The following is a 144,179-nucleotide window of genomic DNA, read 5'->3' as shown; positions in this document are numbered from 1 at the left end:
ACCAATGGTCTTCTGGGATAGTTCCGATTTCAGCTTCATTCTAAAGAAAATATCCAAACTGATTTTCAGAGAACCAGCATTGCTATTGAGAAGAAGCACCTCCTGGCCTCAGCTCCTTCTACCTCCTGAAATTCAGGTATCATGAACAGTTTCTCCCTATGACCTAATAGGTTGGTTTGACTCTGGTCAAAGCAAGTGGCCAAGCCATAATAATTTTATAGGTCAGGTCCAGCACTTTAAATTGTACTTTGAAACTAAATGTAGTCTATTCTGATGGAATGAGTTACTCTAGCAAGGTAAGGTTGCAATGAGTGCACCAGCCAATTTGGAACAAAAACTCCTTTAACCATATTTCTCATCTGTTGAACTAGCAAGAAATCAGAGTCTAGATTAATGTTTTTCAAACCAGGTAACTTTAAAGTGTGGATTTCAATTTCAAGCATCTTAAAATTGCCTATTTGAAAAACACTGGTTTAGAAAGACATACAAATCACAAACCTGCTCCTTAAGGGGAATTGTGTCTGCCTGACCTAAGTTTATGCTAGTGTTGCTGGAAAACCTTAATGGATAACCAGCATTTCTGTTTTGTTTGGGTTCAGCTTTTGTACTATCCTTAGACCTTCCAACCATTGAGAAAGGACATCAATCGCATCTTCCCTACAGCTCAAAATGGCAGTTGAGTATTAGCATACTAGCAATACCATATCTTGAATTGTTGGATGACTTCCCTCAGAAAGTGATATCCTGACATGTAATATGAGGAATAGCAACTGAAGCAACTGTACATTGGAATAGTGTTAGAAGTAATAGTCTAGACCATGGATATCAAACTCAATTTCATTGACGGCCGTATCAGGGTTGTGTTTGATCTGGGGGGGGGCAGGGGGAGTCATGGCCAGCTCAACGTCACTCATGTTGGGGCAACTACAGATGCCCCAACATGAGTGATGTTGAGCTGGCCATGCAACCCTCTGTCAGCAAAAACGGAGCTCAGGACGGACACATGTGAACCTCCCAAGCTCCGTTTTCACTGGCACAGGCACTGCAGGCCAGTCCTTTGCTGTTGGCAGGGCAGCCCCACAGGCCAGATCTAAGCACCTGGTGGGCCAGAACTGGCCTGCGGACCTTGAGTTTGACACCCTTGGTCTAGACTGAATTATGGCTCAAATTTCCTATTCTTTTGCCTAGTAAATAACAGCAGTGCTCTTTTAGGGTTCTCATATGGACATCTCTCACTCTACAACAGAATTTTTTCAAACTTTGCAAGGACAAAATGTGTGGACTTCAACTTGCAGAATTTCACAACAGAATGATAGACTGTGGAATTCTGGTAGTTGAACCCTACACATTGTAAAGTTGCCAAGTTTGAAAAACACTGCTCTATAGAGACTCTGGATAATAATTTGTCCATTCCTCCATAGACCCAGTATTCATAGCTGCACTTGGATTGTCTTGCCTGACTAAGCATTTGGATTGTTGCAAAAGTACAAAGGAGGCAAAAGTTGTAGGTAGGTCATTTTTTCATAGTGAAAAAATGTTTTCGTAGTTTTATTTTTGGTTGCCATTACCAGCATATATCTTATGATGCCAGAGGCTTTATCAGAACATAGATATGAGATCCATGGAAGATGTGTTAAACCGTCCCAATATTTGGGAGGATTAGCCTTATCAGTGAAACCAATCAACATGTAAGGTATAACCAGTGGTGGAATTCAGCCAGTTCGCACCACTTCGGGAGAACTAGTTGGTAACCTTCTGAGCAGTTTGGCAAACTGGTTGTTGGAAGAAATCATTAGGGCAGAGAACCGGTTGTTACATTACTTGAATCCCACCACTGGGTATAACTGCATCTTTAGAATAGCCCCAGGTATTCTAATTTTTGGTGCTTACCTGATTTCATATAGAAAAAAGAAAGTTGCAGTCCACACACCAAATAAATTCTGCAATGGTAATTTATGCAACGTCATATTAGTGTAACGGTTTGTGGTTTTCTGCCTAAACCCTATATCCCCCACCCAATGTGTATCAAACCTTTAAATGAGTTTCTGCATAAGTTTGAACTGGAAGAGTGATGTTGAAAAGCATCTATCAGTCTGGATTGAGATGGGATTGGATTAATTGATTTAATTCAGATGAAAACAGGCTAGTGATTCTCAGTGGGACATATAATTGATTAAAATAGAAAATTATATTATAGATAATTTCTACTATTCAGTGTTTTAAAGAAGTTTTTCTTTCAGCCTTTAAAACCAGCATTCCTCATTCTGGTTTAACTGGGAGTGATGAACTGCACTCAAGCTCACTTTGGGAAAAGCTGTTTTATGATATGAATATTATTTTAAAATAATTGATATATCATCTTCAAAGTTTCTTTTGATTGAATATTTAACATGGTACTAAACTTTTGAATCATACAAATGGCAGCTGAGTCCGCAGAAGGAATGAGGGCATGGGAAATTCTGTCCCAGTTGTAAGGTTAATTGAATCATGGCATTCTGCAAATTGACCACTTGTACTTTTTCCTGCTACTGTTGTTGCAGCAATGGTGCCACTAGGTGTTTGATAGCAAGTTCATATGCTTCTTACTGGGCAGTTGCCTAATCTGTGGCTCTTCTTCCTGTCTTCCACAGTCATTCTCAAATGCCATTATAAATACTGACCTAAAACCCTTTAAATCTGGCCCTGGCTTGCATTGGAAACATAGAACTCTTATGCAGCTCTTATGCATTGTGAGAAAAAACAATATCATTGTCATGTAAGAAGTCTAATTTTAGCTTTCCCTTTTTCTGGAGACAGGGACTAGTCTCTGGAATAGTGTTGGTGACTTTAACATGTGTGAATTTCTCTATGCTGACAGGGAAATTCTGGGAGTTGATGCCTACACATGCTAAAGCTGTCAAGGTTAAGAAACACTGCTCTGTGAATGAAGTGTGTGTGTGTGTGTGTGTGTGTGTGTGTGTGTATGTGTATGTGTGTGTGTGTGTGTGTATGCATGTGTGTGTGTGTTTGTGCACGCGCGCAGGGTGAGAATCTGATCTTGGAATCACTCTGAAGGTATGAACATTCACACATCAGATGTTCTAGCATTAATACAGAGATTCAGGAAGTGGCTGATCCCACATTGCTCATAATGAGAAGGCACCTAATTTTTTAGAAAAGGGAGTGAGTGTAGAAAGAACCATAAATGTAGTTTTTTCCTTCCATGGAGCAGCCCAAGAATTATATAGGCTTATCATTTTAGCCTATAAAGTATGGAGTGGCTCTTTGATATTAGAACCATTCTATTCCCACATGTGTGAACTCTCAAACTCCTACGTTTTTAAAGTCAAAGTTTCCATATAGTCCACTGACCAACAAGTAGGTTTGGCTTCAAAATTGCTGAGGTTATGGTCTCACCCTGAGAATGCTGCAGTTGCAAGAGGACAAGTCTTAATGAAGATAGATGAAGGCTATTATCCTATTAGTGTTAATGGAAGGGAGAGACACCGATTAGGATAAGAATGAGCACCAGCGAAAAATGCACAGCTAACATTCTGGGATTCAAAGGTGTTTCTTCCGCTGAGTTTAAAACCCCACTCCCACCTTCATCAGTCATATAAAAGTCCCAGTCTAATACTTTTCCTTGCTTTTCACTGAACAAATACAGTGTTTCACCTGTGTTCATTATTTACATTTTTTATAAATACCATGTTTTCCCGAAAATAAACCTATCCCCAAAATAAGCCTCCGCCTGTTTTTTATGTATGTGCCTAATATAAGCTCTACCCATTAGATAAGCCTTAGTGAGGGAGATGGGCATGACTAGCATAGGAGGTGGTGAGCATGTGCAGGCCAGCGGTGTCTGGTAGCAGCCGCAGTCTGCGCACCACAGGTGAGTTGATTACATGTGCAAGCAGAGACAAAGGCAGAGGCACGGGGGAGGGGGAGGGCGAGGGGAGGCAAGTGATCTGGACATGCCATGTGGGCCACGGAAAAGCCAAGTGACGATGGGCCAAAGCAGCAGATAGCCGCAGGAGGCTCATCTACATGCAGTGACACTAGCAGCAAAGGCAGAGGGACAGGGGGGAGGCAGGCGATCCAGACGCGCCACATGGGTTCATTGGAAAACTGAGCAGAGGTGGGCTGTTCAGCAGATGGCTGTGGGAGGATTGTCTTCATGCGATGACATTGGCAGCAGACAGAGGCAGGGGTCGGGGAGACAGGAGATCTGGATGCGCCATGTGGGCCACAGGAAAGCTGATCAGTGATGGACTGGAGTGGTGGGAGACTACAGGAGGCTCATCTTCGCATGTCTCTGATTGCCTGCAGCCCGTGTGGCACATTGAAATCGCCTGCCTTCCACTTTGCATGTTGAGATTGCCTGCCTTCTGCTCTGTGCAGCCCCAGAGTGTGCCAACCAAGGGATTGGTGGGCTGCAGCTGCTGCCAGATACTGTTGGTCCCTGCACACATGCCAGGTCTTGTGTGTGCATGAAGAGGTGGGACTCCCAGTTGGGCTGATCACCCTGTTTCCCCAAAAATAAGCACTAGTACTTATTTTGGGACCCAAAATGAAATAAGCCGGGTATTATTTCCGGGTAAACACAGTATATATGTTATTATATTAATTATATCTTACCTGAATTTCTAATAATAAGCATAAAGCAAATGCTTTTGGATTCCCTCTATGAAGGAGTAACAACGCTGTTTAGGAATAATAATATAACAACAACAACAACAACAACAACAACCTGTGGCTGGGCCTGGACGACTATTGGGTACGGTCCCTTTGGTTATGGGAATGCCAATCTTCGGATCACTAGTGGCTTTGCCACTGTAAACTAGCCCAGGCATCTACCATCACCAATGATGAGAAGAAATCAACAAAAATCTATACCAGATTGGTCATCGCCTGGGTCAACAAGGACCAAGTCAGATGCTATGGCTCCTGGACATCTGTTGAAAACTGAGCTACAGTACTCAGTTGCTACTCCTGGAGAACCAGGGTGTGCAACTGTAAAGCGACTGGGACAAAAGCGCAAAACCTGGACAACCGATGAAAATAGAGAAATCATCAAATGTTATTTTGCAGAACCAACAGCCAGGGGATTTCAAAAAAGAATGATGCAACTGTGGAAGGAAAACTACCCAGAAAGCAACATAACTGAACAAAGATTAATGGATCAAAGACGTTTCTGTCGTGTCCCACTCCTCTGCTGACGGCCGGGTCAGGGAAATCCGAATCAGGCGTGCCTCTGCAGCTCTGCCAAAGTACTAGCAAAGTCCTCAGGGCAGTCAGGAGACCAGAAAGTGACTTCAGCAAGATATGTTTAGACTTTGCCTGACTCAGAGAATGCCAGAAAGCAGATCCTTTATATAGGCCATGGGGTGTGGCTCCATGACTCAGCACTTATCCAGGCCTGCCCCTCCCTTCCTTCTGTTGCCTCCGCCTATCAAGTCTTCTGACGCGAGGGTCACTCCAGTCTTCAGCTGTTGGTAATTGACCTCCCTCAGGCTCACATGCTGTGGAGGAGGGGGAGGGGTCTAGTTGCTCCGTTTGCCTGAGCATGGAGCCAGAGCTGGGGGCTGGAGGTATTTCCTCCTCTTCAGCCTGTCTGGGCATGGAGCCAGGGCTGGGGCCGGGAGGCCTACTAGGACATTCCTCTGTGTTCGGAAGCAGATAAGAAGACCCCGGCTGTGGTGAGATCGGACGAGACACAACAGTTTCATCATTTTATTTATTTATTTATTTATTTATTTATTTTGTCGAATACATATTAAATAATATATATATAAGCATGAACTAAATACATAAAATGAATACAATTAAAGGGAACATTAGGACAGGGACGGTAGGCACGCTGGTGCTCTTATGCACGCCCCTTACAGACCTCTTAGGAATGGGGTGAGATCAACAGTAGACAGTCATAGGTTAAAGTTTTGGGAATTTTGTGAAGAGACCACAGAGTCAGGTAGTGCATTCCAGGCATTAACAACTCTGTTACTGAAGTCATATTTTCTGCAATCGAGATTGGAGTGGTTCCCTTTAAGTTTGAATCTATTGTGTATTTGTGTATTGTTGTGGTTGAAGCTGAAGTAGTCATTAACAGGAAGGACATTGTAGCAGATGATTTTATGAGCTATGCTCAGGTCATACCGAACACGGCATAGTTCCAAATTTTCTAAACCCAGAATTTCAAGTCTGGTGGCATAAGGTATTTTGTCACGAGCAGAGGAGTGGAGGACTCTTCTTGTGAAATATTTCTGGATGCGCTCAATTGTATTAATGTCCGATATGCAGTGTGGGTTCAAGACAGATGAGCTGTATTTGAGAATTGGTCTAGCAAATGTTTTGTATGCTCTGGTTAGCAGTGTAATCTTACCGGAGAAGAAGCTACGCAAGATTAGGTTTACAACTCTTAATGCCTTTTTGGCGATGTTGTTACAGTAGGCTTTGGCACTTAGATCATTTGATATGAGTACTATAAGGCCCTTGACAGAGTGAGGGTCATCTACAAGGTCATGTCCACTTAGCTTGTATAATATCATCCTTAATATTTTTCACAGATGTGGAAATGCAACATCTAGAAACTTTGGCTAAAAAGAAAACAAGTAATGATGATAAGCAGGCTGAAGAAACTGTTCCAACACCTGAACAACTGACCAACCAATGGAAGAAACCAACATACAGGATGAAGATCTTCCTGTGCAACAACTCAAAAGTGTAGAGCTAAGTCATCTAGTGAAAATGCTGAAAGAAAAAATTGAAAACCACATCAAAGAAAATACAGAAAGAAAAAGACTGCCTGCCATTTGGGAAGTACATAGCAAATGAGTGAAAGATCTATTAAATACTGTGAGCAACATTTTAACCTCTATTCCATCCAGCACACTACGTGAAACAAACCAACTAATGTACAACACAGCTGCCATTATAACTGCACAATTAGATTATAAAATGCCAAAAAAGAAACCCCCTGGAACAGCAAAGTAGAAAATTCAACTGAAAATAAAATAATGCTAAGAGGAGAAGTTAGCAATTTGAAATAATTGAAAGAAATAAAACTAAAGAATAAAAAGCTGAAAAATAGCTTACACAAAAAATACAACCCAGAGGGAAAAAAAATAACAGAAATTATGGAAGAACTAAAATAGCAACAGCAAAGAAAATGGAAAGATACAAAGGAAGAATAAAACAACATCGTGAAAATGTCCAGTTCAAAAGAAATCAACACCTCTTCTACCAGTCACTTGATGAAAATCAAGACCATACTAATGTCATCCATGTAAAGAAAAAACACTGAACTTTTGGAAACAACTGTGGGAAAACCCAGTGGAACACAATAAAACTGCTCCTGGATCAAAGATACTCAAAAACAAGCAACATGAAACAAAATGGAGAATACAGTAATAACAACTGATATGGTTGCACAACAAGTAAAGAAGGTCAAGAACTGGAGCGCACCTTGCCTGGACGAACTGCATGGTTAAAACACCTAACCAGCCTCCATCACCATTTGGCCACACAATTTGATGAAATGTTTCAAAATGCAAAAAGCGAAGAATGGTTAACAACTGGCCAAACATACTTGATAATGAAAGATCCAGAAAAGGGCACAGAACCAATCAGCTGTTGCCCAATTACTTGTCTGCCAACAACATTCAAACTTGTTACAAGAGTACTGGCAAATTCAGTATTCAATTATCTGATGGAAAACAGTTTGTACCCAGTAGAACAAAAAGGAAATTACAAAAAATCAAGAGGAACAAAAGATCAGCTGCTAATTGACAAAATAGTACTAAAAAATGCAAAACGAAGAACAAATTTAAATATGGTGTGGATAGATTACAAGAAGTCATTTGACACATTACCCCACAGCTGGATTAACACCTATCTGAAAAATTTTGGAACCATCAAAACTATTTGTACATTTTTGAAAGCAAATATGCAAAAATGGAAAACAGTTCTAACAGCAAATGGGGAGAACATTGGCAAAGTCAACATCAGATGAGGAATTTTCCAAGGGGACTCACTTTCGCCACTACTGTTAAACATCAATAATTTAGGATTGATAAACTTGTTTTGAGGAATTCAAAAAAAAGTTGAATGAATTTGTTCATGACCTGGGTTGATTATAAGAAAGCATTTGATTCTGCCACATACAACTGGATTGAGAAATTCTTAGATATTTTTGGAATTAACAGCAACATCCATAAATTCCTAAAGGCTTCAATGAAGCTATGGCAAACTAAGCCTTCGAAAAACAACTTGTTGAAGTTGAAATTAAACGAGGAATTCCAAAGGCAACTCAATGTCAACTCTGTTATCTATACTTTTGATGGTGCCAGTAAGAAGCATTTTGAAGAAAATAAACTGTGGCTATGAATTGGCTAAAAATGGGTTGAAAATTTCCCATTTGCTTCACATGGATGATTTAAAACTGTTTGGAAAAACAAAACCTGAATTGCTCACTGCTGAAAAACACAGAGGAGTTTAGCAGAGACAATGAAATACAATTTGGCATTGACAAACGGGCAACAATTGCTGTTAAGGCAGGAAAAATGGTTGAAGATGATGGATTCAAACTTAATAATGAAGAGCTGATAAAAGCAGTAACACCAGAAGAGGAGTACAAGTACTTAGGAGTTTTGGAAGCTTCTGACCTGTTGCACAACCAGCTCAAGGAAAGTACTTCAACAAAATACATAAAGCTAGTCTGGAAAATTTTGAGTTCAAAGCTGAGTGGAGAAAATATCATAAAGGCAATTAACACCTGGGCAGTGCTTGCAATACAATACTCAGCTGGAATAATTGATTGGACTCAGCTAGAACTTGATAACTTGGATCGAAAGACAAGAAAACTAATGACAATGCACCATACTCTGCATCCTGAAATCACTATTGTAGAAAAGGAAAAAGTCATTGATATTGCAATACTAGGTGATGCACGAATTGAAGAGAAACAACTAGAAAAAATAATGAAATATTGCAATCTGCAAATTGAGGTTGAGCGATGGTGGAGAAAGAAATCAATGGTTGTATCAATGGTAATAGGAGCCCTTGGAGCAATACCCAGAAGGTTGCCTAGATACATGGAAAGGTTAAACTTAGCAGGCTTGAATATTCTGACTTTGCAAAAAAACCACCCTACTTGGAACTGCCTATGTACTCAGATGCTACCTTAACAGCTCTTAGGTCTTTGATTAGGACTTGAACTGTTAAATTTTTACCAATTCCAGACTGTGAGTCAAATTGAAGACTAAATCAATAATAATCACAATCATAGTCATAATCACAATCACAATCACAACAACAAACAACAACGTCTGCCTATCCCAGATTGTAAGGACAAGATAGGTAGGCAAAAATGCCATACCCAGTCTGGACATCTGGCTGACTGTGTGATAAATCAATAATAATAATTAGTAAATCATCATCATTACCATCATCATCTGAAATAATTCATTGGAATAAGCTAAAACTTGATAACTAAGACTGAAAGACAAGAAAACTAATGACAATGCACCATGCTCTGCACCCAAAAAATGATGCTGATTGATTGTACTAACCAAGATCTCAGAGTGACAGAGGTCTCTTACAAGTGAAACAAAATGTGGAAGAGGAAAAACACAGCTTAAATGACTACCTAAAAAAGCAAAAGTGCCTCTGCTGAAGTAGGTGAACAAGGGAAACCTCTTGAAAATAACAAGATTGAAAGCAGACAATTGAAAAGAAACAACAGAGCATCAGGTTTTTAACTGGAAAAAGAAACCTATGCACAGTCAGTTCCTGAAGAACATTGAAGGAAAGATAGATACAAAGCTAACATGGAGCTGGTTACGATCAGGAATGCTGAAGAAAGAAACTGAAGGCTTAATTTTGGCTGCTCAGAAACAAGTCCTACAGACCAATTCCATGAAAGAAAAATTCAACATGTCAGCAACAGCAAATGTCACTTGTACATGAAAGATAAAACAGTGGATCACCTTATCAGTGGCTGCAGCAAAATTTCACAGACTATTTATGACATTGATATTTATTTATTTATTTGCCAAGTACATATTAGATAATATATATAAGTATAAGCATGAATTGAATATATAAAATGAATGCAATGAAAGGGAACATTAGGAAAGAGATGGTAGGCACATTGGTGTTCTTATGCATGCCTCTTACAGACCTCTTAGGAATGGGGTGAGGTCAACTGTAGACAGTCTAAGGTTTAAATTTTGGGGGTTTGGGGATGAAACCACAGAGTCAGGTAGTGAATTCCAGGCATTGACCACTCTGCTGCTGAAGTCATATTTTCTGCAATTAAGTTTGGTGTGGTTTACCTTAAGTTTGTATCTATTGTGTGCTCTTATATTGTTGTGGTTGAATCTGAAGTAGTCATTGACATATAGGACATTGTAGTAGATGATTTTATGAGCTATGCTTAGGTCATACCAAAGGGGGCGTAGTTTTAAATTTTCTAAACCCAAAATTTCAAGTCTGGTGGTATAAGATATTTTGTTATGAGCAGAGGAGTGGGGGACCCTTCTTGTGAAATAGTTCTGGTCACGTTCAGTTTTATTAATGTCCAATATGTAGTGTGGGTTCCAGACAGATGAGCTGTATTTGAGAATTGGTCTAGCAAATATTTTGTATGTTCTAGTTAGTAGTGTAATATTACCAGAAAAGAAGCTACGCAAGTTTAGATTTAAAACTCTTAATGCCTTTTTGGCGATGTTATTACAGTGGGCTTTGGCACTTAGATCATTTGATATGAGTGCTCCAAGGTCCTTGACACTGTGAGGATCATCTACAAGGTCATGATATCACGATCAAATTGCCAAAATTAAAATCATTGGAAGCTTTGCCAGAAATACTGGCAATACCAAATTGACAAATTTCTTGAAAATAAGCAAATCAAGATCCTGTGGGACTTTTGGATCCAAATAGACAGACATCTGGCCCACAACACACCTGACATCATTATTATGGAAAAGAAAAAGTCTGGTTCATTTATATTACAATACCAGATGATACATGAATTGAGGAGAAAAAGCTAGAAAAAGTAACAAAATATTGTGATTGCAAATTGAAATTGAGTGACTATGGAGGAAAAAATATCAATGGTTGTACCAATAGTAATAGGAGCCCTTAGATCAATATCCAAAGGGCTGCCTAAATACATGGAAATTTTGAACTTATTAGACCTGAAATTCCTGATTCCGCAAAAAAAACACCATATTCAGTCCTGCTTGTTAATTCAGATGCTACTTTAATAGATCTTAGGTCCTTGGTTAGGACTTGAACGGTTAAGTTTTTACCAGTCTCAGACTGTGAATCAAACTGAAGATTAAATCTATAATAACAACAAAAAGAAGAGGAAAATTCTGGTAAGTATAAAATACAGTGGTTAGCAAAGCACAATACTCCCTAGATGGCATCTACAGAACCCCAACAAAAATATGGGGGGAGGGGAGTTAAAATGACGACAAATATAAGACTTCCTAATCTTGTGAGATGTTCATGCTTTGCTGAGATATCATGAGAGTTTAAGGAACAGTCATAAAGCCTCATGTGAACACAGAATTTTCATAGGTAATTGTTCAAGTTGTCAGGGTTTGAGCTCTCAATTTGAAAGATTTAACAACCTAGTGAGATATGAAGTATCCTTATTTTTTTTTAAAAAATGATGTATTCTACCACTGGATCAAATCAAAGAAAGCCACTTGCAACTTTAATTCTGGATCAGGGCAAAATCATTTTATATGGGATTGCCTTCAGGGATGTATTGGAAACTTTAATTGGTAGGGAATTTGAATTCTGACTTATTGACCTCTATTACATTGATTCTCAAGAAAATTCTGTTGCCACCCTAATCGCCAAATGGAAATGGAAGTCAGGCATCTTTTAATGCCTAACTGGTATTGGGTCAAATATATGAAGGTCTTCCTTTCATAAGACCCAATTCATGAACTTTTCAGCTGTAAGTATTACGTACTTACAAAACAAAAGCCTTCAGAAGGATTATACTTTCAACCTAAAATTCCATCCCAGAGGAAATTCAGCCACTACCAAGGTGCCAGAATTCAAGGTGCAGAACTCAACATTTTTAAATATATAAAAATATATACATTTTTAAGTATCTGAAAAATACTTGTAACTTGCTGAGATAAGTATATCTTCTCTTATTAAAAATGGATTCAGTTGCTGTGGGGGAGGGGAATTGTGTATGTTACACATATTTTGTATGCAAGTATACACATATTTTGTACGCAATCACTGATTGTCAAGGATGTGATGAAAGGTGTTTGTATTATTGAAATTACAAAACCTCCAATTAGTCTCATATGGGATTCCACCCAATTTTTTTGTTCTCCTCTTCCTGACAAATATAGGGCAGCATTTCTCTGTGGGAACAATAGCATTTAGCCACAATACATAAAAGCTAGTTGCAGAATTATAATGTGAAATGTGGCTATCTAAATGATAGCCGCTTTGTCACCCTGAGATGCTGTTAGCTACAATATTCTCATGTGGAACCCACATCCCAGAGCAAAATACAGAGTTGTTTTGAACTGATGTATAATCCTAGAAATCAACAGACAATCACATTAGAAGGGATTTTTATCTGTCCTCTTTTCCAGTCTCATGCCAATAAGATTCAGGTCAGCTGCATCTTGCTATGATTCTTTTTGTTATTGTTATCATTGTTATGCTTTACTATGTAATATTCTGTTTCCTAGTGAGCCTAAAGGACATCCTCACACCTTATTGTGAATATGGTGGATAGAAATGTCAAATCATGCTCCCGTTTGTGGTTTTAAAAAAAGGGTAAAATTAAACGCTCTAATTGATTACTTGCTTGTTTTAAAATAATGCTACAAACTCTTACTGCCTGTTACCTTAATTAACCTTAATGTAGAACTGCCCTTTCATAAAATGACGTGTGTGTGTGTGTGTGTGTGTGTGTGTGTGTGTGTGTGTTGGGGGTTGGGTTTGTATATTTATATAATGGAGATCAGAGAAATTAGCTTTGTACAAGTGGAAGGCAAGAGTTTTAAAAACAGGGTGTGGAATATTTTTTTTTTAATTTACATTTATATCCCGCCCTTCTCCGAAGACTCAGGGCAGCTTACAGCCCTGAGAATTGGTGAGTATGCTGATGGAATTGGTGAGTATGCTGATGGACACAGATCTATAGGGGATTCACTCTGGGTCCTCCCCCACAATACTCGCAGGTAGCACCTGACCTCTGGGATCATTGTGGCTTTGTGTAGTTTGATTTTATAGTTCACAGTCCACAGTCCACTTAGCCATTTTGGGGTATCTTATACCCAGGGAGGACAACATGCTATCCTGAATAACACACAGCCTTCAGATGTTTTCTTCATTGTTTTTAGAGTTGACTCTAGCAGATATTCAGTTCACTCTTGCTGAAAAAAAGTGATGGTTCAAATTCCCAGCATCTTTATATAGGAAAAAAAAAAGAGAGAAACCTATTGTAAGATAAAAACAAGTCTGACAGTGTTTAAAATAAAAGGAGAAACTCTAAATTCTGTTGGACTAAGCACATCAAAAGATTAATCGTAGCAGCTAATTGTTTGTTCATGTGTGTAAGGTCTCTGGTGGTTGTGAGGTTCTGGAAGATTCTCTTGACCTGACACTTTTGTTGTTCCTTTTTAGTGCTCCTTTCTTTTCCTCTTCCTGGTATGATTACATAGAATAATGTCTTTTGTGTCCCATTTGTTTGTGAACTTTGACAGTAAGTAAACGGAACTGTAAGTAGAGTCTATGTCTGTTTATATGAATATGGTGTAATTCTTTACTGGAGCAAATGTTTCAAGGAGGAAGGGAGAAAGAGCAGAAGAGAAATAAAGACAAAAAGAAAAACTGAGACCACTTGTACTTACAAGTGGTTCAGTTTTTGTTCTTTATCATGTTTTTGCTGCAGCGAGTAACTGATACCACACAAAAAATTCTTGCATCCATTCAGGAATATATCGAAACATTCTGCACCTGACTCATTAGTTCAACTCTGATGCAGAGAAAGTAAGCCCCATCTTCAAAACTAATATCAGTCCTTGGACAAGGTTTCTCCTTCTGGTTGACCTATTACCCTGAAGAAAGCCAGCAAGGTGTCAACCTAGGATCTATTCCTTTCTCAACATAGAAGTTCCTGAATGACTTGGACCATATCTATCCGTCTGATAAACTCGCAAGAATCATTTTTATTGCCATGTACTGTACATGTATATATTCAAACTGGACTGTGTTGTTTCTCTCTGTCTTATAACATATGTATAAACATATTTATTTATTTATTTATTTCATCATTGTTATGTCATGTATATTGGAGGTGGTGATCCTTTGAGAGCTGTATGCAATGAAATTTCATTTTAATATATTCCGATTAGTGTACATTCAAAGTGACAATAAAATTATTGTTCTATTCTATTCTATTCTATTCTATTCTATTCTATTCTATTCTATTCTATTCTATTCTCCCCAAAGAACCTACTCAAGAGAGTTTTGTTATGAGGAAAAATGGGAGAAAGAAATGCTATGTAGATCATTTTTTGCTCCTGAATGAAAAGGTGGATACAAATTTAACCAATCAGATTCAAAATTTTGGAGAGTCGGGTTTGTCAGAGATATTAGACTGGGAGCAGATCAACTCAAACTCTAGTCCCCTTTCAGGTGCATAAGCTCCAGTCTGTAACAGTATGTGGGAAAACCTTGGGCGAGAGGAAAGAGTCACAGCTAGGGCAATGGTCAGATAAGAGACAGCTTAGCCCTCTAAGGAAGGGAAAGCGGCTCAGAAGGGACCCACCCTACTTACTTGGATTGCAATGGCAATGGAGAGAAGATTACTTTCAGATTTGCAAGATTCTGTTAATGAAACTTTACAATGAAGTAGAGCTAGTACTTTGGGAAGTGGTCCTTTGGACCACCTTTGGACTCCTTGCAAGAATGACACATCATAGCTACTCTCCATTGCTGTGGAGAAAAATGGGACATGGGAGCACTTTTGCTGCTGCCTTGAGCTTCTGTACAAAAGGTGGGATGCAAATCAAACAAATAAAAAAAGCCAGCTGGCTTCATTAAAAATATTTCTAGTGTTTCTCTTTAAAAGCAACATAGCTATTTCTCTGTTACAGGCATGCATAAACTGCATGGCTTACCTTGCTCTGCCTGCAGACTGTTTCCTGCTTAGAAAAGATTCAGCCAATAGCTCTTGGTAATATGTCTGTTCTGCTTGACAATTAACCTTTAGGGAGACTTTCCTCTGCAGCCTGCCCCCTGATTTAAGGCCACTGCCTTGTCAGTAGTTCTCCCTGCTGTCATGGCCAACTGATCCCTAAGCCTGTTAAAATTTATCTACCCATGAAATGTGGAGGGAATGATTGGGAAAGCTAAGTAAAGGGATGTTTCTTAAGATGGGAGTGGAAGCCTTAGGTGGTATGAGATCATCAGAAACACAAAACTCTTGGACATTTGGATTGGGGCTGAGTTTAAAACAAACTCAAAAATTTGGGACCAATCCAGAGCAAGGCCATACTAATTTAATTTAGGCATATCATTTTACATCTTTGCTATCAACTGCAGTTATTGGGTAATGCAAATGATGTAATTACATCAGTTATGTGATTATGGATATATATATATATATACCCTGTTTTCCCCAAAATAAGACATCCTCTGATAAGCCCAATTGGGATTTTGAGCGCATGGCAATAACTCCAAGCGCTTATTTCAGGGTTCAAAAAAATATAAGACAGGTCTTATGTTCGGGAAAATATGGTATATATTGACAGAAGCATAATGTATGATGAAAATTCAGGCCACATGGTGTAAATTGGCTTGTATGGATCCCCTTTTTCTCAAACGATCCATTAATTACTTTACTTTAATTACTTTACTTTAATTAATTAAGTAATTACATTAATTACTTTAATTAATTACTGTAATTAATTTATTACAGGATTTCCAGAAGCATGTAAGGGGCGTGGCATAAGAGCACAAGCGTCCCTACTGTTCCTGTCCTATTGTTTCCTTTCATTATATCCAATTAATATAGTTATTACATACTCATACTCATATATATGCTTATATATAGTATAGTTATTTCGTGCTTATGCTTATATATACTGTTGTGACAAAATAAATAAATAAAAATTAATTATTTTATGGATTTCTTTTTTTTTGCTTAATGTGACCTATGAATATTGGGGCCTAGTAATGTGTTTAAATCAACCGTTATGGCTTGTTCAACAAATAATGTTTTTGGAACTTCCTGGACAAAAGCCAATATTGATGTAAGACAAGGACTGGTATGGGAATCTTGATCTTGATGGTGATCACTACGGTCATCCCGTCTGACTGTGGCTGTATTGTGTGCAAATGATTATTGGAATCAGATTCAAGCAAACTCTGAGGCATAAGTTCCAAATGTTTGCTCTAAAACAAAATTAGCTTTTTCCAGGTATTTTGGTAGTAATGTCCTTTGTATGTAGGATTATTCTCATGTCAGTGCATTTTCTACCAGATTGGGATGACCCACACGGTATGGAGTTTGAGGCGCTTTTGCTTGGAATAAAGGAGGGGTGGTGCTATCATGCCAAAAATATATAAATGCATCCGTGGCATTCAAAATGTAGAATATTTTTTGCTTCCTCTTTCCAGTGATAGGACTTGAGGTCATCTATTGAAATTAAATACAAAGAGATTTGGGATCAATAGAGAGAAATATTTTTTTCCAACAACTCATAGTGCTTTCTTCTTTCTATTTTTTAAAACAGTAGAAATTGCAAGTTCTTAGCCACTCTTATATTTGAGTGACATTTAAGCCCAAGCGATGAAATCAGTAATAAATCAATAAATGAATTAAAGAGTTAACATTTTGAATTGGCTGTCAGGAGCAGTGGTAATATTAGCCAATTGGGATACATTAAAAGGGGAATGACAGTTTCATGAAGGATCAGACTGTTGGTGAGTAATAATATTGATTGTTGTTTAGCATCTGCTAGATTATAGGCAATATGCTTTAAATATATTGGGAAATGCTTTTGAACTTTCCAAGTATATCCAATTGACTATTATGCAATATTGAATGCCAGACTAGATATGCCAAGTACTTTCAAAAAGATGGTGAGAGTAGCTTAGGATACCTTTCCTCCACATTAATTTATCTTAGGATGCAAGTCTGTAGACCAAAGCTAATATAGAAAGGAAATTACAACTAACTGGCAATTATTTTTATGGTTTATTTCAGAATATTAAATTCAGATTGATATAAAATATCACCTGAAATTAACTTCATTGCTTCTGGAATACTGTATTCAATTTTCTCATCACTTGATAATCCTTAGCATTTTGACCATGCTAAACGTATAGGGAATCATATTTGATTAGAGTGTATTTAAAATATATTAAAATGCTACAAAGAAATATAAAAACTATCCATTTCTTAATTATAGCATTAGAGTATAAAGTTTTTACTTAAATTTTTAAATAATTTATTAACATTGCATTTTGTCTAAGTCTAAAAGACACTATTTCTTTTTTTATCTTTCTAAATCCTAGGCTTCATTTGGTAATTTGGTGCAGTGGCCCCAAAACACATCCCCGGACCCACCCACCAAATAAATTATTAAATCTGTTATGCAAAATTCCACAAATCCCATGATTTTTTGGAGGGGCACGAGAAAAAGATGTTTAAGACATTCTGATATAAACCTCATGATAAAAGAGCTATGATGGCGCAGTGGCTGGAATGCCGTATTGCAGGCTAATTCTGCCCATTGTCAGGAGTTTGTTCCTGAGTGACTGAAAATTGATTCAGCCTTGCATCCTTCCAAGGTTGGTAAAATGAGAATCCAGATTGTTAGGGGCTGACTCAGTAAACTACTTAGCAAGGGCTGTAAAAAACACCACCAAGAGGTATGTAAGTCTAATATAGCTATTGCTATATTAATTCCATGAGAATTTCAATATTGCTGTACAAAGGCACAAAAACCTTAAATCTTGCAAAAAAAAAATTTCAACCTGTCAATTGATTTTGGTGTTTGTTTTATTTTGAGATGAGGCTCATTATTGCTTCTGAAGTGGGTGAGCGAAGTCTGTTGTTTAGCTTTAGTATAGTTTATAATTTAGCTATAATATACATGTTAACCCAATAAATACATACAGCTCTCCAAGATTCCATTAGTTGCTATCTTCTTCAGCAGAGGGTCTCTGCTTTAATTTTCCTCGATTGTAACTGATTTACCTACCTTGCTTGCTCAGCCTTGACTACCTAGTCTTAAGAGACTTAAATGTCTATAGAAATGCATGTCTCAGTAATTGATTGCGTCAAAGTTGGCTTTTCTGGGTTTTTTTTTTCCCTGAATACTAAAGAAGAGGGTAGAAAACATGAATGTGAATGATCCTTGCCTTGTACGATCATATCTAGGAGAATTCTAACATTTGCATTCACATTCAAGCTGCTGATACTCACCATTTAGTTATGGAATATAATGGATTTAAACTTGCTTGCTAGAAAAGTTGATATTAAATGTACATTATGGTTTCCGAGAATATTTTTAATTGAAATAATCATCTTAATATGACTGAAGCATTTAACATTGAAACACCCATTGTTTTAAAGGACCAAACTCATAGAAGTTTGATACCACCTAATGGTTAATACTAGGTTCAATCAAGATTTTTTTAAAGAGTTGCCAATAAAAAGTATCTGTCAATACAATTATGTAGGCAAATGATGTAGTTGGATGTTGTTCAGCATTAGACCTTCATATTTTGACAGCATTTCAAAATGACTCTTCCGTGGTGAGCCTGTCCTCCTTGAAAGGCTTGGCTGATTAATTGTCACCCAAGGAAGTTAGTGATGCACAACACTGTCATCTGCATGAGCTTAATTTGAGCAGCAACTCAGTTCCTGAAACTTTTAAACATTAGGACTCTTGAAAATATGAAAGTATAAAACTCATCAAATATCGCTCAGCACATGCTTAAAGTTTTCCTCTTGATATAGTGAAGCATTCTACTCATTTCTACTAAAGATGGTTCAAAGTTAAAAGAAAGGACATCCAGACAGGTACATTAAGATAAGTTATCAATAAAAAAAACACATTAGAGAAATAATTCTTATTTGGTTCAAGAAGGAGCTATATTTATCACAAGATAGCCATTTTTCAGTGGTAGGATACATGCTTATATAAAGTTCGTTTCTTTTTTTTCTTTTTTCTTTTTTTTACATTTATATCCCGCCCTTCTCCGAAGACTCAGGGCGGCTTACAGTGTGTAAGGAAATAGTCTCATTCTATTTGTATATTTACAAAGTCAACTTATTGCCCCCCCCAACAATCTGGGTCCTCATTTTGCCTACCTTATAAAGGATGGAAGGCTGAGTCAACCTTGGGCCAGGCTTGAACCTGCAGTAATTGCAGGCTGCTGCTTCTTAGCGGTGAAATCAAAAGCTTAGGTAACAGCTGATGAGAAATACCTTATCCAGGCAAACTTGGAAGTGTGATGTCAGCCAGGAAATTGGAAGAAACCAGACTGACTCAATATAAAGCAGATTCAAGTGATATTTAAGTTCAAGAACTGTTCTTGTTTTCCAAGAAATAAATTTAGGGAAGAAAAATAAAGTGAATTCATGAAAGCCAAACTGAGGTCCAGATAATGTTGCCAAAGTTGGGAAACACTGCTATTTTGCTAGAAAATAGATAGTTTGGTGGTAAATTTTGAGAATGTTTTTGAAAAGGTGAAGAATTATATATTTATATCTATAGCTATATCTATGTAGGTCTTTGGTTATTTGGGTTTTCTCCCGCGTAAATTTGGAAGTGTCTTGGCAACGTTTCAACAGTCTCATTCGTCATCTTCAGGCTGGTGTTTTCAGCTTCGTGCTTCTAGGAGCAATGTGTGATCACAGCTGTTTATTTATCTATATCTATATCTATATTTATCTATATATAGATATAGATATAAAAGAGAGGGAGGACCTCTTGTGCCTCTCTACTTTAAATATAGATGACCAGACAGGTATTAAGAAGCAAGATAAATCCACACATGGATATGCAGCACTTAAGTCAAAATAGATGCCCTTAGGAAACAATGGGAATGAGTGGACATGGCAGAAACAAATGTTGATGAAGAATCTTATTACTGTGTTTCCCTGAAAATAAGTCCCTGTCTTATATTTTTCTGAACCCTGAAATAAGCGCTTGGCCTTATTGCCATGCGCTCAAAAGCCCAATTGGGCTTATTATCAGGGAATGTCTTATTTTGGGGAAAACAGGGTAACATAATATTTTAAAATGTCAAATGAGATGCCATTAGATTTTTTTTTAGCTTGGTGTGTTGTGTTGACCCATCTGTTATATCATTTACAGTAGAGTTTCGTAAGAAGAGTTTTATTAAAGGGTTTTATAATATTTTATAAATATTTGAAGAATATTTTCTTCAAAGATATTTGTTATGTAGCTGCTTATGATATTACGTTGAATGGACAGACACCAGTGTAAGGAAAAAATAAATAAATTCTTGCTGATTTCCCCAGGACCTACCTTTGTGCTTCAGGTCAATTCTTGGCTGTTATTGGTATGTTGTGCAATGGAATTTAAAGAACAAAATCAGACAAGGTTTCATATTGACTATTTTAGTTTCTGTTCCAACTACCAGAAACATACCCAGGGCAAATGAAGGATAAATATTACATTTTGGATGTCTCCCCAGCTTTCCCTTCTAATAATGCATAAAATATAGACCTCCTGACAATTAAGTTGTTGTAAAGGCTCCAGTGTTAAGTCAAATATTTGATTTTTGTGTCCACATTTAAAATAGATTATTATTGAGTTCCAGATTCATGAGCTACATATTAAATAGCTTCAGTCCTCTTAATGAAGAGTAAATAAAATTCTTTTAAAAAGCTAATAATGTCCTAGAAGTAAAAGGGAAAAAAGGCAGGCAATGTTTCGTGATTGCAAATTGCATTTTTTTAAAAATGTTGGCCAGCAGAGGGCACAAGACAGGCTAGAGAAACAATGACACCATCAGATGGTTAAGCGAAAAGTATCTGTGCTTTCTGTATTTTCAGTGTGGGTGAGCAACACTTCTTTTTCTGTTTAAGACACATAATATTTAAATATTTATTTAAAATATTTTAAAATTCTGCTAATTTTAAAATCACCCCATCATGGAGCCTTAAATGACAATTGCAGAATTTAATCCCTTTTCAGTTTTTTTCTGCTGAAGTTTGCTGTTGCAGTCTTTGAGTGAACTATAGAAATGTAAGTGCTGATGGCAGTAAAAAGAGTTTAGAAGGCACCACACACAGCCTGTGGGACTGTTGGTTGTTTCTGCTTGCAGTACCTGCATGTAGGATGATAAAGAAGTTCTGTTTTCCAAACCTTATCCATAAACTTTGGCATATGGAACCTAACTTCAAAAGTTCACAGTAACATATGCATACATACATGCAGAAAAAAGCTCAAGGCAGCTAACATTACATTAAAATTTAAAGTCAAAAGGGTTCACAATAGGATTAAAAAGACACAGACTGCAGATGATCCAGGGCAGTTAAAGCTGAGGTGCTCACTTTTCCAAGCTTGGTCTCAGCCAAATTTCTTTCTTCCTTCTCTCTTCCTGCAGCAATGCCCTCCCTAGAGGACCTAGAAGTGCAGCATATCTCTGTCAGTTAGCAATAATCAGTATAGCATAGGATAGGTGATGGTGAACCTATGGCACGGGTGCCAGAGGTGGTACACAGTGCCCTCTCTGATGGCATGTGAGCTGTTGCCCCAGTTCAGCTCTGCCGCGCATGCCTCCTACCAGCCAGCTGGTCTTCCAGTCTCTGCCATGCCTGCGTGGGGGCAGTGTGTGTGTGGGGCATGCATGGGGTGGGCATGTGCAGGGGGCACATGCATGTGTGGGGAGGCGGGACACATGCACAGGTGCCGAACGCGCTTTGCATTTTGGGGGTTTGCGCACATGCTTTGGGCACTTAGTCCAGAAAAGGTTAGCCATCATTGGCGTAGGATCAAGAGCTCATCTGCCAATCCTTGGGGACTCCCACTGCCTTTAAGTGGACTTTCATCATTCCATATCTTAGGCAGCACATCCTGTCTAAAGGGAACAACAGGGAGCTCTTGTCTGGAGAACATCTGCTTATCTTCTGGTCATAACTTCTGGCTTTCTTTCAGCTATGAGATGAGTCTATGGATTTGTGCGCCACTTTCCAAGAAGATGCAGGGATTTATGTTTCTTAAGGTAGATCAAGGTGAGGCATGGAGAGAGATTCAACGTAAAGTATTGAAACATACAATCTTAAATAACTCCGTCTCAGATGATCTAAACAATTGTCTTTGGGTATCTATGATGAAGGGTTCTACATGTTGTGTCATGGTTTGCAGGATGCCAGGAAGCCACTAGAGATATTTTATCTACCTTTTAAAAAATATCTCTACATGGAGTTTTTTCTGCAGTGGCCCTTCCTGTATATGTCAGGTCTCAATCCTGATACCGTTTAGGAACATTTTCATAACTTCCACCAGCCTTTCATATCTAAAATTTATTTTTGGGGGGGAGGGGGGTGTTTTAACTATTTGTTTCTGGCTTACTTTAAATTCAATTTTAAGTTTCTGTAATGATAGTATATCATTTTGAGATTTTTCTAAATAAGCAGCAGTATATTAAGTAAATACTATAATAAAGGCAAATTGTTCAATTCTGCTCTAATGTGCCCAGAAGGGACTATACATGCTTTTTCATTCTAGCCTGTTGAATTGTGAAGTGCAGTTCTTGGAAAATTATCCTCTTTTCTCTCTTGCCCATTAGCAATTTGTAAAGGGAATCATACACTTCACATCTGATAGAAGAAATACGTAAAGACTACTTTTCCTTAATTACCAGTTCCCATTTCTTCTTGTAAATCATTAGTCTTTTCTCTTTTAACCTTTTAAGTATGCTCTGTTAATATTTTGTAAGAGTACTTAGGGCTTCCAAGTAGGTGCTGGTTTAGTCGATTTTTAAGCAATTGATCATGTACATTTTCACTGTAATTAACTTGGCTATCCTCAAGGTGCTTCAAGTCTGTTTTCTACTTCTCCCCCATCTAAACCATGATGACCATTCATCATTTTTTCCAGAGTAAAGAATTAAATTATTTGTGTTCCGTTTTTCTACTAACTATGCACATCTACATGCAGTCTTCTCACCGGTTGTTGCGTTTGTTACTAGTACCACCACAGTATATGAACAAACGTTTAGCTGGAAGAAGGCACAAGGAAGCATGAGGGGGGGGGGAATCACATTAATATTTGCTTTATGAATACATTCAGCCCCCACTTGTTTTATCTGTTGTACTGCTATGAATGGAAACTCTGTTTGCACTTTCATGTGCTTTCATATTTTCTTTATCATTAAAAATAGGTATAGAAAAACAGGTGGAAAATAGGTAAAGAAAGATATTATTTCTACGGTTTCTAAGTTTGACTACAGTATAGGCTTTAAGTAACTACAGATGCTTTCTTTGGCAACAAAGTTAGCAGAAATCTTCAAATTCTCTCCCCCACAGCCTCCCAAAGGAAAGGAAGTACTATCAGGATCCTCTTTTTTTGCTGCATTAAAAGAACATCAGATATTGAAAGGAATGTTTCAAGTCAGAAAATTTCTTCCAGAAATTGTGTTGGAAGCCTACTTCTAAAATAACTCCAAACTCGATTGCAGAAAATATGACTTAAGCAACAGAGTGGTCAATGTCTGGAATACACTACATGAGTCTGCGGTTTCATCCCCACACCCCCAAAACTTTAACCTTAGACTGGCTACTATTGACCTCATCCCATTTCTAAGAGGTCTGAAATAATTTCCAATACCAAAAACTATGTCGAGGGTGCCAAACTTGGTAACTTTAAGACCTATGGGCTTCAATTACTAGAATTCCCCAGTTAGGATTGTCCACAGGTCTTAAAATCACCAAGGTTGGACATCCTGCTGTATATTTCAACTGATTTACAAAATATGCTTGTTATAACTAAAAATGAAATCAATGCTTTTTCCCAACCGACATGTTTGAACAGAAAATATTGAAAGGGAGCTCCCTTAATTTTACACTTCAACAATCTTAAAAAATTGGGCCTGGATTCATTATCTTTGCCAATGTGTACAAAGGACTGCCCGAGATTCCAGTGTTCATAAGTGTCTTTTCCTATGGCAAGAGTGGAGAAAAAGAACTTGGCTTTCATAGGACATTGACATCTGGGTTTTCAACTCAAGAGTAGAGCCAAAAGATCTGAAAGTAAACTAGTGAAACTTAATGGCAGTAAACAGATATTAGATCACTCTGTTCTATAGGCAAGGAGGCTTGGGAAGGCAAAACATGAATGGAGAAGTTACAGATTGCCCATTGTGGTTGGATTCCAACTCTTAGATTTCATTAGCTGTGCTCACAAATATTCACAAGAGCTGGAATCCAGCAAACAGCACCTCATCCTAGACTAAGATAAGGCAATCAACTTAATTTTATAAAGTCCAAAATAGTAATTGTGGACAACTCATCTATCCGAGATCTACCTAGGGAGAACTACTGGTACTTCCAGGGTTTTAAAATGCTTTAGATTGGCTAATAAACAGTAAAAAACACAGATTCTTCCAAATATGTTTTTTAAAGCTATATTTATTAATAACAGATAACATAATGTGAATCATACATGGTGTGAAGCAGCAATAAAATGTAGCAAACTGTGGGAATTAGTTATTTTTTTTAAAAAGAAGCATTTTATACATATGTATTTATAATAGATTAAGTTGTTTTTGGTGAATATAATGTCTGTATAACTTAAGCAATAGGTGGTTAATAATTCTAACAATGGATTAACTATCTTAGGCAATTTGCACTTTTCTGGTTCCCATAGATATAAAGAGGTATTTATTTCTTTTCCTTTATAAAACAACAGTTTCCTATGATAAAAACATAAAAGTTTAGGCACATGCAAAAGAAAGAATGTAAGAAGGATGGCATATGCTGAAGCATTATTTATTCTTGGCTGCTAGAGGTTTACGGCTGATCTTTTTGGACTTGTCGTTGTTCTTCTTTGGAGGTTCAGGGTTTGCCTGCATATGTCTTCCATAAAGGCTGTAAAGAGATTACATAAAGAACACTGTTAGCCCTATTACCAACTCAGGGCTTTCAACCCAGCATGGAAAACATTTTGTCTAATTATGTCATTTTATGAAAAACAGTTCACCCAGTTTTAAAATTCCCTATGACATCCAAATCTTGATTATTATTATTTTTTTGCATTAGAGCTGGGAGGAAAATGAAACAGAAAAACAAGACGGAAGGCAAAATAAGAAAAACTTCTTAAATTCTTAAAGGTTTGGAGACAGTGACAAAAATTGGATTAAACTAATAAGACAGAATGGTGATATCAAGGAAAGTGAGCTTGAAGTCTAACTAGAATACTCAAGGGTTTGATAAAGTGACACCAAGCAATAGTGCCAGCTTCTTACACATGATGGATTGCTGGAAAAGAGCTACCAACACATCAATGCCACATTAATACAGACCCCCTGATTAAATGTTGACGAAGTATCCTGCAATTAAGATTGCTGGCACTCACAAGAAAGCTAAATAGACTCTAAGGCTGAAAGGATTTACACTGAACACCAGAGAGCAATTAATGGATAATTTATGAGTAATTCCTACTTAAACTAAAATTAAAAGCCTTCAAAACAAACAGGATGCAAATGTAAGACTTGCTCTGTTGACAAAGTGTCTTTTAGAGGTTGTTTGAGGTGTCAAGAGAGAAAGGGTTCTCTAAACTTTTTTACTTGGAGAACAGCCATACCAATCATAAAATACGGTAACAAAAGCAAGCAAAATCTGGTATCTGTTATATCATACATATGCCACCAAGCTCAGCACATTCAACCTTCAAAACAAATGTTTCTATTGATACTGTGGGCACCAATCAGAGAGGCCAATACTCGGAAACCTTAATAAGGTAGATTCATACATACCATAAGTGTGTTTCATCCAATTAGTTTAGTAGATTTTGATTAAATTTGCTTAAGGAAACAGGAAGGGCCTATTCTGATAATTCCTTCCCTAAAAGGTGGTCTCTGTCTTGTTGAACATCACTCTCTTATGCATATCAGTTAGGAAAAAGTTAAAAGAATAGAATAGAATAGAATAGAATTTTTATTGGCCAAGATTTCTTTTAACTTTTAAAAAGTTAAAAGAAATTGTTCATTATGTAAGTTAGAAAATGGAGTGCAGCATGGGTTCTTGAGATGTAGTGTTTAAAAACTACTGAACTCGCTAAATCAGAAAGGTGCAAAAGGATGATATCCAAATGCCTTTTCCAATCTATCATTCTCTAGTTATGTTGCAGCTTCTAGAATTCTGAAATGCCACTTAATTCTCACTAACAGAGATGAAATGATAGAAGGTGTTGAAGCTATAGGAATCTTGGGGGCAAGTGATCACGCAATATTGGAATTCAACATTATGCAAACACAAGTAGTAGAACAAAGTCAAACTAGAGTCTTGGACTTCAAGAGAGCTAATTTCAATAAACTCAGAGAGAGCTTGAGAAGGATTCCATGGATGAGAATCTTCAAGGGGAAAACAACTCAAGAAGCTTGGGAAATTTTGAAAAGTGAGATTATAAAAGCCCAGTCTAGCACAATACCAATGAGGAAGAAAAATAATAGATCTCAAAAGAAACCAGCATGGATGCATAAAGAACTATCTGACAAATTGAAAGACAAAAAGGACACATATAAAAAGTGGAAAGAGGGGCAAATAACTAAGGCAGAATATCAGCAAATAGCCCGAGCCTGTAAAGATGAAGTGAGGAAAGCTAAGGCTCACAATGAACAAAGGCTAGCGACAAAAGTAAAAAATAACAAAAGAAGATTCTTCCAACATGTTAAAAACAAGAAAAAAGTCAAGGAAACAATTGGCCCATTGCTGGGAGAAAGTGACAAGAAGGTGACAAGCAACAGGGAGAAAGCAGATCTACTTAACTCATATTTTGCATCTGTCTTTACACAAAAGGAAAAAAACAATCCAACCTATCAAAAACAGCACTACAAAAAACAGATTAGGAACACAAGTTAAAATAGGGAAAAAAATGGTAAGTGAACATCTGTCTATCCTAGACGAGTTCAAATCACCAGGACCGGATGGATTATATCCCAGGGTTCTGAAGCAACTGGCAGATGAAATCTCAGAACCACTGAACTATATCTTTCAAAGATCCTGGACACAGGGGATCTGCCAGAGGACTGGAAAAGAGCTGATGTAGTTCCCATCTTCAAAAAAGGAAAAAAAGCAGATCCAGGAAACTACAGACCTATCAGCCTAACCTCAATACCAGGGAAGATTCTGGAAAAGATAATTAAGCAATGAATCACCGAACACCTAAAGCAAACAAAATAATAACCAAAAGCCAACATGGGTTTGTCAAAAACAGATCATGCCAGACTAATCTTATTGCATTCTTTGACAATGACAAAATTAGTGGACCAGAGGAATGCTGTCGATATAATTTACTTGGACTTCAGTAAAGCATTTGATAAAGTAGACCATAACCTACTACTAGATAAAGTAGAAAAATGTGGGTTAGACAGCACCACCCCCAGATGGATTCATAACTGGCTGACCAACCGCACTCAACGTGTAGTCCTCAACGGAACTACATCCACATGGAAGGAAGTATGCAGTGGAGTACCCCACGGCTCTGTTTTAGGCCCAGTACTCTTCAACATCTTCATCAATGACTTGGACAAGGGGATAGATGCGGAACTGATCAAATTTGCAGATGACACCAAGCTGGCAGGAATAGCCAACACTCCAGAAGGTAGGCTCAAGATACAGAAAGATCTTGACAGACTTGAACATTGGGCACTATCTAACAAAATAAAATTCAACAGTGAAAAAAGTAAGGTTCTGCATTTAGGCCAAAAAAACCTAGCACAGGTACCGGATATGTGGTACCTTGATCAATAGTAGTAACTGTGAGAGGGATCTTGGAGTCCTAGTGGACAACCATTTAGATATGAGCCAGCCATGTGCAGCAGCTGCCAAAAAAGCCAACACAGTTCTGAGCTGCATAAACAGAGGGATAGAATCAAGATCACGTGAAGTGTTAATACGACTTTATAATGCCTTGGTAAGGCCACACTTGGAATATTGCATTCAGTTTTGGTCGCCACGATGTAAAAAGGATGTTGAGACTCTAGAAAGAATGCAGAGAAGAGCAACAAAGATGATTAGGGGACTGGAGGCTAAAACATGTGACGAACGGTTGCAGGAACTCGGTATGTCTATAATGAAAAGAAGAACTGGGGAGTCATGATAGCAGTGTTCCAATATTTCAGGGGTTGCCACAAAGAAGAGGGAGTCAAACTATTCTCCAAAGCACCTGAGGGTAGAACAAGAAGCAATGGGTGGAAACTAATCAAGGAGAGAAGCAACCTAGAACTAAGGAGAAATTTCCTGACAGTTAGAACAATTAATCAGTGGAACAACTTGCCTGCAGAAGTTGTAAATGCTCCAACACTGGAAATTTTTAAGAAAATGTTGGATAGCCATTTGTCTGAAATGGTGTAGGGTTTCCTGCCTGGGCAGGGGGTTGGACTAGAAGACCTCCAAGGTCCCTTCCAACTCTGATATTATTATTATTATTATTATTATTATTATTATTATTATTATTATTATTATTATTATTATTATTATTATTTGCAAAGGGGGTTTGGGGAAGGCAATATCATTAAACCTGTTATATATTAAGGAGATACATATATACCAATGGTATTTAGACTTATATACTGCCCCATAGAGTTTTAAAGCATTCTCTGGTTAGTTTACAAAATCAGCATATTGCTCTTAACAGTATAAAATATTGTTTTATATTTTATCAAACTTGGAAGGATGGAAGGCTGAGTCAACCTTGAGTCCCACTAGGATCAAATTCCAGACTGTGGGCAGCATTCTAACCACCATGCCACCAAATGTATGTTTGTGTATATCTATCTATCTATCTATCTATCTATCTATCTATCTATCTATCTATCTATCTATCTATCTATCTATCTATCTATCTATCTATCTATCTATCTATCTTCCTTCCTTCCTTCCTTCCTTCCTTCCTTCCTTCCTTCCTTCCTTCCTTCCTTCCTTCCTTCCCAGGTAGCCCTCAACTTAAGGCAAGTTGTGATCCAAATTCCATTGACAATTCTTAAATGAGTCACCCCAGATTTTATGACCTTTTTCTATGATTGTTTTTCTATGATTGTTAAGTGAATCAATTCAGTTATTAAGAGCCATTGTAACTTTAAGTAGTTGCTAAATGAACGGTTGTTAAATTGAGGACTACCGATATACGATCCTCAATGGTTGTAAGGCACAACTGTGACAACTCTTAGTCAATTTCTGACTAAGATCTAGTTCTGTTTTCAGACTCTGAAGCAAAACTAATTGAGGTATAAAAGTTCAATTCTCATCGTGCTACAGTTTCTGTCCCAAGCTTCTCTTCTATGACTATGTGTGTCAAAAAACTGAAAAAGGATGTTAATAATTTAACAAAGGGACTCCATAGAGCAGACCTATTTGCAAATTTCAGAATACAAAATATAGCTTCTTTTCGCTGATTTTGTTGGAAAAAGAAGATTCTTGAATGACGACGATAACATGGCTGCAATAATAAAAACGTCCTTTACAATGACATGATAGAATAATACCAAAAGTAATTGTTTATTGTGCATGGGTGCATTAACTAGATTGCACTAATTATGTATTAGCTTTTTACACTACAGAAGCGCAGAATTGGAAGAAATCAGCTTTTCCTGAACAAAGGTAGGAGTCGGAGCCACTTCCAACTGAATTTCTACTGATAAGTTTTCAAAAACTTAAACAGAATCAGCTTTCCTGTAACCTTTTTGCTCATATTATGCATGGCAATATTTTTATGTAGTATCTCTTCAGGTCCTTGAAAGAGGCTAGCATATCTCTGCTTTATCCTTTCCTCTGAAAGCTACAAAACAGGCAGGTCCCTCAGCATTTCTTTGTAAGACTTAGAATCTGTTCATCTTGACTCATTCTTTATGGAGTCATTCCTCAGAGGGCAAGACCGAAAGTTCAAGATTGAAACTAGAAGGAAACTGGTTCGGAAAGGATATCTAAATTATTAGACAACCGAATGAGGCTGACAAATGAAGTCACAAGCTCCGGATGGTCATCTTTTAGGGTGTTCTAGTGAATCTTGCATTGAGCAGGCAGTTGAATGAGATGATGAGGTCTGATGCCTTTTCAACTTTGCAAATCTAATATTTGTGACCCTTTTCTACATCTGTTCTTTTTTTTAATCTTACAGTTTGGTGCCCAGAACCATACATAGTAATGTCTAGTAAAACTGTATGCAGAATATAGTGGAACTTTTACTCCCTATGAATCAGAAATTATTAGAGCTGTTCGAATCCTTCAAAACAGGTGCTTTGGAATGAGAGTGGTGAATACAAAGCACCTCTTTTTGAATTATTATTTTTGAATTATTAAAGCAGCCATGTCACTTTACAGACTCAAGTGGAAACTATTCCTGGCTGATTGCACGTGTCTGTCTCCACTTGGAAAGTAGCTGTGAAGACAGAGCAACTGCTACCGGTGGTTTATGTATGCACAAGGAAAGTGAGCATACAAGGAAACTGCTATGAAATCTTTGAAGCAGTTTTTTTTGGTGGAATATGTGCACAGCTTTAGAGATCATACATCTATTGATGAAGCCTAAAACTGCATTTGCCTTTTCAGCAGTCTTATCATTGTACTGACTCATATTCATCTTGTGATCCAATACACATTTAAAATGCTTTTCAAATGCACCATTTCCAAATCTTTTGAAGCAGGAATTCTCTGTGGAGCTAAGATTCACCTATAAGTTTTCCAGATAAGAAACCCAGAAGATATTGGTGCTATAATTGCAACTGAAAATTGGCAGAATCTTTCTAAACCACTAGAAAGTGATATGCAGCTTTCTTATTAAGGAAATGGGTACATTGTTTTCCAGATTTTAATATGAATCTGAAAATATTTTTTTTTTACAAATAAGCATCTTGGTTACATAAGATTTTTCAAGCTTTTTTTTCTTGGTTACAGAGGTGGTTATAAATGCATACTAGCTGAGACATCTGCTACCAGATGATATATGCAAATATTTATTATTATTTTTTTAAAAAGGTACCCCGTTTGCTAAAGAAGCTTGTTGTATTCCCTATCCTGCTCCACTGAGAGTAACAAATGAGAGTACTCTGGCTGCAACAGCAAAACTAACAATAAGGGAGAAAGATGCTCATTAAACTTCATCATTCTGTCCACTTTAATGATGCCTTTACTTAATAAAAATTCCCTGAACAGTTGCAGGGGTATTAGGCAAGGCCTTTGGTTATGTATCAGAGGTTTGAGCTGTCAGTGGCAAAGATGCAGTTCGGGAGCTGCATTCCCAAGAGGACAGGGCAAATACAGCCCCCTTGTAATAAATGCAGAGAGAATCAATAACTGCAGCTTGGAACATTACTTAAGCATTTAAGGAAATAGGTGATCTGTCTAAATTAAAAGTATGAAGTGCTAAATGCTACAATTTAAAACATAAATCACCATACTTGAAACTCTCACACGTTTTAGCTATAAATCTTGTTATTGGGGCTTATAACTTTAACATGGTATAAAAAGAGTGGGAAATATGAAAAATATCTTGAATGAATTTTCCCTTCCTTTCCACTTAAATCTTTTGCTAAACGCAGCAACAGACACCAGCTATATTCTCTAACCTAATAGGATAACAAGAAACAGTGACCCACCCCAACATCTGTACAAATTCATTTGATATGCCAGAGACAATGTGTGATATGTTTATGTCTGGATTTGTTTCCTGTATCTGAGTGCACAAGTGTGTTATTAACTAGCTGGTAATGTATTTATTTTAGATTGTGAAGATCCGGCAGTCTATTAGAAGCAGGAACCTTAAATTCTCAAAATTCACTTCTCAGGGTGTTTAGAATAAGGCTCCTGGGATTATACAACTATGTGGTACAAAAATATTTGTAGTAAATAATAATCAAACCCATGCATTTCTGTAGGATCTCATGATTCTCCCTGAACATTTTATAAACCCAACAATTCTGCTAGCTAGATTAAGTGGAAGGGCTGGTGAGCCTCATGGCTGAATAGGGATTTAAATCGGCTTTTCCCTGATCCAAGTCCAACATTCAAACCATAAAAGCTCATTATCTTTCACTTATACTAGAAAAATGATGGGCAATAAAAAAATAAGTGCTAAAGGATATGGATGCATAATCCTTTTCTCTCGTTATCTTTCTGCTCTGAGTAAATTCTTTGGAAGTCTCTTTTACATTTTCCTTCCTTTCCAATTGATAATCCCTTTAAATCATTCATGAGTGATTAGTTATTATCCCTTTATTTACTTTTTAATCACTTACGAACTGGATATCATGGGCACTCTAGACCTCTGTGAAGGTAATAAACCTATTAAAGGGAACCACTCCAGGTAGATGACAGAGGCTTTGTGAGAATGCTGGGGAATCTCCTAATGATTTGGCAGGCAGTTCTGATTTGAACCTGTTGCTTTTTTGGCATAAGGATGTAACCTAAGCTCTAACTGAGATTGCCTCAATAAGGATCTGCTCCTTGTTTTCAGAAGTATTATGAAAAACAAAACATACGAGAGGATGCCTAGAAATGATCCTGGCATAACATCAACAATGAATATGACTCAGGACCGGAAATATGTCCTACACAGAGCAAACTATGTGAACATCTTTATTCTTAGTACATTTGCAGATTCCTGCTCAAGGTGTTTCACAATGATCCTTCTGAGGAAGAATAGGCCTATAAGACCACTATTTCCTCTCCCCCCCCCCCAAATTACTCAGGGTTATAGAACACATTACTTTGTAATTTGAGCATTGCAAATCAACAGGCTCAAATCAGAACCGCCTGTCAAAATCATCCCCAGTGGATGCAAGGTTTTTAATTACTTTTGAGTTTAATATTTTCTACTGTCTCTTTTAAGATTAAAAAAAAACTTTTACAACTCCTAGCCTAGAAGTCACTGGCTGAGCTTTCCTTCAATCTGTTTAAAAGAAATTGCCTGCAGAAGTTGTGAATGCTCCAACACTGGAAATTTTTAAGAAAATGTTGGATAACCATCTGTCTGAGATGGTGTAGGGTTTCCTGCCTGGGCAGGGGGTTGGACTAGAAGGCCTCCAAGGACCCTTCCAACTCTGTTATTATTATTATAATAATAATAAATGAAACTACCTTTTTTCAGCTTTGTAAGGTACTTATTTATTTTGTAACTTTTTGCAACAGACAGCAAAGGAATGACTTTAGATTTTAAAGTTGTTTCAAACAGTTTAAATGCTAAGGCTTTGTGAAAATGATTTACAGAAAGATCTTGAAACGAATTAGAAAGGGAAAACTCTGAGAAAAAGTTCCTGATATTTCAATGCAAAACAAGCTTTTGAAGGTTGAAGATGGCTACTTTAAAGGAAATTTTTGATCGGTGAGTGTATGAAGTGATTGAGCTTTTTAACTCTTTACTGGAACAAAAAGTGGTTATTAAAGATGAATATAGCCCTTTGAAGACACTGAAATGGACTTTAAAGGGGACTTAAAATTACAACTTACAAGAAGAGATGGAAATAGTGGATCTACAGTGGAACTGGATGATCATTTAAAAATCAAAAGAGATATACAAATAATATACCCAAAGAATAATGTGGACTATCTTTTGAATTGAAAAAATATTTATTGGAGTTACTTCATGGAAAGTATAAAGATAAAGATAACAAGTTCAAAAAAAGAGACCAGACAAAAGAGGAATTGGATTTTTATCTATGGGATTTAAGAATGGCTGGGAAGAAGAAGGGGAAAAAACCCCACAAAATTAGTTGCTATTGTTGATGATATTTAATGCTTATCTGAATTGGATAGCTTCTCTTTTGGAAATGTTCAACGGTGTAGTGAATTAGTTTGTATTATTTATGTTCTCAGCTTTGGATATCTAAGTAAGAACTTATTATTTCTGGTAATATTCAATAACTTTCATTTTAAAAATTATTATTATAGTTCATTTCAGTCAGATGTTTAGACTGGATTTGGCATTTTTATTCACCTATCAAGTCCTTCCTAAGGACCTGGAATAGGTATTATTATTATTATGGTTAATATGGGATGCTCTTTCCCAGATTTTTTTTTTTTGAGCAATCAAACTCTCCCTTTTAAAGCAGCGAGATAATTTTATCATATACCTGTTCCAAAAATCTGAAGGGCATTAACTTTAGCATGCTGCAATGCACTTCCCACAGCAATTTTGGAGGGTCAATACAAAAAAAAAACCACACCAAAAACAGATGAGCCAAGATTGTGAGTCTGTGGACGAGGGCTAATTAGAACTACAGCTCATGATTGGTTACACTGCATCTTCTATAAGGATTCATGGATTCACTTTATAATACCTCATCTAATAAAATACTGGGAAATCTGTTTTATGTACAATTGCTGTTATCAGAGCAGTACAAAGTAGTTTCTTTGAATGTGGCCAAATTTTGCTATATTGTATATAAAAAATTATGCAGATTCTAGCTGCTCACTGATAATCTATTACTAATCATAATATATTATTGTCTGTTGCTATTATTGTTGTTGCTTTATTTGCAATGCTGGCCTGTGATTATAATCAAAACTGAATTGAATTGGAATAGGTATTATTATGGTTCATTGCATAATCAGCCAGATCTTTAGAGTAGCATTTTTATCCCACCCATCAATTGTTAAGAGGGGATTTAAACTAAATGGAAAAGGAGATTATATATCTCTGTTATTAGGTATTTTTGTTAATTTTTATTGGACCTTTGTTGAGCAATAAGACAGCTGAAGGTTTAGAGATGAGTTTGTAGAAAATAGGATGGGATATGGAATAATGATGTATCTGGTTATAATTTAAGAGACAGCAATAAATTGTTAATGTGGAATAAGCTTGCTGGGGCTGAAGGGGAAAATTTCTTATTATCATCTTTTTTGAGGGGGAGAATTTTTCTTTTCCACACTTTATTTTATTCAAAAAAAATCTATATTCTTCTCTTAGGTTTCTTTGTTACTTTTATCTATTAATGTTAATTCTTAATAAATTAATTCTACAGTACAGAAATTTTCTTTTTTAATGACAAAAGAAGGATCACAGATCCAACAACATACTGTATTTTAGAAGGAATTTATACCTTTGATTGCACTCTCATGAACGCCACTAAATGGCACAAAGCTGAAACTGACAAATGTAGGTTACCTTTATCAACCTAAAAAGGAGATAGTCAAGTGTAATTAGAGTCAGGCTCCAATCCCTTAGAGCCTGCCTCTATCTTTCCAATCTTAAATCCACATTTTAATTTGCTTGCCCCACTACTGTTTTTCAATTCATACATCTAACTTTTTGTAAAAGCCGAATATTATAATGTGAGTTATTGACAGATTTTCCTAATTAGCACACATCTTCATTATTAGCTAATGTGAGAATTGGAGGTTTCCCCTCAGGTACACAATATAAGATTGTGTCAAAGTAACATAGATGGAATGGGGTGGCTTTCAAAACAAAGCAATATGATATTAATTACAGTGCAATGTAAGTACCAGAGAAGGTATCAGGAATTTTTCATAGCTATTACCATGGAAGCAAGATGGATTGAGAGTCAATGTTGGTGAGACCATCACTCTGTGCCAAGCAATAATCTTTACAGTAAAAGTAATGTCACTTCCTGTAATTAATACACATCAGTTAAGTCTCTCTCTCTCTCTCTCCACCTCCCTCCCTCACTCTCTCACACACATACCCCTTGCCATTATTTTTATTTTTCCTCCTTTCATTTCTTATATTTTCAAATGGCATTGTAGACCAATCCTCAAGCTAATCAGTTCCTTGTTTTAACTGCTTCCACGTACTAAAGAAGTACAGAGTGCGAGGTAGGACACTGTCATTCACTCCCTGGTATTTAGTTTTTTTTAATTGAGTTTGGTCCCTATGGGCCACCCAATCAAATGAGAAGATAATGAACTGTAATAATATTAAAACAAGAGGACCCTGAAATCCTGCAGCAGGACTAAAGCTCTTTGGGCTGGGTCCCAGCAGAAGAAATTCTTCCCAAGTTCCAGTGATTTCAGATTGTGTCCTCAAATCACTGGATTAGGATAGGATCACAGGAGGAGAAAGGAGTGTATTCGGTTTCTTCATTGTAGAATTCTGTGTTTACAAAATAAATGCTATCTTTGCTTGTTTTAATGTTTAACAGCATACCATGAAGTCCCTTATAATAGCCCTCCATGCCTTCCAGCAATGAACTCTAGTCACTTGCTGGCTATTCACTAATTATGTACAAAAGATAGATTAAAAGCAAATACCGTAGTCTATATCAGGATGCATTTTTTATTAACTTTATTAACTGAGGTGCTCATCTGTTACATTCAAGAGAAATGAAATATCACTTTTCCCCCCAATTCTCTATATAGCTCTATATAAATCGTCCTCAACATGTGACCGGTTGGTTGCTCAGCGATCATTCAAAAATTATGATAGTCCTCCCTGGGATACTTACAATTCTATTCTGAAGTTCTGACCTACCCCTGCAGCCATTTGGCTGCATTCCAGGTGTTGAGCAACTGACCTGTATTTATGACTGTTTGCAACATCTTACAGTCACGTAACTATGTTTTATGTGGGTTTTTTTTTGCTGAAAACTGGCATTTATTTCCAATTTTCCATGACCATGGTGGTTGCTTTACAACCACAACATTCAGTAATGACCCCTCCAAGGTTGTAAAATTGGGTCACTTACACCAGTGATCCATTTTATGACCATCACAACTTACAATCGTAATGGGCAGGGTCCATTATAGTAGTAAATCAAGAGCTATCTGTAGTAAGGTTAATTATACATATAGGTTGCAGTTGCTTTTTAAATTTTATATATTTATTTAGCAAATTTCTACGCATTCATCTAACTGATTATGGGTGATTTAGTATCTGCAGGGCTACTTTCTCCAATTAATTTTTAGCCTATACTACTGTATTTCCCTGAAAATAAGACCCTGTCTTATATTTTTTTTGAACTCTGAAATAAGTGCTTGGCCTTACTGGTATGCACTCAAAAGCCCGATTGGGCTTATTATCAGGGGATCTCTTATTTTGGGGGAAACAGGGTAGTCAGTTGATTGGGAGAATATGCTTGAGATTCCTCACTTCCTTAACTTGCTTTTTCTTCTCTACTGATATCTCTGTACTCTGAAACAGCTTTCCTATCAAAATTTGTTCAGTTCTTCTCTACTGTTGTACTTTAGCAATACTTTAGCAAGTTATTAAAAAACAGGTTATTTTAGACAGTTCCAAACATTTATGTTTAAGATGGGGCTATATTTAATTTTTATAGCACGTGCTTCATTGTATTTTTATTGTATTGTACATGGTAAATGGCACATAGAAGTCTAATAAATAAATATATGAAATGAAATGGCCATTAAACTAAGTAACAATGACCCTTCCATGATGAAAGGAAGTCCTTGACTGCTGTTCAGAGAATAATTACTTTGGTGTTTGTACCGAAATCAAAACATGATGAGATTGAATAAACAAAAGGAAGCAAACCATTCTGGAAGCATTCAGAATTGATCTAATCCAATGTGGGCAATACGCAGCAGATGTATACACTTACATGGTACTTGTCCCATTTTTGGAGCCTCTGAAGGATGTCTAAAATATAGTGAGATTTTTTTTTCAATAAAGCAAGGAGAAATACATATAAGGGTGTTGATTTCTTTCCTTACATTTCTTTATAAGTTAAAATTTAGGTAAGAAATGCACTTCTGCAACACAAATATATACAGATATAAATGTAAGAATCCAAATCACAGTTCCTGACTAATGGGCTAGAATGTGAAGATTGGAGGGGATAACTGGATTAACTGGCTTTTGTTGTTCAGACAAAATATAGAATAAGAGAAAACCCAAAACCTCTTCTTGTTTTGATGTGCCTCTAGGACAGCCTTTTAGCTTCTGTGATTTCCAGTTTCTTTGAATTATAAATACCAGCCAAAAGCCTATTTATCTACTAATTAGAAATAACAGAATGTATATTGTTGCCCAATTCATTCATATTAAAAAGCTTGCCTTAGGATCTCTCTGCAAGTAATCCTTGACTTACAACATAATGGAATCTGCCATTATAGAAAAGAGTTCTAACAGTCATAAAATGGGTCACCCGATTTTATGACCTCCTTTTGAGGTAATTGTTATGCAAATGCCATGGTCATAAAGCAATCACTGTGGTAATTAAGCAAATCAATGGTCAGATTTGTTGAAAATCAAAGCTAAATGCCATTTATTTTTTAGCAAAAAATATTACAAAATACAATTTATATGATTGCAGGATTGCAAATAGCCATTAATGCAAGCTGGTTGCTGAGCACATAAAATACAGTCATGTAACGGCATAGGGGAGAGGACAGTAATCGTAACTTTGGACCTGGGTCATAAGAATCCCTGGAGAGGCCTTTGCAACTTCAAATGGTCCCTAAGCAAGTGGTCCTAAATCAAGGACTACCTGTTTACTTCCCAAGATAGTTACCAAAAATATTTTGACCTCATAGAACAATTTAATTAAGTGCATAACAGAAATTATAAGTAACAGTTCTACAAATTGTAAATATGTAATTGATGGAATGTTTTAAAAACTGTAATTAGCCACAACAAGTTGTCATTTCTTACAAGGATATACTGTTCATTTATGCAGTTACTAAAAAGTATTACATCTAATTCCCTCGGTCAAATGCTTTAAGAATCATTTGCTATAGTTTAGTACTGACATCCTTGGAAGTTTTTGTGATGCTATTGATTAGTTGTATAAATTGAAGCTGCAGTATATTAGGGTTAAAGAAATGTTCGCTTATGCATTCAAAGAAAATCTATGCACATAAGTGTATAGGAATAGGAAATGCTTCTCGTATTTCTGCCAACATATCTAACTAATCATAAAAGAAAGAAAGAAAATGATCTTTGATGCATCTATTTGCTGATGGATGTTCAGAGGGAATGGAAACTCAAGCATGAAATCTTAATCCTGAAGACATTTTCATCTGCAGCCAAATCACCAGGGAAGGAATCAAACAACTTTATTCTGCAAAGTTTGTGACAACACTGTTGACTTGGCACTGCTTTTTTTCTTAGTTTATCTTTCTGTCAATGCTCAAATATTTATTGCTGAACTGTAGTTCACACTGACATCGCTGTTATATCAGGTTATGTTTTATTTCAGCATGAATTAAAGCAATAGTATTTTCCAGCTATAATTTTGAAGCGTGCCATTCTATCTATCTATTCAACCTCACCAAAGGAAGTTTAGCATCAACCATGTTTCCTACAATGAGATTTTACATTGAATGTCTGTAATGCTTATAAAATGTCCCCGTGGAAGTTGACAGAATCTTCCACTGCTAAAAACAATTTTCAAGCTTGGATGAAGTAAGACACACAACTTATTCAGAAGCAATAGGTATAGGAAGCTGCTTTCCATGGTCACTTAAATTTACTGTGAGACGTTTTGCTGCATATTAGAGATATATGGGAAAAGAGAGTGTTGTGTGTTAGATCTCTAGAACAGAGGTCTTCAATCCCCAGTCCATGGATCAGTACTGGTCTATAGCCTGATAGGAAGTGGGCTGCACAGCTGGAGGTGAACGGCGAGTGAGCAAGCAAAACCAAAACCATCCCCTTCCTCGGTCCATGGAAAAATTGTCTTCCACAAAACCTTTTGAGTAACGGGTGAACAAATGAAATCTAAAACATCCCCCTAATCTATAGAAAAATTGTCCACCACAAAACCAGTTGAGTGTCGAGTAAGTGAGCAAAACTACCATTCCCCCCCCAAAAAATTTGTCTAAAAATTGCCTTCCACAAAACTGATCTCTGGTGGCCAAAAGGTTGGCGACTGTTGCTCTGGTGGGTGAGGGAACAAGAGGTTTATACATATAGTGTGCACATGCATCCCTATGGGATAACAGGGTATGGAAAGTGTGTAGGTCTGTGTATCAAACAGGGAGAGGAATATTTTGGGAAAGACTGAAGATATGGAGAAACAGTTTTATAGAGAGAGTTATAGTATTTTGGGCATTGGAAAACGGTTGTGATTCCAAGATATTTGGAGTATGTATTCTGCCTAGGGAAATTGGATGTATATATGTGTTGGTGTAGGACAAGGGTGTCAAATCAATTTCAATGAGGGCCGCATTAGCATTGTGTTTGACCTTCGATAACTGGGGTGGGGGCGTGCGTGCATGGTCAGGGGTGTGGCCAGGATGGGCATGACAGCACTCAGCCTCCTGCAGCACTCTGCCAGTCAAAACGGGGTGCGGGGGTTAATTACAAAATGTGGGGTTTGCTTTGTGACATCCAGATCCAGCAAGGAGAGGTGTGAACTGCACAGAAAATACATTTTTGTTTGGTTATGAAAAAATATCCCCAAAGTCAGGTCAGATGTACTGTAAATGTAGACTGACTTTTAGCTACACATCTTCCCAGCAAACAGCAAATTTTAAAGCTCCAGGTTAAAAGGATTCATTTTAGGATGAGTAACCACAGTTCGCATGTTGGAGATTCCTAAAGGAATGCTGGGAAGCTCTGTATTTTAAAGAACATTTGAAGGAGGGGTGCAGAATAGCCCTTCTCTGCCTGAGGCTGTAGGGACCCGGCACCAACCGAACACTTTTTGTGAAGCAGCTGATCAACACTGACAAGGTAAGCCACTAGTATATGAAAATAAGTGCAAACTCCACTCCCTTCTAGTACTGATGATGTTACTAGTTTGGTAACAAAACATCTGCAAGAAAACCATCAAGCTCAGAGAGCACCAAGGACCCCACAGTTCAACCCTGAGCTACAAATATTCTCTTCTATCGATAAACACTTTTTGGTTAGAGGGAGTCAGAGCCTGCCTTATATGAGATGGCTCCCAGTGGATTTCATTCTAAATTTTGATATGATTTTAAATAAGGAATGTAGAATTATAATAGCTGAGTCTTTGATCCTTCATACATTCAAAATTTTTTTTACAAAGCTAAGAGATAAACAAATAAAAAACAAATTTGAAAAAAGAAAAGGCTCAGGAAGAGTGAAAGGGTAAGAAACAGGAAAAGAGCCGTGGTGGCACAGTGGTTAGAGTGCAGTATTGCAGGCTGCTACTGCTAATTACCGGCTGCCAGCAGTTTGGCAGATCGAATCTCCCCAGGCTCAGGGGTTGATTCACTCCCACCCCATCCCAGAGCAACCACAATTCCCTCACTAACCTGCTTTCCAGCTCCATTCTCTTGCATGCAGGGCAACAAAAGGCCATGTGACTACCAATTAAAAAATAAGTACAATCAAACCTTCCAACTTCTTGGGGAAAAAATATCTCGTGAAGTTAGAAGGTCTGATTGAACTTTTTTTTTTTTAACTGGTAGTCACATGTGGTCTTTTGTTGCCCTGCATGCTGGAGAACATAGATGGAAAGCATATTAGTGATGGAATTGTGATTGCTTCAGGATTTTTCAAGAGGCCATCCAGGCAAAAAACGGGGCACTAGGGGCCGTGCATGCCCCCCCGTGCCCCATTTTTGCTAGCACAGGCACCGTGGGCTGGTGTTTTGCTATTTCCAGGCTGGCCCCACGGGTTGGATCTAAGCATCCTGCAGGCTGGATCTGGCCCATGGGCCTTGAGTCTGACACCCCTGGTGTAGGAGATATACATACAAGAGATGTGAGTGCATGGTTTGAACAAAATCCTTTTTATTCCAATTCAATATCATGAAAATGATTCCTGCTGATGGGACAGGTGATATGATTGGAGTGAGACAGTCTGTGAAATATCCCAGCCCCTGCCATGGTCTCAATCCTTTTAAAGCAATTCCGCAAAACAGCTTCCTGATAATGAATTGAATAGACTAGACTAGACTAGAATTTTTTATTGGCCAAGTGTGATTGGACACACAAGGAATTTATCTTGGTGCATATGCTCTCAGTGTACATAAAAGAAAAGATACCTTCATCAAGATACAACATTTACAACACTTAATGATAGTCATAGGATACAAATAAGCAATCAGGAAACAATCAATATAAATCATAAGGCTACAAGCAACAAAGTTACAGTCATAAGTGGAAGGAGATGGTTGAAGGGAACGATGAGAATAATACTGCAGACTTAGTAAATAGTTTGACAGTGTTGAGGGAATTATTTGTTTAGCAGAGTGATGGCGTTTGGGAAAAAACTGTTCCTGTATATATTGAAATGATATATAAACTTTCCTAGTTTTTTTAACCAAAGTAAGAAAAAAAATACACATATTACATTTCCAATGAGATTCATACACCCAGGTTTTTTTTAAACAGTTTGCCTAAACATCTACAATTTCAGCCTCTACCTGCCTACTTGGGGTTTGAAAAGTTTCTTGTGGCCTGAAAAAGATTTTTTGATCTTTTTTAAATGTTAAGTTTGAACCAAGTTTCATCACTCTCATGAAGCCAGAAGAGCTTTCAAATAAACATTTGATGCAGTTTACAAAAAAAGCATAACAACAGTATCAGCGGTACCTAACATCACATATGCTTAGTTATTTATTAAATGCAACTTTGTTAGCATTGCCTGCAGGTCTTCCTATATTTTTATCATATTCACCAAGCTAAAGTTTTGGGAAAATTATATTATTTTTGACAAATGAAATAATTAACTATTTAATATTTAGAAATCCAAAAATAGTATTATGTTCCTCAAAGTAAAGATCTATAAACAAAACTGGAACTTAATGGTTTTCTTATAGTGGCCAAGTTATGCTCAGCATGATAATATCCAGTGGGTCAAGATAGTTTCCTATTCCTCGTAGATAGATAGATAGATAGATAGATAGATAGATAGATAGATAGATAGACAGACAGACAGAATGAATGAATAACTTTATTGTTACTTTGAATGCACAATAATCAGCATACATTAAAACGAAATTTCATTGCATACAGCTTTCAATGGGTCACCACCTCCAATATACATTGCATAAAATAAATAAATAAATACAAAATTATGCATATATGTACATATATTATATGACACAGAGAAACAACACAGTGAAGTTCGGATGTATACATGTACATAGCGGGGGGGGGGGAAATGAATCTTGTGAGTGTACTAGATGATGTCATAGGGAAACAAAGCTGTTACAGAAATGCTAGAAATACTGTGAAACCTCCTCCCATAGGGGAGAAACAGAAAAAGAGTGTAAAGTGGGTGTGTTGGGTCTCTAACAATGCTCTGAGCTCTAATCACATAGCGTTTATAAGCAGTATCCTGAATGACAGGAAGCGATCTTTCTATAATCTTCTCAGCTGTCCTTACCACTCTCTGAATGGACTTTCTATCTGAGGCACTGCTGCCACAACCAAACAGTGATGCAGTTTGTTAAAACACTCTCAAATGTGCTTGTGGCACTTTGTAAAAAGTGGCCAGGACAGAAGGAGAAAGATGGTTTAATTTTTTGCAATAAAAATTAAGAATCACACAGAGCAGATACACACAAAAAAATTCCACTGCCAGGCAATATTTATGCTATACACTCCCCCATTGTGGGGTGGGAGAATTATTTGCAAGTGAATGAACCTTCTGTGGAAAAGCAAGCTGCCTAGCAGAATTCTGCTGTGTGCCTCCATTTGCCTCTCATTTGAGCCCATTAGTGTCAGTCTGGCAGAGTTGCCAATAAGACTGCAACTTGACACAGCTTGGGAGGAGTTCTGTATTTTGGAGCTTGGCAGCCATTAGCAAACAACCAAATGAAAGAATGTGTTTTTTTCCTTCAGAAGGAGCAGATGATCGAAATGAAGTGTAGCAGTCAACAAGTCAAAGCACAATGCAAAAAAGGAGGAAGAGCTCTTACATGCTGACTATTAACAGAAAGCAAAATAAGAAATTTCAGAGAGCAGTCTTAGGGCAGGCTTGAGAAGGAAAGCTTGATTATGTACTAATTTTACCATAGAGTCTAGTATATAGGAAACTGTAATAGCAATAGCTAATAATAGTGATAAAGTAATAGTAATTGACTTGTAACTGTATATAATGTAAACTTTGTGATAGTAAATGAAGAGTAATGATGTATTATAATAGTAACTATTATACTAATAGCATTAGACATATTAATGGAATATAAGAAGCAGTGATATATCACTTTTATGCTTGTTTTTACAAAATTAAACATCTCCCCAAGAGATATAAAGAAACCATTTATCTAGTTATTTTTTGCATTTCTTGAGTCTTAGTCAATATAATTAGGTACTGTTTAAAAACAAGTACCCCGACACCTTTGCATGATTGCATGCAACACATCATGACAAACTTGACTGAATGGTCACACATTTAGGCAGCATGAAGCTATATATTACTTATTCTCCTTGCCACTAAACTAAAGCAGTAAAATGGTATATTGGAAAGAACAACTGTAAATTGCTCATTTGTCAAATTTGTATCTGATACTTTCTAGACAACGTAAATATTTCCCATAGTGACCAGATAAATTTCTAGTGTCAATATTACTGAATGTTGCTGCTATTTATATTTTCAACTGACAGAATATTCAAAGCTGATGAATGTGGCAGAACAGAAAATTATTAAATGCTTCTATTTACAGCAAATATTGACAGTTGATTTTTGCTACTCATAAACCAAAAGACTGGAGTTGTAAATATGCAGGCAAAGTAGAAGCAGTAGGAATTCCAGAGAACAGTTTTCACACACATATATATATTCCAGCACAAAAATCAAAGCAATGTGGTCTTCAAAGAATAATCCATCACAGACTCAAAGCAAAATGGACACTCTTTTTACCACTCTGTTCCCCAAGAACAGAGAAGGTAGGGTGACCATTTTGATATTTTTAGCGAAAGAATGTTGTTATCACAGGGAAGTCACTTAATGGCAACACTGGATATTAAGAATGCTATTGCCCCTTCCCCCCATATTCTGTGATAGCATTAGGCTGTCTTCAGCATTAGGCAATTATAACAACCTGGGAAGAAATGCCGAAGATGATTAAATAGAATTGATACAGCGACCTACTCCAAAAATAATATGATGACCAAATGACTTTGCTATCCCTAAAATGAACTTTGTTTTGGTGAATGTTCTTAAACTAATCAAAAGTAAGCAAACTAGGTTAATAGTAGCATCATTAGCCTATTTCATGGGTTGACAAATAGATGTTGCTGCTCTGAGGAATACTCTGAAAATGACTCAAATTGATTGTGTTGTTTTCCTCCCCTTCTGAAAACCTCTTTTGCAGATTTCATGAAAACGAAGATGGTTAAATTATATTGATTTCAGAAGAATTTACATTGCATTATCTTATATTATACCCATACAATACTCTGCAATCAGTGTTGCATCCAAAATAAAGCTTATGTATTGAAGAGGCAAATGCAATGTCTTAGACCTGAGTTAGTTGTGCTATTATTTCTAACACTCACAATTCAGACACACTAGGACTGTCTGTCAGTCTATCATCTAATATGCCACTTCTCTTGCTTTCAAAGTAACTCTGAATAGCTTGTTGTTGTTAGTTGCGAAGTCGTGTCCAACCCATTGCGACCCCATGGACAACTTTCCTCCAGGCCTTCTTGTCCTCTACCATCCTCTTGAGTCCACGCTTACTACTTCAGTGACTCCATCCAGCCATCTCGTTCTGTTGTCCCATTCTTCTTTTGCCCTCAATTGTTCACAGCATTAGGCTCTTCTCCAGTGAGTCCTTCCTTCTCATTAGGTAGCCAAAGTATTTGAGTTTCATCTTCAGGATCTGGCCTTCTAAAGAGCAGTCAGGGTTGATCACCTCTAGGACTGACCAGTTTGATCGCTTTACAGTCCAAGGAACTCGCAGGAGTCTTCTCCAGTACCATAGTTTAAAGGCCTCAATTCTTTGGTGCTCAGCCTTTCTTACGGTCCAACTTTCACAGCCATACATTGCAACTGGGAAAACCATAGCCTTGACTATATGCAGGGTGTTGGCAGGGTGATGTCTCTGCTTTTTAGTATGCTGTCTGTATTTGCTGTAGCTTTCCTCTCCAGGAGCAAGTGTCTTTTAATTTCTTGGTTGGAGTCCCCATCTGCAGTGATCTTGGAGCCCAGGAAAATAAAATCTATCACTACCTCCATTTCTTCCCCATTTATTTGCCAGGAATTGAACAGGCCGTAAGCCATGATCTTAGTTTTCTTAATGTCAAGTTTCAAGTCAACTTTTACACACTCCATCTTCACCCGCATCAAGAGGTGCTTTAGTTCCTCTTCACTTTCTGCCATTAGAGTGGTATCATCTGCATATCTGAGGTTGTTGCTGTTTCTCCTGGCAATCTTAACTCCAACTTTTGATTAATTAGCCCTGCCTTTCTCATTTTGTGCTCTGCATTTAAGTTAAATAGGCAGGGTGACAGTTTACAGCCTTGTGAGACTCCTTTCCCAATTTTTAACCAATCAGTGGTTCCATGTCCAGTTCTCACTGTTGCTTCTTGACCCGCATACAGGTTTCTCAAGAGACAAATAAGACGATCTGGTACTCCCATCTCTAGCTGAGATGGTAATAAAAATAGCAATATAAAACAACTATAAATATAAAAAGAATTAAAATTGGAGGATTAAATACATTAAAAAAACATAGGTTAAAATGGAGCAGAAGTGCTGCCTTCCCCTGATATTGCACCAACCACCTCCAGTCTAAAGTGCTGGCCTCAGGGAAATATAGCAACTAGGAGAGCAAGTTCTTAAGGCCTCTTCAGAATGCCAGAAGGGTTGGGACAGACTTCATGTTCAGCAGCAAGATCTTCAAAAGGACACTGATCATGACGGAAAAGACCCTTCTCTTAAGACTCATCACCCAAAATTCTAGATTGATGAGGCCTATTATAGGCACATTCTGCTGGAAAAAGTTCGGCTAATTCCAGTGGGGCATGGCAGTTCCTCAGAGATGCTGGACCCAACCCTTTAATTTTCTTTTATTTATTTATTTATTTATTTTATTGATCACATTTGTATACCGCCCTATCTCCCGAAGGACTCAGGGCGGTTCACAGGCAAATAAAAACATATAAATACAGATTAAAAATAAATAAAATAAATAAAAGATTTATAAATACAGATTTTGACCACACTCTTGATTCATCTGGCAGAAGACATGTGTTTCACGAATAAATTTCCAGTCTGGATTTGCACAATTCCATGACTTCCTATACTGTACTAAGGTTAAAATATAGCTACCTTGTTTTGAATGTAGAATATGCTCTATGTCCCTAGGCAATTATAATTTGTGAAACGTATTTATTGCTTAGCTCAACCCACTATGTCATTAATTCAAATGACATTGTTAATCAAAATTTGGCTTATGTAATATGTGAACTGATCTGTATAGATTCTAGATCTAAGGTCTCTTAATTTGGTGATGGTCAGTGGGACAAGATGGACCACTCTTCATCAAAAAAATTATTTGGCTACATCATATCACATTTTTCCAACAGAGATTTAAAGTGGTGAGAAATAAAGATAGAGACCTCAAAGAACTTCACATAAGGATTTGGGCATTTTAGGAGTAATTGACTATGCAGTATTAAATCTGTCAATGAAATTCAGAAAGAACACAGACTCATAAAATTCATGGCTTTTGTTTTCTATATACTAATGCAAAGGGTATGGAAAATAAACAAAATAAACTTGAGCTCACACTACAGGAAGGTAAATATGATTTAAAAGCATAACTGAGACCTATTGGGATGATTCTCATTATGTGACTACAGCAAAAAATATGTTACAATGAAATTGAAGAAATAGAAAAAAAAGTTTATTAAAAATGCCTACTTGCATAGAAATCGAGGGAATGAATTTGGTGGCAGTGTTGAAAGTATAAAAGTTTAATAAAATGAACATAAGAATAATAGCAGTATTCTTGTTGGTTACAACTAGCAATCACTTAAGTAAGGACAAAATGTGGATAATCATGTCTAAAAATAAATTATAATTTTTTTAAAAAGCATAAAGAAATACTAATCAACAACTTTTGTTATCCCAATAAGGGGAATTTTACTTATCCCATCCTTTGAATAAATTTCCAAAAAGTTGTCTTGCTCGTTGAAGGATCAGGATTCTAGCCAGAATTTAATAGAAATATAATCAATCAATAGCTCCTAACCTAGGATGAGGTTTTTTCCAAGGGTCAGATAAAGTGGGTGTTAGTTTGTTGATTGGACCAAATATCCATTCATGATTTTTAAGTAAATTTGGAGAACAGGTGAAGTACAAGTCAAGAGGAACAGGATAAATTTGTCCCTACCAAAATTCAGGAAAAGAGACAATTAGAAAAAGAAGGAAAGCCTGAACTACAACTAGATTAGTCAATCCGACTCTAGAATTCTCTAAAGCTCAAGGTAATTGATCTGTAAACATTTAGGAAGCAAAATAGTAAGTTACCACAAGTCTGTTATTTTCAGACCTAGTTTGTATGAATGTGGAAGATCAGGTATTTGGGAGTCTGCATGAAGTCTATATAGTTAGACTGGAAATTTATAAAAACAACATGGGGAAAAACAATGGCAAATCAGAACTGTGTAGTTGCCAAGACAGAGAATAAAAAATGATATTTCTAGGTAATCACTAAGTTTATGTACTAACATTATAATTTCATTTAGCAATAACGATATAGACTTATCTTGCTTTCAGTAAAAATCTGTCACTCTGACTGGATAGCATGTCTATTATCTGAATCCACAGCTTGCTTGAAAACTACACCAAATATTATCAAGAATGTTACAGGATGAAAACCAGCTGATCACTCGATCAGCCCAACTCACCTCACAGTGTTGTTATGGGGAAAACAGGAGGAGGAAGTGTGTTGGATATGTTATCCACCTTGAGTTATTTGTAAAAATAATAAGACACACAGAAAGCAAAATCAGTCCTAGTTCTGATATCACTGAATATTCTAATGAAAGGTTAGCATGAAATAGAGGGACACTTATCAAATTTGCAGGTGACAGAAACTGCAAAAGTTTAGGATGAGAACAGCTGATTTGGTAATATTAAATATAAACAGGATTTTGGAACTGCAGCCCGAAATTGCCTATGAACAGCAAGTTATGGCTGCTAAAAAGCAAATGATTTTTAGCCTCATCAATGTAACTGTAGTTTCCAATTCATTGTATTCTGCAATGCTCATACAACTTTATGAGTACTGTATCAAATTCTGGGTACCATATTTAAGAAAGATTCTAAACACCCAGCCACCTCCTGCTCGTACAGATTTAGAGAAACTGAAACAACTTTTGGAAGCAAAATTTATTCTGGTGAGTTCTGCTTTGAAGTTCCTTTGTTCTCCTGATGACATCGAGAAAACACCAGCATTGACAAAGTTTTTCAGCCCTGAGAAAATTTTCTTTATGTAGACAGAACTGTTTTTCTTCCATATTGACTGCATAGGTGGCCCACCTCTCTCGTTTTTAATTTTTTTTTACAAAGGTCATAGTTAAACTCTAGAACAGTGATGGTAACCTTTTCTGGACAGAATGCCCAAAGTGCGCATGTGCACGCTCCCAAACCCCCCAAATGCAATGTGTGCTCCCCCACATATGTGTGCAACCCCATGTTCCCGCCCCACACATGCATGTGAACCTCCCCACACATGCCCTGCTTCCCATGCATATGTGCGTGACCCCCCCCACATGCATGTACGGCAGAGACCTGATGACCAGCTGGCTGGCGGGAGGCATGTGCACATGCATGATGGAGCTGAACTGGGGTGACAGTTCATGTGCCCACAGAGAGGGTGCTGTATGCCACCTGTGGCATACGTGCCATAGGTTTGCCATCACGGCTCTAGAAAGCTTTCCAGTGCTAGTGATGCCAATCCATTCGGATGGCTGTTTGTTACAAACAGGTTATGCCAAAACAATCTTAGTTCATTCTTTGACACAGTGACTAAATTAATAGACCAGGGAAATGCTGTGGACATAGTATATTTAGACTTCACCAAGGCATTTGACAAAGTAAACCACAACTTACTTCTTAGTAAGAAAAATGTGGAATAGACAGCATTACAACCAGATGCATTTGTAACTGGCTGATAAACAGTACTACATCTACATCTACTTCTAAAACTAAAATCCTATGGCATCTCTTGACCCCTTCATAATTGGATAACTGCGTTTATTTATTTATTTATTTATTTATTTGATTTTTATACCGCCCTTCTCCCGAAGGACTCAGGGCGGTGTACAGGCAACAATAAAATACAAAACACCACAATATACAATTTAAAATACGAATTAAAAAACTTATTATAATTAGCCTAGAACCTTAAAATTTATAAAACCAAACCCCATTTAAAATTAGTAGAAAATTTAAAATCGATAAAATTTATGTAATTTAAAATTTAAAATTTAAAATATAAAATTTAAAAATTAGGCGTTGCTGTCAAACAGGCAACAAGTGATCAAAATAGGCAGCGCCCTATCAAATCCTGCACCTGTTAATAGCAGTGTCCCCCAAGGCAGCATTCTAGGACCAATACTCTTTATATTATACATAAATGACCTTTGTGATCGTATTATAAGTAACTGCGTTCTCTTCACTGATGATGTTAAACTATTTATCACTACCAACAATGCTGCTACCCTTCAAAAAGACCTTGACTTTGTGTCGGAATGGTCAAAAAATTGGCAACTCCAAATCTCAACCAACAAATGTTCTGTCTTACATATTGGCAAAAAGAATCAGAACACTAAATACAAGCTAAGTGGACATGACCTTGTAGATGACCCTCAATCTGTCAATGACCTTAGAGTAGTCATATCAAATGATTTAAATGTCAAAGCCCACTGTAACAACATCACTGTAACAACAAAAAGGCATTAAGAGTTGTAAACCTAATCTTGCATAGCTTCTTCTCCGGTAAGATTACACTACTAACTAGACCATACAAAACATTTGCTAGATCAATTCTCGAATACAGCTCATTTGTCTGGAACCCACAGTGCATAATACAATTACGGACATTAATACAATTGAGCCTGTCCAGAAATATTTCACAAGAAGGGTCCTCCACTCCTATGCTGGCAACAAAATACCTTATGCCACCAGACTTGAACTTCTGGGTTTAGAAAATTTAGAATTACGCCGCCTTTGGTATGACCTGAGCAAAGCTCATAAAATCATCTGCTACAATGTCAATTGTAAACCACAGCTTAAACCACAACAATACACGAGCACACAATAGATTCAAACTTAAAATGAACCATTCCAATCTCGATTGCAGAAAATATGACTTCAGTAACAGAGTTGTTAACGCCTGGAATGCAGTACCAGACTGTGTGGTCTCATCCCAAAATTCTCAAAACTTTAATCTAAGACGGTCTACTGTTGATCTCACCCCATTCTGTAAGGGCATGCATAAGAGCGCCAGTGTGCCTACCGTCCCTGTCCTAATGTTCCCTTTAATTGTATTCATTTTATGTATTTAATTCATGCTTATACTTATATATATTATTTAATATGTATTCGACAAAATAAAGTAAAATAAAAAAAAATACATGGACGGAAATAAGAAGAGTGCGAAGTGCGCGGTCAGAGAACCGGTTGTTACACTGATTGAATCCTACCACTGGATTGGACAGGCACTTTTCTGAAATGGGTCTCCTGCTTGAGCAGCGGGCTGGACTAGAAGACCTCCAAGGTTTCTTCCAGCTCTATTCTGATTCAAACTGAGAATAATAATAATAATTAACTTGAGGCTAAAATATAAATCTTATAAGAAAAGACTATGGAATGGAGTGTGAGAATGATTAGGAATAATAAAGTATGGAAATAAAGTTGCTGGCAACATGCTATCATCCGAAACAAAATGACCACAATGCAGCATGTTCCCTTAGATCTTGACACCTGGTTCTAGTCTCTGCAAACTACAAACAGCTGCAAACAGCTAATGCAAAATAAGCTACAAAAGATACCAATTACCAATCATAAAAGGAATGTTCTTATGGACAGTACATTTTTGAGAGCACAGTAGTTCTTAATTAATGGCCAGATATTTTTAAATCTCAGTATGTATGCTGTTTCTCAAATATTAAATTTGAGATGTGAGAGCGAGACTGACAAGATCTATTGGATCACCTGATTACAGATTCTCTGTTAATTTTTGTGGGTACAAACAACATTGTCAGGAATGTTCTCCAGCATATCAACCAGCATATCAACTGTGATGCATTTGCTTTGTAGAAAAGGATGAAATATATTGTGGACTTTGAAGGTAAAAATCCAGCAAAAATGTAAATAACTTCCAGCTGCAATGTTGGTACCAACAAGAGAGGTTTTTCAACAGTAGTAGAAACTTCAGGGAAGAGGGTTACTTCACAGGTGTACAATTCATTTTACTAAGGAATGAGATATACTTTCAGCTGACAGATGGCTAACCTAGTCAATAGTTCAAAAGTTGGGAGTTATAAGATCATTGCTTAATAAACTGGCAAGGGATGTATTGAATACCACTGAAGCTTTGCTTTTGAGTATTAGAAAGCTAGTGTCTGTGTATGCTCACAAAATACGTTGCTTCAAACTCTTTTTTATTTTGCAAACTTAGTAAAAAAAATTGGCAAATTGGATTTCTTCATATTTAACTAGTCTTTCAAAATTCTATGGGGTGCATACCAGAAATTATTAAAATATAATATACAGATAAAAGTAATAAAAATATACAGATACTGTAATTGCTGATATTACAAAAGCACTTGACACAGAAATTGTCACTAGAAAGAGAATTCCATCATTGTGAATATGTTTATAATTAATTGTCAGCTGATAAAGGACATAAAATTAAAAGGGGAAAATACAAAATATTAAATTAATTGAATAACTTCTCATGGTAGAAAATGAAGCTTCAGCAACCCACAGACAGAAAAGTGCTTCATCCCGAGAGATATTTTCACTGATCTATAAAGATTGAACTACACTTCCTAACAAACAAGTTAATAAATTGACTGGTATTTTAAACTTGTCAAGAAAATAATTCAGCAAGACCTTTTATGAATTGAGCATAATTCAAGTTTATTTGCAGCTCTGAAACAAAAGAACAAAATACTGACATAATAAAGCTGGTGCTGCAACACCGGTGAACAACTCATCAAATTAAACAATAGTAATTAACAGACATGCATATTGAAAGCATGCTGGATAATCTCCAAATTTTCATTCTGAAAGTGAACAAGGCTGTGCTTAACTCACTATATCAACATCCCCTTACTTGTTGCCCTCTAGATGTGTTTTCACTTCAAAATCCATCACCCTTGACATCAGAGTATGGGAGTTATAATACAATACATCTGGAGAACATCAGGCTAGAGAAGGCAAGATTCTTCCAAGTTTCACAAATAAGCTTTAACTATTTTGATTATATTAGTATCCTTTCATTTCAATTCTTGATTGCTCAAGGCTCTACTGTTTAATTCAAAGGAAAGTGATATGTGGGTGAAAATTTATTTCTGAAATTAGGGATTGACAACTCTAAGCAAACAAACTCTAAGCAAATAAACTTGACATTTCCACCATGTCAGAATTCATCAGGATTTTGGTTCTACAATTTGTGAAGTACAGTAGTAGTAAAGTATACAATAATGTTTGGGGTAGCAAGGCATGCCGTACTCTTAGAAAATAATTATTTTAATTTGTATTCAGTCTCTTTTCTCCTCCCTCTAAATAAAACATATTATTCAGATAACCAATTTTGGCTGTTCAGAATAATATAATTCATGAAGCCATTTAAAAAGCCTAAAATTCTTTATCCTATTAATATTTGTTTGGAAAGAGAGATTCAGAATTGACAGGAAAAAAAATGCTCTTTCATTTTTTTTAATTTTTTTTTACAAAGGACATAGTTAATCTCTAGAATGTTTTTAAGTGCTAGGGATGCCAATCCATTTGAATGGCTTGGGAAAGGTATACAGCATTATATCGAAAGCTACTGAGTATGGAAAGAGTCAAAAGTTTCAGAACTTCAATACTGTATTCCACATACAGTCTCTTTCTGCTGATGGAATGACGTTGGTCATGGAACAAATTCCACTGGTTCCACACACCAATCAAAGAACTTAACTGAAACCTTTTTATGCTAACCATTCCTCATATATAGATGAACAGCACCTATTTTTTTCTTTTAAGAAATATTATATAGAGAAATGAATTTGTGTGTAATCAAATACATGAGTGCACAATGTAACGTCTACCAAATGTTGCTGAACTTCACTTTCCACCAGATCCTGTATGGCTAAAAGCAAGAATGAATGATAATTAGTACAGGTAGTGGTCAACTTATGATCATGACTGAGACCAGAGTTTCTGTTGTTAAGTGTGTCATGCCCAATTTTATGACTTCTGCTATAGTTGTTCAGCTATTGACTCTTTATCAGAAGCCTCACAAAAGGTCACATATGACAATCATATGATTCCGGGATGTTGCAGCTATTATAAATATATATCAGTTGCCAAGCACCCAAATTTTGATTGTGTGACTGGAGAGTCTGCAACCATCTTTAAGTGTGAGAACCGGATGTAAGTCAACAATTTGAAATACCGTTGTAAGTTTGAATGGTTGTAAATCAAGGACCTCCTGTAACTTATATACGTTGTGCACTTGTTAGACATTGGACTTAATAACTGGCCATTTTCTCTTTTATACAATGAGTTCCCAGGTTTTTTTTTTCTTTTGCATGTGAATTCAAGAAATTTTATCCTAATTCTGTCAGACAGCTGTTTTTCAAATAGCAAAATCATTTAAGCACAAGTCTGCATGCTACACTTCAAATATACTTAGATCATCTAGTAGCCATATATGTATACATGTATACACAAGATCCTGTTCAGTATTAAGAAACAAATCCTTTTGCCTTATATTTTTGTAATTTCTGCACCAAAATGTGTACAATGTACACATTTTTCATAAATGACTGTTTTCTGTGACATATTACACCACAGGGTAAATAAATATAAATGCAGATAGGAAATGCTTAGCTCCCATACATTACAAAAACATGTAAATTCTACATAGCTTCAGTTCTAAAGGGACTGCCTTTCTGTGCTCAGGAGACCATTCTGCCAGAATGATAAGCTAAAAAGCAAAATATAAATGTCAAGTGCACATATTTAGTTGATTGAGAATACATAGAGAAAAGCAGCTGCATTACTCTTTTGCTTTTTGCCTAAAAACAGTGTACATAGAATTCTATTCATTTTAAAGACAGTTGCATGTATCTATCTAGCTAGTTACATCAGATTTTAATTTGGTTAGAAATGGCTTCATGGAAATGAAAGGAACTTTGAATAGGACATGCGTTTGAAGTACTTGCTACAATCAGAGCATTCTGTGAACTTCAATTCCCAATAATCTTAAAAATGTCCCTATTGTTTAAGGAATTCTAGGAATTGAAGTCCAGACACTGGAGGGTTTATAGGCTGAAAAAAGTTGATTCAAAGATTCCACATTACCATATTAACTGTGCATGTTCTAATTAGAAGAGGCATGGTAAAGTGAATCAGTAACAAATTCTTCTTGACTCAAAGTTAATTGAGTTCAGTTTGCCATGTTCTAATTAGCAAAAGAAAAATAATTTTGAGTGCATAACTGCAAATCAAAAAGCAGAATTCTGCTCTTCTTTAAAATTCTACATACAGTTAGTTACTTTTTTGTAATAGAAAAAAATAATTCTCTTGTAACATTTAAAATCTTTCTACATATTTGCTTATTTTTGATGCTTACTTTTTTTATTTGTACCAAAGTCTATAGAACTTCTTTTTTTATTAGACATATACATACATACTCACATTCCAGGACAGGCATGTTTTATAGCACACTGAAAATGCCACTGGATTTTTCACCCATGGATTAGTTGAAAATTTACATGATTTTCATTACAATGATAAAGTGGTCAAGATAATATATTGGCTCAAGAGACATGAACTGCATAGTTCATCCAAGCAGCAGCCAGTTATGAATATTTTTAATAAATATGGAATGATGATATTCTGCCACATAAAATAGCCAGTCAGTGGTAAACCTGCAATTCATTCTCATCTATAACATTCTGATTCTCAGAATTAAATAATCATGTCTATGAATACATGCATGAATTCATTGCATTCATTGTATGCAAAATGAATACATTTTTAATATCTATATTTTGCACCAGTTTTTTATTTATTTAGATTACCATAGACTTTTATCTATACTATCAATCTACATGTGATACATGCTTATTTGTAATTCCTATCTTTATTTTACAGCCAAAAGGGGAAAAAAACAAACTGGAGAAAATCACAAAATACAGACTTGCAAATAAACGATTGTAGCAAAAGAAACAAAAGATAGTAACAATAGTAGTGATAGGTGCCTTAGTTGCAATCCAAAACCACAGGAATACCACTTGAATATCATTGGCACTGACAAAATCAAAATGGTCAATTGTAAAAGGCAGTTTCTTTGGAACATCCTGCTACTATAATTTTAATAAGCATCAAACAATTACAACTGCCTATCCCAGGTGTTTGGGAACGGATGGATTAAAAATTGCCAAATCCAGTCTAAACATCTGGCCGACTATGTACACGACCATAATAATTCTCTATAGTCTACCATTCAAGCACTTACCAGGCCTGAGCTTACTTAGCTTTCAAGCACAGACAAGGTTGACCAGGTTACAATTGCTCCAGAGAGCTTTACTGTTCAAATCTTACAATGTTAATTTAAAAATGTACTATAGCATCTCTCACCAATGGTTGTAGATCATGTTCCAGTTTGGAAAAATGCAAGAATAGTACATAACACCCCATTAGCCAGCACAAGTTCTTCATGTATTATTTGTTTTGTTCTGCTTTTATGTAAGTGGAAAAATTAAGGGTTTTCCTTTATTGTACAATCTCATGTCATAATCATACATATTATTCAATATACATTCAAATACGGAAACATAAAATCTTCCCTCTTCATAGAAAATAATGCCATGCGAAAAAACTGTGTGAAATTAAAACTCTAATCTGCGGAATATTTTCTGTGGGCAAGGAAGGGCTGGTAAGAATGAGTATTTGTATGGATCTGATCTGAAAAACTGAAATGTCAATAAATAATTTTCATGGGTCCCATGGAAACATGGGAAATGAAGTTTCCAAGACTTCTGATTCTATCAAGGGAGCCAGGAGATAGTGGGAAATTCAATTTTCCAAGTACCAATGCACTGTGAATATCTAGACTGAAAACTATACCTATTTTTTATTGTCTTGACAACTCACAGAGCATTCATTGCTATCAGGAGACCTAGAAAAACAGGGGAGGGGTTGAGGTAAGAACTTCCTGGTGCTCTAGGGAGAACTAGCTGGAATGAAAGATCCTGACACCCATGAGAATTCATTTTAAGCAAGGGCCAGACATGGAATATTGGGTTCAGCTCCAAATGGGTTTAAGGTCACAGAAAAACCCCAGGTTATTTAGTTTTGCAATTTAGTTTTAAGTCTAATGGATAAACAGTCCCAATGATTCTACACAAATCTACAGATTTCATTCAGTGAAATTTTATAACTGCCCTTAAGTCAACAATGTGTTCGTGATAGAGCTATAAATGTTCAATGCTTTATCCTAAATTATAATACCACATTCATACCCCTATTTATATTCAGAATACTTTTAGTCTCTACATTGAGCAATGCAATTAAAACTGTAAAGTAAGGTGAAAGAATGTGTCTATCTTAGCAAGTGGCAGCATCTGACAGACGTTCTTTAGGTTCATAAACTAAGCACTGAAAGGCCTGGATGGTATTTAATTGGAAATCTCTAGATTTTAGTCTATATTGGGAAGTTGGAAAAAATCCTGGTAGTGGACACTGGCACTGTGCTGTCACCAAGAAATTGCATGGTTGTGTCCATAAAACTAAAGTCAAATTCAACTTGAAAGAGACATTACCTTTTAAGACTGCTGCTAAGTGTACTCCAAATAAGATTTTTATGAGTCATAGAATTTTACAGAAGACAAAATCATGCTAAGACTCTTGTATAAAAATGGGAGATCCATGCAAGCAGAATTCTTCTCATATACTTCATGTTAAATAATTAGATTAACATCATATTTTGTTAAGAAATGGACCATTTGTGGCCTTCTACTTTTTTTCAAAACAATTCGGTTACAGATCTTTTCTAAGCTCTATCATTCCTTTTTTTGCAATATGTATCTAAAGAGATACATATCTAAAGAAATAAAGAGATCAGAAAAATGAGAAAGAGAAAATAAGATGTCAGTTAGAGAGGACTCACTTTTAGTTCTGGCATTTATTTTAGCCTAGTCTATAGTGTGGACTATGACCGTAGACCTTCATGGAATACAGTTCTTAAAAGGAAAAAAATAGTTATCTATTTTTTTGGGTGAACATGGTATAATTACCAACACTGAATGTAAGTCAACTTATGCTGTATTTTGGAGTTTTGGCCTATACATAGGAGCAATTGGTCCATGTATACAGACATTATTTTAAATATATATTCTGACACTGATCATCTTCAATAATATATAAACAAAGTTGCCAATGGCAACAATCATTGCAAAATATGACTGACTAAAATACAGTCCTGAATGATTTTTCACAGGCCACTTTGTTTCACTATTAAGATGCTACTTGTTTTTCTTGATTTATCAGATAATAAATTTTTCATGACTAGGGAAGTCCAATAAAATTCCACCAGTGCTGACGCCATGATTAATAAGTCTGAGGAATTGAAACTGTCAGGAATTCATATGTTAAAGTTGAAATTACTGCCAAATATGTATTAGAGCTTCCATAATAAACAGAATAAAAAGAGGGCTCATTTGACAATATTATTTCATCCAGTTTTACCATCAAGCTCATTTTGAAATCTGATATACCTTTTTCCACTTTAAGCAAATATTCAGCTAGGACTATAAGGAAATGCTGTAATGCAAATCACATTCAGAAGTTAGTTAGAAAACTTGGGGGTGTATTTTAAATGATGTAGTTCTCTGGTGAGAACTGCATCATATCAAACATTTATGAAAATAAATTATAGTACTATTTATACTTGCAATCCAATAGGTTATAACAGTAAATCTGCTTACTCAAGATTCCAAACTATTTTTTGGAAAGTATTTTCCTACATTCAGCCCGATAAACCATGCTTGAAAGTCAGTAGGAATATACACAACTAAGAGATTTTCCATATTGTGAAGACCTTTCTGGTAATACTTACAGCTTGTATTAATGATAAATCCCATAAGCCAATGGGAAACATATAGCAGGAGGGACGTAGAGAGATAGAGATAGACATTTTTGACCCTCTGAATATTAGAATGCTGGGAACATCTGCTTTCACTCAAAAATAAATAGGAAACAAAACCAAACATCTTTTACATTCTTCCAATTCATATAGAAGCAGAGACTGATTAATTATAATACAGCATGGATTATGTTCAAATAGGTAGTGTGAAGATACTGTAGTATGAAAAATTAAAACTACATAAAGTAACTTCATTGTCAAAATATATTGAAGTAATTTAATTGCTGCTAAAGGAAGGAACTTAGTTCCTTTATGTTTAGTTGCCTGAAGGAAGAAACTTATGACCATCCTAATCAGATAGGATACCAGCACCAGATAGTATGGACAATGGATCACATATAATGGATACTATAAAAGCAACAAACCTACAGTTGCAGCAAGAAATTTCCCATCATCAGTGAACTGCTTAACATATACAAGGTAGCTTTTAAGACAGATACCTTCAAATAGAGCATGACTCTCAATGAATCCATAGACATGTCTTCCTCAGTGATGTCTTCCAATTTTTAACCCAGTCTACCACCTAGGCCTTCTTAGATGGTCCCTCACTCAAATGCTAACCAATAAATGCTTTTTAAATTAGAAGTATCTGTTTTGTTTTAAAATGTTTCAAAGTTTGAATATATTGGTGAATTATCTCATTAAAGAGAGAAAGAAAAAGTCAGCATTTTTGGCAGTAATACAGAAGAAGTCTGTCATTGCCTCCTGCTGGGAAGTTCAACCTACAATCTGTACTTCAGTCCTGATATTTCATGGTGGTTTCCCACCCAAGTACTCTTGAGGCCAGTCTCTGTTCAGCATTATGAGCCCAGATAAAAATATAGCCAATTACCTTGGTGTTTTGTAAAATATACATTTATTAGAGTTTATTTTTGAAACAGTTGATTGGTTCAAGAGCATAATTTTAAGGGGTAGTAAGAGTTTGGTACAAAAATATAACTAGAGGAGCCATGGTGACACAATAGTTAAAATGCAGCGTTGCAGGCTAACTCCACTTACAGCTTGGAGTTTGATCTTGAGCAGCTCAAGATTGACTCAGCATTCCATCCTTCCAAGGTTTGTAAAATGAGGACCCAGATTGTTTTGGCAGCAATATGCTGACACTGTAAATTGCTCAGAAAATGCTGTAAAGCACTATGAAGCGATATATTAAGTCTACATATTATTGTTATTGCTATTAAAAATGAGGTAAGTGTTAGAAGAAGTGGGATGTATTTATATACTTTGCATTACCAAAAACAGGCAAGTCTTCAAATTCTTTGAAAACTGATCAATCATTCTCCCATGAATTTCTGTTAGTGCAGATGTGGGAGTTTCTCACTGAGGAATTCCTGATCAAAGCAAACTGGCTAGCATTTATTCCCCATCAAAATAAGTCTACTGAGAGGTATGGGATGGGAGCTATTTAACTTTCTGTGAGAACTAGATGAGGGGGGTCTTTTCCAACTTTATCTAATCTCTTTATAGCTTTGTGTGCTTAAGCAAGTGAGATTCTTCTTTTCCACAGCACTCTTCCAGTCTCCATCTTGTTTGGCTATATATATATATATATATATTTGTTTTCCGAGGTTTTCACGGGTGTTTGTATATAGGTCTTTGGTTGTTCGGGTTTTCTCCCGTGTAAAATTGGAAGAATTTTACGAATTGACGAATGAGACTTCGTCGAAACGTCGCCAAGACACTTCCAATTTTACACGGGAGAAAACCCGAACAACCAAAGACCTATATATATATATATATATATATATATATATATATATATATATATATATATATATATATATACTGTTCAATTGCATCCAATGGCTACGTTTCTGCAGGTTTTTGACAAGATTTTTCAGAAGTGGTTTGCCACTGCCTCTTTCCTAGGACTGAGAGAAAGCAACTGGCTTAAGATTCCCAGCTGGCTTTGTGCCCAAAGCACTAGAACTCATAGTCACTCAGTTTCTAGCCTGATACCTTAACCATTACATCAAACTGACTTTGGCAAAATATTATTATTAGAAGTTAATTTTTAGGGAAAAAATGAAAATGTCCTGCTGGAGTGGTATTAGCATGTTGTGCATTTTAAGAACATGTACAACCTTGCTAATAAGAATAATACTAGTTTATTCTGCTTAGAATAACTAAAAAATTAAATATTGCAGCATAAAATGACAGACATCCTTACACCGATCATTGATAAATCACATATTCTCAAAAGTATAGCAACATCCTGAAAAGAAAGTAACTTGGTTTCCTTATTTTTCAAATTAAAATATAGTTGGACAGCATTTAACTAGTTAGCCAAAGTTTCTGATTTCATATTATTACTTCCACTGTTCCACACATACACTGTTACTACATGGTAGCCTGAAAGTAGTTATTTTAGACTTTAAGTAGCATCTGTTCACTGAAATAAAATTAAGGAATAAGCTAAATTGCAAATTAGTCAAATTAATTTGAAATAATATCCACTTAACATCTACACTAGATAAAAAGTTCACAATGCAAGAATGACTTCTCAGTTACCAGATAGCCCTCAACAGCCAAGTTAAAAAACTGCCTGGGATAAAATATGTCTTGCACAATATGAAGCTTGAAATAAGAAACTGGAGCTCAATAAAAATCCAGCACATAATAAAACAAGATATTACTGTGTAGAGAATAGAAACTGCAGAGTGTTCTCTTTTATTATAAAAATGCTGCTTTTTAATTTATATCTCAAATAGAAGTAGGCAATGTACATAGTAACTCATCTTGCCCACTGTAAATATGATGAACCATTCAAGTGTTTTTGAAATTATAAAGGGGTTAAGAATTTCCTAATTTTTAGTTCAGAATTTTTAGCTTAATTCTGAACTGTTCCATTTCCAGCATGATAGGTGGGAGAGACCTTGGGAGATGGGGAAGAAATGCTAAAGAATAATTAGATTAGAGGGGGCAATGCCTGCAATTGCATAAGGGAAAGAGAAAGAAACTCAGAAAGGAGCCCTCTAATTTATCAGGCTGTAAAAGAGACATGGGAGATTTGTACTATCAAGACTTTTAAGATTCTGCTAATGTAGCTTTACAATAAAGTAGAATTAGAGCATCTGTTCTTATTTTTCTGTGGATTACAGGTAGCCCTCGACTTATAACCATTCATTTAGCAACCATTCGAAGATACAACAGCATACTAAAAAAATTACAAGCACTCCTTATATTGTTATAGCATCTCCATAGTCACATGATTGAAATTCGTGCAATTGGCATGTATTTATGATGGTTGCAGCATCCTGGAGATATATGATAGCCATTTGATAACCTTCCCAGACAGCTTCCAACAACAAGTAAAGTTAATGAGGGAAGTCAGATCTGCTCAATGACTCATGATTCACTTAACAACTTCAGTAATCAGCTTAATTATGTGGCAAAAATAGTCATAAATTGGATGTGACTTACTTAAAAAACTGTCTTGCTTAGCAATTCTGATTCCACTTGTCTACCTATACATAGGAAGGCTCCATCAATTAACAGTTATCCCATAGTGCATTGGCTCGCATTGACAACAGAATGCTAACTAGTTAAACACTGAGATAAAACTTTCATTGCCTGTGAAAGGATTAATTCACTGATGGACACTCTGTGAAACGCAATGCCATTTTCAAGATTTCAGGGGTCCCCAGGATTTTATTCCTGCCATTGAAAAATAAAATTCAGGACAAATGTACAGGCATGTTTTGTGTAGGTGTCTCTACCTCCCAGATTTAAAAAACAGAAAAAGCATTTCACTCTTCACTCTGCATACCCCTGTGGCCCACAAGGGTCAAAAAAATAATTTAAAAGGCCCATGTTGATCTAATCAATCAACCAAGCAATGGCAGAATCAAATGATCAAGCATCTGTATCACTTGAAGTAAGTCATAATCTGACTAGAATGAGAATTGGAGCCCAATTATATCTGGAATACGAGGTATCCCCCAACAAAATCTTAAGATTTCTTTTGAGGAATGACAGGATGTCACTAAGGAGGCTTCTCTTAGAAGAAAACCATTATTGCAGATATTGTCATTAATTTTCCTTCTTTCTAATATATAACTTTTTATAGATGATCCCTGTATTAGTATAGAACATTCTGAATAATCTAAAGGGAGATATAAAAGCAGTATGTAACTTCAAACTGGGCATTAAATATTAAATATGTTCTGAAAAATTTGGGTTCCTCAATTTTTTTTAGATGTCACTAAGTAATTCTTTCCGGAGTTCAGCACTGACTTACTATAAAACAGATTCTATTTCTGAAACAACATTTGGCAGTGATATATTTCCCCTAGAAGCATCCACCTAAAAGAACTAGCCCTTGCACAGTATATTTCTATTCCAACTTTTTAAAAATTTCTTATTTGGATGAAAACAAAAGAATATATACAAGAGATAAATCAAAGGAACATATAACCATTTTCAAAACCACTTATTTTCTGAAATTCTGATCCTAAGTAATATTGTCTCAAAATGGCACAAACCAAGACTTTTTACTTTCAGATTTACAAAGTTCTGGTAATATAGCCTTACAATAAAGTAGAATTAGCTCGTCTTGTCTAATTTCCTATCTGGCTCACATAGAAGGTCCTCTTTCACTTATTAAATATTAAAATTTATTTGTCATATTAAAATCATCTGACATCACATGAAGAAGCCGAGAAGATAACTCAACTATTGCTGCAATATTTAAAAATCTGCATTTCTTGCCACAATATACATATACTATTTCATATTTCTCATTAAGTTTAAGAAAATGGATCCAAAGTGTATTGGTCATTTCTCAGTGATTAAGCTAATCAATTCAGCTTTCTATTTGCAGTTGAAGATCACTCTGTGTTCCATTGGTCATTACTTTGGAAGGCAATTTGCCCTACACTCTACCTTCACAGATGGTAGATGGCATTCGCATTCTAGTAAACAGGAAGGAAGAGTACAAGATGGAAGTACTGTTGGACTATAGATACAAAGGGCCTTTTGATATTGGTCAATGTTGCCATTTTGAGGACCGGCCATTTTTCAAACATGGTGCTGAATTGCTCTGATTTACAAGGTTAATTCTAGAAGTTAATTTCACAATGGTAATGAAGTAAAACACTTCTTAAGAACTGCACGAAGTGAAATGACAAGGTCACTGAAGGAAACAGCACCTTTCAAAGCAAGTGTGAAAAAACTGTATGTTTAGTATAACAGTTACACAGAAAAAAAGCAAAAGAGTGAAAAATACTGCAACCAGTGTAATAAAAGCTTTAGCTGAGATGAGATAATCAGATAGTGACTTCAAAATCAGGACCATAAATAAGATCACTGAAATAATATGTTGTTCAGAAAAAAGAGCTCTTGGTTGTACATAGTGAAATAATCAGGACAGCATAATTAATATGCACAAAATATTTAGAAAATTTATTCTTGCTTCATGAGGTCTAACCACTAAGGCCAATCCTTAACATCTCTTCTTTCTTATCACATTAAAAGCTTACCACCAGATTACTAATTACATTATACGAATTTTGAACAGTGTTTCAGGAATGCAATTATTCAAAGGAATTTAATTTGCTGTTTTGTTTTAAACATTTATGTCTATGTGCACTTGCTGAGTACATTATAACCAATAAAGTCTACTATTCATCATGTCTTTGTCACTATCTTAGACATACACGATCCCTGGAGAATTATACCTCAAATATAAAAGGTTACTTTGAAAGGTGACTAGGAGCACAATAAAAATATAGTTATTACTTTCAAAGGAAAGATTTTAGCATTATGGCTTAGAAAAAGGGGAAAGGTCGGATCTTTCTCCCGAGGGAGGAATAAGGTTAAATTAAATATAGGCATCCTAGGAGGTATTTTTTCCTAATGTGGAGCCCTCTGGAGGGATCAGAATATAACTCTCAGTTTTCCCAACCACATAGGTGGACTATATTTGGGGAAGGCACATCCATTTTGGTATGGATTTGAAGAATGCATCTCTCTTCTCTGTATCTTTTCTGTTACATTTCCTTTCTATATATTTTCAGTTTATCAGCTTGATAACCAGATGTATCTCTTCAAAACACAATGAATAAATAAACAAGCAAGTAAAAACAATGTTGGATTATATGGAACTTCTAAATAATATCCCTAGCCTCTAAGAACTAAACCCAAAACTAAGTCAACAAAAGCATAAAAGAAATATGGTTTGTTGTTTCAAAGGAAAGAATTGCTTTAACACAATGTGGTATACTATCAAAAGTACCATAACATACATAACATTTTAATGGAATATGTATTCATATTAGGTTTGGAATTTCAAATCAGAGTTAGTCCAGAATTATTATTTATTAAGTATTTCTTTTATTATAAGGACAACTATCAAAAGTAATATAACCAAAGTTCTTTAAAGTATTATTTGATAGCCCCCACAAAAACAAAACCCTGCTGCACATACAAAGAGCTTAGAGTTACTTCTATCCCAAAATTTCTGACCATGAAACTACCTGGAAGAGAACCTAACTTGGCTTAAAAGGACATCTTTCAAAACTACATTGCATCAAAAATACTTATCCATTAAGGATCCATTACATTCTCTGGCTAATTACAACTTCTTAACTATTAAGACAATGGCTCAGTGCAATATTACTGGATTTACATCTCATTTAAGACAGCCAGACATTTTTTTATGGTTTCATCATAATTCCTAACATATGGTGGTTGCAATTGACATATACTCTAATCCATGAGAAGGTAATTCATTCACTACTGAAGGCCTCATTGAAAATGCATCATGAACCAGAAGGTGAAAGCTTATTTCAATAATTTATGCACTTTAATTCCCTTTCTTAGCTATGGCACTTCCAAACACAGAACTGATATACTATTCTCAAATACCTTCTGTTTTTGTAATATGTGTCAAACAAACAACATTCTAGGGCAACTTGTGAATCTGTTTTATATCTACAAATTATCAATAATCAGTGAGATAATCAATAACTGGTAGGAATGTAAATCTCACATAAATCTACTAGGCTAAGTAGGTGGATACTGGGGAAGACAGGATTGATGACAGGAAATAGGAGATATTTTGATCCAGGCTGATACTACACAAAGATTCTACTCCATCAGAAAAAGGTAACATTGGTAGCAAAAGATTCATATCTAATCAGTGTTCTGTGGACATAATTAAGCTTTACTGATATAATTTGTTTATGCCAGTATGGACACATATTTATTCCACTAACACTATTAACTGGACAGATAGAAATGTGCCCTTAAATGTAAACAGGAAACATATTCAGCAGCTGGATTAAGTCTGTTCTGGATAGGTCTATAAATCCTTTGAAAATAAAACAGGATTGCAGACTTAAAATGTTCCTTATATTCCAATTGAATTTTCCTTTTAGAATATTCAGGAAATAGTCTCCTCCCATCACACCATCAATTACACTGACATATCTCACCCACATGCAAAAAATACTCCAACTCTTGCAGTACTCACTACTGCCCAAATTTTCTTCCTTTTGCTAACCCCAAGTCATTTTTCTGTTATCCTAGACCAGACATGTCAAACATAAGGTGTGCGGGCCAAATCTGGCCCATGATGTGGTTAGACCTGGCCCACAGAACTGTCCTGGGAATAGTGAGATGCTGTCCTGCCCCATCCCCTGGGCGCACACACGAGGCGGTGAGTACGCTGAGCCTGGTGTCCCTGGGAACCGTCCTGCCCCGCAGATTGCCTGCGTTCTGAGAGCTTCCCTTTCACCCATGACACCAGCGCTTGCTGCATCCAGTGCACAGGGGTAGGGCTGACGCAGCAGGGTGGATTTAAGGCTGACTGCATTCCGGCCCAGATGGCTGCCACCATGTTATAAAATAGATCAACCTGCGCCCACACCATGCCCTGATCGCCAGTCTGGCCTCGCAGCCTGCGAGGATTCCCTTTCACCAGGATTGCCTAGAAAGCAACAGCTGGTGGTGGCATGGTCACTGGCAGCACTGCCAATCTCTCCCCCCTCATGTCATCCCTTCCTGAGTGTAGAGGAAAGAAGGAAGAAGGGAAAAGGGTAGAGATAGGAGTGTGGGAAAAGAAGTGTGGGAAAAGGAGGAGGAGAAGGAAGGAGGTGGAGAGGGAAGAGGGGAAGGAAGATGAGGAGAAGGAAAAGGAGAAGGGAGGAAGGAGAAGGAGGGAAGAAAAGGGACAGGAGGGAGAGAAAGAGGAGAGGAAGGGGGAAAGAAGGAGAAGGAAGGAAAGAAGGAAGGGGGCAGGAATGAGGGAGATTATGAGGGAGGGAAGGTCTGAGGGAAGGCCTGCCTTAGCACTTGGCAACCAGAAGCCCTGCTGCCCTTTTGCCATCCCCTTGTTTCCTCCTCTCCTGGTTTCTCCTCTCCCGTATCTGAGGATGCTTTGGTTACAAAGCTGGGTCTCCTCGCAAGGTGAGGGAGTGGGCCTCCCTTTGACCCACACTTTGCTCTCCCACACCCACCATGAGCAACCTGCTAAGGAGAGTGAGCACAGCAGCAGCCGCCTCTAGGAAGTGCAGCTGGGCGCCTCCTTGGGGAAGAGGAGCTGGGCTGGATTATGGGATCCTGGTGCCTTGGGAGCTCGAGGGCCAAACTGGATGCTTGCCTTCCACTGCCCAGAGCTCTGGGCAGCCTGCACTGCCATCCGGGGGTTCGCCATGTGGGATGGTGAACAAGGGATGGTGAACAAGGGTTTGGCGCTTGTCCTGGTCTCACCATCCTCCTCTGGAGGCAATGGATACCCCCATTGCACTCCCCAGGCCACCACAGGTGGCCCCCCCAACTGAGCAATGTCAAGCTACCATGGCCACCCCAGCCACGTTCCCCCCCCCAAGGTCAACCACAACTCCAATGTAACCCTCAAAGAAGTAGATTTTGATGCTCCTTCCCTAGACCAATTAGCAAAGAATGCTTCTCAATAGAGTCTAAATGAAAGTTAAGCTAATCATGGAGAAAATATATCTATGTAGTCACTAGGACTAAAAAGTGACTTGATATCAATCAATCCATTCATCCAATAGAAAAAGTTGACATGGAGTGTTTTATGTGATTGATCAAGAAATTTCTTAAGCACCATCACAAATGTGAACTCAGTTTGCCATATAAAGCAACATATTTTTAAAATATTTTTTATTTTTTGTTTTATTCGTCAAGAACATATTAGATAATATGTAAAAGTATAAGCATGAATTGAATACATAAAATAAATACGAACAGAGGAAACATTAGGACAGAGATGGTAGGCACGCTGGTGCTATTATGCACTCCCGTTTTGTCCAAACAACTTCTGTCACATGATCAATTGTTTTTAAATGCACTTTTATAGACAACAGAGACAGAATATGAAATCATGACATTAACTCTAAGAGATTCTAGACAACTTGCACCCTTCTGGATTATCATTTCAGAAATATTTTTTTACTTAAACAGGAAAAGAAATGACAAAAAGAGGTCAAAAAGCAGTGAGAGCAGTAGTGACTTTTAATTTCCTCCCAGTTTCCCCACTTCCCAATAGGGGAGGAAGATGGAGAGCAGCAATTTTCCTTCCTTCCTTCTTCCTCCTTCTCTTTCCCTCCCTTTCCGTGAGTGATTGTGAGACTGGCTGGGAAACTGATCGAATGTTGTAAATGAAGATCACAAAAAACCAGCAGGACCAGAAGCAACTTTCAACTTCGTACTGGTTTTCTCACTGAAAGCTAGCAGGGAGTATCACTCCTTTTCCTTCTTCGCTGCCACTTTGCTAAGGGAAGAGGAACGTCTTGCCACTTTTCTGGAGTGGAAAGAATAAAGGAAGCTGTGGAATCCTAGGAAAACTGTACCCAATTCCCATAGCATGACCTGAAGGCCCCTTCTTACCCGTCAACCCCGTGAGCCCTACTTTGTGGGCGAGTATTTGAGTTGATATCTCATTGTTCAGGATCGTTAACAGATTTCAAATTTCAGCCTCAATTCTAAAGCACACAATGGTTGCTCATCTGTCAAAATTTGTTGCCAGCCAATTAGTTGCAAGGGACAGAAGAAGTGGGAAGAGGGGGAATGTTTGGCGCTTCCATCTTCTCTTGAGTCACACAACCTATGGATTTCTGGGAAGTGTAGTTGCAAGACATAATGGTGCTGAAATGCCATGACTTGCCCAGATTTCATTCCTATGGGAATCATGGATCTCAACATTCTGTAAGTTACTCAATTGGAGTTACCTTTGTTCAAAAATTGTTACCCTATTCTATACTAGAAGACGTTGGAGGTCTTCTAGTCCAGGGGTCGCCAACCTTGGCAACTTTAAGACTTGTGGACTTCAGCTCCCAGAATTCCTCAGCCAGCAAAGCAAAATTGGCTGAGGAATTCTGGGAGCTGAAGTCCACAAGTCGGCCAAAGTTGGAGATCCCTGGACTAGTCCACCCCCTGGTTAGGCAGGAACCATTTCAGACAAATGGTTATCCAATTTTACAGTTTTGTTGAATCATATCAAGGTTTTAATTGAAATACACTGTGATTGTTTAGACAAAATGTAGGCCGGAAGGAATAAATACATGTGTATAGGAAAAAAAACTCTTGTAGGAGAAACAAAAACTTAAAAACAATAATTATGATGGCTTGAAATGATGAGAAATGTAACACTATATCTTGAAGACATCAGAATGGGAAAAGTAATTTAAATTCAGGGAAATGTTGACCCTTTGGTTTATGAGGAGATGAATAACAGAACAGAATAACAGAACAAAGTGCCCTAATAAATATCACAGCGAGGAGCTATGAAACAAAACATATGCAAAAATGCAATACTTACTATTTGTATGTTTCTGAACGAATATATTCAAACACATGAGAAACACCCAATTGGAATTGATCTGCAATAGGAGTTACCCATGGATTATTTTCTGCTTTGAAGACTTGCTTTTGACCAGTCAAATCCAAGTTTCCTGAAAAAATTAACACAGGAATTTAATATTGTTGAAGAACAGTTGCCATCTGATTACAAGAAGAATGTTTTAATACTACTCAGGAAGAGAATAAGAGAGGAGAAAAGAATAAGAGAGGCAGGAAGAAACAACAACAACAGCAAGGTCAGTATGAGTATGCAAAACCCTATATACTAAATAGATCAATATGTGACCTAGAAGGGAGGTGTGAAAATCTATTAGTCTAAAAATTAATATACAGTTTCCTTGGATTCCTCTGTAAGGCTGGAGATGTTAGCATGAGAGGCTTAATTTTCTATGGCACCTTTATCTTCAGATTTAATCTTATGGGAAGTAACCAGAAGACTCCCATCACTAGATCATTCAACACATTTCAGTGTATGAAGGATTAGGCAGACCTGGAATGATCTAGTCATAACACCTGATAAATTAGCTCTGGGGAAGGGGCAAGATCTCGAAAGGTGTATAGGCTATGTTGGAAATTTCTGCAAATTGGAGATTCATTATCCTTGCTTTGGAGGTTTAAAATTGAACCTTCCTCTATAGTCCTGCAGAAACAGATATCAAATCTTGTGATATCCCATGCTTCTTATAAAAAAATATCTGAAATGCTGAGTTAAGCAAAGTCCAAAGAGGTTAAAAAAACCCCCATCTTTGTTAGCTAGAGAGACATATGAAAGATGGACAGCTTACTAGTATATTTTCATAAAATTCATATGCTCATGAATATATGAAATTTTAGTCTCTAACTCTCTTTTAGAGCCTTTTAGAGCCTAACTCTCTTTTAAAGCCTTTTAAATTTGAAAACCAGTCTAAAACCAGTTTAAAACCTAAAACCATATTTGTCTTTTGGGCCATCCCAGTATACTGAACTTCTGTGAAAATATTTGCATGTGATTTGAAACAGATGATTTTATTTGAGAGAAGGTATACTGAGGATAACTACCATGTGAGAGGTGAGGAGACTCAGGGTTGATAATATGTTTTTTTAGAAGTGGACCCCATTCTTTGAAACACCTCACCTGTTGAGACAGGTATGCCCTCAACATCCGCTGCTGTACTTACTCCTCACCAGCTACTTACACACATTCTCCTGCCTGGCAGCGGCGACCCCTGAATCATGGCATTAGGAACCTGTGTATTAGCAACCTTTCCTACTCGGCATGAGTCACTTCCAGCCAAGCACAACAATGCTTGTGGTCACCCACACAGCTTCCCTTGTCCATACACTTCCCATGTCCATACACTTTGCAGCCCCTCACTCAACACCCCCTCACTGAAAAGCAGCAACTTACCTGCCTGCTGGCCTGCTTGTGAACCACCAGGGTCTTACTTAACAACCCACAATCCTCACTTAATTATATGGACAACTGGGATTGCCATCGCTAAGTGATGCAGTCACGTGACAGTCACTTTGTAATCATATTGTTCAGTGATTGAAATTACAGTCTCAATTACTATAGTTAAGTGAGGATTATCTGTAAAGCAAGCACCAGGCACATCTCATAAAAGAAGATATTACACAATTCCAAGTAATGCTGGAAAGATTGTTATGAAATATCTAACTATATGATTAGCATGGAAATCCAAAACTGATGTTAGGATTTGAATAGGAACATATGTAAAGATGTTTTCTTTCATATTCTGCAATCTGAGGCCATGATAGTAGTGTAAGAAGCATGATGCCCATGGCTTCATAGCACTCTCAGATTCAAAGTATCTATATTTAAATAGGTACAATTGGCAAAACTTATTGAGATTTCAAGCAAGATTTCCACGAGAAAGCTCAATGTCATCTTAAAACAGATTATTAAATAATAACACAATACAAAGATGAAACAAAATGTATCACAACTTTAGCCAATATTTTTGGAAAATTTGAGTTCCAGCCAAAATGTAAGTATTTATTCAAGCAATGTAGCAAGATACGATATGTGCCTGGCAAAATTAGATATATTTTCCAATTCCATAGTGGATATAGTACTTGAAAAATGCTTAATATGTTTGTCATTCTCCCTAATTTGTCAATAAATATAAGAATGACTTAATATATGTTTCAAAATCTATTTTGACTGTGATTCCTATATTTTATATATTGATCTAGTGTTTTATAGCTAACATCAATTCCATGGCTATAAGCCTCTGAACTAATAGTCTGTGGTCTAATGAGCTATTATTTCTGAGTTTGAAAGTTTATCCATAGGATGAAGATGCCTTGACACACTTTCCAGACTGATACTTACTCTGCCGGTTAGGTCAGACAATTAATTTAATCCAGCAATAAAAACAACATTATATATCTGTACATCTAAGAACAAATCACCCCCAGTAGGAAAGGTGAAAACAGAAATGGATTATAAAAGCAAAAATATAATTTAAAAGGTATCTACAAGTCAACAAGAAAAAAATCAAGAAATGATTCCATCAGCTAAGGATTGCATAAAACCACTTTTATCATCAGGAGTTTATCATATATATTGAAGTTACAGATAGATACAGATTAGAACTACAAAATCAGTACTAACATTCAATTAAAGGAACATAAAAGGCATGTTTCAACGTATGCTTTTGATCACATATCTGTCCAATCCCAATTTTATTTGGTACAGTATATTCCAGTGACGGCTAACCAAGTGCCAAAACTGGAGCATGCGTGTCAGAGCACTGGAACCTGCAAGAGAGCATCTGGCCAGTATGCATGTGTGTGGCAGCCAGCTACTCTTCCGGGTTCTGTTGCATGCAAATGCATGCTGGATATCTGCTCTAACGCCACTTAGTTCCAAAATTTTTGTATCTACTTACGTAGGTGATAAAATCTTTTTTATAATCTATGCAAGCTCATTTTTGTAAACCGGTTTACCGTAGATATTTTTACCATCATTTCATCAATCAATAATTAATCTTCTAATCTCATTAATTCTGATTTTTTGATTATGTGGATACAATTTTTGAATATGCAACTTCAACTTGCACTTGCAAATAAACCAATTAGTTGTTTGAATATTGTTGGAAGTAAAAAATTGATTTGTAATTGCATGCAAAAATAGATGACAACTAGTAGAGTTTTAAAAATACTGTTTTTCCACATTTTCCATTTTGAAGCACTTCAATAATTTGAGTGGCCAGCTTTTCATGGAAGTCAGTTGCTGGTTGTGCCGTGTGTTGTATCTGAGGCTGCTTATGCCTTTATCCAAATACTATCCACCCCATGCCCTCCTTCCCTAGATTTCCTATGCTTTCACATACCCTGAAACCTCTTTCCCTGTGCTTGCACCCATCCCAGGCCTTCCACAGCTGGCCTCCTTGTGCTCATGCTGCACCCTGCCTCTCTTTGGCCCTCCTGAGGCTGCTAAAACAGTTCTTCAAATACCCCCCACCCCCACATACCCTCCTACATTTATACACCTAATGTCCTCCTTTCCTGGCCTTCTTGTGTTTGCAGGGCTTTTGCAACCTTGCGTGCACACTGTACCTTCTGTCCTCAACCTTCCTCTACTGGTGCTGCACTGCACCCCCTCTCCTAATCACTAACTCATGGGTGTACCCCTGCACTCCTTAGCAGGCATTCCTGCCACTTCCTGGTTAACAGCCCTTATATCTTGCGTTACAATGATAGCAGGAAACCCTTTATTGCTGTCACTAAGTAATGCAGTCACATAACATCATGCTTTATAACCCCACTGCTTAGTGACTTCTAAGCAACTGGAATCCTGGTTCCAATTGCTGTCGTAACTTGAGGACTACCTGTATTATCAATGTCAGAAGTTAGTAAAATATGATGTTGCTCAAAAAAATAGATCATTTGATGATCTTGGGCTTCATTTCTAGTTGTTTTCAATATTTGTACTGGTATATGAGAAAGACACTGACAGATGGGGCAAAGAATTGGTGCCCAGGGAATCACAAAAACATCGAAAAATGATGGCCAAAAATGACCTAGTGGTCCACTGAGTCTACCCTTTTATTTTTTTGAATGATAGTGTTTATCCTAAGCATATTTAAATTTAGTTACTGATGATTGACACATTATCTCCACTGGAAGTTGGTTTAAAGCTTCCACTACTACTTCTGTGAAGTAATAGTTTCTAATATTACTTTTTAACTTCTTTCCTACAAGTTTGAGTTTATGCCCCCATGTTCTTGATTTTTGCGTAACATTAAAAATACTGCCTTCTAGAATCTTAATCACACCCTGGATACATTTATTTACATGTCAATCATGTACCCCCTTTTTCCTTCTGTCTTCAGGCTGATCAGGTAAAAGAGGGAATAGCTGCATACTAGGGAGAAAAACAAGCTCAAAATGAGCCTGCCTAGTTTCTCAGACTGTAAAGGAGACGGTGGGAAATCTATACTTTCTTGTAATATTCTGTTAATGTAGCTTTACTATAAGGTCCTATGTGCCAATCTGATTGTATTTCCTGTCTGGTCTATTTGGGAAGGCTGACAATACTACAAATAATGATTAGTTGCTCAGTAACCATTTAAAGTTACAATGGTGCTGAACAAGAGATACTTACGACTGGTCCTTAAAATTCCAGTCATCATATCACACCCATCTTTATGTGACTGTGATTCAAATGCTTGGCAACTAATCCATACTTATGCAGGGTCCAGTGTGATCACCATTGGCATTTTCCTACAAGCAAAGTCAACAGGGAAAACAGAAGGAAGATTGCATATTTTTCCAATAAGTCACTCCCCCTGCTTTTTCCCAAAGATCCCACCGCACCCACCACCAAAGCTCCACAGTACTTGCTCTGCTAGCACTCCTGAACACACTGCTTGCAAGTGTGGGACTTGTGATTTCCTGCCAGCTTCCCCATTCACTTTGTTTATTGGAAGACAGCAGCAAGCCATGGTCGCATCAGATCCTTATTTAACAACCCATAATTCTTGGTTAATGACAGCAATGAGAATTGCCATTACTAAGCATTGTGGTCACATGATGTCATGCTTTAGCACTGCATTGCTTAGCAATGAAAATTCTGATCCCAACTGCCATTGTTGCACAAGAAATATTAATATTCTTAGCTAATTGTTCCAATACTTGCAATGTGATATCCCTAAAACCAGGAGTGAAATGCTCCTGGTTTGGACTGGCTCGGCCGATCTGGTAGCGATGATGGCTGGTGGTTCGAAGAACTGGTAGCAATCATCTCTGGCCCCGCCCCCACCCACCCGGTTGTCCACTCAACAGGCGCGCCAGGGTCACCTTGCGCACTGTATGCGCTGCACTTGGAAGGGGACGCCATTCTCGTCACTGCCACTCTCATTGCCCTCCTCCCTGCCTGTCTGCAGACATCTGCCTGCCCTCCTGGAGCACTGCCGTGCTGGCGCCGTTCGCTTTCTTCCTTCTCCCACTGCGAAATGAAAGCAAATGGTAGCGATGGTGCTTTGGGAAAGCAGGTGGACATATTCATTTTGGTTGTCAGCTTCAGACATCTGCCTGCCCTCCTGAAGCACCACTGTGGCAAACGAAACAACCCCATTGCACTGTGCCTCCTCCTGCAGCCAAACACGCACAGCCGTGCGTGCCATTTCCTCAAATGGACTGTGCATGGGGCACTTGGAGAGAGGGTAAAGAGAGCTCTCCAACCCCCCCCCCCTCTCTCTCTGTGTGAGGAAGGAAGGGAGCAACCTGAAGCTGCCCCCATTACTGCCAGAAGTTTGGATGCCTCAGCTTCAGATCACTCCTTCCCTCCCTCCCTCACACACACATACACACAAAAACAGAGGTTGGAAAGCTCTCTTATTTGCTCTCTTTTCAAGCGCCCCATGCACAGCCCATTTGAGAAAGGGCACACATGACTGGGTGAATTTGGCTGAAGGACGAAGCCCGGGTAGAAGGTGGCTTTTTCTGCAACATCCCCTTGCCCTCTTTGGATCGCTCTGCAAGGGGAGACTTTGCCTTTGCAGAAAAAAGGCAGATGGTTTATATGGAAGATTGACGGGGGGGGGGGGGATGCGCATCCCCCTGGGATGGAGAGCAGGGTAATAGAAGGCTCCAAGGTTCACTTGGGCAGTCAAGCCTGAGGGAAACTCAAAGCGCTGGGGGCTTCAGAAAGGCAGAATGTGCTTCAGAATGTGCAGCTCCTGGCTCTAACAGTGAGTGACGTCAAGTTAGCCACACCCATCAGGTCACACGCCCACCAAACCATGCCCATAGAACCAGTAGCAAAAAAAATTAGATTTCACCCATGCCTAAAACCTTTGTTCTAAGGATAAATATTTGTTGATCCATTAATTTCTGTTCATTGGTTTATGAAAGTGGTTAGTTGTGTTCCAAATAGAAATTGGAATAGTAAATTCCTCAATTTCAGGACTTCATTTGAAACAGCATTTCATAATTGCTCAGTGTTCTTCAAACTGACCATTTAATTTGCTTTGCTGTTTTTCCCAGGTTTCCCTGATTGCTTAGCATTGATGTCCAGAAGCCATAGTGCCTGATCCTTGTTGATCAAGCAAAAAACTACTCTTTATTGATTTTGTGTATTCATGTGTTCACATATTGTATTTGGACTATACTCTCTACCAAGATCTGCCTAGTATGGTTGAATCTATCAGTGGCTAAGCTGCTTCGAAGCATAGATTATGGTATAATTGAGAGACAGAAGCCCTTTTAACAAAAGTCAAACATGTTTTCAGGATCAGAACATTAAATATTTTAGAATAATAACCATTATTATTGTTATTTTTCTGTGTTTTCACTTCCCAAAATCTCATGCTGGCATTTGACATCTGCATAGGTAGACAACTTTTAATTAATGATTTTAGAAGTTAATATAAATCATTTTTATTTTGAATTTGGAAGCAAATTTGCGAGACTTAGGGTTGATGCTATGTTAACAGATTCTATCATCACAGCCATTTCTGATCAGAATTTTCCAGTAATATGATTTTCTCGATCCCCAATTTACGTTTTCCATGATCTGTATACCCCATTATGAATAAAACAGGCTCAATGTAATTAGAAAAAAACCTAACTCATGCAAAAAGAAAGAATAATAGGTTGCCCTAGGAATAGCTTCATTATCCCAGTACAGGTAGTCCTCAATTTACAATAATTCGTTAATAATTGTTAGAAGTTACAATGGCACTGGAAAAGTGACTTATGATCAGTGGTTAGAATACAATATTGCAGGCTAACTCTTGCCACAGTCTGCAGCTCGATCCTGACTGGCTCAAGGTTGACTCAGCCTTCCTCTTTCTGAGGTTAGTAAAATGAGGACCCAAATTGTTGGGAGAAATATGGTGACATTGTAAACCACCCAGAGAGTGCTGTAAAGCACTGTGAGGTGGTAAATAAGTCTAAGTGCTATTGCTACTGCTATTTTCACACTAACAGCTGTTGCAGCATCCCCAATGGTCATGCGATCAAAATTCGGATAATTGGTATTCGGTTCACATTTAATGACAGTTTTTCAATGTCATGTGATCCTGACAAGCAAAGTCAATGGGGAAACCAGATTCACTTAACAACTGTGTGTTATTAACTTAACAATTGCAGTGATTCATTTAACAACTATACAAGAAAGATCATAAAACAGGGCAAAACTCATTTAATAAATGTCTTGCTTAGCAATAGAAATTTTGGGCTCAATTTTGGTCATAAATCAAGCACTACCTGTAACGCTTTTTTGCCAGATATCTGAGTATCATATCTTTTCTTAAGAAGTAACATTTAGGAAGCAATTCAGTCCTCCAACAGTCCCAAGAACACCTCTAGTTCACCCTATCTCCTTTATTAGAGACTGCAACAGAATTTCTGTTTTAACAAGGATCAGGCAGTAGGATTAAGCACTATGAGTAAGAGAACCTAATAAGCAAAAGGCGGGGTTGTCTAAATCTATGCTAGCTAGTTCAAACAAGAGCTGGGGAAGCAAGCCAGTAGTATGATTAGTGGTAACCCTTTGACCAAAGCTGCTACGAAAATAATATTTCATTCAAAGGCTTATTCTGCAATTGCATACTGGATTTTCCATTTTATTACCTGCAGAAAAGAACCACAGAACCTGCTTAAAAGCCACCCACACAGTAACCACTCCTTACAATTCAGCAAGGGCTATGCTATCTCTAGGATAAAAATCAGCCTGCTGCAATTGCACAATGTAAATAAAATTCATAAATAAAATTCAAAATTTCATCTGGGAAGAGCAATGATTCTAATTTTGCACAGGTTGAAAAAGTAGTTTGGCATTCTCACTGGTTAGATACAGTACTTCAAATGAATTGCTAAACTATATAAGTTAATGAAATAAATTCATATCTGAAAAAAGATAATAACTATTTGGAGACCCCCAACTCTGTGTTACTTTGGTGGAAAAAAGCAAGCCTGTTATGCATTATGTATTACAATTACAAAAAGGGCAGAAAAATTAGGCACATTAATTTTAATTTTTAGTTTTGTCGGGGTATTAAGGGCTTTATTTGGATTTTCTGTGATAAGGTCTAAAATATCTTGAGGAAGCTCCCCCAGAAAGTAATTCACGCAGGGGAAGTTATCTAACAAAACAAAATACATATCTTTCTGAGATGCTTAAAGATTTATACAAAAAATGAAACAGCCATCTTTAAAGATGCTGTCATCTTGCACTGAAAAGAGGAATGGATTTGTCCCAACTTGTCAACCAATGGTTTTTAAAATATGAAATGCTATAGGATAGCTTGAGAGAATACAGCCACTCTACTTTGAATATTTGTTTATATAGCCACCTTTGGATGGACTTTGACTCTGGGCAGTATGCAGAAATCAAGTAAAACAGTAAAATATGGTTTAAAATGGACATTGCTCCTACCTGAATATCCTTTCTCAGTTGGCGGGACCAGCAGCCAGGTATGGGAGTGACTCGCTCTGTATCCAATGGGATTGAGTCTGATGTTATGTTATGTTATGAGTCTGCTAGTTGAAAAGCATCTCCTCCTCCTGGTTCCTTCCAGCTTTCGGACGAGGATGATGCGGCAGACCGACGCACTGAGCCTTAAAACAAGAAACTGCAAGAGACATATTATGTCCCCCCCCACCCCCGGCAGATGACCATGAGTGTCCCTGTGTCCCTCTAGAATACAGGAACTGGGCGCCCAGGGTGGGGCTGGTTACTGGTCCCGCCAACTGAGAAAGGACATTCAGGTAGGACCAATATCCATTCTCCAGCAGGGCGGGACCAGCAGCCAGGCATGGGACATACCAAAGCTAAGTCCTATCGGGAGGGAACCGCCCGGTCCGGGTTTGAACCCCCCTCTAGGATCCTCTGGAGAACTCTGCGACCGAACGCCGCGTCCGCAGATGCATAAGAATCGAGCTTGTAATGGCGTATGAAGGGATTTGGGGATGACCATGTGGCTGCTCTGCAGATTTCCTCTAATGGAGCCTGAGTAGCCCAGGCAGCCGAGGTAGCCACACTTCTTGTTGAATGAGCGGTAATGCGACCTGGAATAGGAATTCCCTTAATCTGGTATGCCCTGGCAATGCACGCCCTAAGCCATCTACCGATGGTAGATGAAGACACCTTGAGACCGATGGTGGATGGTTGAAAGGACACGAAGAGAGCCTCCGTCTTCCTGAGAGAGGCGGCTCATTTAATATAAATTCGGAGGGCTCTCCGGACATCTAGGGTATGCCAGGACCATTCCAGCCGGTGTACCGGATCTGGAGAAAAGTTGGGAAGAATTAACTCTTGTGATCTATGGAACAGTGAGTTAACCTTTGGCAGGAAGGTGGAGTCTAGCCTTAGGACCACTCTATCTGAGTGGAACACGCAAAGATCCGCCCTGGTGGAAAGGGCAGCAAGCTCAGATATTCTGCGAGCAGAAGTGATGGCAACTAGGAAGGCCACCTTGTACGATAAATGTTGTAAGCCACACTCCCTCAGAGGTTCGAAGGGGCTCTTGGTGAGGGATGACAGAACCCTCGTGAGGTCCCAAGATGGGTACCTGTGGACTACTGGAGGGCAAAGGTTAGTTGCTCCCCTCAGAAATTGGCGAATGAGGGGCCGGTGGGCTAGGGAGCGTTTTGCACCGCAAGTCAAAATAGAAGAGAGAGCAGCTACCTGTCGTCGAAGCGTGTTCGCTGCCAGTCCTTGTTCCAATCCGTGTTGAAGGAATATCAGGATAGTGACCTTAGAGGCGGTTGTAGGGTCTATGTTCTTGGCTGAACACCAGGTGCAGAAGGTGCGCCAGGTCGATCCGTAGATGCGAATGGTGGAACCACGACGGGACGCCTGGATGGTGTTGACGACGTTGGCAGGTAAGTGTCTTTTCCTCAGGAGGCTCCGCTCAAGCGCCAAGCGGTCAGCTTGAACCACTGAGGGTCCGGATGGGTCAGATGTCCTTGACTGAGTGACAACCTGACCTGAGGAAGTTTCCAGGGGGGAGCCACTGAGAGAGCCACCAGGTCCGCAAACCACGGGCGCCGCGGCCAGTGTAGAGCCAGCAAGATGAGTTCCGCCTGTTCCCTTAGCATCTTCCCGATAACCTTGGGGATTATCGAAATGGGAGGGAAGGCATAAAGAAGGCCGGGGGGGGCAAGGGCTGCGCAAAGCGTCTATGCCCTCCGCCCCTGGGACTGGGTACCTGGAGAAGAACCGATCCAGTTGACGATTGTCTCGAGTGGCAAAGAGATCACCAGCGGGCTCCCGAAGCGGCGTGTGATCTCGAGGAACAGGTCCGGATTCAGCTGCCACTCCCCGTGGTCGACTGAGACTTTGCTGAGCCAGTCGGCTTGTGTATTCACCACCCCTGATATATGAGAGGCCCGTATGGACCTCAGGTGAGCCTCCGCCCAGAGGCCCAGTTGTACTGCCTCCTGCAACAGAGGCTGAGAGTGGGTTCCCCCTAGGCGGTTCACATGAGCCTTTGCGGCCACATTGTCCATTAGAATGAGAATGTCCTGATTTAGAACGATGTCCCGGAATGATAGTAGAGCTAGATGAATGGCCCTTAGTTCTAACCAGTTTATGTTGTGGGTCAGGTCCCTTGGGGACCACTGACCCTGAGCCATGTTCGATCCCAGATGGGCGCCCCAGCCGTGAAGACTGGCGTCTGTTGTCAAGACTAGGCGTTGGGGTTCCCTGAACTCTCTGCCTTTTGACAGGGCTGGGGAGATCCACCATAGAAGGGAATGCCTGACCTGCTCTGGAAGTTGGACAAGTATTGGTGACGTAGCCGTGTGTGCTTTTTGATACGGGAGAAGAAACCACTGCAATATCCTGCAGTGGAGACGTGCCCAAGGTACAATGCCGATGCAGGAGACTAGTTTCCCCAAGAGTTGGGAAAGGATCTTTAAGGGAATTAGATGTCTTTTGATCACGCCCATGACTAGATTCTGTAAGTTGGAGTGACGCTCCTGTGACAGATAAACTCGGCCCTCGATTGTATCTATGATGGCCCCTAAGTGTTGGATTCGATTCGTGGGATGTAGGTGACTTTTGGCTCTATTGATTGAGAAGCCGTGGGCTTCAAGAACCTGCAGTGTTGTGGACAAATCCGCTGCTGCCAGAATCTGTCCGGGATTGGATGAGGAGATCGTCCAGATAAGCCTGGATTCTTATTGGGATTGCCCGGAGATGAGCCAGGAGAGAGGCCATCAGTTTTGAGAAGACCCTGGGAGTGGAGGAGAGCCCGAATGGGAGGGCGCAATATTGGTAATGAAGACCCCCGTGGCAGAAGCGGAGGAATCGTCTGTGAGCCGGAAGAATAGGGACGTGTAAGTATGCTTCCGTCAGGTCCACTGACATGAGGAAGTCTCCCTCCCTGATGCTCTCCAAGATGGACTGAAGTGACTGCATCTTGAACTGCCTGTAAACTATGTGGTGGTTCAGAGCCTTGAGGTCGAGGATTGCTCTCCATCCCCCCGAGGACTTTGGGACTATGAACAGTCGGGAATAAAAACCCTGACCATGCTGGTCTCGTGGCACCAGTTGGATGGCCTGAATAGAGAGAAGTGTTTGATGGCCGATGCCACGAGAAACCGTTTCGTCGGGTCGCGAGATAGCGGGCACCTGACGAAGTGACTCGGAGGGACGGAGAGGAATTCCAGGGAGAGACCCGACCTGATCGTCTCCCTGACCCAAGAGTCCATGGTGGAGTCCTCCCATTGGCTGGCGAAGAGCGCCAGTCTGCCCCCAATGGGAGGGATGGGCAAGCAGTCAACGTAAGCGTCTGAATGGGCGACCTCTCCCCCCCCGAAAGGGCCGCTTGAAGGAACCCCTCTGAACCTGACCTCCCTGTCTATCCTGTCTACCCTGTCTGGGGGAGAAGGACCGTTGAGTTCTGGAAGTTCCAAAGTTAGAATCAGCCATTCTGAAGGGACGAAAATAGGGGGCAGGTCTGGAGTCTGAACAACGGGACATGCTTGGAAGGATCTTGCATTTGTCCTTGGTCTCTACAAGCAAGGGATCCAAGGCCGCTCCAAACAGTGAGGTTCCCGAATAGGGGGCTGAGGCCAATTGCCATTTGTTTTTGGCATCAGTTTGCCAGCGTCTGAGCCAAAGAAGGCGGTGTGAAGAAACAGTGGAGCCAATCGATTTAGCAGCAAATCGAGAAGCGTTTAGGGTAGCATCGGCTGAGTATTTGATGGCAGCTATAATCTTGTTTAGGTCCTGATGAGACTGAGTGTCCGTGACTGGTAAATGGTCACGCAACTGCTTTAACCACAGGAGGGCAGCCCGATTAAAGAAAGAGGCAGAGGAAGAGGCCCTAACGGCCCAGGCTGCTGCCTGATTTCATTCATTTCATTTCATTTATTTGATTTTTATACCGCCCTTCTCCCGAAGGACTCAGGGCGGTGTACAGGCAAATAAAAACAAACAAGACACTATATATAAAATGTAAATTAAAAAACTTATTATAGTTTGCCTAAAAATTTAAAAATATATAAAAACTAAAACCCCATTTAAAATTAATAATAACTATAAAATCCATAAAAGTTAACCCAGCCCTGCGCGAATAAAAAGATGTGTCTTCAGTTCGCGGCGAAAGGTCCGAAGGTCAGGTATTTGGCGTAAACCCGGGGGAAGCTCGTTCCAGAGTGTGGGAGCCCCCACAGAGAAGGACCTTCCCCTGGGGGCCACCAGCCGACATTGCTTGGCGGACGGCACCCTGAGAAGTCCCTCTCTGTGAGAGCGTACGGGTCGGTGGGAGGCATATGGTAACAGTAGGCGGTCCCGTAAGTACCCAGGCCCTAAGCCATGGAACGCTTTAAAGGTCATAACCAAAACCTTAAAGTGCACCCAAAAAGCCACAGGGAGCCAGTGCAGTCTGCGCAGGAGAGGTGTTACATGGGAGGTACGCGACACTCCCTCTATCACCCGCGCAGCTGCATTCTGGACTAGCTGAAGCCTTCGAGTGCACCTCAAGGGGAGCCCCATGTAGAGAGCATTACAATAATCCAAGCGAGAGGTAACGAGTGCATGAGTGACTGTGCACAAGGCATCCCGATCAAGGAAGGGGCGCAACTGCCGAACCAGGCGGACCTGGTGGAAGGCCCCCCTGGAGACGGCCGTCAAATGATCTTCAAACGACAGCCGCTCATCCAGGAGGACACCTAAGTTGCGCACCCTATCCTTTGGGGCCAATAACTGCTTTCCAACAGTCAGCTGCAGCTGCAGCTGACTGAATCGAGATGCCGGCATCCACAGCCACTCCGTCTTGGAGGGATTGAGCTTGAGCCTGTTTCTCCCCATCCAGACCCGTACGGCTTCCAAACATCGGGACAGCACTTCAACAACTTCATTGGGGTGACCTGGGGTGGACCTGGTGACTTGGTGACCTGATGACTTTTAACTAGGGTTTGCTCGGCACGCTTGTCTTCCGGGAGAAGGGTTTCCTCTGGAGGTCCTGTTACCACAGATGGTCCTGCTAATGCAACAACTGGGGCATCAACTGTGGGGATCTGCAATAATTTAAGGAAGTTAGGATCCAAATTATACAAGCGGCGGTCCAAGGCATTGGGATTAGGACCAGCTATAGGAGTGGTCCATTGTCTATCCACGACCTCCACAAAAAGTTTGGGGGCAGGCACCTCTTCTGACTCAATCACAGGAACGGAAAACAAGTCCAAGGGTGGATCTGTGGTCCCTGAGGTAGGGTCTGGGGCAGTATGGGTCACCCCCAGCCGGGTGGTAACCTTGGCCTTGTGTAACAAGGACCGAAATAGTTGTGGATTAAAGAGACCCACAAAGGAGGGTTGGTCTGGGACCAAATCCTCATCCTCAGAGAGGTTCTGATCCCTGAGGTCCCCTTCATCCACTAGTGAAGCCTGAGATGGTGAATGAACTTGGAAATCTTCAGCTTGAGTTGTGGTGTAGTCATGCACCAAATCATGACTAGTCTGGGATGCTGCATAATCTGAGACCCATGAATGGGTTTGTGTCTGCCTGGAGGCAGTAATGCCCCTCTGAACAGCAGCTGCGATCATATCTGCTATAGCTGCAGGGTCGTTAGGCACTGGACCAGGTTCCTGATGGCTTACTGGCCCCTTGGGAATATTGGCCCTGGAAGACACTGTTGCTGAATCCTGTAATGGAGGGGCTCCAGGTAAAACTTCCACCTCTGATATGGAGTTGGACAGAATAAATCAGTGGAAGGTTGTGGCTGGGATGAGGCCACAGAACCATCCGGTGATAAAGAACTCACCGGAACCCCAGAAGCCTGCATAGAGGACTGGTGGAGTGGTGGACTGTTGTTCCTGTATAAGATCAGAGGATTCCCTCACTGCCCTTGCAATAGCCCGATCCATAGCCTTTTGGCGTTGCAGGGCTTTCTTTTCAGAAGTCTTGGAAATTGCCTTTTGGGGCTTGGAAATAGAGGATTGTAGTGCCTCTGATCTCAAAGGGGCCTGAGAACTAGAAGAACTAGGCCCTGGTATTGGGCTAGTTTGATGTTGCTTTCTCTTACTAGGCCAGGTTGAGGGAATGGTGGCCATCTTGGAAGGCTGTGACCGTTGGTTTAGGCCTCTAAATACACGTGGCCTCTAAATACACGTGGCCAAGGCCTGGATGAGATGGCTGTAAGCCTCTAGACGCCCAAGGCAAGGCCTATATCAATCACAAATCTAGGATAAATTAAAATACAGTGAGGGAAGAGGTCCCAATCCCTATATATTCCTAGGGCATACCCAGTAATTGATCCCTTTGCCACGTGGTTACTACAGAACCGGGGGTGGCTGAGAAGGGGAATAGTACTCACACACTGAAGGCCTTAAAAGGCAGCAGAAGAGCCAGCCGAAGAACGGAGAAGAGGCTCTGCAGGGTCACCAGCACGATCGGGAGCGCCCACAAGGATCCGATGACTGCAAAAGAGGCCCAGCAAAGGCCTTGATCAGGCTGGGGCAATCTGCAAAACGCTCCTTAAAAACACCCCAGAGCTCAGGCAGGGGCTGGCTGGCTGGCCTAAAGCCTTTTCTGGCGAGGCCAGGACGATCGGGAAGAACCCGGGAGCGCCCGAAGAATGCCTTTAAATCTGCGGCTGTGCCTTTAAATCTGCGGCTGTGCCTTTAAATCTGCAGCTGCAGAATCTGCCAGCCACGGGGAGGCGTAATAAATCCTCTTCAGCCTCCCCGCTCTATATCCAGCAGCTTCTTAACTGTCCCCAGCGGTATCGGGCTGAATCGCCCTTCTCGCTGGGGGGGGGGAGCGCTCAACCTGCAAAGGGAGCCTCAACCCCAATACCAGCAGCCGTGGAAATAATAGAATAGGGCTAAATCGCCCTCCTAATAAGAACTAAATTTCTTACTTTGCTTTCTGTAGAAACCGAAAGGGAAGCAGCTCAGAAAATTGCGTCTGTCCCAGTCAGATCGAGTCTGAAAGCTGGAAGGCACCAGGAGGAGGAGGTGCTTTTCAACTAGCAGACTCGATCCCATTGGATACAGAGCGAGTCACTCCCATGCCTGGCTGCTGGTCACGCCCTGCTGGAGAATTAAAAGTATGAATTTGGGTTGTTAACCCACTCAATCACATTCAAGATGAATATTTAGACATTTATTTCCTTAGTGTAGCACCAGAATTATATATCTCAACCATTTACATTAGTAAAAAATTAAAGATAATGCTAAAAATTAGAGCAGATTTTTCCAAAAATCAAGAAAACTGTCTGACATTTTATTCGTACATTACCAGATTTTAAATACGAAGAGGGAAGCATGCATTGAACATCAGCTGACTATAAAACAATTTAAAATGTGTATGGAAAAAATTCAAATCACTTGAAAAGCACTGAAAAACTTGAAAACAAAACCCTAATTCCATTCTATAATTTAGATATGTGAATTAATCATTCTAATTTTATTTATTCCTTAAGTATCCTGCCCTTTTTCCAGATGCTCAAAACATATTCAGCATTCCCTTCTGTATATTTTCCACCACAACAACTCTGTAGCTGAAACTAACTCAGTAATGGAGAGGGTTTCCCCATTCTAAGTCCAACACTGAATCATACAGGCAAAGGTTATCATAATGTTAATATTTACATTCTAGTTAATTCAAATCTGCCTCTAGCACCAGCAGAAAACAAATTATTTTTTTCTTCTAAAAAACCCGTCTCGAGAGAAAAAAAACATACTATTTGAGCCAGGTTTTAAAAGAAGTAACATGTTTAAAATAAGAGTTCTTCATTCAAATATTTTTAAAATATTCCAATATTTGGGTTCTTCCATAGGACATATTCTATTATTCCATTAACACTTTTCTCTTGATTGCCCATTCTTTATTCTGTTTCTTTGTCCTCAGCCTTTTGGCTAAGATCAAGTGTGTGTCCTTTAAATATCCTCCCATATTATTATACTTTTCTGTCACAGATGACAGAAACTTAAATTCAAGTGCTCCTTTTACTTTAGCAGAAAGGATATATTCTCCTTCAATACCATAAAGAATGAAATTAATTTTATTTTCCTATTTAGATATAAATACTTCCAGATCCAATTTTATTAAAGGCTAATCATGGGATAACACCACTGAACAGAATGAACTGTTCAGTTATAGCCAACTATGATTTTCTTCAGCTTTGCTATATGCTTTAAAAGCTTAGCTTTTATTACTCTGACACCACGTGCTTTGTTTCCTAAAGAAAAGAAGAAAGGCTTTAGACATGACAGAATCCGCTGAGGATGTATTGATATGCAAGTCCTTCTGACAGGGATGAATTTCTCATAAGAGCAAGATGGACATCAAGCTTCACTGGGACTTGAGAAGAAAATACTATATCCAATGTGTTGGGAGAGAGAGGCAAAAAAAAAAAAAAAAGAAGAAGAAGAAGAAGTCTAAATAATCCCACATTCAAAGTATTTCCAACAAATGCTGGTCTCAACTGATATTAGCAAATCTGCTTAAATCTAGGTTAGAAATTACTCTGGTACACCTATTCTTCCTTGTGAACATAGTTTTCCCTTTTGTCAAGCATTTCTCAATTCATAAAATTAGTAAACTGACATGCAAAGAGTGTCATGACTAGCATTCCCCTCAAAGCAAACCTTATGGATGGTCCTGACTTCTTAACATGAGGATGAAATGAATTCCCTGTACTTTTCTTCACACCACTAAACTACGAGGCAAACAAGATGCTGTTACAGAATCTTGTTACAGGAGTTTAGTCGTTTCTTTCGTGATGATGGACACCGGGGCCGATTTTATGTTAAGGAAGAATCATCAGTGCCAAATGACAGACACTGTTTAAGTTATCCATCTTAAATGATTTAGTTTCCAGACTCTAGAAATCCTAATATATCACAGCCACATAATAAATGCAGTATAATATTTTGCAATGCAAAAGCTGAACAAAAAGCAGCTTCCTCTCTCCACCCTTGTTACCCAAAATAACTTACTTTCTTTGTTTTATTCTTCCTTTTCCTCCTCTTGACATTTTGTTAAATCATTTGTTTCTATATATAAAACAAGGAAGGCATGCAATAATAAAACCTACACTCATCAGTTTTTAGATAACATGATTATTTTTGCACATCCACAAAATTCGTTACAGCAGTGCAGCTTCCTTTCATTATTTCATCGATGGCTGTGTTTTTTCTGATGACTTTGCACCATTTTCTAACCATTAATGAGTCCCTTACTTAGGGCTACTATGCATTTTGCTGAAATTTTTTAATAGCATTGCACACAGGCAAGCCAAAGCAATGCACTTTGATTTTGACAACTGTATCTGATTGTTTCAGCTCTACCTCCCTCTTCATTTTCTTCTAAAACAATACTCCAATTCTTAAACAATTAATGTGCATATGTGTGTATATACATGAGTGTATGTATATGTATGTGTACACAAACAAATATAGACACACACATACATATACACACATTTCATACATTTAGTGCTTCATGGCATTTCATGTAACTGGTTGCAATATTTTAGTTGCAGTAAATCATTAGATGTTTTCAACTTCAGTACACAACTTTAAAATCCTGGATACTTCAATACCAACTTCAATGTTTACATATGAGGGCTTATTTTAAAAGGCTATATAAAGCAGCTCCACCCGAAGGCACTGATTCAGTTCAAACTATGACAGCAGTCTAATTTACTTGGACTCAGAAAATCACATTGCTCTTCTGATGCATCAAATATAAGCACTGAAGTGGTCCAATTCAATTCATTTGGCTGCTTTGCCGTGCATGCATAGAAACCCCTTTCAGCGTCTTGATCAAAACTGTAAGGCTGTACCTTATTAGTTGAAGTTGAAGCAGTACTACCAAGGGCATTTTGACCAAGATTTTATCATGCTGAACTACTTCTCTGAAGCTCTGAAAAGCTTTATGTATCATGATTTTTCAAAACTATGTTTCAAAAAACTATGTCCAAGGTAGCCTAAGGTCTACCAAGTGTACTGAACTTCAATTTCAGCTCTAGAAAAGTTAGTTAAAATGGATGGATAGTTCAGCAATTTGTTATTTATTTATTTAATAAATCTTATATGGCTGTCCAACATGCCCATGGTGACTCCAGGCAGCTTACAGAAATAAAAATGCCAACTACAAAATCCACATATCCCTGGTGAAAACAGTCGAACCAAGTACGTGATGGACTCCATATCATTCTGATGCCTTCAGACTCACTGGGAAACCCATGTCTTCAAAGCCTTTTGAAAGAGTGTCCAAGTGGGGGGCGGTCTTATTTCCATAGGTTGATATTCCATTGGGGGGAGCCATCCCTTAGAAGGCTCTTCTATTTCATCCATTATTCATTAGTTTATTACATCATATTGAGAAACAAACACCATAGTTTAAATCTTAATGCCTGCCTAGGTCAATAATACATAACATATTCAGAATTCAAAACAAAAATAACTGATTTAAGATTTACCTTTGATTCATGATGTAACAAAACTTATTGTAAGTGTAAATCCAGTTTTAGCCAATTCTAAATGACTGTGAGAGATTAGTCGGTTGAAAAAAGGGGAAAATGCATGTTCTAATATTCCAAGGTACAATACCATCTACTTCACAAATAGAAAATGACTGGGAAGACAGCATCTCTTTGATATTTATTAAATCACATATATCTTTTTTTCAGTTCCTGGTCAGCCTGAAAAAAGATGCTGTTGCTCCAGTGAACTGTATCATTAAACAGAGTGTCATTGATATAACTCTTAAATTAGCAGTATCTTTTTGGAGGTTCACACAAAAACCTGAAAAATGACCCATGTGCTTAAAGAAAAATGGAGAGGAACACCATAAATGCAAGATACAAATGATTCTTCCTAATCATTTTTTATGCCAATTGACGTAACTCTAATTCTAATATAGATAATCCTTAACTTGTGATTATTTGTTTAACAATGGTTCAAAATTATGATGGCCTTGGAAAAAGTGTTTTACAATCTGTACTTTTACAACTATTGCTCATTTTCACAGTCACATGTTTAAAATTTGGGTGCTTGGCAACCAGTTCACATTATAACCAGCTGCAATGTTCTACGTGATCGTGATTTGCAACCTTTTTTTTTTTTGGTCAATTTCTAACAAAAAACCTCCATTGGGAAGCTGGATTTTTTATCGTAAAATTGGGTCTGGTCATGTAATGACTCACCTTATATCCTTTTTCTTCCCAACTTGGGCTCTCCCTCCAACTGCCCAACTTGCAACAATTTTTATTAAACTTTATTGCTGAATACCCACTCTGAATTTAATAAAACCAGAGGAAAGAACAAGATAAGCAGCAGCAATAATTGGTTTAAAATATAAAAGCTATCCAAAATTATACGTTTTCCAGAATTCTTTGGCTATTTAGACAACAAAGTACCAAACTTACCTAGTTCTGGAGGCAATACTGTAAGACGGTTTCCTTGGATATGAAGTTCTTTAAGTTGTGTGAGTTCTCCAATTTCTTTTGGGAGTGATATCAAGTCATTATCCCTAAAGCTAAGCTTTACAAAAAGGAAAACAGTTAAAGAGTTAATCAGAGACACAAACAATCTGCCTGTACAAAATACACTCAAACAGGAGATACTGTATATGTACAACATGCTAAGCTTAGTTAGACTCAACTGCGGTTGAATTGAATATGTGGTTTATCATGTAGCATAAATCCAGACTGCTTAAATTATGATTCAATGTATATATAATACTAGAAAATAGGTCAATTTAGTAAGGAGATTAAGTGTATTACATGACAAAGCTTACATGAATTCTCAGCTGAAAAGAAGTAGATCAAGACTTGTCAGAAACACAACTAGCTCTTTTCCTTTTTGCTACTTCACTCCACCCATTCTCCCGATGTATGCATAAGTACTTTTTGATTAAAAATAGACAATACAGGTGTTGATGCTAACTCCTACAAACTCCCATGACTTCTTGCAAATTGATTTTATTCTACTCAAACTAGGACTGCAAAAATAAATTGATTCCCCCCCCCCAAGAATTTAGATAAATTACTTACTATCTGCAACTTTGTGAGCTTCCCAATATCTGATGGCAGGGTTTCAAAATCGTTGTCACTTAGATAGAGTGCACGCAGGGTGGCTGCAAATTAAACAGCAATATATAAACAGGGTGGCATACAACCCGACCATTTGAGACCTGATCAATGAAAATGTGTCAGGTTTGATTAATAACCCTGACTTGGTGAAAAGCGTTTGACATACCCAAGGCTCACAATAATAACAAGCAGGTCAAACTTAGATTTACTGGCTTATGTACTATTGCTCTGCTCAGGAAAACATCTATATCCAAAAGGGCCAACATAATTAACAAATTATACTACATTGCTCTCTGGCAGGTTGTAGCACACCACTGCAATACTAACTTGTCAAGACAGAAACTATCCAAGTTTATTATTAACCGTTATTCAAATTAACATCCATGATCTCCCTAAAAAGGTTATTTTGTATACCGTATATACTCGAGTATAAGCCGAGTTTTTCAGCACGTTTTTTGTGCTGAAAAACGTCCCCTCGGCTTATACTCGAGTCTACGTCTTCGGGAACCCCGCACAGGAGGGGGTACCGAACGGACTCCCATGGGAGGGACGGGGAGCGGGCCCGCCGAGGTCTCGCGGGATTTGTCGCCCCCAGGCCGGCCCCCATTCCCGTGTCTGGTGGGCGGACGGCGCAAACTTGGCGGACTGTGCATGGGCGCGGGGAAGCCCTGGTGGTGCAGTGAGAGGGCGGGGCAGGGGACCCGCCAGCCTTCTCGGCTGAGGGAGGGAGGGTTTCCCCGACCGCGCGAGCTCGCCGCCGCGAGAGCCACCCCAAAGGCCAGAAGAAAAGGTCATTCCATCGGAGTAATGGAGCGAAGGCTCCTTCCTCTCCCGCCTTACCCATGCTGTGCGAGCCCGGCTGGGCTGCAACCCCGCCGCCGCCCCCCCCTCCTCAGCCTCCCCGGGCTCGCCCTCCAGCAGCCGCCAAGCTCAGGCCGGACTCGGCAGCTCCCCATCAGCACTCGCACGCGCGATTCGGGCAGGAGGAGTCGGGCTCGCTCTGTGGCGGTGGCGGGAAGCCTGGCGGTGCAGTCCTTCTCGGCTGAGGGAGGAGGTTTCCCCCTCTTCTCTCTCCCGTTGCGCCTGAACATCTGCCTAGCAACAATGACGACGGGAGAACCTTTTTCTACTGGTTGAGCTTGGTCGCGGCTTGCTCTGAGTTGCTGCATTGTTTGTTCACCGGGCGTCTCAATTTACCAAGCGGGCAGTTTGAGGTCGCGGGCGGGATGGCGCTGCGCTCTGCGCCGCCGCGAGCCACCCAAGGCCAGAAGAAAAGGTCATTCCATCGAGTAATGGAGCGAAGGCTCCTTCCTCTCCGGAAGGAGCCTTCGCCCATTACTCCGGCGGAATGACCTTTCTTCTGGCCTTGGGTGGCTCGCGCGGCGCAGAGCGCAGCGCCATCCCGCCCGCGACCTCAAACTCGCTCCGCTTTCTGGTAAATTGAGACGCCCGGTGAACAAACAATGCAGCAACTCAGAGCAAGCCGGCGATTGGCCAAGCTCAACCAGTAGAAAAAGGTTCTCCCGTGTCGTCATTGTTGCTAGGCAGATGTTCAGGCGCAACGGAGAGAGAAGAGGGGAAACCTCCTCCCTCAGCCGAGAAGGACTGCACCGCCAGGGCTTCCCCGCCAATGCATAGCCTGGCGGGAGTTACTGCAGCTCACCGGCTCCGCCCCAACTGGTGGTGTTGGGGCAGCAGCTGCCGCTTAGCAAAAGGTCGCCGCCCAAAACTCCTCGCCTTCTCCTGGGAAGGGCTGGATGGCTAGCCGGGAAGGGTTGAATAAGCAAGCCAACCTCCTCCCTCCCTCCCTCCTCTCCCCGCAAGCGAAAGAGCGTTTTCCGTTGGAAGAGAGAGAGAGAGAGAAAGGAGGGCCGTTCCTCCCTTCTTTCATTCTTTCTTCTCCTCCGTGCTTCAGAAGCTGGGCGTGTGTGCGCCCTAGTCCCCTTCTGTTCCGTGGCGCTGGAAGAGAGAGAGAGAGAAAGGAGGGCCGTTCCTCCTTCTTTCATTCTTTCTTCTCCTCCGTGCTTCACCGTGCTGGGCGACCTGGAGCAGCTGCTCTTCAGCCAGATGCTCGTGAGTCAGCCCGTCCCCTTCCTTCCGTGGGGTCTGCCTTGCTGGTGAAGGTTATTGGGGCTTTTGAGCAAGGGAGGAGGAACGCGAGCACCGCCTTTCGCTGGCATTCCGGGATTTCCCTTTGTTTAGAGCTGGGAATCCTCCTTCCCCTTTGCACTCCCTCCTCCTCTCTCTCTCTCTCTCTCACACACACACACACACACACAGACTTCTAAAGTCGATTGGCACAATGCTAAGCAAACACAGCAGTGGGTCAAGGGTGAAGGGCTAGGAACCTGGCAGGTGAAAGGTTGAGCGACATGAAAGGCAAAGACCACAATTGTTTTAAGAAAGAAGCTTTAGCAGGAGGGGGATGGGAGGGTGTTTTAAGTTTTGGCAAACAGCCAGGCCAACTGTATTGGAGAAGGTCACACAACTGGCCTTAACATTTTAGCTGCTGTCTTTTCCTCACACTTGGGTTTAATGATATTAGAGATCCTTATTGCCCTGCCAAAAAAAAAAAAAGAGCCACCCCAACGTCTATGAAAATTAACCTTCTGCCAAGAGACACTGTGCAGGGTATTTTCACTATTGGTGTGCATACAGGCTTAGATTTGTGCTGGGTTCTTAGTGCTTAGAGCACTGACCTTCAGAGGCACCCTGGTCCCTTGGAAGCTAAAGGAGGACTCATTTTCATGCTTGCAGTTGTATTGTCAATTTCTGTGAGACAATGTTGTTGAAGTAACTCACTCACTCATTCATTCATTCATTCATTCATTCCTTGTGTGTCCAATCACACTTAGCCAATAAAAATTCTATTCTATTCTATTCTATTCATTCATTCATTCATTTTATTTTGTCAAATACATATTAAATAATTATATAAATATAAGCATGAATTGAATACATAAAAGGAATACAACTAAAGGGAACATTAGGACAGGGACGGTAGGCACGCTGGTGCTCTTATGCACGCCTTACAGACCTCTTAGGAATGGGGTGAGGTCAATACTAGATAGTCTTTGGTTAAGGCTTTGGGGATTTTGGGAAGAGACCAGAGTCAGGTAGCACATTCCAGGCATTAACAACTCTGTTACTGAAGTCACATTTTCTGCAATCTAGATTGGAGAGGTTCACTTTTAAGTTTGAATCTATTGTGTTCTCGTGTATTGTTGTGGTTGAAGCTGAAGTAGTCATTGATAGGAAGTACATTGTAGCAGATAATTTTATGAGCTATGCTCAGGTCATACCAAAGGTGGCGTAGTTCTAAATTTTCTAAAGCTGGGAATCCTCCTTCCCCCTTTTGCACTTTTATTGTTTTTTGTTCAAATAAATATTCATGTTATTTTACTTGGCTCTATCTTTATTTTTTACATTGACCAGTAGCTGCCTCATTTCCCACCCTCGGCTTATACTCGAGTCAATAGTTTTTCCCAGTTTTTGTGGTAAAATTAGGTGCCTCGGCTTATATTCGGATCGGCTTATACTCGAGTATATACGGTACATCTGTTAGGTTTGTGAAACAAAAAGCTGTAACATCTTTAAAAAAATAGACTAGGATATTATTTCTCAAATACGCAGAAGTAATCAGTGGGACACAATTCCTTTCCCCAGATGAGGAAGGAACCCTCAAGAGAGAGAAATGTCAAAGGATGAAGGCAAATTGAAGCCTCCAAGAGCATTTTGACTGTGTTTCTTGAGTCAAAATACAATAACAAATAAAGCTAGCTCTCAAAAATTATTTGGGTGTAATTTGTGGGTTGAGTTTAGGGGAATACCAATGCACATATTGGTAAATACTGCTTCAGTTCATTAATACACACTCATTAATTGGATGTATTTCTTGATTGAGGCTTGTGGAAATATAGTCCCCCTAGTGGCACCTATTGCTTCCCCTCTAATTAGCCAACAATTATTATATTACAATATTTAGCTAACCATCAACATGTTATTTACAACAATTTTTATTATATCAGAATATGTGCAATATAGAACAGTATTGTCAGCAAAATTGTTGCAATATTGCCCCTTAGTTCTTAAGCAAATTGTATGGCTCAAGAAATATTTCAATCATTCTGGTCATCATGCCCTAAGAAAACACTTTATGGAACATTAATGAGACATTAGACATTTGAAATGCCTAAGCACATTTGAAAAGGAATAATCATATTCAAAACTGAGCAGATTATACCACTCATGATTAGGCAAGAGCAAAGTTTATTTTAGTTTCTCATTTTCAAGCATCACATTGTTCCATTCAATTTCTATCCCAACGTGTGAATTTTTTAAATAATCAGACCTATACAAAATATTCCATATATTGAATATAGAGTTTTGCAAAAATATTTTAATTTTTTAAAATTGAATTGAGTTTTTGAATATAAACAATGAAGTTTATATTATGTAAACTTTTTATATTTATATTTATATATATTTATATTATATATATTTATATTTATATTATATATATATTTATATTAATATTTTTATTAAACAATGAAGTTTATATTATATATATATGGGCAGGGGGTTGGACTAGAAGGCCTCCAAGGTCCCTTTCAACTCTGTTGTTTATTATATTATATTATATTATATTATATTATATTATATTATATTATATTATATTATATTATATTATATTATTATATTATTATATTATATTAATTATATTATATTATATTATATTATATTATATTATATTATATTATGTCTTTTCATATTCTGTCACTATCCCCACATAGTGATAATGGGAAAGGGGGGGGAGATGGCTTCCTTACCTGTTCCTTTGTTACAACCAGGGTTTTTTTCCAATTTTGGGGTGTTTCTTAATTTCTGGTTAGGGGACGCTAGTTTGAGATTATGATTAGACATAGCACTTGCCCTAATCCTCCATTCTAAATTCAGTATAAATTGAAATTATAGTGTTTCATTGCTGTTTTTCAAAGAAAAAAGCTTCTTTTGGTCTCTGTGTGGCGTGATTTCTTCGTGAGTCACAGATTTGAGATCCTAACCCTGTGATTTTACTGAGAGCCATATCAGAAATAATATGCTTAGTGAATGGCACTTTCAAAAATAAGCTTAATATGCTTATATATCTAGCTCCGTGTCTCTGCTTCCCTGTCTGCCTCCATAGAAACATATATGAACCTATCTAGAAAATAGAAGAAAGCATCACTGAGCCTTGCTGAAGTGAATGCATTTGCCTGATAATACCAAATGCTAATTGAGAACATGGTATTTATAATACATATAACTAAGAGTTATTAACAGAAAGTAAATCACAACTTGGTTGCTAGCTAGCATTCCTTGACATAAACAGCAGCTCCTGTAATGGTCCCAAAGAGTACTGCATTTCCAAAATTTCATTTTACAAATGCTGAATAAAATTCAAGGAAATATGACTGAAGCGCAGCTTATCAAACACACCTGTTTGTCCATTTATTCCACAAATATCAGGTGACTATAGATCAAAGGATACAAATCACCAGGCTATGTAGAAATATTCAAGAGGACTCACAGGAGAAGACATATATCTCAAACATTCTTTTTAGAACACAGTCTATCTCAAATAAATCAGTTGGAGAAAGCAAAGCAACTTTTCAAGATGATTTAAAGTTTTATTTTTTTAAAAAAAATACTATTTCTTACTTAGATAGAAGAAGTTTCCAGGCAGGGACTTTTCATTTAAATTATTGTAAGTCAAATCAAGAACTTCCAGAGCTGGTAAAGAGCCAAATCCTCGGGGCAAGGTGTTGAGCCTGTTCATCCTAAAAATGAATGTAGAATGTAGATTGTAGATACATAAGAGATAGTGACATTTTACATGGTATATGTAGTCTGTATCAGTATTACTGTATTTTAAAATAGATATGGAGTGTCTTTTCAATAATACCTGGCACAATCCCAAATGAGAAGTTAACAATACTATAATAAAAAACCCTGATCAAATACAAAAATACCAAAAGGCAGGAAGAATTATTTAAAAAAGTCAGATTAATAAATGGGCATCCTTTTAAAAAAACCAAAATCGTAAGTGGCTTTGATAGACTTTCAAGATGGATGTCAGCTCTTCACAAGATCAGGAAATTGAAGTGGTTAAGGAACTGTGCTTTAGTTTAACAGGGTATTGTAATAGTATCCTTACATCTGTCAAAGCCAACTCTACTTCAGTCTATACCTAACACAAGCAAAGTGAATCTTTTTCTCATGCTTACTCAGAGTTGGAAATACGTAATTTCTATCTAATTTCCATTCTGAGAAACTATAAGGTGTCTACAGTATTTACAATATTGATACAAAAGGTTGAATGCTGTGCTATTTGAAAGAAAATAGCAAATAGAATTGCTAGACCATGAATAAAAAGGTAAAGTTAAAGGTTCCCCTTGCACATATGTGCTAGTCGTTCCCGACTCTAGGGGATGGTGCTCATCTCCATTTCAAAGCCGAAGAGCCAGCACTGTCTGAAAATGTTTCTGTGGTCATGTGGCCGGCATGACTAAAAGCCAAAGGCATATGGAATGTGGTTAGCTTCACACCAAAGGTGGCCCCTATTTTTCTACTTGCATTTTTTACGTGCTTTTGAACTGCTAGGTTGGCAGAAGCTAGGACAAGTAATGGGAGCTCACCCCATTACCCAGCACTGGGATTTGAACCATTGAACTGCCAACCTTTCGATTGACAAGCTCAGCGTCTTAGCCACTGAGCTACTGTGTCTCTTCAGGCCATGAATATTTGGTAAATATTTTTCAAAACAACTAACTAGTGAATAATTTTATTCAACTATATTTTATAAAGAATCTTCTTTTAGTCTGGTACCTTCTAAATTGTTGAGATTATACTTCTCAGAATTCCCAGAAGCATTAGATTGGGAAAGGCAGTTAAGCAAAGTTAAAACAACTGACCACAACTGCTACTTACCCAAGATTTAAGTGTTTCAGCTTCTGAAGACTGCTGATCTGAGTTGGCAGCTCTTCAATCTGATTGTTGAAAAAATTGAGTACTTCTAAATTCCTCAGATCTGCAATATTTGGAGACACAGCTGCAAAGAGAAAGAAAACACCCTCAAAAGCAAGATAGGACACACAAATCACATCAACCCAGTTTAATTAATGGAAATGTTTAAATCATACAGTACATATACACACAGGCAATAGCAAAATCTGTGAATACTAGATATATTGTCATTTTAAGGGGAAATTTGCCCTTGATGGGCAAAAAAATATCTTGTTTTTGGATTGCTAATAGCTTTTGATGCTTGGCTTCACCTGTAAGTCCTCAAGTATTTTTTTTTACTAGTTGCTGCCCATGTTTAGCATAAACATGCTCTGGCAGCAAGTTCTTTCAGTGTAATATAATATTTGGTTTGTTCTCAGTCATAAGACAGTTTTAAGCCATCATTAGTTGCATCTGTTTTATTTTCAGTTCTTTTATACCACTTGGCTCAATCATGACTTCTGACAATTCATATCTATTTTGCTACTAAAACTTTCCTTTTTCTCTGTTTGTAATCTTCAATTACCTGAAATTGTGGATCATCGTACAACAATTTTTAATCAAGGTATCTTAAATGCAGTAACTTAAAGAATGTATATAAAATCCTGGACCTTTATTCCTGAATTTGAAATTTCAAGCATTTTCAGATCAATTGTATTTGCAAAGTTGTGGTCATTACAATACTGTTGCAAGTGCTACAGTCATATGATTGTGATTTTCAACACTCCCTACCAGCTTCCCATAAGCAAAGACAATATGGAAGCCAGCAGGAGTTACTTCCATTCCCATTGTATTTTTGTCCACCCTCAAGTCATTCTGTTAATCTATTTAGGTAAGTAACAATCTCTGAGAAGAAGTCATGGCTTTCTAACAAAACATAAAAATAGCAGGAGAATACAGAATGAAAAGAGTTTGAAAAGAAAAAAAAATGCTTTCAGAATCAGTAATTCTACTAAATTCTGAATGGCTTGTTCTAACAAAACAGTTTTCACTAACTTGCAGATGACTGGAAGGGCGGGGGGGGGGCAAGGGACAAGATATTTTAAAGCACGAGGACTGTATTTCAGGCCTAGACCTCCTGAATTCTTGTGTGGAGGGAACCCTCAACGACCCCTATCTGCAGGCAAACAAAGAGGGGGCAGATTCTACCTGAGGCATTCAAGAGCAAGTTACAGTGATCTAGTCACGTGCTGATGAGGGTGTGAATCTCAGTCGCCAAGACTTCTTGGTCTGTCTAGAGTTCAACCGATACAGATATCAAATATGAAGCTAATATTAGTGAGTAAAAATCTTGATGGTTTTAGGTCTTATTCAGATCATACTTTAGGACAGCTGACACTACAACAGAGTAGTGTATAACTCTTTTTTAGTCAAGAATTTAACCTCTGATGAGTACACCAGAATTTACATTTCAAAAATGGCAGAGGCAGGGGCAACTCTACAATTAATCCCATTAATTTCCAACATAAGCTTAAGCAACTTGGACATTTACTTCTGCAATACTTCAAACTACAAATTGGTAGCACTTATAAGAGGGATCCTGAGGGCATGCACTCCTGCAGTTTCCAGCTATGCAGCTCTGTTGTCACTAACATCTAAATCTCTTACTGTCCTGGTAGGCTACAGCTTCATGATGAATGAACAATGTTTATGAACAAGCACCTGTACTGAATCTTTTACTTGGTAGCTTTTATTTCATCAAGGGTATATGTAAAGGAAATAATTTCATCCTATCATCTTTTGAAAGACCAATTGCCTTTGGCTTATTCTTAAATGCTATTACTTATCCTGCTCCATCAAACTACCAGAACTACTTCTATCTCAGCTTGTGTTCTAACAACTGGAGCCTTAGCATGCTTCTTCTTTCCTTTAACATTTGGTTTTTCAGAATTTAATCTTGAGGAGTGACTTTATTTCTCCTGTAGGTAATACAACGATAATATTAATATTGGCGGTTCAAAATGATATGCATTTGGTCTAAATTTAAATTTAAAATTTGGTCATTTAAACTTTGGCTATCAACTTGAAATAAATAAATGACTGATCAAGCTAAGCCACTTTTGAGGCAATTCCGAGGAGGATACTATTATGATCAATATCACAAAAAAGGTTACATCAGATTAGCAACAAATCAATGTCTAGCTATTATCTAGAAATATAAAAAAGCCCTGATGCATGATATGAATACTACAGTTCAGATAAAGATTTAAACTCTCTATTGGTTTAATTTTCTCTTTTATTTATTAAAGCAAAATCTAAGCAAGCAAATAATATTTATGGATTGGTAGGTGATCACATATGATAAAGCTTTCTCTTGTATTGTCATATTTCAGAATTAAAGTAGAAGTATATTTGGATAAATTGTTGAAGTAGCAGCAGAGAACAGAATCTGAGTAATTTTGTCCAGACAGAGCTGGACCTGAGTAGTACCTTGATGGAAAAGTTCTACAGAATATCAAGCTGTAGGCTAAGGAAAGATGAAAAACCATCCTGGATGTAGTAATGAGAAGTTTAACTCAATTTGAAGGTGACTTTACTTTTTTGGGGGGTGGGGGATATCAGAAAGCATAAAGGCACATATTCTTTTGCTAGAAATGAAAGAGGTTTCTGCATTGCAGAATATGAGATTTCCATTTGCTGGAATTATCACATTGTAAGGTGTTGAAAAGTAAGTTACAACTACACTCCACTAAAATCCACACCCATATTGCCTGAGTACCTGAGTCCTGGTGAATCTGGCCAAAGATTTTTTTTCCTGCCCCTTCTGGCTAAGATAAAGCACTTGTGTTATACATTGTTATTCTTTACTATTACTTATCAACTAATATTTAAGATATACTAATATTGATTTTGGAGGCAATATACAACATTCAAAATAATTACTATTGATAATTTAACCTTCCTTGAATTTGTCTTTTAAAAACCATTACCATCATTATATCTGTGACCAATATCAATACCATCATTACATCTGTGACAGTAAAAACCTCCCCAAAAATCTTTTCACATTCATCTCATTCAATAGACATCGTTTGTATTTGATTAAATTCTACAAAGACAGAACTGCTTGTGTTTATTAGACAGGGCAGGAGGGCAAGCTAGTTACATTGGTCCTTAAAGAGGGACATGCTCCCCAGAAAGGATTTGATTCAAGTCTTAGACGTTGTTTTCAACTTTTCCATGAACAGCAGGTAGAAGTGTGGTCAGGGGACATTTTGCCCATCATTGGCTGATCTCCTTATATGGATCAAAATCACCCATCAACAATAGCTCATTTCCTAACTTGGTTGTACTACACAGAGTTGTTGTGGGTCCTTCACATTTGAGAAATACATAAGGCATGGATAAGTTGGAATGCTTTCTCAGTAGACTTACCCACATGAAATATCTCGTTTGGAGGTATAGAGGGCCCAACCCTATTGGTGTTTCATAAATGAAACACTAAAAAGTGCCGTCTCAGCGAGTGTTTGGCTCTTAGGGTAATCTGAGCATTAGGGCAACTTTGTGAGCTTTTTAAAATTTGTTTTGTTTAATAGTTTTGTATAAAAGTCTGTGTTGTACTATTTTTTCTTTGTATAAGTCTGTTGTATCCTATTCAGAGTCTTTATTGATTAGGACAGAGTATAGTAGACAGAAGATAGATATAGAGAGGAAATTTATAAACCATTGAGATCCGATTTTTTTAAAGAAACTGTCTAACGTAATTATATTACACATTCACAGGCACAACACAAGCAATTAGTTAAGAATACATCCAAGGGAAAATGAGGTAAAATTCTAAACTTCAAATTCCTTGTACATAAAAATAATTAAATCAGTATGGGCATAACAAATTTAACTGACGCAATGATGCATGGAGATTTTTAAACCCACCATTAGGTTCCCAAAGAAAACTCCATCTCAGGGTACTAGCAGTTTTGCTCTATAGATAGTAGCAATTTCAGTGGGGATATTTTTTGCTATTCTATGAATCATGACAAAGGAGAAAAGCATTAATCTAAGTGTTGTTTTATATCATCCTTGGAAATAAAATATAATTTAGAAATCTTTTAAATAAATAAAATACAATGACCCAAATATATTGTCTATAATCTGTGCCAGGAATACAAAGAGATAAGGGAAAAGGCTCTGAGAAAGATTTTGCTGCAGTCCAAGAACAAAATAAACAAAAAAGTTGCACTTTTCTTGGTTTCTGCAGAAACTGGTATTTTTGACAAGATTTTACTGTCCTCACTAAATCAGTCCACTTTGTTAATCTAATTGCAAACTTCCATATTAAGCTACTTTAGTTTATGTCAAATTTTAAGCCATTTTTCTCCAAATAAAAACTATGGTTCCAAGAAATCATACTAATATACGTATAAAGTTTTAACTTAAGCTTGAGTTTTAACTATTGTTAATATATAATATTTCTATGTCTTCCAGGATTATGTGCCACCAAGTTGTTGTTGACTCTTAACAACCATATAGATTTACTCCATTATTTATGGAGTACTTTAAACTACTACTTATAGTGAATATCTTCTTAGAGGTTTACAAGGTCACTGCTCCCTGTTTTTGGATCAAAAAAATCCAGAATCTGAAGGATCAAACCAGTGAAAATTTTTATAGGAATCTTGATGCCTGAACAATGCCTTGGGTCATGTTTTCATAATGACGGCTATATTAATGTGATATGCTATGGTATGATATGATTATGATTACGATAAGATACAGTACAATATAATTGTGTGTTACAATCCATGGATATCACCTTCCAAGAACCCCCGAGTCTGGGTTGCTTCCAGTTTAGGGTGCTCCCCTTTGGACTACAAAGGGCCCGGGCAGTGTTCATGCAATTAATGTGGAATTACATGAGCATCTTTACAAGGGGGTCCTGGTCTACTTAGATAACATACTTATTTACATGAATACGTGAAACTGGTGCAATCAGTTCTGAAAAAACTCAGAGCTGCTGAATTGTGCGCTAAATTGTCAAAATCTGAATTCCATCTAAGTAAGATTGACTATTTGGGTTACCACATATCGAATGAGGGGATAGAAATGGATTCGAAGAAAGTTTGGGCGGTCCTGGAGTGGGCCCCTACGCACGTGTAAGCAGTTACAGAGTTTCTTGGGATTTGCGAACTTTTATCGACAGTTTATCTCCTCGTTTGCATAAATTGCATAACCCATTACCAACCTTCTGAAAACAAAGGGGGAGGCTAAGCCAAAACCTAGTAGGCTGCTCGAGTGGACCATGGAATGTCAGGCTGCTTTTGAGAAACTGAAGTGGCTGTTTGCTGCCGAGCCTGTTCTAAAACATCCCAACATGGAATCTCCTTTCATTGTCCAGGCTGACGCAAGTGATGTGGCTGTCAGGGCAATACTATTCAAGGCAATGCTGATGTGTCCTTACAACCCTGAGCCTACACCTCCCGCAAATTGTCCGAGACCAAATGGAGATGGGCGATTTGGGAAAAGGAGATTTTTCCTCGAAGATGCAAAATACCCCTTTGAGGTGTGGACAGACCATAAGAATTTAGAAGCCCTAAAAACCCTGCAGAAGTTGTCACCCAAACAAGTCTGGTGGACACAACACTTTAATTTCTCTCTGCACTACCTCCCTGGAGGAAAGAACTTTATGGCAGATGCCCTCTCGAGACTGCCTCAATAGAAGAGTGCACGGCCAGAGATGATCCACCCGGTCATCCCTTCTAAGCAGCTGATGGCACCTGTGGTCACCAGAGCCCAGGCGAGACGAGAACTGAACCTACGCACCAGGTTAATGAGGAGTTAAGGGAAGCACTAAAAACTAATGATTGGTTCATTAGTGTACTGTTCCTAATGGTCTCACATGGGTGGGGGCTAAATTGTATGTCCTGGCCAGTCTGAGGGGGGCAGTGTTACAACAATCCCACGATGCAAAAGTTGCTGGGCATTTTGGGTTCGTGAAGACCTTACATTTAGTGAAATGACAATTCTGGTGGCCGTCTTAAAGAACGACATATAGGCATATATCACTAGCAGCCTGTATGCGCTTCAGCAAAGAGGCCACCTGGGAAGCCACCTGGATTACTCCAGAATGTGGCCAGACCCAGGGCTCCTTGGAAAGAGATATCCATGGATTTTATTGTTGAACTACCAGAAAGTAATGGAAATACAGTCATCTGGGTGATTACAGACTTTTCTCCAAACAAGTGCACTTTGTACCCTGTCCCAAGATTCCCTCAGTAAAGATGTTGGCTAAACTGTTCATTCAACATATTTATCGGTTATACGGTGTTCCAGAATGAATAATTTCCAATAGAGGGGTTCAGTTCACCTCCCACTTTGCTGAAACCTGTATATACCTCCTTGATTTGTCCGGAACAAAACCCCCCTCCAGTTCCCCTTCTCACTGAAGGAGAACAACATTTCGAGGTCAAAGAAATCCTCGACTCTAGGAAATGGAGAGGTAGAGTACAGTACTTGGTGGCATGGAAACATTTCCCCTCCTCTCAGTCTGAATGGGTGAATGAGCAAGACGTTAGAGCTCCGAAGCATTTACAATTATTTCACAGTAAATACCCTGATAAGCCTTAAAGCTTGGGATTTATATGTATGTTTTGGATTGTTATCATTGGGGGGATATCTACTCTATTTTAATTTTTCTTTTTTAAGAAAAAAGAAAGACTAACATCTTTTAAAAGACTAACGTCTTTTCTGCAGGAGAGCTGAATGTCAGCCTCTATGATGCTTGCTTGATTTTGTCTGCCATTGTAATGGGAGGGGGGAGGCATTGCTGGTATTTGGGAGGGAAAGTGAGCTGGTGGAGATGTCTTAGAAAAGGGCGGAAAATTCTCACTGTCTTCATAGCAGCTGCAGAGAGAGCTGATAGCCGTCAAGATCAACCTTTCCGGCATACCAGATGGAAGGGGCTGTCTGAAGAAGTACCCCACATGACACCTTGCGGAGATGTGGATTGGACACTAAACTTGGATTCTTGAGGAGAGGGATTTGGGGATGCTTTTAATATTTAATTTTCATGCCTATTGTCTCAGACTTTACTTTTCTTTCATTGCATTCAGTTTATATTCAGTAAAAGTACCTTTCTCTACAAAAAAGGTAGAGTTGGGGTTTTTCTTTCTTGAGTTTTGAACGGAGGCACACCTGACACATAGAGACTTAAAAAGTAAAATATTATTATAGGACATCTCTAGGATTATACCCTTTATCTATTAGATTTTTGACAATATATATTTATATATTGCATTGTTCACCAGTATATCATCTAAAATTCTAATACTTTTTATCTGCCTTCACATCATCACTCAAGAATGCTACATCGAGTATTTTAAAATTAACAATCTGACTCTCTTAGACTGAAAGTAAAAAGAGGGAGCTAATTTATTTCAAGTTTATCTATTTTAGTTAATAAGAAACAGATGTTACCCAAATTTCAGTTTTTGGCCAGGTACTTCCTCATCACATGGTAAACCTAGAAATGCAAGAACTGAATGTGGAATATTCTACGTACAAGTGAGTTATTATATTTCCATTAATATAAATGCAAGATTATCAGATCCAACAAACCAGAAAATAATGATTTAGCCCAAAGTTATCTACTGTTGTGGATATTATATTGAAATATATAAAAGCATACCATATAAAAATGCCAAAAATTAATATTTTTGAAAAAGGATTATTGCTTAATAATCTTATTATTATTATTAACCAAGTTGGTTAATAACTTTGAGTTGGTTCCAAACAGATATTTCACAATTAAGAGGCCACCTTTATTTGTTTAATGAAGAATGTTTACAAATCGCTTTTGGACAAAACATGATTCACAAAGCTAAGGGGAAAAAAACTGTGAACAAAGTATACGAAAAGAACACCAACTAGGGAGGAAAACATACACCAAAATGAATACTAAACGTATCTATAGGCAGCAGAAAATTAAGTATCTTATAAATATAAAGTATGTGTAGGATAGCATGGATGTTATGGATACATTGAAAAGTTCCAGTTTCTTTCTTTTACCTACAGCTTACTCCTTTTTGCATATCTGCCTATGTAAAAAGAGAAATTATATTGATGCAAAATCAATCACTAGAAAATTGCAAAATTAATTATAAAATTTATACTATCTGAAGATGATACAGAGACAATTTGGTAATTGTTTCCCCATGTCAAAGACAGGCTGTGAAAGAAAAAAGGTTCGCCTTATTCCTCACAAATATTCTGTAACAAAAGTAGTTAACCTACTCACAAGTTTTCTAAGTTTCCAAGTCAAAGTGTAAAAATATATCTCAGCAGCGACCTCCACTGGATAAATTATGCAATGCTTTTTTTTTTTTTTACATTGCAATCAGAACTTAGAAGAAACAAAGAATTGCCTTCTAAATATATTTATTAACCACATTTCACAATTAATTGTAATACATTTATAGATTGGATATATTGTTTTAATAATATTAAACTATCTCAAGTACTCAATTTAAAGTTATTTCTAAATAAGCATATAATTCCATTTGTAAAGTCATATTGCATTTACCAGTGACAAATAATGCAAAGAAAGGGTTATTTTGCCCCCTACAGATCTTTTTATTTAATCTTCTTTTTATTGTTGCAAATATGTATCTAATTTATCAGTATATATATTTATCAGTAGATGCAACTAGTAAATGTAAATTAGGAAAAGCTGTGTTATTCAGCATAACATAAATTCAAAATGCAAGAATTATCAATTTCTAATTAGAGTCAAAGCCAGAATACATTGTTACTGAGATACACTTATACCCACTTATGCAGCAAGTTATGATGTCTCTGAAGAAGGGAGACTTACGACAGATACTCAAGAGTTATGGCTGTTGCAGCATCCCACAGTCATGTGATTGCCATTTGTGCCTTCATGACCAATTTCTAGGAAGAAAGTCAATGGAAAAGCTGGCAGGAAGTTGCAAATGATGATCACCTGACTGTAGGATGCTATCAACATGCCGGATTTACCCAACAATAGCAACTGGAACTGCCATCAGAAGTTGGTGCCGTCACATAACTCACTATGACTATGTCACTTAGGAACCAAATTCTCAGTCTTAACCACTGTCAGTTTAGTGCTACTTAATAGCAAATAGGAAAATAGCCAGAAAAAAGAAGCTATTTTTCAATTAAAAGGTTTCTGACATTAAAAGGTTTCTGACATTAAATAATACAGAGAAAAATGCATACATACAAAAAGAATTCTGGATCAACAGAACACTTTGTGCAGCTGAGAGAGAGAAGAAAAATTATTAATTTTGCTTGTAGTTTGACTTTCTGAGAGTCTTAGAACCACATCTCAAGAACATCAATTTGGGGAAGATTATATTATTTCATTCCCATAACATGATGTAATTTTGGATTAATTTTATAGCATGGAGCAATATTTACAGTATTACTGTAAATTACAGACTTCCTAATAATAAAGTTCACTAAATATCTCATACTCTGTTTAATTACGTTGTTCGTTTTTTGTGTGTAAGCTTTGTAGTTTTTACTTTCTTGCATCACAGATGCATATAGTCACTTTTCTCAGTTCATCTGTCAGTGAAGAGTTAGGAATGCCTAGTCTAGCCCTCTACTTGACACAAGATCTTATATCAACTGTGTCAAATGGTTGTCCAATCTTTTCTTTAAAAAAATCTAGGGATGAAGCATCCACAATCTTGGGAGGCAAGCTGTGCCATTGATTAATTGTTCTTACTGTCAGGAAATTTCTCTTTAGTTCCAGGTAGGATTTCTTTGACCAGCTTCCACCAGTTGCTTATTGTCCTATCATCAAGTACTTTGGAAAATAGGTCATCTCCTCTTCTTTGTTCAGCCCTTCAAGTTCCAGAAGACTGTTATCATATCACCCCAGTACTTCTCTTCATTAGGCTAGATATCGTTTCCTTAACATTGTACAGTTGGGCCTCCAGACCCCTCTTTCTAGAGCACTCTTTCTAGGATATCACATCTTTTTTTTTTATCATGGTGACCAGAATGGATGCGACGAAGTCTCATTCGTCATCTTCAGGCTTCAGCTTCATGCTTCTCGGAGCAATGTGCACATTGCTCCCAGAAGCACGAAGCTGAAGCCTGAAGATGACGAATGAGACTTCGTTGAAACGTCGCCAAGATACTTCCAATTTTACGCGGGAGAAAACCCGAATAACCAAAGACCTACATACAAACACCTGCGAAAACCTCAGAAAACATATATATATATATATATATATATATATATAAAACCTATATACCAGTGGTGAAATCTGAACCGGTTTACTACTGATTTACTGCTACGCCTGTACGCTGTGTGCACGCATGCACAGTGCATGTCAAAAGGAGGCATGGGTTAAGTAGAACAGCGCGCAGGGGGTGATCAGCTGTGGCACGCAATCTTTTTTTTTATTTTTAAAAACATTTTTTTACAATCTATTCAGATGAATAGTTTGTAAAAAAATGCTTTTAAAAGTAAAAAAAGGGGTCTGATGATCACGCGGCTCAAGAGCCTTTTTTTACCTTTTAAAAGCATTTCTTTACAACCTATTTGGCCAAATAGGTTGTAAAAATGCTTATTAAAGTAAAAAAAAGGCTCTGATGATCAGGCAGCTCAGCGGTGATTGTCAGAGCCTTTTTTTTACCTTTTAAAAGCACTTTTTTTACAACCTAATAGGTTGCTTAAAATGCTTTTAAAGGTAAAAAAAGAGGCTCTGACAATCACATGGCTCAGTTGTGATCGTCAGAGCCTTTTTTAACCTTTTAAAAGCATTTTTTAAAAGAAGTGGCAAGCAGGTGACTGGGCGATTGGATAGGCATGGGCGGGAAGGATTTTTGCTACCAGTTCACCAAACCACCCACCACCATCGGTACCGGATCAGCCAATCAAGTCCGAACCGGGAGCATTTCACCCCTGCTATATACCACTATTATATACCTGTGCATTTTCTTGCCTACATGTAAGACCTTATTTTCTTACTAATAACTTGTGTTTTGTTGGATAGGGCCCAGTGTTTAAGGCTATAAAGATCCTTGAGTCTATCTTTTAAAGTGTTAACAATTATCCCCAGCTTGACATCATCCATAAATTTGATGAGTTCCACTTCTATCCCTCATTTAGATCATTTATAAAGATGTTGAAGAGTATTGAGCCCAGACAGAATCTTGAGGTACCCTATTGAACGTTTCCCTCCATGTAGATGTAGCTCCATTGAAAACTACACAATGAGTGTGGTTGGTCAGCCAACTGCAAATCCATCTACTGGTGGTACTCTCTATCCCACAAAAAGTAGGCTGCAGTCTACTCTGAACTTTATTGAAGTCCAAGTATACTATGTCCACAGCATTTCTCTGGTCCACCTATTTAGTCTCTTTATCAAAGAAGGCAGTAATGTTTGTCTGGCATGAGCTGTTCTTAACAAACTCATGCTGACTTTTGCCAATTGCCTTGTTCATTTCTAGGCACTCACAAATCTGCTGCTTATTTATCTATTCCATTTTTGAAAATTGGAACTACATTACCTCTTTTCCAATACTCTGGAAGTTCCCCCATGCTCCAGGAGCTTTGAAAGACTTTGTTCAGTGGTTACTGAAAGACTTTGTTCAGTGGATCACGTCTGCCAACTCCTTCAAGCAATGTAGAATGTAATCCATCTGGTCCTGGAGGTTTGAACTCATCTAGAATGGACATCTCTTACCAATGTCTTGTCTATTTTCTGTGTTCCTGTTCCCATAGTGTTGTGTTTCGTAGGCTGGGCTATATTTTCCTTTTATGTGAATACAGCTACAAAGAGGGAATTGCTTTCTCTCAAAGTTCTGCTTTCTCTCTGCTCCCCATCACCATTCTTGCCATCTTCATCCATTAGTGGATCCATCATTTCTGAGCAAACCAAAATCTGCTAGATTCAGTTTGCAATCCTCCTGAAAGAATGATCCTAACAAGATTGTTTGACTAAGAGGCTATGCTACTATCTGGCATGTAGTTTCTGACATGTGTGTGAAGCTGCCCCTCTATCTGCCCCAACTTTACCCAGGTTCCCTTCTTCAGATTCTACAAGATTCTCTCTCACCATGTCTCCCTGTCATCTGTTGTTAGAAGGAGATGAGGAAAGGGATTTGTGAGCCTTTGTTCTAATTGCTGGAAGGCTGAAACAACTTTCTTTGTGCTTGAAAAGTTTAAAACTTTACTTTGCAGCTTGTCTCAAGAAATTCAACCAAGAAATAGTGAACCGTGCACGTGCCTGGATATCATCAGCACACAGCCATAAATCATCAACACACTGAATCCACTGCCTCTGAAGTCTGCAGCCAAGTATCTCCAGGCTTCTCCCCCAATAAACAAATTGAGGAATGCAAAACAAAACCTCCTCTATAGCCCAGCAGAAAGTGGAGAAGCGATAAGATAAGAAATAATTATAGTAACTTAATTAGTGGCTGTTTCTCCAGCAGCCCATAACCTTAACTTTTATTCAACAATTGCAATCCTTTTTGTTTCTTGTCCAAGAGGGAGCTGCTTAGAGAGGGCTGTTTTTGTCTCTCTTCCAAGCGGGATGATTCAGTCTTTTAATTCAACTTTCTAGAACTGAATTCACGCTCTGCTGCAGCACCATAAAAAATCCTAACCCAGCAACCCATTCTCATGCTCAGGGCACCACTGCTCCAACATGGAGCATTTTCAATGCTAAAACTGCTAATAAAATGTTTCTCACACATTTTTATTCTAACCAGGGGCTTATAGGGGGGAAATAGGAATTGTTTTGTGCACACACCGACACACACACACACCCATGTAGCCTGCCTGAGCACCGTTTTACATTTCCTTCCTTGCCTAGGACAGTTTAGGCAATTTCATTGCATGAGACAATTGGAAAAAGGAAGCTTGAACAGACAGTGGTAGTTCAGTTTTCTATTCAATACAAGAGGATTCTCACTCACTACTCCAAAGTCAAATTCCCCTTGCTTTCAGGATACCTTTGGTCTTTGCTCAGATGACCTCCAGGGATGGCTGAGAATTGGAAGAAGAAGGACACATTCACTTGACAAACTTCCCTAGCCAAAGACTTTTAGGCATAGACTGTTGCCTTTTGCATACTTTTATAGAACACAGGAATACCTAACTTTGACAGGTTTATGGATAGAAATGTTAAAAAAAACATGCTAGAAACAAATAAAATGGTGAAGTGGCAGCACAACCTGACAGCAAGAAGCTATGACTTATTGTAGTGAGAAAGCTTGCTGGTTTTTGTCAGACTGCAAACACTAACTGTGGAAAACACTGGACATCTGCTTACCTTTCATGAATAATTTACCACCCTAGAAAATAGACATATTTACTATAAACAGTGGAACATCAAAGCAAGCATGCTCATTTATAAGCCAGAAAACTAGTATGAGATGCTAATATGACCTTAGTGAAGCTTATCAAATGTCACTGACATTGTTTTCCCAAGTCATTTTGATAACAATCTGCTCAGACAATTAATTGTATCTTTTTAAGGGATTAGGTCAAGAATGCCAAATGTGACAAATAAGAAAACTGAAATCCAGTTTTTTTAGTAACAGTAAGATACACTATTTATTTTTATTTATTGTTTAGCTGGATTGCAGTCTATCTTGCAACGTTTTTTTCGATGTGTCTTACAAGAAGTTTCAAAAGTATGATTTAGAATGAAATATATTTCTACACTTAAAAGTACAACTAATTTCATCAGATGACAGAAAAATCATGACATAAGTGTTGGGAAATTTACTTTTGCCTGGAATGTAAAACTAAGATTATTTTTGCATGTAGGTGAATGACTTATATTTGATCCTTTTTGTGAGCTCACCAGCTTGAGGATCCTTATAGAATGGAAATAGGGAGTATCTAATAAATTCACTGACAATGTTGAATAATTATAGTGCAGGAATGGGAAACTCAGACAGCATATGACCTTAGCATTTCATCTGTGGTCCTCCCACACTTAGGGTCTATGGTGAATCTGCTGAAAGCAAGTAGCAAAATGTGTTTTTTTTAGCAGAAAGTTGTTAACAGGAAGTTGTTTTGAGGCATTTCCTGCTTATTCCAGCCTCAACATCTTTTTATTATATGAAAAACATTATTTTCAGAGGTCTCCCCTCAGCAGGGGAGGATTGTATATCCTGCTATAATCTTTGCTGCCCAATACACCTCTGATAATGTTTTCCACATGTGAAAATGGAAAGGAACAAGATATTCCTTCCATTCAAGTATCTCCTTGTTTTGGAAAGAAAAAAAAAATCATACAATCAACAGTTACATAATCCCATTAGACTCTCCCCCTTTTTCTAAGTCAAATCAAAATATACCTTTTATACTTTCTAAAGAGTTGGTTCCTTTGTCTGTTCTACCTAGTCAATGAGTGCTTGTATATATCGTTACACACGAAGGCTTTCCTTCTGTGGATAGTCACCCTGCACTCGTGGAAGGATGTAATTGTATAGGGGAAAGATCTTGGGAGATGTGGGGGAAGAGATGCTGCCTAGGGAATGGTTAGATAAGAGATAGGGTAGCCCATAGCTGCTAGTTGGTGAGCAAGAGCTCAAAGGGACATTGCCTAAATTCTCAGACTGTAAAGTTTAATGTGGAAAAACTGTACTTTCAGACTTTCATGATGCTATTAATGTAGTTTTACAATAAACTAAAATTATTTTATCTGGTTTCTTGTTTAGTTTATCTGGTAAAGCTGTCAAAGAACAAGAAAATAATATACCCGAGTACTTCTAAATGAGGCTTGTTGGCAACAACGAAGATTATAATTCTGCAGAAAACTGGACACTTGGTGCCCATTTATACCATAATATATTTAAAAGTGTTTTTATGTGCATGCGTGCATATACACACATCAACTTCAACAATTTTTAAATACAGCATTTAGAAATGTATAATAATCATAATATATATTACATTTAAATAATATACAAAAATAATTCACTAATTGTAGAATACTTTCTACATTAAATTAGAAATTTAAGGTTTAATTACTAATAAAACAATATTACTAACGTGTTCATGCTTATTGCCATGTGCTCAAAAGCCCGATTGGGCTTATTATCAGCAGATGTCTTATTTTGGGGGAACAGGGTAATAGTCTCAAAATTCATTATATATAAGTATGTAATACAGATATGAAAATATGTTCAACAAACCATACAATCTAGAAGCCATTATAAGCTATTTAAATAAATAAATAAATAAATATACGAACAAATAAATACACGAACAAATAAATACATGAAACATATCAGACCACTCTGGATCTAATCTGCCAACCTACCAGTTTATACATAGAAAAGTTGTAATTGTAGGAGGAAAAAATAATCTCCAGTCCTCTTCTCGTTTAGTGGAGAGAGAAAAGGTTCCACCAGTGCAAAAATTAGGACTATAAAACATTAATTGGAAAGGAAATATGATTTCTGCAATATGCTATTAAATATTAACTTGCTATTTCAGTGTTGACAACATTATTTGAATAAAATGTGCTACTATTCCTGCCAATAAAATGTTGAATACTGAACAGAAAGAAAATTCTATAAATGGCATGAAAACATTCAACAATACAAGAGACCACCTACAAATATAATATTTAATAGTGTTCAAATAAATTAATTACCAGGAATTCATTTACATTGAGGAACAAAGGAAATATTTAGAAATGCACTTACAGGTGAGCTTGTTGTGACTGAGAACCAGCTGTGTGATATGAGACAGACTGACTGTAAAAAAAAATAAAAAAGTAAACAATGAATGAACAGCCCACATTATAATTACAAAGCAGAAAGTACCTAAAGAGCAGATTGGAATTTATTCTTACATAGTTTCCTAGCAAAATTTACATACAAATCATTGTAGACTTTCCCTAAAGACCTAGTTAGTGAGGTAGGTTTGTCTAGCATAAGTCCGTAACACTTTTCATAGAACTAGGTTGCTTTGCAAAATAGCATTTTGAAGTTCTGAATTATGACTCATTACAGAAGCAATACCCAAGTTTTATTTTATTAGGTAACTTTTAAAAACATATTTAATTAAAATGCTCTATAGATACATATTTGTCTTAAGTAAATGTTCTGTGTAGAACATTTGTTCTGTATATGATTTATTTCATATTAAAGTTCATCTAGGTAAATTTGGCTATATTTCAAAGACTCAATTGGTTCACAAAGAATGAACTCAATCATCTTAAATTTAGCAATAATTATCTAACCTTCAGAGGAAGTATATATTTGTGTTGGACTCTGGGGAAGGGAGATGAAGGGGAAAACAGTATTAATGGTGAGAAATAACAAAGCAGCCAACAGTGATTTACCTATGTGTTTATAAAGCAACTTAAAAATTAATTAAATATAAGACGATAACATTAAAGACAGGACGCTTTAATATGCTCATATACTTAAGCAGGCTTCAATTAATGTTAACTTGACATCTGTGCCTTTCAAGACACTGCCAACAGGTTGCAAAAGAATAAATTATCATTATCCATTGATATATATATATATATATTTTAGAACAGTGATCACCAACTGGTGGTCCATGGACCACTGGTGGTCTGTGAGAAAATTTTGGTGGTCTACAGAAAAATTATTTGCATTTTTTTTATATTGCACTAAATTAGGGGTTCTCAAACTATAGCCCCTGGGACAGATATGTGCAAGGAATGTTGTGTTGCTGCAGAGAATCTCCCCCTTCAGGGTCTTTTTGTGTGGGTTGGAGGGGGGGGCAGAAATTCCAACTTGGGGACTTTGGGCGAAGGCTGGAGGGAAGTGTCGCTTATTGCAAAGAGCCGGAGGGCATTGTTCCAGTGGGACTGCATCATGGCCTGGAACTGGCTGACCATCTCAGCCCGCTGAGCCTCCAGGCACCGGTACCTGGTCTTGCACTTCCACAGGTCTTCCCTCTACTTGGAAAGCCTATGCTCCTAGTCCTCAGTGAGATGCTTCTGCTGAGCCTCCTTCTCGATCAGATCCAATTTGAACTGAGCTGTTTTGCCAATATTTTCTCATGGTGGCTGCTCAGCTCCAACAACATCTTTCCCGGTTGGGGCCCTAAGGACCTGGGCAGGGAGGCAAGGAGTGGCTGGGAGAGGAGGGGCAAATAGAGGCTGGTGAGGCACCCCTTGACGTGAGTGACAGTGAATTAGCCACACCCACCCAGTCACATGACCACCTAGCCATGCCCACCCATCCAGTCATTAGACAGACCATATTAGTGATCTATAGGATTTAATATTACAAATTTAGTGGTCCCTGAGGTCCGAAAGGTTGGTGACCCCTGTATTAGAAAACTACTTTGCATTCTTGGCAACTTAAAACATTTTTGAAGACAGAATTTGCATGCTTGGAGAAAAATATTTCCCACTAACTCAACTAAATGATTAATCCCTAAGACAAAAAATAAAATAATAGCAAGATTGAATTGCAAGGAAGAAAAAAATGTAATTGGAATTACTGAAGAACTTCATTAGGTAAACTATAATAAACTGAACCTTCAGATCCACAAGATGGCATCCTAGCTTTGTTTTTAATTATTAGCATTGAGAAAGGAAGAGTTTATACTGTCACTGTAAATCTCATGTAGATTAGGGGGATATGACATATTCTTATCTTTTTTTAAAAAAGTATGGCTGAAGTCTATGACAACTTGTTTTAATTTTTAAAAAATGTATTTTCAATGCCTAAATAATTAAATAAATGCCTAAGTAACTTTGTTGCTTCTATCCTTACGATTTATACTAATATTGTTTCCCGATTGCTTAACTGTATCATCATTAAGTGTTGTAAGTGTTGTACCTTGATGAACGTATCTTTTCTTTTATGTACACTGAGAGCATATGCACCAAGACAAATTCTTTGTGTGTCCAATCACACTTGGCCAATAAAAAATTCTTCCTATCTATCTATCTATCTATCTATCTATCTATCTATCTATCTATCTATCTATCTATCTATCTATCTATCTATCTATCTATCTATCTATCTATCTATCTATCTATCTATCTATGAGAATGAATGAAAAAAAACATTGAAAAATATCCAGTTCTATGGCATGTCATAAGGCATATATGACATGCCATTTAGTAGTCCTTCCTTTTCAGAAATAACAAAATACAAGCCTTACTGGACTGTCTCTACTTCTGCTTTTCCAAGTTTTTGCTTACGTACATGCTTACGCACATAATCCATTCACACATTTAAAAGTAAGCAATTATGTGCTATCTAATAATAATATTTCTTCCAATAGTACTGAACTGAACAAGGTTTATTTGGAGCCTTCATTAAGGCATTGCTATTCTTCTGACAATCCTTCAAAGTAGACCAGATCATTGTTTGATCATAGTCCATGGATGATTGAACTATATCTTGCTATCTTACTATAACAGATTCTTGAAAGTGTCATTCCAAATCTCTGATTCCTTTCCTAACAGTTAAAGAATGTTTCTATCCTCTTTGTTTACAAGGTTTATTTTTTAAATAAAATGAAAGGTTTTTATTTTAATAAAATGAAAGGTTTTTATTTTAATAAAATAAAATAAAAACCTTTAATAATAAAGGTGTTTTTTTTAAAAGATTGCTTCAAAGTCATATCCCTGACTCTATATACCACCTTTTCAGCTATCATTATGTCAAAGTAACAAACAACCATATATATTACGATTAGATGTTGGGTTATTTTAATTATTAGATAATTCTGGAATATATATTTATTTAGCATAATATTTTTGTTAAAAAAGAATGGGAAAGCTTATGTATATGTATTATGTAAGGGGAGGAGAATCTATGTTTGTTGGTTTATTTATTTTTCAGCATCCATCTGGGGTTGATTCTTTATGTTCAATGTTTCATATACCGTATATACTCGAGTATAAGCCGAGTTTTTCAGCACGTTTTTTGTGCTGAAAAACGTCCCCTCGGCTTATACTCGAGTATATACGGCTTATACTCGAGTTTTTTTTCTTTTTCTTTTTTTCACATTATACCGGATGGTGCAAACTTGGCGGGCTTTTGCATTAGCGCGGGGAAGCCCTGCCGGTGCAGTGAGAGGGCGGGGCGGGGGAGCCGCCAGCCTTCTCGGCTGAGGGAGGGAGGCTTTCCCTGACCGGTAGCTGCCTCATTTCCCTCCCTCGGCTTATACTCGAGTCCCCAGTTTACCCCAGTTTTTTGGGGTAAAATTGGGGACCTCGGCTTATACTCGGATCGGCTTATATTCGAGTATATACGGTATATTACATTTGCCCTTTTTCCTTTTCCCATTTTTGGTACACAATATTTTTTTTTTCATTGCTAGTGTTGAATGTTTGTTTTTATGTTTTTCTATTTTCTATTTTACTCTAATTGATAAATGAAAATAACTATGTTAAAAAATGAGAATTACTCATTTCAAAACTCAATCACTGAAATTAATAAAAAAAGAGAAAAGCTCAGTATACACTAGCCTTGGATTTACGAGTCTCTTGCCACAGTGGCTGAGAATAATAGAGAAGACATTCTATTGAGGAATATTTTCTCTATTATCATCAGCCACTATGGCAAGAGATAATGGACCTAAGGTTCAACATTTGGGGTGCACGATTGGGAAGGACTCATTAGACATTTTTTCCCTTTTAAAACAGTCCTCTCTCAAATGATTGCTGCTAATATTAGGGGGAAAAAACATTTTGTAGATTACGAAGCCATGTGAAGCTTCGATAAAAAAAAAAGTGGTTACTCAAACTACAACAAACAAGAATGAGATTAAGACCCAGGATATGCATTTGCCATATGATTGTCTTAAATAAAGAAAGGAACTGCATTAACAGGGGACTTGCCTGGATGGGGTATAAAACTCTTACTTCCAAACTGAATCTGTTTTCCAAAAAATTAGATCTATATTTAAAAACGATAGTTATAGCATCCATGAACTATTCTGGAGTAATTTAGAGACAAGGATGATAAAAAAATAACCAGCAAATAATGTTTTTCTACAAATGCAGTTATTTATTTTTAAATAGCAAAAATAAATCCTTTGCTGCTGAGACTTGTGTAAAGTTTGCCAGGGAAGCATGCCATGGAAAACTTACCTTTTATGTACTTGATTTATTTAATTTACATCATTTATTATTCTATTTGATCATAAGTCATAGAATTCAATTTAAAGGAGGTTTTACTTTTTCTTAGTATTAAATAACCTGATGAAAGGGAAAACGCACACACACAATTGAATAGATATACATCACACACATACCCACACACACACACATTTAAACACTGCATTTTTTGCTTCTATTTCTCACACATCCCAATTCTCATAAGTAATCATGTTATTAATCAGTGTTTGTTTTATTGTAAATTGTCATTTTTTCTCATTTAGTGAGCTTTTACTAACTTCACATGCCCAAGAGAATTGGGCATGTGAAACTGAATTGTTTTTTTTACAATCCAGGATGTAATCCACAATCCACATGTGACCTATAAATAGACCACCTATGGCCTATTTTGTTTTACTTAAAAAAAAAAGCTGCAGTCAATTATGCATTTGAAATAAAAATTTGCATGACATAGAAAATCATGCAATCTAACCTTCATTTTCAATGTGAATATTTTATGTACTTTTGCTCCTAGAAATAATGTTTTAGATTATGCTGAAATAACCTTATACATTCTCAATCAGATATAACATCTACTGAATTCAATGGCTGTTTTCCAATAAATATATATAAAATTGTATGTTCTATGTTAGCATTTTCAGATACTAACATCCTGATAACAATTTTTAAATGTCGGAGCAGCTTACCTTGGAAACAGTCTTAAAAGTTGTGTTTGGTAAATTTTTTCTTTTGTCTCTTTCCTGTCTTAATACTGCAACAGTAATTAAACCATGAAAAAAAATGTAAGCCAAGGGTGTCAAACTCGCGTTGTCATGGCAGAGTCATGTGACATATCAGGACTTTGTTCCCCCTTCGCTAAACTGGGGCGTGGGCGGGGCCAGCCCATGAGCTTGACAGCCCTGAACTAAGCATTGTAATTTTTGCTGTTTCTTCAGCTCAAGTTGAAGATACCTGTACCTGAAACTGAATCAGTATTTTCTGCTTTAGGATTTCTCTTTAAACATCTGAGAAATTTTTGATGTTGTTTTAATTCTCTTTTGATCAAGAAGAGTTAACTCTTTTTCCATGTGGTCTAGATATTGGCTACAACTACTATCTAATTAACCAAATGCCACAATGGGAGCTGAAGTGCAGCAGCTGCCTAATAAGCTGCCTTATACTGAACTAATAAATAACTTAAACATCTTTGGCATTATTAAACAATATTATAATTTGTGATTGGATAATTTAATGTTTCAAACAAAGGGAACTCCTGAGACAGGTGTTGCGACTTCACTAATGTCACATCATGAAAAAGAAAGCCTCTTACAGCAGCACTGAATTAATTATAAGATAATTAGCATAGAGTTAAAATTTGTCTGTCTCTGAAGATTCAGGGATAGGTTACTAATCCACAAAAGACTTTTTTTATTCAGATTTCTCTACAATCAGAAAAAACATTATTAATTTATGTAATATTCACAGAATATACTATGAAATAAGATTAAAGAACAGTCTTAGACAATAGTATTTTTCAGTCCTTTAATCCTTAGCACCAACAGAAATAAAACATGAAATTATTCTGTCAAGAAACTGATACATTCCTGTCCTTTAGAAGGTAGCAACAAATCAGATTACAGGTAGTTCTTGATTTTCAAGCTTTTGTTTAGTGATTGTTCGAAATTACAATGGCACTTTAAAAAGTGACATCGTTTTTCACACTTACAATTGGTGCAGCATCTCCATTGTCAAGTGATCAGAACTGGCAACTGGCACATATTTATGACAATTGCAGTGTCTCAGAATCATGTGATCACCATTTGTGACCTTCTGACAAGCAAAAATAATGGGGAAGCCAGATTCATTAACAATCATATGACTAACAACTGCAGTAATTAACAACTGTGGCAGAAAAGATCATAAAATGAGCAAACTTCACTAACAATTGTTAATCAATACAAATTTTGGGCTCAGTTGTGGTCGTAAGTTGAGCACTGCCTGTACGCATGAACATATAAACATGAACTATCAGAAAATCACACATTATTTTATTGTATGACATGTTCCTCCTACCTTTCTGAGAAAGCATGAATATTTGAGGAATTTTCCTCAGAAAGCTTTCATTATTGTAATTTTGTAAAGAACACTATAGTACTTTAATCAATTTGAATTTTTGTTAAGTCATCTAATAATTTGGTTTCAGAAAAAAATTATCATGTAACTTACAACTTCTTCACTGCAAAAACATATGGACTACAAATCTTGATCAAGGCAAAGCAATAGATGCAATCTACATAGACTTCTGCAAGGCTTTTGACTCAGTAGTACATGATAAATTTCTCATAAAACTAAAATCCTACAGCATTTCAGGACCCCTCCACAATTGGATAACTGCTTTCCTATCAAACAGACAACGAGTGGTCAAAATAGGCAAAGGTCTATTAAATCCTGTTCCTGTCAAGAGTGGCGTTCCCCAAGACAGCGTTCTTGGACCAACACTCTTCATATTATACATTAATGATCGCTGTGATCATATCACAAGTAATTGTGTTCTCTTTGCTGACGATGTCAAACTATTTAACACCATCAACAATAAAACTACCCTTCAAAAAGACCTTGACTTTGTATCCAAATGGTCTAAAATTTGGCAACTCCAAATCTCAACCAGCAAATGCTCAGTCTTATATATTGGAAAAAAGAACTCAAACACAAGCTTGATGGACATTACCTTATAGATGACCCCCACTCTGTTAAAGACCTTGGAGTTTTCATATCAAATGACCTAAGTGCCAAAGCCCATTGCAACTACATCACAAAAAAGGCTCTAAGAGTTGTAAACCTAATCTTGCGTAGCTTCTTTTCAAAAAACACTACACTACTAACCAGAGCATATAAAACATTTGCTAGACCAATTTTTGAATACAGCTCGCCTGTCTGGAACCCATACCACATTTCTGACATCAACACAATTGAACATGTCCAGAAATATTTTACAAGAAGAGTTCTCCACTCCTCTGAATACAACAAAATACCTTATGCCACCAGACTTGAAATCCTAGGTTTAGAAAACTTAGAACTCCGCCGCCTCCGACAGGACCTGTGCTTAACTCATAGAATCATCTATTGCAATGTCCTTCCTGTTGAAAACTACTTCAGCTTCAATCGCAACAATACAAGAGCAAACAGTAGATTTAACTTAATGTTAACCACTTCAAACTTGATTGCAGAAAATATGATTTCTGTAACAGAGGCATTAACACTTGGAACACACTACCTGATTCTGTGGTCTCTTCTCAAAATCCCAAAATCTTTAACTAAAAACTATCTATTATTGACCTTACCCCATTCCTAAGAGGACTGTAAGGGGCGTGCATAAGAACACAAAAGTGCCTACCGTTCCTGTCCTATTGTTTCTTTTCATTATATCCACTTAATATAGTTATTACATACTTATGCTCATATATATCTTATATATTATATAGCTATTTCATTTCATGTTAATGCCTATATATACTGATATGACAAAATAAAAAATAAAAATAAATAAAATAAAAATAATTTACAATATTTAGATCTCAAAATTCTTGAACTACTTTTGGAAGTCATATAAAGAACGTTCCTTTCTCTCATACCATTATCCACAAATTTATGATAACTAGCTCATTTAAAAGGTAAATTATTTTTTGGGGGAGGAGGGGAAATCAACCTTCATATCCAGAGTACAGTGAAAAGACAAAGTCAGCAACAGAATGGCAGCCAAGAGGGCACAAAAAGCATTGCTCCAAATATATAGAAATAGAACTATAAAATAGGGAAATGAGCAAAGAATGTGTTGTGAGTCACAAACACCTTTCAATAGTGTTTGCTGACTGATAAAAAAGCACCAGACAGTAGAATAGTTCGCCTTCCATATCTGGTCACAGTTGTTTAGGGAGCAAGTTGTACAAATGCTGTACTGGAAAAGTCTGTTTACACAACACATCTCATGAGTTTATAGTTAAGTCTCAAAAAATAGCTCTGATGAACTTATTTCTATCCAGTAATATCAAGTTAATGTACTTTCTCTGCAAGTTCTCAATTTAGTATATAGCCAGCATGTACTGAGCCAAACTCTGCTTAGATAAGAGTCTTCTTGGAAGGGAAGAAGTCCTCTAACTCAGACTAATAATATGGATTTATACAGACTTTTTAGACTAAGGTGTGAAATCTTTTATGAGGCTGAATGTCACACTTGGTTTGTGCATCATTTCTAACTACAAAACTAATATGGAAAAAGATGCTTGATGGTTTTTAGGGAAGTAATATGTGTGAACCGTGGCCTTCAGGTTGTGAATCTTTGAATTGTTTTTTAAAAAATAATCTCAAACAGGTACTTATGGAATGAAATCATAGACATAGTGTGATGCATTGTTTCCCTTAATGACCAAACAGATGTCCTTGGAAAATCACAAGCAAGGCGATGCAAAAAGTCTTTTTTTCCTATTTTTCTGGAAGCCAGAAAAGTATAGAAGAAGTATAGAAGAAGTATAAAATCATCAAAACTATTATTACTATCATTGACAGCAGTAAATATGTATCTACATATAAAGCATTCATATAAATATCAACCTAATCTTTATGCCTTGTGCAGTGATATATACTTACTGCCATATCACACTTGGGACCTATAAGGAAAGGAGTTTATTTATTTATACCGTATGCTGAATTCTTGGACAAATTAAGTTTTGAAACTTAGACTTCCTAGTTCTTTGCTATTGTGCAATAACAGCTCTTGAGACTGATTTACAAAAAGTGTTATCAAAAGGCAAAACTACACAGTAAGATGAAACTATTATTCAAATGTATTAGACAATCAAAACATTTTTCAACATTATCCTTGGAAGATAATCTGCACCTACCTTATGGAAACATATTTATGCCTGCAGAAGTAATTAAACTTCCACTAAGATGAAAGGAGCAACAAAATACTTACATAATCCAGGAATATCCAACATGTTTGATATGCCACGCTCACACATGTCCACTTCCAAAATATTTTTTTCCCTACTTTCCTCTACAATCTTTTTCAAGGATTTCGACATGGTTTAAACTGAAACAAACAGGGTACACTGTAGAATAAAAAAATATAGCAATCACTACCAGCAAGCAGACATTTTTACTGTTAATTCTAATTACTTATCCCAAAAATGCGCAAGATTTTTCATGCTGAAAATTGCATTTGAGAAAGCAAAAGAAATTTAATAAATTTTAAATATAAGTATATTAATTATATATGCATATTTATGTCTTATGCATTTAATAAGTTCTTTCTCTGATTAAACTGTAATTTAAAAAAGAGTAGCAAAGTTGAGAAGTTGCATCAATGCAGTTGATTACAAGTACAGTAATCAATGCACTTTAACTAACTTTTAAAGTTGTCAAAGTACCTTAAATTTGCTTGCCTGAATGCACAGATTACACATGAGTGGCTGCAAATCACAATGAGAGACCATCTGCTTTCCATAAAAACAGGCTCCATTTGCAATTAAAGTATCAAATAATAAGTGATGGAATCTACAATGTACAATCAAATTCCCAAGTTTTCAGTTTTTTTCCAGAACATCCCATTTTTCTGCTCTATGTGTTTCAACAGCAACTGTCCAGAATAGGAAATGGTTTTTCAGCCCCAAAACATATAGTCAGTCAACTATGATTTAGTCTATAAGGCACAATAATCAAAATATGGTTTAACATGATGTATGGCCCCAGTCATGTGGTATTTACACTAAGCCTTCATAGTGAGTGGACATAATTGTTGAGAGTTGGATGGCAAACAGGTTTTAATGTATGTGTTATTTTTAGATGGGGAAGAAACCTGAGTTAGTTTTAATGAAAGTAGCTACTTTGAGGAAATATCTTAAACTTACCTGGGAGCCCACTCAAGGATCCCTTATAAAAGTGGATGTAACTTTTATTTCTCCTGGGACAACTCACACCAGTTTTGATTTCATCTCTCCCAGGAGACAACAGCCAACATCCAATCCCGGGAGAGAAATAGTTAAGAGAAAGAAGAAAAGAGGGAAGGAAAAAAGGAAGGACTGCTGGAAGAGGTGAAACCTTGGGACAGACTGGGAAGCATTTATAACAGAGTAGGGACATGTCAAGCCTCTTCACTAAATGCACGCCATACATCAACACCTAAAGGCAAAGAAGAGCATCACTTAAGGCCATACCTCTTACTATCCACTGGCCATGATCCTTTCTATCATTACCAGAAGATGAGAGAAACATGGAAACTAACTTTACTCTCAGAGAAAATATGTAAGATGTAATATGTATGCAAATCAGGACTTTTTGGAGAATGGGGCAAAACGGCTCCATCCTAGGCAGAAATTTATAGGTTAAAACCATTTTTTTCTCATCACAACAGCCAGGCATGGGGAAAACTCTACCTGTTGAATACTGCCTGCTTATTACTGCTTGCTCTCGAGAAGGGAATTGTTTCTTGGGCGAGGCCACCGTTTTATGCTTCCAAAGCGGCCAAAGCAACACAAGACATTTCTCCAAGGGGGGGGGGTGTTGGGTGGACTGGAGATGCTCCGGTTTAAAGGGGGTGGGGGGAGGGGCAGAGCAACTCACCGCGAAGAGCGACCAGAAGATCAGAGGCACCAGGCGTAGGGAAGCAGCGCAGCCCCCGGACTTCAGTGCACACACCCTGCACAAGGTCCGCCTCCTGCCGACGGGTCCCGTCATTGCCTTCCTCGAAGTGCGCAGGCGCTTCGATACCCAGCGGCCGAAAAGGAGGGGGCTCGGGGGAGACGGGCACACTCCGCTCCAAGTAAGGTGAATTGACTGAGTGAGTGAAAGGCCCGCCCATCTCTCGGAATATGCGGCTGGCGGCTACCCAATCCCAAAGTTCCTTTGCCTTTGAGCGATGGCTATTGGTAGGAAGATCTCAAAAGCGGGCGAACGAGTTGAGGAAACGAGCGCCCTGCACTTCTGCAGTTGGTAGACCCTGAAAACTTATTCTGGAGCGCGGGGCGAACAACAACAAAAAAGATTGGCTCGTGCAAGAAAGGCGGAGGAGAGAGCGGGAGGTTACATGGGCAAGTGGCAATGCAGGCAAACTGAACGCGGTCTCTTTCCCTTACGCGGACGCTTATTTTATTTCGTATCTGCTAGGGCTAGGCAAATAGGCTACTTTTCAAGCTGCCAAGATTGAGGAAGTTAATATATCCGTGTTGTTGGTATAAAACGGATGTCCTAAAATTAGCAATGAACTTTGTATTTGCAAAGATTCATATTTAAGCCAAAATATTTGTGCATTTTTGAGAAGCTTTCCTGCAGCGTTAAAGCATTCTGCTTTGAATTTTATCTATCTTGGGATCATCTATGTAAATATGAACCACACTTCAAGTCAATTAACAATATAACCCTATTTTTGCTTCCTGGGAAATGAGCCATGTTTATATTTAGTGGTTTTCCATGCGGGTTGGAAATGGTGCAGGGTGGACCAGAAAGAATTCAACTCTCCTGGCTCTATTGTGAAACTCACTGATTTGTGGCCAGTCAAAATTATCCCAACTATCTCACAGCACTGTTGTGGAGATAATGCTAGGAAGCTAAAGATGGGGTGCAAATGTTATTACTACTTCTTGTTCTGGGATGCTTAGAATAGAATAGAATAGAATAGAATTTTTTATTGGCCAAGTGTGATTGGACACACAAGGAATTTGTCTTGGTGCTTATGCTCTCAGTGTACATAAAAGAAAACATACCTCCATCAAGGTACAACATTTACAACACAAATGATGGTCAATATATCAATATAAATCATAAGGATTGCCAGCAACAAAGTTACAGTCATACAGTCATAAGTGGAAAGAGATTGGTGATGGGAACGATGAGAAGATTAATAGTAGTGCAGATTTAGTAAATAGTTTGACAGTGTTGAGGGAATTATTTGTTTAGCAGAGTGATGGCCTTCGGGGAAAAACTCTTCTTGTATCTTGTTGTTCTGGTGTGCAGTGCTCTATAGCGTCGTTTTGAGGGTAGGAGTTGAAACAGTTTATGTCCTGGATGTGAGGGATCTGTAAATATTTTCACGGCCCTCTTCTTGATTCGTGCAGTATACAGGTCCTCAATGGAAGGCAGGTTGGTAGCAATTATTTTTTCTGCAGTTCTAATTATCCTCTGAAGTCTGTGTCTTTCTTGTTGGGTTGCAGAACCGAACCAGACAGTTATAGAGGTGCAAATGACAGACTCAATAATTCCTCTGTAGAATTGGATCAGCAGCTCCTTGGGCAGTTTGAGCTTACTGAGTTGGCGCAGAAAGAACATTCTTTGTTGTCCTTTTTTGATGATGTTTTTGATGTTAGCTGTCCATTTTAGATCTTGCAATATGATAGAACCTAGAAATTTAAAGGTTTCTACTGTTGATACTGTGTTGGCTAGTATTGTGAGAGGTGGAAGTAGGGAAGGGTTTCTCCTAAAGTCTACCACCATTTCTACCGTTTTGAGCTTGTTCAGTTCCAGATTGTTATGGCTGCACCACAAAATGGCATGACACTGTTCTTAAATTTTTATTTTTATTTATTTATTTTATTTATTTGTCAAACACAACAATATATATAAGTATAAGCATGAAATAACTATACGAATTGGATACAACCAAAGGAACATTAGGAAAGGAACGGTAGGTACGCTGGTGCTCTTATGTATGCCCCTTACAGACCTCTTAGGAATGGGGTGAGGTCAATAGTAGATAGTCTTTGGTTAAAGCTTTGGGGATTTTGGGAAGAGACCATGGATTCAGGTAATGCATTCCAGGCATTAATAACTCTGTTACTGAAGTCATATTTTCTACAATCAAGATTGGAGCGGTTCACTTTAAGTTTAAATCTATTGTGTGCTCGTGTATTGTTGTGGTTGAAGCTGAAGTAGTCTTTGACAGGAAGGACATTGTAGCAGATGATTTTAGGAGTTATTAATTAATTGTTATTAATTTTGTAAATTAATTGATTGTTATTAATTAATTGTAGGTATTCCTTTTTCTGTTCTTCATTGTGTCAGTCCTGTCAGAAAGCAAGATCAAGACACAGGAGCTACAGGGATTTCAGGAATGTTTCAGTGTTGTAAGTATAATAACAAACTCAGAGTATCTTGCTATTCCATTTTGCCTCAACTAGATCAAATTGAGGTTATGTTGAGTTTGTTTTTCATACTTCCTTCCTTCCCAAGATTGAACAGTCTTTTCTGAAACTCCTCTTTTAATTGTTCATTATTTAATTATTTCATTTCTTCTCTATTCTTAGAGCCAGATTTATATTCCATCACATTTTTGAGAAGAATGCCCCCCCCAAAATCGTATGCTTTACTATTTTAAAATTCTCTTATTTTAAAAGAACTGAATTCCTTAAAAATATAGTGGGGATAGTTTTAAAACTTTTTGACCTATAGATAATATTTGGATTTCTTCTTTTATCTCTCTCCATCTTATCCAAGAGTGAAATGTAAAATGTGTTACTATCAGTTCTGTGGGCGTGGCTTGGTGGTCGTGGAGTAATGTGACTGGGTGGGCATGGCCAACTTTTTTTTTTAATTTTTAAAAGCATTTTTTTACAACCTCTTCTACCAAAGAGGTTCGGTAGGAGAAGTTGTATCCGATCTGAGTTGCCTGATCATCAGAAGCTTTTCTTTTAAAAACATTTTTTTTTTTGCCTTTAAAAGAAAAAAAAAGCCTCTGACGATCAGGCAACTTAGCTGGAATCGTCAGAGGAGCCTTTTAAAAGAAATTTTTCTACAACCTCTTCGGTCGAAGAGGTTTTAAAAGCTGCTGACGATCCCAGCTGAGCTGCATGATCATCAGAGGCTTTTTTTTTAACTTTTAAAAGCATTTTTTCGGCTGAAGAAAAAATGCTTTTAAAAATTAAAAAAAAAATCCTGATGATCGCACGGCTCAACTGGGTATTGGGGGGCGGCAGGGATTTTTGCTACTGGTTCTCCGGACCACCTGCCGCCATCACGATCCGGTCTGAACCAGGAGCATTTCACCCTTGAACTTATCCCCTTTCTATATGTTTGTTGATACTCAGTCTAAAAGATTACTGTCAGGACTTCCTTTTATAAGTGAACATTTACATAATTAGTTCTAGTATTGATTATACTTTCAGCTGATTTATACAAGGCAGAATGTAAACTACATTCTCTCCTACTTAAATTTCATTCAATTTAAGCACAATAAGCTTAATGAATAAGCTTATATGAAGACAATTTCTTACTGGCGTTCACTTTTGCTTCTATGTCTGTGGAGATTCTCAGTCATCTAGGTCATGGTTATTCCAAAGGTGTTTTTTTTCAAGAGGCAACTGGACTTTCTGGTTTTTCTTTAAAGACGTTTCGCTTCTTATCCAAGAAACTTCTTCAGCTCTGGCTGAAGAAGCTTCTTGAAGGAGAAGCGAAACATCTTCAAAGAGAAACTAGAAAGTCCAGTTGCTCCTTGAAAAAAAGCACCTTTGGGTTTTGCCTGTATGATAGGTCTTTTCTTCAAAGCACTACTGCACAAAAATCACAATTAATTTAATTAGTGAACTTTAAATTTTTTTGCTAATGTATTGTTTAGAATCAATCATAGTTTCTAGTTTTATGTTTTACATTTTGGTTGAATAAAAGATCATTTTATTTTATTTTATTTATTTATGTCAAGCATATATTAGATAACAAATACACGATAAACATGATTATGAATACATGGAATGGATACGAATAAAAGGGAACATTAGGACTGAAATGGTAGGCACGCTGGTGTGTTTATTCACGCCCCTTAAAGACCTCTTAGGAATGGGATGAGGTCTACAGTAGGAAGTCTAAGGTTAAAATTTTGGTGGTTTGTAACTCTGTTACTCTATTACTGAAGTCATATTTTCTGCAATCAAGTTTAGAGCGGTTTACCATAAGTTTGTATCTATTGTATGCTCTTGTATTATTTTGGTTGAAGCTGAAGTATTCATTGATAGGAAGCAGATGATTTTATGTAGTACGCTTAGATCGGATGGAAGACAGCAAAGTTCTAAATTGTCTAAGCCCAACATTTCAAGTCTGATGGCATAAGGTATTTTGTTGTGAGCAGAGGAGTGGCGGACTTTTCTCATGAAATACTTCTGGATTCATTCAATTGTATTAATTTCTGATATGCAATGCGGATTCGAGACAGATGAGCTGTATTCAAGAATTGGTCTAGAAAAAGTTTTATATTCCTTAGTTAGCAGTCCAATATTACTGGAGAAGAAGCTATGCAAGATTAGGTTAACAACTCTTAACGCTTTTTTGGCAATGCTGTTACAGTGAACACAAAGGCACTTAGATCATTTGATATGAGAACTCCAAGGTCTTTGACAGATTGAGGTCATATATGCCCAGCTTGTATTTTGTGTTCTGTAAAACAGAGCATTTGTTGGTTGAGATTTGGAGTTGCCAATTGTTTGACCATTCTGACACATAGTCAAGGTCTTTTTGTAGGGTAGCAGCATTGTCACTGGTGTTGAATCAGGGATGAAATCCAGCAGGTTCTGACAGGTTCTGGAGAATCGGTAGTGGAAATTTTGAGCAATTCATAGAATCGGTAGTGGAAATTTTGAGTAGTTCGGAGAACCGGCACCTCTGGCTGGTCCAGAGAATAGAATAGAATAGAATTTTTTATTGGCCAAGTGCTCTCAGTGTACAGAATTCTAAGGTACAACACTTAATGATAGTCATAGGGTACAAATAAGCAATCAGGAAACAATATCAATATAAATCATAAGGATACAATCAACAAAATTACAGTCATACAGTCATAAGTGGAAGGAGATGGGTGATGGGAATTGATGAGAAGATTAATAGTGCAGATTTAGTAAATAGCTTGACAGTATTGAGGGAATGTCCAGGATGTGAGGGGTCTATAAATATTTCCATAGCCCTCTTTGACTCATGCAGTATACAGGTCCTTAATGGAAGGCAGGTTGGTAGCAATTGTTTTTTCTGCAGTTCTAAGTATCCTCTGAAGTCTGTGTCTGTCTTGTTGGGTTGCAGAACCAAACCAGGCAGTTATAGAGGTGCAGATGACAGACTCAATAACTCTTCTGTAGAACTGTATCAGCAGTTCCTTGTGCAGTTTGAGCATTCTGAGTTGGTGTAGAAAGAACATTCTTTGTTGTGCTTTTTTGATGACATTTTTGATGTTAGCTGTCCATTTTAGATCTTGCAATATGGTAGAACCTAAAAATTTGAAGATCTCTACTGTTGATACTATGCTGTCAAGTATTGTTGTCAAGAGGTGGAAGTATGGAAGGGTTTCTCCTAAAGTCTACCACCATTTGTACAGTTTTGAGTGTGTTCAGTTCCAGATTGTTCTGGTCGCACCATGTGCGACCGGATATGATTGCAAAGGTAATTTATGTAAAGCAGGGGTAGTCAACCTTCTTATACCTACCGCCCACTTTTGTATCTCTGTTAGTAGTAAAATTTTCTAACTGCCCACTGGTTCCACAGTAATGCACCGTGTATCGTCATCTACGCATGCCTCTCGTGCATCGTGGATTGGGTTTGGGGGGGAGGCGCTGGCTACCAGCTCTGCTTGTCTGTTACAGCTGGGTGGTGTGAGGAGAGATGCGTGAGCTATTCTGGGATGAGGCTCTTTTGTTTGTGGTCGCACTATAGCGCCATTTAGTTTCACTTATGTAACGTGAACTAAACTTATGCGCGGGCGATACAAATAGTATATTTTCAGAAATTTAAATTGTCATGGGGAATTTTATGAAAACCTAATGAAAATGTTTTTAAATAATGCTATGAATTTTTTTTTAAAAGTCAATTTAATTTAAAAAAAGGAAAGTGCTTCAGACAAAACCCCTACCGCCCACCATAAAAGCTGGAATGCCCCAGCTTTGTTGTTGCTCAGATTTCCTAAGGCCCATTTGACTTCACGTTCTAGGATGTGTGGCTTGAGGTCGGTGACCACCCCATCGTGGTTGTCAGGGGTGTTAAGCTCGTTCCTGTATAGTTCTTCTGTGTAATTTTGCCGCCTCTTCTTAATCTCTCCTGCTTCTGTTACTTGCCATTTTAGTCTTTTATCATGCCCATCTTTGCATGAAACGTTCCCTTCGTATCTCCAATTTTTTTGAAGGGATCTTTGGTCCTCCCTATTCTATTGTTTTCATCTATTTCTTTCCACTGTTCATTTAAGAAGGCATTCTTATTGCTGCGTCCAGGCTACACTCTGGTACGCCACCAAAGCAGAAGCCGCTGAGCCCTAATTGGCTGATTCAGAGCCAGTGCGAATATATAAGGAGCTGTCAAAAATGCTGACAGCTACTGCTCCTGTTAGCCAAGCAGCCGCCAAGCTAGCGAATCTGTTAGTGCTTTACTACTTAACAATAAACATGTTAGCCTTGTTTAAACATCTCACCTCAGTCTGTAAGTCCCTTCCAGGGACATAACATCTGGCGACAAAGGTGGAATAATCATCCCGACCTGAGGCAGAAATGAGAGCTGACGAAGGGTCACTGAACTGAGCCACTACTACGAGAGCTGAAGCACTGTCAGCAATGAAAGGTCGGCCAGCGATTCCTAAACAAAGCACTGAGTCCCCCATCTTTGGAGAATGACAGCCTTGCCCATTTTTGCCACCTTTAATCCTGCAGAACAATCATGGGATACCTACCTAGAAAGATTCTAATGCTTCCTAATGGCAAATGAATACATCGGCATTTTGAACAATAGGAAAAAAGCCTATTTTCTATCTTATTGCGGAGATGAGGTGTTTGAAACAGCAAAGAATTTACTGGCCCCTCAGAAATTGCACACCGTGCGTTGGGATGTTATTTTAGAGAGCCTCAGAAACCATTATTCTCTAGCTCCATCTATGATAGCTAGAAGTCATGCATTCTATTACAGAGATCAAAAAGAGGGGAAAACTATAAACCAATACATTTCTGCCCTCAGGGTTGCCGCTCTTTATTGTGAATTTGAACACCTCGACAACGCCTTAAGAAATAGGCTGGTATGTGGCATAAGAGACTTAAGGTTACAATGCCACCTACTGACTAAAACTATACTTCCCCTTCAATTGGCTCTTAATGAAGCTAGAGCAGATGAACAATCAAAGAAATCGTCTTCAGAAATACAAATGACAAATACCTCAAATTTTCCCACCAAAATAGAGGCTGTTTATTTGGAAACAGCAGACATATTGGGGGACGCAGCTGAAGAAGATGATGAGATGCACCGCCTCAAACTACTCAACAACAGGAGAGACAACAAAGAGAAATAGAGAACACAGAACACATGCCTGAACTGTGGAGGACAGCACCTGAGAGCTGCATGCAAGTTCCGAAATGCTGATTGCTTAAGATGTGGATGGAAGGGCCATCTGGCTAGAGTGTGCAGAGCCTCACCACCAAATTCAAAGCCCATAGATAAAAAAACAAATTCCAGTGCAATTTGTGATAGGAAAAATAAAATTTTTGTTACTATCCAGTTAGAAGGGTCTCCATGCAAAATAGAGGTGGACACAGAGTCCTCCATGTCCCTGATGTCCTGTCATACTATTAAAGGAGCTGTAAAAAGTGCTGACAGCTGCTGCTCCTGTTAGCCGAGCAGCCGCGCTAGCCGCCAAGCTAGTGAACCTGTTAGCTCTTTACTGCTTGACAATAAACACTGTTAGCCTTGTTTAAACGTATTGCCTCAGTCTGTAAGTCCCTTCCAGGGACATAACACTTATCTCTTTTAGCTATTCTCTGGAATTCTGCATTCACTTGGGTGTATCTTTCTCTTTCTCTCTTGCCTTTCACTTCTCTTCTTTCCTCAGCTATTTGCAAAGCTTCCTCTGACAGCCATTTTGCTTTCTTGCCTTTCTTTTTTGGGGGGATTTAGTTGCTATCTCTTGTACAATGTTGCAAACCTATGTCCATCCGTAGTTCTTCAGGCACTCTGTCTATCAGATCTAATTCCTTAAATCTATTTGTCATCTGTACTGTATATTCATCAGGGATATGATTTAGTTCATACCTGAGTGGCCTAGTGTTTTTCCCTACTTTGTTGAATTTAAGCCTAAATTTTGCAACGAAAAGCTCTTGATCTGAGCCAGAACCAGAACCAGCTCCTGGTCTTGTTTTTATTGACTGTATAGAACTTCTCCATCTTTGACTGCAGAGCACATAGTCAGTCTGATTTCTGTGTTGACCGTCTAGTGATATCCATGTGTAATCATGTCTTGGGTTGTTGGAACAGAATTAAAAGTTTACAGTTTTGTGGGACTGTATTACTTACTAGCTGTCCTGGGTCGAGGCTTGGTAACACCTGGTCTCAGGGGTGAAATGCTCCCGGTTCGCACTGGCTAGCGATTAGGTAGCGATCGCAGCTGCTGGTTCGGAGGACCGATAGCAAAAATCCCTGGCCCCGCCCCCATTGCCTCTGCTGAGCCGCACCATCAGCAGTGGGGTTTTTTTTTTTTTACTTTTAAAAGTTTTTCTTCAGCTGAAACATGCCTTGAAAAGTTTAAAAAAAACACCCTCTGATGATCGCGGGGCTGAGCGGAGATCATCAGAACACTTTAAAAGTTTTTTTTAAAAAACCCTCTTCAGCCGAAGGGGAAAAGAAAAAAGAAAAAAACCCGAGGTTTTAAAAGCCTCCTCTGGTGATCCCAGAGGAGTTTCCTGATCCTCACAGGCTTTTAAACTCACTTTTTAACAGCTCCCACTTACAAGAGCCCCCACCCAAGCCCAGCCAATTCCTCTTCCTCACTTACCTATAATTATTATAATTATTATTCAGCTACTGAAGAAAAAAAAAAAGCTTGCTTTGACTTCCTGCTTTGCTGGCTGAGGAACTCTGGGATTTGAAGTCCACAATAAAATAAAATAATAAAATATTTGTACAGCTTTCTGAGATTTGGTGTGTTTCTGTAGTGTTTCACTCTAACTACACAAACACACAAAATCTCAGAAAGCTGTATATGGCATTTTGTGAGTGTGTGTGTGTGAGTTGTGTGTGTGTAAAGTGTGAAAGTTGGTTTTTGAGCTTTTTGTGGCTGTGTGAAGTGGGAAGTGCAGCTGCTTTTACATTGTGTGTGAGTCAGTTGTGTTGTGTTGTGTGTGTGTAAAGTGTGAAAGTTGGTTTTTGATACCTCTTATTGTTTTTTATACTTTGTTTATTATTCTTATTATTTATTGTTATTGGCCATGCCCACTCAGTCATCTGACCACCAAGCCACGCCCACCAATTAAGCCACGCCCACAGAACCGGTAGGGAAAATTTTTAGATTTCAACCTTGCCTGGTCTAGGATATAGGTTCAATCATTACAGACTGATATTTTGTGGGTTTGGATGTGGCTCATGTGTGAATTCACCTGATTGTTGTTTGTAAACAACGTTATTGTTTGTAAACAGTACATGGCTTAGCAATAGTTACCGTCACAGTTGTGCTTAGTCACCATGTTATAGACTAATATTTATGCTTTACCATGATCTTTAAATCCACCCATTGATTTAAGGTAAGTATATTTTAAAATATTTAAAGTACTCTTGTTTTTAAAAGTACTGTTTTAAAAAGCATTAAAAGCTAAGCCTTGTTAAGTCATCTCTCATAGTTAATGTGCAGCAATATCCAGATATTGGTGGGACATAGAATTATGGTCATGATGAAATAACACTCCTTTTGCAATTTTGCACAGAGATAGTTTGCAGCATATCACAACACTTTTTTTTTTGTCATTCTGATGCAAATTTCTACAAATGCTGCTGCTAATAAGAAATAAAACATTAAAATAAAATCCTGCAATATTTAACAATAGTTAAAGTATACCTTCAAGACTGCAGGGGATTGTTGAATAAGCCGCAATTAGGTGGATCACTGATCACCTATCACCAAGTCATAAATTATAGTTTTAAAACTGCAATGGCCATGAACAAAACCAAGCACAATGAAAAACTCATTCTAAAATAATTTTAGCTAGTTTCCACTAGATGTCACTGCAAAACCTATGATTTACAGAAGTGTTTTTTCAAATATTGCAGTCGTGTGGATATGTTTGTTTTTAACTGATAAGGGAGGGAACCATTTTAGTTAAATAAGAGAGAGAAGCCAGTAAAAGATAAATGCATCCTCTAGTTGATTTATTTTTCATGTCCAAACTAAGCATCAGTTTGAATCCAAATCTGCTATCAGTCCGAAACTAAGCCAGTAATATGGAATCATTCAAGGAAAGAGATATGCAATGAAAGGGACGGTAACACAGAGAAGTTTATGTCATCCCTTGATAATCTTTTTCCAATATGTTGAACCCCAAGTGTGAAAAAAAATGTTACAACCTATTTTTAGGGTGTTTTTTTTTAAAAAAAGACTAAACTAAAATACAACTAAAAGCAAGTGTTATGGATTATTTAGATTCCTTTTTTATTTTGGTAATGATATTTATCTATTTGGTGTGAATTAAGCCATAGTAATAAAAGACTTTCAAAGAAACAGGCCTAGTAATATGCAAAAAGTCTTAGATGTTCTTAGATGTTTTAGAGATCCATTTTGGACTCTAAAATGCATGACTTCTAGCACGGAAATTACGTCACTCTGAGACAGAATTATTGATATTTCTGAATGATTAATTATAACATGACATACTTTGAGGATATTATTTTGTTACAAGTTGTCTATAATTTATATAAAGAATAAAGGAAATTATAGTTTCATCATGCTCCTTCTGGCTCTTACAGTATATATTTAACTTTTCCATTGCATTTCAATATTTGCAATTTAATACTAAATGTTCTAATAAAGGTCTAACAAAGGTAACCCAGTTGGCTTTGTGCCTAAAGCAAAACTAGAACTCTTGTTCTTCCAGTTTCTAGTTTGATACCTTAACCACTATACCAAACTGGCTTTCACTAAAAATTCAGAAAAAGAAAAATCCTTCCAATCCACAGTATGGTCCAATGGATGGATAACTACTATCTGGTCCATTATAGAGTTTCAAGTAATTACTAGTACAATCGCCTGGATCTTCAATGCTGATATAAGCAAAATTAACAGTAACAATTCTTCTTTGTGGAACTTTAATTGTCCATTCACAGTCAGTTTTATTCTGGAAAGAAACTAGGTGTTCTGGATTGGCGACTGAACCAGACTCTCCATATAAGAAACCACCACAGGTTAGGAACAGAAAAAGTAAGTTCCTGCTAAACATTTACTTGTTGTCTTTCATGAGAGCCCCACTCTAGATTTGAAAAATTATACATCTTCCCTGTGGATGTCATTTTAATAATTTGCAGATTGTGTTTTAATTTAAGCTATAAACAATCATTGCCATTTATTTCTGATTTGTGTTTAGTTTGTTAGCTGCCCCTACAAGACTAAGTGGCAGCCAGGTTGGTTGATGGATTGATTTATTAATTGTTTGGTTGACAGAACTTAAAATATTTTTGGTACCAGTTGGAGATGAAGTCCAAGTCATTTCATATCCTTCATAGGAAAGTAGGTGATTGCTTTTGAAATGCAGATATATAACATGGTTTTTAGGAAATGTAGGATTGGATAAAGTGTTTTCACAATGTTTGCTAAGCAATGGCAAATATCACTACAATTTCTGATATTTAAAAGAATATATGAAGATTCTGTTAGCACTGTGACTGTCAAGGCTGAATTAGTAAGAATTTCTCAATTGATTCAAATTTTTTGATTTACCAAGTTTTGACTGACTGAACACATCTCACTACCTAATTAAATCTTCATCCTATTTTAAGGTTTATACAGTAGTTTTATTAGAAGTATTTATCACGGTAGCAACAAAGTCTCTTCAGGCATGAATTGACGAGCAAGACTGTTCTGAATTTTTTTTTTAATTATCAGGAAAGCTCCTAATGGAGAAAACCTGAAGAAGATGGAGATTTTTTGGTATCTGGGATCCCATCTCCAAGGCAATTGCAATATCAATGGCAAGGTACGAATAAGGGTGAATGCAGCCTCGATACGTTGGTGAGAACTCATTGGTTTGTTATCTGACAGACAAATGCCAATCCATCTAAAATCTAAGATTTACAAGACAACCATCTGCCCTGTTGCATTGTATGGCACTGAATGCTGGGCGGCAACAACAGAGACCGAAAACTATCTCCATGCCATGGAAATATGAATGCTCCATTGGCTATCGGGCATTTCCCTTCTTGATCACATCACAAATGACATCATTGGACAACATTTTGGTGTGACGTCAATTATAGAGAAGATGAGAGAAGGTCAGCACCGCTGGTATGGACATGTCCTGAGAGCAGCACCTTCCAACAATGCCAAGACTGCCTACCAATTAGAAGTCAATTGCTAGCAACCTCACGGGTGCCAAAACAGAGATGGCAAGACACCATCAACAAAGATATGCAAATCACGGGCCTGTGCCCTGGAGACACAGATGACCGTGCAAAGTGACATTCAGTGATCCGAAAAGCGGACCCTAAACTTGTGGGAACACACTAGGAAGAAGATCAGGAGGGCCCCTAAAAGCTATTCTGGCTTCATCTCTCTCCTAAAGCATGATTTGGTGGGTCATTGTCCAAAGAATTAACAACTGTATGAATAACGTAATTCAAATTGGGATCAGGTGTGGAAGGCAGAATCCAATAGCAATACTAATTTGTATCTAGGACCCAAAAAGGATTCTACTGTATGTTGCAATGGAATCTTTTTTCTCCCAATGCAAATAGTTTTAATACTCTGATTCAAGACAGAATTAGAGTGGGGGGAAATAATTAACATATGGGTGGCAGCCCCTTTAGGTATGGCCAATTAAAAAAAAGTTAGTAAAATTTATCACTCTGAGCCACGCTCCTTCTGCTTGCAATGTACTTTGGTCTTACACTATTAAGGCCATAAATGCAATTTAGTCCACTACATCTACTTTGGGCAAAGTTGGGATTGGTGGCAACACAAAAATAAAAGGCACGTCAAAGTTTCTGCCAACTTCAAGATCAACTATAGAATTGATTTATGACATAGTGGCAGGGGACACAGGATAAATTGGGCTCAGCAATCTTGCAAGATGTGGATATTGTTGCATAATCTCATGCTTTGTGCAACGCCTTGAAAAATTCCACTGCCCTTCTGTTCAATTTCATAGCATTGCTGCTTGAAATTTGATGACATTTTATGCAAGATAATGAAATATATTATTTAGTGCTTTTTAGAGAGAATTTAGCTTTAAAAAAAAATGTGGGGTGGATAACTCATATATACCATGTCAACTCCCAATATAAATTATATATCAATAAATCCTATGAAAGTTTGAATGTGATTTCTCTCTCTCCCTCCCTCCCTCTTTACATTATTCAAGAAAACGCTGAGAAAAACTAGTGCAAGAAACAAATGCCCTAGAGCAGGAGTGTCAAACTGGCAACCCCCGGGCTGGATGCAGGCCCACCCCAGCTCCACGAAGGCAAAAACTTGATAACAACGTGACGCAGTGAATTTGACACCCATGCCCTAGAGAATTCAAGACAGCATATGAAGATAAGGAGAGAGGATTAGAAAATAGGACAAAAATCAAATTATTGGCAGTTCTTTATGATGCAAATATTCCTTATACCTCTAAGAAATCATGCTAACATTCAAAGTCCTCTAAATTAAAAGAACTGAAAAAGTTAGAGATCATATGATTTATTGGGTATCGTAATCGTACAATCTGAGTTGTGTGAGTATTGGTCAGGCCAGCCAGGACCTTTCAAATAATCAAATGACTGATTATATTCCCTACTGAAACCTAAAATAGGATACAGAACATACATTTCTTTATTTTCAGTATGTTCCATTTTCATTTAAAAAAACTATTTTTAAAGTTTATATGCTACTCTTTAAAATCAGGTTTTAATTTATTCCTATCCAGCTTCTATGCTTAATATACATAGAAGAAAGACAAGGGAGAAAAAACATAAAAAAGAAACCGTAACAATAAATATCCTTGTTTTGAAATATACAAAATAATATAAAATACAAAACTGTTTTCTGACCTCCTTTTTTCAATTAACCCATAATTCTTCATACAATCATAGTTTTCATGTTTTTGGTATATAATTGAAAAGTACATTCACATATATTCACTCTATTCACTTTTGTGTCACCATGTTAATATACTTACGGCTACTGAATGAAAAGAGTGATGGCATTAACCAAGGCCAGCTTATAACAATTTATGAAAAGAATGTATACATGATTTTATCATTGCAACCAGGGTCTTGAAATTAAAGATGCTTGTTACATGGGTGTAATTTATTCTTAATTCAAAACTTCTTGAGATTCTTGAGATCAAGGGAATAAGGTCAGGATTTTTTTCTAACTTTTCTCTGTTTTCCTTCCTCCTTTTTTTTTTTTTTTTAAGATTTTCATATTTTATGTCAGACAAATAATATTTTCTCCTATAGTTAGTGCTAATGAAATCTAATGCCCGTAAGAAACATTGTTATTTTTTCCTGAAGCTCGATAGGTGAATTGGAATCCATTATTAATCATATAAGAAATGCGGTGGCTCAGTGGCTAAGATGCTGAGCTTGTCAATCAAAAGGTTGACAGTTCAGCGGTTTGAATTTCTTGTGCTGCATAATGGGGTGAGCTCCCATTACTTGTCCCAGCTTCTGCCAACCTAGCAGTTTGAAAGCACATAAAAAATGCAAGTAGAAAAATAGGGACAACTTTGGTGGGAAGGTAATGGTGTTCCGTGAGCCTTTGGTGTTTATTTATTTTATTTATTTATTTATTTATTTTATTCGATTTTTATACCGCCCTTCCCCCGAAGGACTCAGGGCGGTGTACAGCCATTTAAAATACACAAAATACACATGAAAAACAAGATTAAAACAAGACATATTATAGGGTGGCCGAAAATTTAAAACAATTAACAAACCTTAAAATATAAATAACCCCAATTAAAATTTAATAAAACTTTTAAGCCAGTCCCGCTTGAATAAATAGGTGCGTTTTCAGCTCACGGCGAAAAGTCCGAAGATCAGACACTTGACATAAACCAGGGGGAAGTTCGTTCCAGAGCGTAGGAGCTCCAACAGAGAAGGCCCTGCCCCTGGGGGCCGCCAGCCGACATTGTTTGGCGGACAGCACCCTGAGAAGGCCCTCTCTGTGTGAGCGTACGGGTTGGTGGGAGGCATGAGGTAACAGCAGGCGGTCCCGTAAATACCCAGGCCCTAAGCCATGGAGCGCTTTAAAGGTGGTTACCAAAATCTTAAAGCGCACCTGAAAGACCACAGGAAGCCAGTGCAGACTGCGCAGGAGTGGTGTTACATGGGAGCAACGAGTGGCTCCCGTTACTACCCGCGCAGCTGCATTCTGGACTAGCTGCAGCCTCCGGGTGCACTTCAAGGGCAGCCCCATGTAGAGAGCATTGCAATAATCCAAACGGGAAGTGACAAGAGCATGAATGACAATGCATAAGGCATCCCGGGCAAGGAAGGGGCGCAACTGGCGGACCAAACGTACTTGGTAAAAGGCCCTCTTGGAGACGGCCGCCAAATGATCGTCAAACGACAGCCGCCCATCCAAGAGGACACCCAAGTTGCGCACCCTTTCCATTGGGGCCAATAACTCGCCCCCTACAGTCAGCCGCGGCTGCAGCTGACTATACCGGGGTGCCGGCATCCACAGCCACTCCGTCTTGGAGGGATTGAGCTTGAGCTTGAGCCTGTTTCTCCCCATCCAGACCCGTACGGCTTCCAGACACCGGGATAGCACTTCGACAGCTTCGTTGGGGTGGTCCGGGGTGGAAAAGTACAGCTGCGTGTCGTCAGCATACAGATGATAACTCACCCCGAAACCACTGATGACCTCACCCAGCGGCTTCATATAGATGTTGAACAGGAGGGGCGAGAGAATCGACCCCTGAGGCACCCCACAAGTAAGGCGCCTCGCGGTCGACCTCTGCCCCCCTGTCAACACCGTTGTTGTGACCCAGGTTCCTGGACCCGGACTCCTGGACTCGGATGATTCAGAAAGTGAGGGAGAAGACCTGGCCAGCCCTGCTTCTCTTGAGCCCTTTCCCTCCCTGGCACCCACTCAAAGGGAGGAGGAGGGGCCGGCAAAGCCTGATTCTATGGAGCCTCCTTCTAATTTGGCAACGCCCCAAGAACAGTTTTGGAGTGATGCAAGATTACGTAGACGTGATCGGCGTGCGCAGCAGCGGAAGAGTTGGGACAAAGCCAAGTCATAATTGTCATGCAGTGACATCTGCAGAGACTATAAATAGGAGGCGGGACTTCCTGGTTTTTTTGTCTTGGACAAAGCAATGAATTGGCGCGAGCTAACTGTCTCAATGGAGGGAAGAATCTATTCGTGAGTAATTCTGGCCTTATCTATAATTTCCTCGTTATCTCCAGAAACTTGGCAGGCCCGTGGGTAGACGTGGCCAGGACATGTATCTATGTAAATAAAAGGAGAAAAGAAGGCCTCTGACTGACTCTTTGCTGGGAGTATTAGGGGGAGGGAAACAGAACATTTTGTCCAAGACCTGACTAAAACATCTTCCACCAAAGATGGACCAGCAGCAGGTACAGCAGCAGTTAGAGCAGCTACAAGCGGCTAATCAACAGCTCCAGCAGCAAGTGGCTCACTTGGCAGGCCAACTTGCTGCCAGGAATGTGCCTGCAGCCCCCCCCCATCCTCCCACTCCTCCTCCTCGTCGCAAGTGCCCGATAACCATGCCGGATAAGTTTTCTGGGTAGCCTGAGATGTTCCCGACCTTCTTGGGACAGTGCCAGCTCTACATGGCTATGAGGCCAGAGGATTTCCCAGACGACCGGGCTAAGGTGGCCTTCGTGATTAACCTTCTTTCCGGCTCGGCTGCTCGATGGGCCACGCCCCTCTTGCTCCAGAACAGCCCCCTGCTGGCGGACCAACAGCGTTTTTGGCAGCACCTGCGCACCATATATGAGGACCCCGTTCGAATGCTGACGGCAACCAGGCGCCTTAAGGAACTCCGTCAAGGGAAACGCCCCCTGCAGGAGTACATCGCCGAATTTCGTCTTTTGTGCCAGGACTCTGACTGGAATGATGCAGCGCTGGTGGACGCGTTCCAGGAGGGACTCTCAGAGGAATTGCAAGACGAGCTGGCCCGCGTGGAGGTGCCGCGGACCCTCGACAACTTGGTGCCCCTTTGTCTCCGCCTCGATGCCCGTCTGCAACGGCGACCGTCCCATCGCACCCCCCGGGACCCGCCATCGACATCTACGCCCCCACTTCCTGCACCACCAGCACCCAGGGTCGCCCCACGTTTTGTAACCGCTGCGGAAGAGCCCATGGAGTTGGGAGCGGCCAGACCTCGCCTGACAGCCCAGGAGCGGAACCGGAGGCGCCAAGGGGGATTGTGCCTGTACTGTGGGGAGCCCGGCCACTTCGCCGCTTCTTGCCCCAGAAAGCGAAGTGGGGCACGCACGCCGGTCCCCGAATCACAGCGTGACCAATCGGGAAACGGAGCAGGCCCGACCTCGGGGAAACCCTAGGTCGGGCACGTACTAAGCCCCACTGGACGTTGCGGAAGTAGACTCTGGGCCCCCTCGGCATCTGATTCTGGACACACGGATATGGTTGGGGAACCAGTCGGATGGGCTCCAGGCGCATGCGCTGGTGGACTCAGGGCCACAACAAACTTTATGGACCAGGCCTTTGTGACCCAGTTTGCGGTCCCGTGGTTCCGTGGACCCTCCAATGCGGTAGAGACAATTGATGGGCGAGAACTGGTGTCCGGCCCCATTAAATTGCCACCCAGCCTTTGCGCCTGGCTATTGGGGACCATGAGGCGATCCAGTTTTATGTCACGGCGGACCTTCATTTTCCCTTGGTCCTTGGGTTGGCCTGGCTTCGGACCCACGATCCTCAGGTGGCCTGGTCGCGGAACGCCATCTCTTTCCCGAGTCTGCAGTGCGTCGATCACATCCGCCACACCTGTGCCGGCCAGAACGTCCCCACCGCTGCCATCACCTTGCCTCCTGAGCTGACGGACTTCGCCAACGTGTTCAGCGAGAAGGAGGCGGACCGACTACCCCCGCATCGGCCCTACGATTGCCCCGTGGACCTTCTGCCCAACGCACCACTGCCTGTGGGACACCTGTATTCCATGTCGGAGCCCGAGTTGGCCGCCCTCAGGGACTTCCTGGACAAAAACCTGGCCCGAGGGTTCATCCGGCCTTCAAAGTCCCCTCTCTCGGCCCCGGTCCTCTTCGTGAAGAAGAAGACAGGGGACTTGCGCCTATGCTGTGATTACCGCCGGCTAAACGCCATTACGGTACGGAATCGCTACCCCCTGCCGCTCATCCCGGAGCTACTGGAGAGGTTGCGGGAGGCCACGATCTTCACCAAGCTCGATCTCCGGGGAGCCTACAACCTGGTGCGGATGCGAGAAGGAGACGAATGGAAGACAACATTCGGCACCCGATACGGACACTACGAATACACTGTCATGCCATTTGGGTTGACCAACGCTCCCGCCGTTTTCCAGCACTTCATGAACAACGTGTTCCGAGACATGTTGGATCGGTTCGTGGTTATCTACCTGGACGACATCCTGATTTACTCCCGGTCCAGGGAAAGCCACCTTCGACACGTCGGTCTGGTTCTGCAACGCTTGCGGGAGCAACAACTTAATGCGAAACTGGAGAAATGCGTCTTCTTCCGGACTTCCATAGAATTCCTCGGGCATATCATCTCGCCCGAGGGCATAGCCATGGACCCATGTAAAGTAGAAGCTTTGTGTAGCTGGGAAGCCCCTCGTCTGGTGAAGGATGTTCAGCGCCT

General features: G+C 38.3%; 2 protein-coding genes and 1 pseudogene across 3 annotated transcripts; all 3 read right to left on the bottom strand.

Moving 5' to 3' along the window:
- Positions 1 to 24,631: 24,631 nt before the first annotated feature.
- On the bottom strand, positions 24,632 to 125,171 carry RSU1 (Ras suppressor protein 1). 2 transcript variants are annotated; one of them, XM_058181699.1, is made up of 9 exons: positions 125,012 to 125,171; positions 123,366 to 123,501; positions 114,000 to 114,050; positions 98,259 to 98,379; positions 96,990 to 97,108; positions 91,251 to 91,333; positions 90,624 to 90,738; positions 70,241 to 70,373; positions 24,632 to 25,108 (listed from the first exon to the last, which is right to left on the bottom strand). In XM_058181699.1, the coding sequence occupies exons 2-9, from the start codon at positions 123,472 to 123,474 to the stop codon at positions 25,006 to 25,008; spliced, it is 834 nt and encodes a 277-aa protein (XP_058037682.1). In that variant the 5' UTR covers positions 123,475 to 123,501; positions 125,012 to 125,171; the 3' UTR covers positions 24,632 to 25,005. The 2 variants fall into 2 exon arrangements, with proteins under 2 accessions (XP_058037682.1, XP_058037683.1); XM_058181700.1 differs by lacking the exon at positions 114,000 to 114,050.
- LOC131197525 (uncharacterized) lies at positions 82,318 to 86,527 on the bottom strand. The gene is made up of 2 exons (XM_058181698.1): positions 84,142 to 86,527; positions 82,318 to 83,089 (listed from the first exon to the last, which is right to left on the bottom strand). The coding sequence occupies exons 1-2, from the start codon at positions 84,787 to 84,789 to the stop codon at positions 82,520 to 82,522; spliced, it is 1,218 nt and encodes a 405-aa protein (XP_058037681.1). The 5' UTR covers positions 84,790 to 86,527; the 3' UTR covers positions 82,318 to 82,519.
- A 5,918-nt stretch (positions 125,172 to 131,089) lies between the features above and the next one.
- Positions 131,090 to 139,954, bottom strand: LOC131198265 (cubilin-like; annotated as a pseudogene).
- Positions 139,955 to 144,179: the final 4,225 nt, after the last annotated feature.

Source organism: Ahaetulla prasina, chromosome 4 (genome assembly GCF_028640845.1).
Source record: "Ahaetulla prasina isolate Xishuangbanna chromosome 4, ASM2864084v1, whole genome shotgun sequence".
Taxonomy (NCBI): Eukaryota; Metazoa; Chordata; class Lepidosauria; order Squamata; family Colubridae; genus Ahaetulla; species Ahaetulla prasina.
This window is presented reverse-complemented; position numbering and strand designations above follow the sequence as displayed.

Coding starts and splice junctions, on each gene's coding strand:
- LOC131197525 (XM_058181698.1), bottom strand. CDS start 84,789: ATGATCGCAGCTGCTGTTCAGAGGGGCATTACTGCCTCCAGGCAGACA. Junction 83,090..84,141: donor CCCTAGTTAAAAGTCATCAG/GTCACCAAGTCA, acceptor GAATGAAATCAG/GCAGCAGCCTGGGCCGTTAG.
- RSU1 (XM_058181699.1), bottom strand. CDS start 123,474: ATGTCGAAATCCTTGAAAAAGATTGTAGAGGAAAGTAGGGAAAAAAAT. Junction 98,380..113,999: donor CAGTCACAACAAGCTCACCT/GTAAGTGCATTT, acceptor TTCTCTTTGCAG/CTGTGTCTCCAAATATTGCA. Junction 90,739..91,250: donor AGCTCACAAAGTTGCAGATA/GTAAGTAATTTA, acceptor CTTTTTGTAAAG/CTTAGCTTTAGGGATAATGA.